The sequence below is a fragment of the Oncorhynchus gorbuscha genome, linkage group LG09 (assembly GCF_021184085.1).
Source record: "Oncorhynchus gorbuscha isolate QuinsamMale2020 ecotype Even-year linkage group LG09, OgorEven_v1.0, whole genome shotgun sequence".
Classification (NCBI taxonomy): domain Eukaryota; kingdom Metazoa; phylum Chordata; class Actinopteri; order Salmoniformes; family Salmonidae; genus Oncorhynchus; species Oncorhynchus gorbuscha.
The window spans coordinates 31,673,408-31,817,586 of NC_060181.1; the positions used below are offsets into that span (position 1 = coordinate 31,673,408).

General features: G+C 43.5%; 4 protein-coding genes across 6 annotated transcripts in view; 3 read left to right on the forward strand and 1 right to left on the reverse strand.

Moving 5' to 3' along the window:
* Positions 1-5,113: 5,113 nt before the first annotated feature.
* Positions 5,114-10,315, forward strand: LOC124042767. The gene is made up of 3 exons (XM_046360872.1): positions 5,114-5,268; positions 7,461-7,717; positions 7,865-10,315. Exons 2-3 carry the CDS (start codon positions 7,512-7,514, stop codon positions 8,583-8,585), a joined length of 927 nt encoding a protein of 308 aa, XP_046216828.1. The 5' UTR covers positions 5,114-5,268; positions 7,461-7,511; the 3' UTR covers positions 8,586-10,315.
* Positions 10,316-11,041: 726 nt separating this feature from the next.
* LOC124043398 (collagen alpha-1(XXII) chain-like) lies at positions 11,042-72,117 on the forward strand. 3 transcript variants are annotated; one of them, XM_046361971.1, is made up of 63 exons: positions 11,042-11,551; positions 13,867-14,013; positions 14,274-14,840; positions 23,816-23,896; positions 27,790-27,901; positions 36,643-36,766; positions 37,211-37,486; positions 37,967-38,047; positions 38,477-38,596; positions 39,322-39,366; positions 39,490-39,552; positions 40,385-40,423; positions 42,506-42,559; positions 42,780-42,833; positions 42,930-42,983; positions 44,057-44,110; positions 44,231-44,275; positions 46,249-46,302; positions 46,429-46,482; positions 47,210-47,245; positions 47,366-47,395; positions 47,706-47,759; positions 47,925-47,978; positions 50,490-50,543; positions 51,125-51,178; positions 51,312-51,365; positions 51,501-51,554; positions 51,862-51,915; positions 53,870-53,914; positions 54,176-54,238; positions 54,368-54,421; positions 54,789-54,830; positions 55,112-55,144; positions 55,775-55,828; positions 56,175-56,228; positions 57,010-57,063; positions 57,148-57,201; positions 57,347-57,400; positions 60,614-60,718; positions 61,535-61,579; positions 62,093-62,170; positions 62,280-62,315; positions 62,438-62,536; positions 62,754-62,789; positions 62,896-63,009; positions 63,468-63,521; positions 63,696-63,803; positions 63,939-63,992; positions 64,198-64,251; positions 64,469-64,522; positions 64,675-64,728; positions 64,985-65,029; positions 65,578-65,631; positions 65,728-65,781; positions 65,990-66,043; positions 66,425-66,496; positions 67,210-67,245; positions 67,471-67,515; positions 67,607-67,786; positions 67,945-68,011; positions 68,137-68,319; positions 68,583-68,660; positions 68,881-72,117. In XM_046361971.1, exons 2-63 carry the CDS (start codon positions 13,920-13,922, stop codon positions 69,072-69,074), a joined length of 4,875 nt encoding a protein of 1,624 aa, XP_046217927.1. In that variant the 5' UTR covers positions 11,042-11,551; positions 13,867-13,919; the 3' UTR covers positions 69,075-72,117. The 3 variants fall into 3 exon arrangements, with proteins under 3 accessions (XP_046217927.1, XP_046217928.1, XP_046217929.1); XM_046361972.1 differs by lacking the exon at positions 44,231-44,275; XM_046361973.1 differs by lacking the exons at positions 39,322-39,366; positions 39,490-39,552; positions 40,385-40,423 and having other exon boundaries at positions 11,043-11,551.
* Positions 72,118-73,033: 916 nt separating this feature from the next.
* Positions 73,034-99,044, reverse strand: LOC124044352 (collagen alpha-3(IX) chain-like). The gene is made up of 36 exons (XM_046364006.1): positions 99,024-99,044; positions 95,376-95,548; positions 92,925-93,171; positions 92,503-92,652; positions 92,197-92,277; positions 89,337-89,354; positions 89,039-89,131; positions 88,809-88,844; positions 87,231-87,302; positions 86,948-86,992; positions 86,803-86,838; positions 86,621-86,644; positions 86,423-86,476; positions 85,958-86,029; positions 85,540-85,581; positions 82,976-83,032; positions 80,999-81,052; positions 80,798-80,851; positions 78,435-78,488; positions 78,283-78,336; positions 78,063-78,116; positions 77,917-77,970; positions 77,659-77,712; positions 77,482-77,535; positions 77,041-77,085; positions 76,752-76,805; positions 76,578-76,631; positions 76,205-76,330; positions 76,063-76,098; positions 75,913-75,957; positions 75,779-75,811; positions 75,514-75,660; positions 75,318-75,372; positions 75,022-75,216; positions 74,281-74,367; positions 73,034-74,068 (listed from the first exon to the last, which is right to left on the reverse strand). Exons 1-36 carry the CDS (start codon positions 99,042-99,044, stop codon positions 73,860-73,862), a joined length of 2,739 nt encoding a protein of 912 aa, XP_046219962.1. The 3' UTR covers positions 73,034-73,859.
* A 10,411-nt stretch (positions 99,045-109,455) lies between these two features.
* LOC124044353 (protein FAM135B-like) overlaps positions 109,456-144,179 on the forward strand; it is a 60,491-nt gene continuing 25,767 nt past the window's right edge. The window contains exons 1-5 of the mRNA XM_046364008.1: positions 109,456-109,862; positions 124,276-124,372; positions 129,982-130,061; positions 139,238-139,392; positions 142,221-142,291. Of these exons, the coding sequence (XP_046219964.1) occupies positions 124,296-124,372; positions 129,982-130,061; positions 139,238-139,392; positions 142,221-142,291 (383 nt within the window). The 5' untranslated portion in view covers positions 109,456-109,862; positions 124,276-124,295. The remainder of the gene's footprint in view (positions 109,863-124,275; positions 124,373-129,981; positions 130,062-139,237; positions 139,393-142,220; positions 142,292-144,179) is intronic.

Consider the following 144,179-nt stretch of genomic DNA (forward strand, 5'->3'; position numbering starts at 1 on the left):
AAGAAATCAGCAACGAAGTTCCACAAGCTTGGTGTGAAATGCAAAAGAACCACAGTGATCCACTGAGAAGCCATATTGACTAAGTGAAGGTATGTGTCAGGTATGTGTATGAGACAGGCAGATATAGGCTGTACATTTCACTAAAAGTCTATATCTGGAAATAGCTGTCAATGCCTGGGGAAGATGCGTATGGAAGTCTACTGTACTGTGTGTGTGTGGTTTTACACAAGGTGTTCAAATCCAGGTCTCCTGCACACTAGAAGTGCACATTAGCCCACTAAACCAAAGTCTGGGTATAGACATGCAGGAGGGGGGTGCCGGAAAGAGGATGCTGACAGACAGAAAAATGAGCGGGGCTCATGAAGAGGCTTGTGTGTTCTGCCACTGGATGCTCCCCTGCCCGTTTTCAGTAGGTGGGATCTCTGCAGAGCAGAGCGTGGTGATCACTGCAGTCCTATTTATCCAACCCCTGTTCTTATTGTGTCTTCCTCCTCATCCCACACCATGCTAATTACACTGCCAGAGCCACAGACGTCAGGGATGGAGGAGGACAATAAGAACAGCCTGGAAGGAAGGGCGTTGGAGTGTCATTGCGTCGTGGCCCTCTGTTCAAAGCCTAGAGGGGTGGTGGCGTTCGTGTTGGTGCTCTCCGTTCAACATTAAGCCTGTAATTTCACCACAGCTCAAATAATCATCTAAGCAGAGCCACGTTTCCTCTGGGTGGACGGAGGAGGGCTTTTATATATCAGCAAGCAGGTGCTGATGGTGCAACAGAAACTATTGTTATTTTATGTAGGATTGTTTGGGAAGTTAGTGAATACATGAATGACTAACTGGGAAGATGGAAGATGTGTATGGCACATGAATGAGAAGGTTTGGGAACAAAACTGCCTGAAAGAAAACCAGCTGGCTGAAAACCACCATGATGTGAGAATTCATGAAAACCAAAATCCAGTGGAAATCAGTGGAAATCCAGTGGAAATCAGTTGATGGAAGGGCCAACACATCATCATTAAATGATCATAAAAGCATAGCCTACCCTATGCCCTACTGTAATCAATCATCATTAAATGATCATAAAAGCATAGCCTACCCTATGCCCTACTGTAATCAATCATCATTAAATGATCATAAAAGCATAGCCTACCCTATGAACTACTGTAAAAGATCAGTTGTAATCGCACAAAACTAACATGTGATTTCACATTACACACCAAATGGTCTCGTTGGCCTACATAAATCCATGACTCATGCATTTAACACGTGACTCACAAAGACCTATACAAAATAAACCGTATGCCTATAATTCATAGATTATGAGACTAGAAGATAATGCCCTGATATAACAGTAATAATCCCAATAGGCACCCAAGGCCTACACAGACAAAAACAGTGGTCGAACACCTTTTCTTAATCGAGATCACTTTATGAGTCAAAATGTAAACTGAGTGAATTCTCTGCCTAGTGGTTAGAGCGTTTGACTAGTAACTGAAAGGTTGCCAGATTGAATCCCAGAGCTGACAAGGTTCAAATCTGTCGCTTTGCCCCTGAACAAGGCAGTTAACCCACTGTTACTAGGCTGTCATTGAAAGTAAGAACTTGTTCTTAACTGACTTGCCTAGTTGCATAAAGGTAAAATACATTTTTTAAAATGTGCCTACAATGTATTGTGTGATATCAATTAAATGATAATATAATAATAATAATATATGCCATTTAGCAGACGCTTTTATCCAAAGCGACTTACAGTCATGTGTGCATACATTCTACGTATGGGTGGTCCCGGGAATCAGAAGTGTATACGTGTTGGGCCTATAGTGAATGGGTGGAGAAGCACATGGCAAAGTTCTATATAAGGCTCAAGATAGGCTCCATGATAACACTGGTAATAGGCCAGGTTGTTGTTCCCTATTACCTGCAAGGCACGGCGAAGCATGAATTGACATAACTTTCACTGGATTGATGGTCGAAGTGGAGGAGCGTGTTCCATGATTTCCATGATGAAGTGTTGAATAAAAACGTTGTTGAAGTGCAGATCATTGTCTTTGAACGTATTGTAGCGACCCGCACAGACAGCTGTGTGTTATGTGTTAGGCTAGGAGGTGGTTGTGTTGTACTGACCAGTACCCGGTGTTCGCGGGGTCCGACCTGTCAATCAACCTGCTATCTGCCAATCACGGGAATGCCTGGAATGTTCTGATGCCGGGCATCCTGGTGGTTGGCGGAGTGGCGTGGAGGGGGGTTGGGCAGGGGGGTGGAGCATTGGAAGTTAAGACCAGGTTCAGCCTTTGTTCTCTCTCTCTTACGTCTGGGTTTCACAAGAGAAGGTCACAATTGGCTTGTGGGTTATCTGTCATCTATTTGGCGTGTGCTACGGCCCAAACAGTAGCCTGTGTAAAGTTGGTGTAATAAACCGTCAATTCGTAAACTCAAGCCTCTGTCTGGACAATTGTTCATTTATGATCTAGTCAGGTCATTACAGTATTGAAACTCCCTTTAAAAGGTCCTGGATTAGATCAAGGCAATCAGTCATTAATATAGAGGGGGACTGGAGGCCCTTCGTTGTGAAATCACTGACATCAAAAATCTTGGCAAATACTCCCAACACCCTCTTTTCTCTTGAAAGAAATGTAACAGTGAGCTTTGTTTGGCCATTTGGCTTGTTTTAGCTAGCCGAGTTGACTAGTGAGCCTTAGCTAGCTACAGTAGATAACGGTGAGTAGCCTACACAGCGTAACCTAGCCTACACAGCGATAGCTACGGTTTACAACACATGGTATCAGTGACACGTACCAGAACCCCCTTATTACTTTAAAATTGATAAGAAATTTGTTAAAAGTATATGGTTTTGTTTCCTGGTAAATAATCAAGCGTAATTCAAATTCATTACGTAGGCTTAAATGAAATAGATGTAATGTACAGCACTAGATGTTATGTATGATGTCCTTGTGTCCTGAAAGGCATCTGTCAAATAAAATGTATAATTATTATTATTACTATTGATTGTACAACACCTGCTCTTTCCAGGACATGGAGTCTATGTACAGTGTACTTTTCCCTCTGTGTAGTTTATTACATGTTAAACAAGGAAAATACCTACCAAAAGGAGAACATGGATGTGGTTTATTTCCGTGCATAAAATAAGTAGCATATCTGGATGTGATTTACAGTAGATGTATCTGTCAACACGGTCATACACATGATGTATAATCCTGTAATATGATTCTGGCCCGCGATGGCAAAAATATATTCTCATGTGGCCCTCCATGGAAAATAATTGCCCAGGCGTGACATAGACTGACCAGGTGAATCCAGGTGAAAGTTCCCTTATTGATGTCACTTGTTTAATCCACCTCAATCAGTGTAGATGAAGGGGAGGAGTCAGGTTAAAGAAGGATGTTTAAGCCTTGTGACAATTGAGACAGGGATTGTGTATGTGTGCCATTCAGAGTATGAATGGGGCAAGACAAAATATTTAGGTGCCTTTGAACGGGGTGTGGTGGTAGGTGCCAGCGCACCTGTTTGTGTCAAGAACTGCAACGCTGCTGGGTTTTTCATGCTCAACAGTTTCCTGTGTGTATCAAGAATGGTCCACCAACCAAAGCACATCCAGCCAACTTGACACAACTGTGGGATTGTGTCCTTCACGTTTGGTACATTTACCCTTTGTTGTCCCACCCACTATGCATTCAATCTGATGGTGTATGCATGCTCAGGCCAGTGCTTGGCTTGGACTAAAATAGATGTCAGTACTCATTGTGGGTGCCGGTACTGTTGGTATTCAGGTGCAGGAACTCCTCAGTACTTTTGACCTGATATTCTACAGGAAGTGCAGGACCTCAAGCAGAAGAAAATATTTAGTACTGGTACTCAGTTCCGGTGAGCTCCTGCCCAAGTCAAGTACTGTGCTTAGGTAAAAAGACAAATAATGCACATTCTGATAGGGTGGGCGCAGGCCCTCCCACTGGGGAGCCAGGCCCACCCTATCAGAGTGCCTAAGCCCCAGCAAAAATCTACACCACCTTGTTGACAATGAATAAAAGTAGCAGTTGGGTAAACTGGAGGTAAATAGTGTACAAACTTGCTGCTGTTTGAGACTGATGTAGAGATACAGGGACTCCTGCAAGCAGCACACTAGAGTCTCACGTCTAATCTAACCTGTTCAAATAGATTTACACGAGTGGAATGTGAGTAAGGCATGGCATATGCAATAGGCTACCGATCACACCAAGATCACAGTCACTTTTGTTATTCGAGCCTATATTACTCCCATGCATAGTGGCACATACAATATACCATACCCTGCTGCCAGCTAGCAAACGAGTCATTCTCTATCAGTCTATGTAGAAATTAAGTAAGGGCTCGATTCAATCGGTAGCACTGAAGTTTCGTGTTACAGCGTGCGTTCCCGCATTCACAGACACTGCATTCTTGGTAAACTCTGCATATGTCGCTCAATCAGAAAATTACCATTACATTTCAAGCGCGCTATAATGCTGAACTTCAGCGATGTAGATTGAATCAAGCCCTAAGCTATTTTGATAGACAAGATCAGGTACACATCCCTAGCTTCCTCAGGAGTCCTCCAAATTCCATATCTCGAGATTTACTACTTCACTTCTATCCAGTGACGCTGTGAGATGACCACACACTAAAACATCCACAGTTGATACAGAGTTCAGTGTCCTGTGGCGGCATCTAGTGGTCACAATACAAAACTACCAGTCCCCATTCATTATGATTCACTCCTAAATTAGATTTTAACAAAATACCAAATTAGATTTTAACAAAATACCATTGTTCTCATGACGTTTGAATGAAAGAATGAAAGAATGAAAACAGTACCCGATAACTACCCTGCATGTGTGCACACTACCCTGGTCTGCTATTATGTGGAGTCATGGTTTTCGAGGATGAAACCAGTACCAGTCCCCAGGCTGTCTGGCAAGCTGCTGTCCAGTACCATCACCCTGAGCATGTATGAAAACACTACCATTTGGCGTCATGGTTCTCTACAGGGGTCCCTGAGCTGGATTTGGGATCATTACAGATGGCCCTGCTGCCTGCTGACCCTAATCCTCCTAATGACCTCACAGCCAGTCAGCAGGCAACTAAAACCTACCTTCCCTGCCTTTTACTGTAGTGTCCTCCCATCCCCTGCCTTCAACCCAGTGCTATACACAGCACAACAACAGCCTTTCTTCATGGGCTCTCTCAGAGAAGAAATGATTCGGCAAACAACTCAAGCAAGAGGAATTTGCCAAACCTGTGAGTATTATAGCTCTATATCATCATCATCACCTACCTATCCCCTTCTTAGTTGTGTTGTATCTTATTGGGTGTATGTATACACTGAACAAAAATAGAATCGCAACATGTAAAGTGATGGTCCCATGTTTCACGAGCTGAAAAAGATCCCAGAAATGTTCCATGCATACAAAAAGCGTATTTCTCTCAAATTGTGTGCACGAATTTGTTTACATCCCTGTTAGTGAGCATTTCTCATTTGCCAAGATAATCCATCCACTTGACAGGTGTGGTGTATCAAGAAGCCGATTATTTAGCAGGATTTTACGCAGTTGCACCTTGTGCTGGGGATAATAAAAGACCACTCTAAAATGTGCAGTTTTGTCACACAACACAATGCCACAGATGCCTCAAGTTTTGAGGGAGAATGCAATTGGCATGATGACTGCAGGAATGTTAACCAGAGCTGTTGCCATATAATTTAATGTTAATTTCTCTACCATAAGCCACCTCCAATGTTGTTTTAGAGAATTTGGCAGTAAGTCCAACGGGCCTCACAACCGCAGACCACATATATGGCATCATGTTGGCAAGCGGTTTGCTGATGTCAACGTTGTGAACAGAGTGCCCCATGGTGGTGGTGAGGTTATGGTATGGACAGCCATGAGCTGCGAACAATGAACACAATTGCATTTTATCAATGGCAATTTGAATCCACAGAGATACCGTGACGAGATACTGAGGCCCATTGTCGTGCCATTGATCCGCCGCCATCACCTCATGTTTCAGCATGTTAATGCACGGCCCCATGTTTCAAGGATCTGTACCTAGAAGCTGAAAATGTCCCAGTTCTTCCATGTCCTGCATACTCACCAAACCATACGTAGAATGTATGCACACATGACTGTAAGTCGCTTTGGATAAAAGCGTCTGCTAAATGGCATATATTATTATTATTATTATGTCACCTATCGAGCATGTTTGGGATGCTCTGGATCGACCTGTGCGACCGCGTTTTCCAGTTCCCACCAATATCCAGCAACTTAGCACAATTCATCGGGGCATGGACTCTACAAGATGTTTAAGGCATTACACAGGGATTCTGGCCCATGTTGACACCAATGTTTCCCACATTTGTGTCACGTTGGTTGGATGTCCTTTGGGCGGGGGACCATTCTTGATATACACAGGAAACTGTTGAGTGTGAAAAACCCAGCTTCGCACAAATCTGATGCGCCCGGCAACTACTACCATACCCCGTTCAAAGGCACTTAAATATTTTGTCTTGCCCAGTCACCCCCCTAGAATGGCACATATACACAATCTATGTCTCAATTATCTCAAGGCTTAAAAATCCTTCTTTAACGGGTCTCCTCCCTTTTTTCTACACTGATTGAGGTGGATTTAACAAGTGCCGTCAATAAGAGATCATATCTTTCACCTGGATTCACCTGGTCAGTCTATGTCATGGAAAGAGCAGTGCATTGGCAGTAGGACACTGTATGATGCCTATTAGTGTGAGCATGCAGTGAAAGTATCTGACATTGCTGGTTATATGCAGTCTATAACCTTTTCACGAGAATATATGTAGAAGAGAAACAAATGATTGACGACACAGGAGAGCTGTGAACTAGGTTTAGTGAACTACTGTCCTCATCAGGAAATGGCTAATCTGATGAGTTTTCTGATGAATTTGTTTAACGTTTGACATAATAGACCACTGAGTACCGACTGTTAAAGTATTTATGCGCTATACTTTAGCAGTCTTTATGAACTGAGAAGTCACAAAGAAAAGAAAATGCTCCTCATAAAACCGACGAGAATATTGAGATCTGTGGAAAACAATCTCCAGGAAGATGTTTCGTTATTGATATCAAGGTTTCTTTATAGAAAAATCATTGAATTATAAATGATCCATTACTATGCCAATGTTTTTGAATGTGTTGAAGCTTTAAATTGTCTCTCTTCGTGGAAATCTGCAGTGGAATGTCAGACTCAACAAGACATATACAATGAGATTACAAAAGAAACCGTTTGTCAATACCTTCTTGAGCATACAGTATTTAGTATTGACAGGTCTACTTTATAAGTATTCAATACTTTGCTATAATTTAATCTGAAGGATTTTCAGTGTTGATTGGCTGTGTTAGATAGTCATGTAATGTAATTGAGTAAGTGATTCTAATTTGTGAGTGATGTGTGTTTTGTCGCAGGGCTTGCCCCGACCAGAAGACCTGCTGACCTCTCAGGCTAAAAATAGCATTATGCATCTCATCGGCCAGAAGCACCTGCTGGCGCCTAAAAACGTCTGTGATTCCAAAACACCTGTCCTCCATCTGTCAGCCACACAGGGAGGGGAAGAGGAGGAAGTGGTGGTGATGGTGGGTCGGCTTATGCCGGAGTCTGCCATGCTGCCCACGCCAGGCCAAGAGGGCCCTGCCACCCAAAGGGACTCCTTGCTCCTGGTCAGGTATGTATTATGTAAACATTTGTTAATTCATTCATGTAATCGTTCATTTGTTTGTTTGTTTGTTTGATTGTTCCATCCTTCCTTCCTTCCTTCCTTCCTTCCTTCCTTCCTTCCTTCCTTCCTTCCTTCCTTCCTTCCTTCCTTCAGGTCCAGGTCTCCCCTGCCTGGCTCATCCCAGGAGAAGGAGGGAAAGAACCTGCCCCCGCCGCGGCCTCTGAAGCTGGCACCTCTGGAGCTGCCCAGGGAGGTTCAGAAGGCACAGAGACAGAAGATTAAGGCCAAGGCTGCTGCCCATAAGCTGGACACGACGGTGGGCGACATACCCTGCTCCAGGAAGGTGAAGGACTGTGGGGTGAGAGGAGAGGGACTAGGACCTGTTAAAGGTACGGCAGAGTGTGTCTCCACCGCAGCCCCACATCCCTTACCTCTGAATGAAACAGCACCCAGGGTCCAGCGACATCAGAAGGTTAGGAGAGCGCAGCTAGCCCGTGCCAACCAAATCCAGAGACAGACAGGAGACAGGCTCTCGGAAGATGCTGGTATTAACGTTAACGGCCCTCCTCCTCCCCCTATCAGCAAACCAGCCTCTCCCTCTTCCTCTCTCCCCACCAGCGCCAAAGCTCAGGCCCAGCAGGTGGTAGCACCACATGGCGAGGAGAGCTCATGCCAAGTGGCCGGAACATTCCAGCAGGATACCGGTGGGAGGAGGCTGCGTCTCAGGAGGGCAGAGCACCTCGAAGAGGATCAGAGCAAATCTAACATGTCAACAGTAGGATTACCTGGGGAAGAGGACAAGCAGGCCCAAGATGTCCAGCAAGGAAAATCCCTGAGGGCAGAGAATACAGAGGAGGCTCTGAGAAAGCCCTGAAGCAGGCCAGTCACATACTGGAGAAGGCTTCCAGGAAGAACGCCAGGCCGGAATCACCGGAGAATCCGCTGAAAGTGTCCAGAAAGGTCATCCGGAGAACGGCAGAGAGAAATCGCCAGGACGCTGTCCTTTGACCTCTGACCCCTGATCTTTGACCTCTTAACCCCTGACTCCCTTTGAGCAGACCAGGACGTAGCGAAAACAGACTTGACAGTGTTAAGTCATGTGTTTACATGTGCTTATCACCTGGAGATTAGGATAGAAAAGCCCCTGCATCTTACTTCACACAGCATCTGCTATTCAAAGCAACAAGCCAGTTACAATGCCAAGTTCCCTGGCAGGCAGTATGTACAGTATACTGTACAGAGGATAAATATAGAAGTATATTACGGACCAAAAAACACATTTATTTATTTATTATTTTATAAAAAGATGATGCTCATAATACATTACATTTAACCATTGTAGATATCCTGACATAGGCTATTCAATGTCCTATTTTGGATGAAATATGTCTGCACATGCAGGTGACATAATCATATTTGAGCGTCCCAGTAGCTTGGTAAAGCTATGCGAAACTGACCTGCATTCAGGGATAATTATTATTAAGGTCTCATCAGATGGATACATTGGCTTCATCTATGACCACTGTTAACAGCTCCATCTAGTCCAAACAATGGCATCGATTAGCAACAGATCAGATTAGCAACAGAGCTCACAAACAGAGTCGCAGCAGTAATCGTATGTTAAGATTGGAAACAGCAAATAAAGAGATTTGAAATATGCCTTCTTTTCTGAAACAGCCACCCCTCACTTATGGGTACTGTGTATTTAGGCCTTCAGTTCATTCTATCATCTTTCTGCACCTTAGCTACTTCGTCAGATTCCTGTAGTACATGCAATCTCAGAAGAATGTCTTTAATCAATGTTTTTCCTCCAATCAGCATGCATTACAGCTCTATGTGTGTTTGGTAACAGAACAACCGCCATCCCTCACTGTAACAAGTGAAACACTCACAGAGACGATGTTACTCTAGTCTAGACATCCACGTTTTGAGTTATTCCCTAAATCTGGATGTAGACATTCCAGACGGTAGTTATGGGAATGTGATTTAGGTAATGTAATGTATGTTTATCATCGAGAACAGAAGTCTCCTGAAATATATGGGAGACTTCAAGTACACTTGTTTTCGCAGGTATGTCAAAATGAACTGACAGTGAGAAAACACCATATCACAACCATTCTACATCTGAGCAAGTGAGTCGTATTAGGCAAGTCTCTCATTGACAGACTTGCAGCACAAGAGGCTTCTAACACACTACTTTCTGCCTTGAGTCCCACTGCATTCTGACAGTGAATTCATAAATTGTTTGAATATAGATGTGAACCCTGCGGGAATTGAACCTACGACCAAACCCCTCAATGAGTCAGTCTGACACCAGTAGCACTGCAATGTCCATCTGCCCCAGACCATGAGCCGACCACCAGAATTCCTGACCGTTTCACACCACGTAGTTAGGCTGGCCTATACTCACTTCCCCTGATTGACTGACTGCAAAGTTAATCACAAATAGGATCTCAGAATGTATAGCCATTATGTCCAATGTATGTATTTGTCAATGACGTACAATAATAATCATTTTGGTTGGATGCTTATATTTGTCCTAAGAAATTGTTCTTAACTGACTTGCCTGGTTAAATAATGGTAAAATAAAAAAATAAAAATAAATATTTGTCCTTTATTATACGCATGTGTGAATCGTAACATTATTATTTTATATTTCTTTTACATATCTCAACTCCCCCTGAGCAAACACACAACCAGGACAAAACGTTGTTTTAACGTTGACTCTGTTGTGTACTTTAATACACTTACCAGTATCAATCACTTTCCAGTTCAAACAAGGCACCTCAACCTGAGAGACGTGTAAAGCACAGAGGGGACCGACTGGGGGAGGGAGAGGAGTTCTGAGAGCTATTGGGGAAAGGGAGAACATGCCATTCTGACAGGATATCTGGCAACTTCACTAAGAGAAAGAGGGAAAGAGAGAAACCAAAACACTGGAGAACAAGACCACTGTTTCCCCTTTCTTTCCCCCTCCTGCAGGGAACATGGCTGACAAGTAAACATTACTTCTCAATGTGGTTAACAGACATTTTCCTATGTTGTTTTAAATAATTTAGCACTTTTCAGAATGTAAAATTGCTGTCCAATTCTACTACATTAGAGACAGATTAGCACAAGCACAAGGAGGAGCACAAGACACATAAAGCTTCAAGCACATGCTAATCATTTTCCTGACTCAAATACACCCTCACCACCATACAGCAAGTTTCCTGCTAGAGTAGACCCATCCCACCATGGCCACCACGCGCCCATCACCACAGCTGCACCTAGGGCAGCTCTTTTGTGGCTACATCTGAGGCAGGGTTATGGTTGGAGTGGATGGACAGAGGAGGCGGGGTGGCTGAGAGAGAAGCTGTGTGCATTCTGTTCCTGAGGGCAGCAACACATCAGATGGGCGCAGCTCCGGCAGCCATAAAGAAGAAAAAAAAAGAGACTAAAATATATCCAGAAAGTTGGTCTATAATTGGCCAGGCCTGTCAGGGTTGTTTTTATGCCTGTGAGCTGAACAGCTAGCTAGAGCAGTACAAGCCACCTCGTCCACTAGTGAAACCCTACACTTTCAACTTCAGTCAGTTCCTCCCTCTCTATCCACCCGTCCAAGAGGTAGTAGCAGATGCTCACCTCACTTTGGACTTTTTATCAACACTTGGATTGACATCGTGGTGGATTTTAGGATTACATTTCTTCGCACCTGTAAAGGAAGTCATTTGGGCGATTCACCGTTGGATAGGGGATGGTGCCTTAATGCTGAGCTAAGGAACAAGTGAGAACTGGAGGATAGGAGCCACACAGAGCGAGAGAGAGACCTCCAGTGAAACTAAGTGATCTGCAATCCAGGTAGGAGTAGGTCTTTCCTGCAGTCAAATGACCTATTGGCCTTATGGGTGGAATGTTGTTAAGATTTTTTAATAAACAGGTTTTTTTAACACTGAAAATCCGGTGTTTCTATGTCAAAACGTTTGTTATATTTCTGTCTTCTGTGATATAAAGTGTAATAATGGGACGCAAACTCAAAATGTAATACATTTAAACTCTGTCCCTGACATTAAGTCCATATCCATGTGTGTGATGTATACTTTTACTTCAAAATAGATTTGTTTAAGACTCCCAAGAAACACTCTGTGTGACCCTGATGTAGCCCACTGCAGTAAGAAGTTTAATCAATCTGTCCCATTAAAATTGTTTTATTTCTGGCTATTTATATTGTTTCTTCGGAGGGTAGTTTGATGTTTTTGTGCATTTAGATTTTTTTTGTTTGTGATAAATTGTTTGTGAGAGGAGCTCGGCGGAGCCACGTGTTGGATGCTCCGTCAGGAGGAGCTACAGGATCCATGTCTATCTTCATTTCCCTTTGGACTGGAAAACTCCTTCTGTTTTTTACATCATTTTCTGGATGATGGAAGTCAGGTTTCTGGAATAGACATTTAGATTGTAATCCCTGGTCTGCCATTGAGAGAGGAGGTGGAAACGCACAGGCCCCATACAGGATACAGACCATAGCTTGTACGGGGGGAGATCTGGGCTCACGATTGGGGCTTGGGCTGCTTACTAAGTCACATCCCAATGTTTTTGATCTGTTTATTTTTGTATCATTTCAAAAGTATTTCAAAATCAACATGTTGAAACGTTTTTAAAGCTTACGTGATATAGGGAGTATATGTGGGGACTGTGGTATTGTCAAAATACTTATCTGATGGGACAAAAATAGGCTAAATGCATAGTAGCCTTTCCTTAGTTTCATAATTTGATCTCTCAGATGAGCCATCTGTTGAATAGTTATTCAATATGTAGGCCTATCATATGTATCGCGGGTAGATGGGTGGATAGTTTTTACAAGTCGGAAAAGTTTTCCAATAGGCTATATGCATTGTGTGGGCGCTTGAGACATATTTTCATTTTGGTCAGCTTTAAATACACACTAATTACAGCAATTGCAGCCATTTCACTAACAAGGCATTGAGCTCATTAATAGTGTCAGTAAAACCTAAGAAAGCTCCAGGGCATAAATAGCTCTGTGGTATATCAGATAAAGTAATCTGCTGCCGAACTACAGGTTCAACCCAGCGTCATGGTGATTGCACAGGGTGTTCACATGTTGACCATGCTGCTGGAGGATAATGGACAATCAAGCAAAGTGTAGGACATCACACAATTGTCAATTGGCTGTGGGCACTCCCCTATGATGTAACTGTAGAACACAAGACAGGAGAGGATACATCGTATTAGAACAGAACTTAACTTGGTCATGTTCCAAGTTCTTAGTAGGAATCCCATTCACGTTCACAAACACATTTTTTTTTAAATGGGTTCCACTGTTTCCCTCCATTTCACTAAAACATTCACACGGCTGTATTCCTGGATTTGATGATCCTGTCATTGCTATGTAAGATCTGCATAACACTTGGTGTTAAAGGATAAAGCAGCAATAAAGCATTGTGAAGGTTCAAGGAGAACGGTAAGCCATTGCCACATCACCAGACTTCCATACACCAAAGCCACACAGAGCTTTCGCCACACACCACTCGTCTAGCCCTCTGATGACAGTGTAGCATTGGGCCCACAGACTTATTGTACTGTATTTGGCTCTGGTCTTAGTTCACTGCTGCTAAATCACACAGACACTCTTCCCGTAAGGATGACTTAAAGATATGGAGGAGGTTGATGACAGATGAGAGACACAACCTTGTAACCTCTTGTAACCTCTCTACACAGGAAGTTCTATCCGAGTTGGTGTGTGTGTTCTAACAGCATCATGATAACACTAGAGCACTGTCACCGATTTCTGTCCAATTCAAAACTCAGGGGCCTTTCACTCCCAGTCACTCTAGTCACTGGGTCAGGTATCAATTGGCCTTCTCTAAAAGCGTCAACTGACACGTTCCTCAATCTACTTCCAGAAGAGATGCGTACATTTCGATTAGTTGACTACTACCTAAATGAGTAAATGAGAGTTGAATACGGAATTGTAGCTTTTTGTGAAATCAATATTCCCCAAAGAAAAGCTGTTTATCGGAATCAGAAGACATTTAACATGATATTGCATTCCAATACTCAAGGATAATATTGAGGCTTAGGCCCTAGAAACGCCCAGTAGTCTCTCACACCTGTCTGCTTCTTGGTAGTTTGTAATGGTGACCTGTTGATGTCTACAGGTTGGAGACTTTGATGGTGATCACAACCTAAGCTCAAAAGACCAGAGGCTGATATGGAGCTGCGACTGGGATGCAGGGCTTCCCTGGTCCTGGTCATACTGGTCCTGACACTCTCAGGACTGAGGGTTGATGCTCAGAGCAGGGCAGGTAAGGACATCAGCTGTTAATAGCTGGTTCAAAAGTATTTGTTTTTTTCTCCATAGACTTTGAGCCACACTGAGCTTGTCTGGAACCAGTGGAGTAGTCCTGAAAGTAGAAACCCTGCCCACCTGGCACTAGTGTGGCTAGCTCAATCTTCAGTAGTTAGAAATAAATTAAATATTTGAACCAAAGCCTGGTTCTTACTATCTTTATGTACAGTACTGGGAATTCCTCAGGTCTGACTTCTAACATCCACTTCCTCTCAGGCTGTAAGAACGTGCACTATGACCTGGTGTTCATCCTGGACACGTCGTCCAGTGTGGGGAAGGAGAACTTTGAGAAGATCCGCCAGTGGGTCTCCAACCTGGTGGAGTCGTTCGACGTGGGCCCGGACAAGACGCGTGTGGCTGTGGTACGCTACAGCGACCGGCCCACCACCGAGTTCAACCTGGGACGGTACAGCACCATGGACGAGGTGAAGAAGGCCGCCAGGAACATCCGCTACCTGGGAGGGAACACCATGACCGGGGACGCCATCAGCTACACCACCACCAACATCTTCACAGAGCGGGCCGGGGCCAGGCCTGCCGCCAGGGGCATCCAGAAGGTGGCTATCCTCCTGACGGACGGGAGGAGCCAGGATTACGTGTTGGAGCCTTCCAAGGCGGCGGCGAAGGCCGGGGTGAGGATGTTCGCAGTGGGCATCGGGGAGGCTCTGAAGGTGGAACTCGAAGAGATCGCTGCGGAACCTAAGAACGCTCACGTGTTCCATGTGACAGACTTTAACGCCATCGACAAGATCAGAGGGCGGCTGAGGAGACGGCTCTGTGAAAGTAAGTAACCAATCACAGGCTGAGAAGGAGGCTCTGTGAGAGTAGATTATCAGGTGCAGGATTTTTCTGTGACTGCCTTTACTCTTTAGTTTGTCAGTTTTGAGACAACAGATTCCAACAAGATGTTTACATTACATACACAATCAGATTTTCAGAATTGGGTCTTAAATTCAGTTGAAACTGCAGTTATTTCTATCAATCAAAAGCCTCCACCTTCTTACTATACAATCTGTGACTTTGAACTTTAAAGATATCTCCATCGATATCACTCTGAACTTACACTCCAAAACGAACCCTTTTTACACCTCTAACCAAGACTCTAACCCAAAACTCCACCACACACCTTAATTCAATTACATTACATGAGCCATTTCAATTGGCTTTTCCTCTCCACTAGGCCTTTTCCCTCGACTAAGACGGGTGTGACATGATATGTGTGAGGCGTGGGCGGTAAGCACAGATCGGCTCATAAATGACATTGTTGTGGCCACTTGCCCCAGCGACTTGGGTAAGAGGCGTGGAACGCTGGATAGCCTGATTTACTCTAACCTCAAGGTCTTCTCCAGGACCCAGCTACACTACTATACATCCCCCGACAGGGAAACGTTCAGTACAAATGTTACAAACGTCATTAAAATAACAACACGTATATACTGGGACGGCTCTGGGCTGGTGAGGAAAGTGGACTAGTGAGTATATATTGTATGTTCAGGACAGGAGGTGGAATACGATTGGTTGGATGCTTCACACTCCAGAGTTTGCATTCCCCACTAAAATGATCTGAACAGGAAAGCAGCGTGTGCCTGAAACTGTAGCGGCTCAACGGAATTCTTGGGACCTCTCAACTCTGACGTCACCGTATTAAAGTTGACTTTTAAAATGGTTAGGGAAGAGTTATGGTTAGGGTAAGGATATGGGTTAAGGTTAGGGTTAGGGCAAAGACAGCACAGTATGGTTTAGAAACTCTGGTGAAGGCTTAGAGTAGGGACGTCCCATGGATACCGGATAGCACTAACCTGCCTGAAACCCTGACAGTAAATAAGGAAGGTGAAATGACACGGTCACACAGCTGTACCTGACAATGTGGGCCTCGTCACAAGATAAGTGTTGGACCACCATTTCAACATAGCCTGTCTCTGAAATGCCACCCCATTGGTCAAAAGTAGTGCACTATGTAGGGAATTTCGTGCCATTTTGGATGCACACACATAATCTCATTTACTGTTAAAAAGCACAACAGGATAGTACAATACTCAGAGCTGTGTTTAGTGTTAACTCAGAATCACACTGTAATCAGAGCCTCTATTCTTTATTTAAGTCAGACAGGTGTCCTTGTGTAGTAATACTTTAACCACTTGAGTTTGGCAGGATGCTAGGAGATTCATTTGGAAGCTTTTAACCCTGACCCTTCCCTCTGAGACCCCAGATTCCAATGTTAATATACCCACCTTGAAGTCAGTCTATACATTCCTCTCTAGTCGTAATGGCACATGCTTTCAGACATTCGATCTATTACGATATGGGGATAAGGGTACTCAGGGCTCACTACACAGAACCTCTTTACCTTGGACAACTAGTTAATTCGCCACCCAAAATTGTTCCTTCTGGTAATCTCTAGGATCACCATGTTAGTGTATCTAAGAATATAAGTGGGCACCGCACAGAGCGGCCCAAGTTATTTTTGCCCTGAAAATTACAGTTCTAAAGTTTCAAGTAGGTCCTAAAGAGCAGTTTATGAATTCCACGTTGTATGTTTTCACCTTTTCATCTAACATTACCACCACCGTTAAACACAGTGCTGGGAGAATATATATATAAACACAGAAACCTTTTAACTTTAACTAAACCTCAGTGAACGAGAAAGGCGTCTTTGCCAGCCAAATCAAAGACTATTCAACAGCCATAATTGTACTTATGAGGTAATACAGTAGACTGAATTAGTACACTCCTTAGTTAGAGCCTGTTTTCAGTTGAATGTTTTTGATTATATTTTTGGGAACCATAGAAGTCCACTAGACAAATTAGGGCTATTATGCTTTTAGATTTGAGCAAAGTGCAATAACAGTGTAGACTACCTAATCTGGAAACCAAGGCCTGTAGGAGTTAGCACTGTTTTGTATTTAATTAAACCAAATGTTCCTATATCATTTACAGATGTTTTTAGTTCAACTTAATAATAAACAACAGGCTAAATAAGTCCCATCACCTGATCCACTATGTTTCCTGTTGATACAAGAGCATGGACACACTTGACCTTGCATGACCTCGCAATCCACCCCTGACATGGCATATCCATTCTCCCGCAGACATCTCTTTCCCAGAGTTAATTAGTGATGGCGCCAAAAACAAATCGATACAGTTACATATTTGGATGTTATTTTTGACAATATATCGCAACATTATGCTGGACAATAGCTAGGTTTCCATCCAATTGCCGATAGATTCTCATGCGAAAGTCTAAAAGCTGCATATATAAACGATATGCACATTTCCCCCTCAGAAATGGGTTTCCATCCAATTGACTTGTTGCAGTTTAAAGGCTGTGCATGATGACGTAGCGCACATAAGAGGAACTTTTGCAGTTAAATTCCCATCTACAAAATAAAAAATACAAGTTAAAAGGGTTTCAATCACATTTCCAACTCTACTGATGGTTTTGTCACAAAGAATGTTGCGTTATACAGTGAATGTGCTCTCTCTGGTCTTGGCAAGTGCACTGTAGCCAACAGCTCACAGATACAGTGTGGGTATAGCCTACATGATGAGATTATTATGGACAAAAAGAGCAAAATATTTTTCAATTGTTCTGAATGGCAGCCAAGCCTCAATCATCATGTCACCAGAATAAGACCCTGGAGATTTATTGAAAAGGAACATCAAGCTCATCACTTTGCACTTTCACCACCCTGTGACGTTCAACAAAATGGATTTCATCGGGAGGACCACACACAACTTGATCGCGTGACTCTAAGTTTACTTCGATATGATAGTTATTATATTAATATTTGGATGTTTCCACAGCCATTTTTTTGCATAATTAATTTGATCAACATAAAATATCCCACCTTGTCTAGCCTACTTTGCTTTGTCAACATTTGGAAAGTTTACCGACCAATATTCTGTTTCCATCAGGCCTGTCTTTAAATTTGTTATCCGACATGTACTGTACTTCACTCTCATAAAAAGGTTGGATGGTAACCTGGTTAGTATAGTAATATTATTTACGTGCTATTCGGCTGTACCTGCACCAAAACTTCAGCATTTCCCCTTCATAGCTTGTCCTCCGTCTTCTTTTTAAATGTTGAGCCAATTTGTTTTCAGCACTTTGACTTCCATGACTGATGAAAACTGGTTTTCTCATGGCCCTGTCTTGTCCCTCAGCAACAGACATACAGTATGGTAAACCCCAAAATGCAGATTCAGCTCAACCTGATAAGGACATGCTGCTTTTGCATTGTATGTTATTGCTGGTGTATGAGACCTATGAGATACCACTGGACCCCAACATGTTAAGGGCTCTGCCCTGCATTGCTTCCATTTGAACTCTGTGGTGGATCTTTAAATTATAGCTGTTGGGCCACAAGGAGAGGGAGTGGCTAGCTCTGCAGTGAGCACAGTCTCAGACCTTCAGTTATGGCCGAATCCTAAAACACAGTGACGCACAGCTGTCCTATCAAAGCTGGCATTGTAACTGTTGGCCAAAATAGGTATGTAGTATTACTCCAATCATCTCCGTACAAACTGAATTAAAGACATCCTATAACCACCAGCAAAGCCTATTTGGTTTACATGTTTGGAAATGCTTAAATAAAGGAAAAATCCACACCAAAACGATATTTTGGTATTTGTTTCGTTAGTCAGTTGTTAATGTAGTCTCAAAATGTTTTTCACATCAGAAATCAATTTTTCAAGACAAAATGCATCATACTGTCTATATTTCTGTATTTTATATATATATATATATATATATACACAGTACCCGTCAAAGGTTTGGACACACCTACTCATTCAAGGGTTTTTCTTTATTTTTTCTTTATTATTCAACAAGGTAGAAATAGTAAAAATTAAGAAAAACGCTGAAATGAGTAGGTGTGTCCAAACATTTGACTGGTACTGTAGTGAAAACTATGAAATAACACATATGGAATCATGTAGTAACCAAAAAAGTGTTAAACAAATCCAAAAATATTTTAGATTTTAGATTCTTCAAAGTAGCCACCCTTTGCCTTGATGACAGCTTTGTACACTCTTGGCATTCTCTCAACCCTGCTTCACTTGGAATACTTTTCCAACAGTCTTGAAGGAGTTCCCACATATGCTGTGCACTTGTTGGTTGCTTCCTTTACTCTGTGGTCCAACTCATCCCAAACCATCTCAATCGGGTTGAGTTCGGGTGATTGTGGAGACCAGGTCATCTGATGCAGCACTCCATCAGTCTCCTTGGTCAAATAGCCCTTACACAGCCTGGAGGTGTGTTTTGGGTCATTGTCCTGTTGAAAAACAAATGGTAGTCCCAATAATATGCAAAGCAGAATGTGGTGGTAGACATGCTGGTTAAGTGTGCCTTGAATTCTAAATAAATCACGGACAGTGTCACCAGCAAACTGGTACTGTATACACAGTTGAAGTAGGAAGTTTACATACACCTTAGCCAAATATGTTTAAACTCAGTTTCTCACAATTCCTGAAATTTAATCCTAGTAAAAATTCCCTGTCTTAGGTCAGTTAGGATCACCGCTTTATTTTAAGAATGTGAAATGTGAGAATAATAGTAGAGAGAATTATTTATTTCAGCTTTTATTTCTTTCATCACATTCCCAGTGGGTCAGAAGTTTACATACAATCAATTCGTATTTGGTAGCATTGCCTTTAAATTCTTTAACTTGGGTCAAACATTTCGGGTAGCCTTCCACAAGCTTCCCACAATAAGTTGGATGAATCCTGACAGAGCTGGTGTAACTGAGTCAGGTTTGTAGGCCTCCTTGCTTGCACACGCTTTTTCAGTTCTGCCCACAAATGTTCAATGGGATTAAGGTCAGAGCTTGTGATGGCCACTCCAATAACTTGACTTTGTTGTCCTTAAGCCATTTTGCCACAACTATGGAAGTATGCTTGGGGTCATTGTTAATTTGGAAGACGCATTTGTGACCAAGTTTTAACTTCCTGTCTGATGTCGTGAGATGTTGCTTCAATATATCCCCATAATGTTCCTACCTCATGATGCCATCTATTTTGTGAAGTGCACCAGTCCCTCCTGCAGCAAAGCACTCTCACAACATGATGCTGCCACCCCAGTGCTTCACGGTTGGGATGGTATTCTTCGGAAAGGCCTTGACATACATCCACAGGTACACCTCCAATTGACTCAAATGATGTCACATAGCCTATCAGAAGCTTCTAAAGCCATGACATAGTTTTCTGGAATTTTCCAAGCTGTTTAAAGGCACAGTCAACATATTGTATGTAAAGTTCTGACCCACTGGAGTTGTGATACAGTGAATTATAAGTGAAATAATCTGTATGTAAACAATTGTTGGAAAAATAACTTGAGTCATGCACAAAGTAGATGTCCTAACCAACTTGCCAAAACTATAGTTTTATAGTGTTTGAAAAACGAGTTTTAATGACTCCAACCGTAGTATATGTAAACATCCGCATTCAAATGTATATATATATATATATATATATATATATCTTGAACATTTGATTGCTGACATCTAAAACATTTTGGAACTATATCAGCAATTGACTAATGAAACGAATACCAAAAGATAGTTTCGGGGTGGACTTTTCCTTTAAAATAAAAGTTTAAAAAGTAAAATGTTTTTTTTTTACAAGTAAGGACACAAACACAAACAATCGAACAACATAAAACCCATCACAGAGATTAGACACCAAATCAAATGTAGAAATGATTGGTTGCAAATGTCCTTTTCTACCACAGTAAAAATATTATTATGGTAGCCAGGCACAAACACTGTTACACACTGTAACAGTCTACCAGGGATAAACTGTCTACCTGAATTTTCGCAGGACATTATGCACTTGACTCTGCAGTTAGAAAGAACAAGGCATGTCAAGAGACGGAGCCATTCCGTCCATAGTAAAGTTAATGCCTCCTTAACTCAACAAAGTCCTTTTTATAGCCGCAATTAAAGAAAATTACAGGGTCTGATAGTGCATGATCATCAGAGACACAATCTGCTCTGTGGTTTGGTTTTCTGCCTGCTTTACACGCACAAGTTCACACGCATGCACACATGCACACACACACTTGAGATGAACAATACATTTGGTTAAGTGCCGTTAATTCTTCTCATGCCAATTTATCATAGCATCACAGTTCAAATGCAATAATGTGAGTTCAAATTGAATTCCTCTCGTATTAAGAATTTCACCTTCAGCACCTTTTAGTGTCAGTGTGTCTGCTCTCCTCTCAGTCGTCATAGCTGACAACTATTTCAGAGATTTTACTAATAGAGATCAATGGAATGAGAATTTGAGTTTCTAATATGCCTGTTTCTGCACATGAACATCCTACAACAAACTGTGCAGCATTCCACGAAAGTAGAGTGAGATGGGCAAAGAAATGTACAGTACATTTACAGTATACCCCTCTCCAACCAGAGGAGGCTGGTGGGAAGAGCTATAGCTATATTTTAATGACTGGAATGGAATAAATGGAATGGAGTCAAACATAAGGGTTCATATGTTTGATATGGTTACATGTATTCCATTCAAGACATTACAATGAGCCCATCCTCCTATAGCTCCTCCCACCAGCCTCCACTGTCTCCAACTGAGCCACTAGCTTCCATCCCAGTTTGAACATCATACAATGACCCATCCCATCGTGTCAGCAGCATTGATACCTGTTACCCCAGCAACAACACATAGACAAGTCAGGATGGCATCTTCCCTCTTACAAATAAAAATGACTTCTCTGCCAATGTAAACTAACCCTGAGTGGGGCTGTTGCCTTTCCTATCTGTCACCACTGGCATCACTCGGCCATCCCAGGCCTGTGAGGTATGTATGTGTGTGTGAGTCTAAAACTGTCACCGCTGGGAATGGTGCATGCATCACTCCAGTGGCTTGTGATTCACGCCCTTGGCATTTTTCCTATTTTGTTGCCTTACAACCTGGAATTAAAATTGATTTAGATTTTATTTTAAACATTTGATTTACACAACATACAAACCAGAAGTAAGACAAAAAAACTGAGAACTTGAACGTGCATAACTATTCACCCCCCCCCTCTCCTCCCAAAGTGAATACTTTGTAGAGTCACCTTTTGCAGCAATTACAGCTGCAAGTCTCTTGGGATATGTCTTTACAAGCTTGGCACATCTGGCCAATGGGATTGTTGCCCATTTTTCAAGGAAAAACTGCTCCAGCTCTTTCAAGGTGGATGGGTTCTGCTGGTGTACAGCAATATTTAAGTCATACCACAGATTCTCAATTGGATTGAGGTCTGGGCATTGACTAGGCCATTCCAATACATTTAAAGGTTTCCGCTTAAACCACTCAAGTGTTGCTTTAGCAGTATGCTAAGGGTCATTGTCCTGCTGGAAGGTGAACCTCCGTCGCAGTCTCAAATCTCTGGAAGACTGAAACAGGTTTCCCTCAAGAATTTCCCTGTATTTAGCGCCATCGATCATTCCTTCAATTCTGACCAGTTTCCCAGTCCTGGCCAATGAAAAACATCCCCACAGCATGATGCAGCCACCATCATGCTTCACTATGGGGATGGTATTCTCAGGGTGATGAGAGGTGTTGGGTTTGCGCCAGACATAGTGTTTTCCTTGATCGCCAAAAAGCTACATTTTAGTTTCATCTGATCTGAGTACCCTCTTCCATATGTTTGGGGAGTCTCCCACATACCTTTATGCTTATTTTTTTCTTCAAGCAATGGCTTTTTTTCTGGCCACCTTTCTGTAAAGCCCAGCTCTGTAGAGTGTACGGCTTAAAGTGGTCCTATGGACAGATACTCCAATCTCCGCTGTGGAGTTTTGCAGCTCCTTCAGGGTTATCTTTGGTCTCTTTGTTGCCTCTCTGATTAATGCCCTCCTTGCCTGGTCTGTGAGTTTTGGTGGGTGGACATCTTTTGGGAAGTTTGTTGTGGTGCCATATTCTTTCCATTTTTTAATAATGGATTTAATGGTGCTCCATGGGATATTTAAAGTTTCTGATATTTTTTATAACCCAACCCTGATCTGTACTTCTCCACAACTTTGTCCCTGACCTGTTTGGAGAGGTCCTTGGTTTTCATGGTGCCACTTACTTGGTGCTGCCCCTTGCTTAGTGGTGTTGCAGACTCTGGGGCCTTTCAGAACAGGTGTTTTTATACTGAGATCATATGAAAGGTCATGGGACACTTAGATTGCACACAGGTGGACTTTATTTAACTAATTATGTGACTTCTGAAGGTAATTGGTTGCACCAGATCTTATTTAGGGGCATCATAGCTGAGGGGGTAAGTAGCTATACATGTACCATTTTTTTAAACAAATACTTTTTAAAATTTCACTTCACCAATTTGGACTATTTTGTGTATGTCCATTACATGAAATCCAAATAAAAATCAGTTTAAATTACAGGTTGTAATGCAACAAAATAGGAAAAAAGCCAAGGGAGATGAATACCTTTGCAAGGCACTGTACTCCTACTGGAGTATCTACCGTTTCAATGGGACACGCCCTTCATAACTCCGATCATCTAGTTGAAACTAATGATTCTATTGAATGAAAACAATGTATCTAGGTTTCTAGGATAGGTCAAAGATTGCATTCTGTATAAGATTTATTTTTCTCCACACTGTGAACATTGATTTATTGACTACGTAAATCCAAGTGTGCAGCTTAAGACAAATGACAAAGTGTTTACTTGAATTACTGTATATGGAAGGCAAAAACTGATCAAAATAAGATTCTCTGTTACTCCAATCTAATTCTGCTCTTCTGCTCTCTCCTCAGACGTGCTGTGCCCCAATATGAAGGTCCAACCAGACCGCTTCAAACCCAACAGTACCAGTTATGGATTGGAGGAAGTTCCAGGTAAAAACAGATTTTTTCTCTCCCCTTTTCACTGATAAACTTTTCATCTAAAAGAATGGTTAAAAGCTAAAGTGCCATGTATCTTTCATCTGACTGCAAGTATCATTGGATCTATGCAATCATGGTGAATAACAACGTCTGAAAATAGGCCCACTACACAAATACCTGTTTTTCATGAAGATTTGTACTGAGACCAGATGGTAAATGAATTGCTAAATGACTTTCATTACCCTCTCCTCTATCACTTCAGACCTTCCTTGGAGAACACGAAGGGAAAAGTACTTGAACCTATAGCCAAAACATACCTATTCATTTATCCATTTACTGGGACTAGTTTCATGTTGTTATAATGTTACAAAAAGTATCAAAGCTTTTCCATGAAGCAGCCTACTTCCCTTGTGTTGAACTTTCCATCCAACTACAAGGGAAGGTGGGACGTTTTACTGAATGACAACTATGACAACTCCAAATTGATTATTATGGTCTAGTTCTGTATTTACTGATTATATCAAAGCACCTTAGCAGGTTCAAGTTGTTCTTGTGGTCTCTATTTTCAGTGGGTATTTATATAAAAAATAGTTTCTGAGAAATGTGGAGCAGTATTGCTTAACCAGATAGGTAGGATGTTGTCTTACAGTCTTAAGGGATCAGAGTTCCTGTCTACTGTATGCCTCCCACTCACATTCATCATGCTAAGCGGAAAAACAGACCGGGACCAGGAGGGATGTCTGACTCCTGCTACAGCCTCTTTACCTGGGGAGAGGAAACGGTCAATATCATGAAAGCAGATCAGAATACAAGTATTGGAGTAATGGCACTGAGGTATCTGATCTTAGAGAACATCAAGCAGTGAGAAATGTTAGATTTACAGGCTGTTCAAAATGGTAATTTGCTTCGTAACCTAGCGTGTCAAAGCAGTGTGAATAATTGCAATAACATACTTCAGAGTTTTACTGCTTAATTATTTTTCCTTTACTTCTCCTGAGTGATTTAGGGTCAACTGCCACAACCCAAATCTTTCACTCAAAAGTCAAGGTTTTGATACCACCATCTAGTGCAAAAGGCAGAGTAATATAATCGTTTTCAAATAAGACTGATTAGCTAAATGAGGTGTTACTGCATGGCTGGAACAAAAGCCTGCACACCTACAAGCCCTTAGCGGATAAGACCCCTGGGGGAGTAGTCTAGGGCATTCGGGGACCGAGTCCTAACTCAGTCATGTGGAGCTACACACTGAAACAGCTTTTCAGCCAAGTTCAGGAAAACCCTATCAGGGGAAGAACAGAGGTTTAACAACGTGGGTCATAAACCTGTCTGAGAAGCTGAGGCCTTCTGGCAGAGCTGCGTTTGTTTCTGGTGTTTGCAACGACAGTTCCTCCGGGGGTTCCCACTGACTAGACTGGATACATCACATCCTCTAGTATATACACCACTTCTAATTATGTGGCTGGGCCTTTACTATAAACTGCAATATAAAGAGGAAGAAATCTGGATAAATCACTAGAACTATGCAGCCAAAGTTGTTTGAAGATGCTTCACATTCACAACTACAATAAATGTGTTGTTATAAAGTCTCTTAAATGACACACACACACACCACTGTATTTGTGTAATTTCTGCGGGAGCTTAAACTAAGTGGAGCCACTCCCTTATTCTGGCCTCGCTAGATATCAGGCCCACTAGGTTTGTCTGTTAAATAGATGTACTGCCAGAGGACATTAAACTCCACTTGTTTAAATGGCAGAGGTCTAAAATACACTCCTACTTGCAATTATGTCATTGGTGCTCCAATGGAACAGCTGCGTGTGTGTGTGTGCGAGTGTGTTTGTGTGTAAGGGTTTTCAGGGTTAGCCACCCACCATATTAATGTGGTTTGTAGAGGACACACCCTTTTAAACAACGATCAAGTCACTATGGCAATGCTACCAGGGCCCAAGAACCAGGGGCAGGGAGTTTACTAATGCTGCCTGCTGTCCATCTGATCTCAGTACTGCAGCCCATGGTCCTGTTGTCCTGTAAATACAGTCTGGCATAATTCACAATAAAAGTGGGTCAAATTGCATTTGCACTGTTTGTCTGACTTGAATAACCTGCTGTTTCATCCTATGAATGCAGATATCATTAATAAGTTATAGTCTAGACTGCAGTTTGCTATGAGTGCTCGAGAGAATCACTCTTGAGAGAGTTTTAATCAGGCTACAGTACACGTTTTCTCAGCTAGATTTGAATCACATTTCCCATATGGACATGATTCAGAAGAAATATGCCTTGCGAATGTCAATATGTGATACTTCACATTGTTCAGGGGGCAGTTAAGTTCCATTATGAAGGCGGTAATGTGAGAGTGCTACTGAAGAGTACAGGCAGGTGGCAAAGCACACAGGCGGCAGATACACCATTAGCAGCAAACAAACAAGTGACCTTAAAACATACAGGTGCCCCAAGAGCCCTGTCATAGCATGCTGTTGGATAACTGTCGAAGGGACCCCATAACCCATCAACTGTCTGAGACCATAAACATTCCTCTGACCTGCTGCATCTATCTACTTCATCTCATAGCAAGAAAGTGTGAATTACTCAGACAGTCAGACAGACAGGTCTACTGGTCTGTGGGGTTAGCTGCCCCACCCCACCCCGCCTAGACAATTATGGTAGGGGAAACACTTTGAGATCAGATGTAATCTGGGTGGGTCCTGGTCAAGGAGGTACCCAACTACCCATAATCTAGCTGTGAGGTTTTTAATAGCTCTGTTTTCTCTTCTGTCATCGTGCTGCACTGTGCAAATATTCTCCGTGCTCTGTGCACTCGTTGAGTCCCGTGGCTTTAAGGACAAGCCGGGCTGTAGCACAGACCTGTAATTTAGATTGGCAGAGGATGCTGTATAATCATCATCCTCCAAAAAGTTATTCTGAACAGCCAGAGACGGCCAATGGGTCGACCTGGCTCTGTGGGGAACGCCAAATGAGTGCAGTGACTGGGGAAGAGAAAGACACAATGCATTCTTTTGATCCGGACAGATGGTAACATCTGAGCGCTGGGCTAGGCTAGGCTGCCGTGATGGTCGCTTTATAATTACACACAGTGGGGATATCATGGTCGCCAATCAATGGTTCTATGGTTCTCTGCTGACTCTTCTCAATATTTATTCACCAAGTTGGGTCAGACCAGACAACCAATGTCTATCTCTCAACACTCAGATGTAAATGGGTTAGGCATACTGAGTGACTAAAAGGGTTCCTCTCACTCTGATTGGTGATAGCACCAGTCAATCTCGCCATTTGTTCAACATGATTGCTGAATGGTAGGAGACCCTACGTCTAAACCAGTCTGGGAAGTCAAATGGCTACTCTAGCAATCAATTAGTGGGTAACCACAAACTACAGAGAGGATTTCCTTCTGTCTGTAACTTTTCTTTTCTCAGGGGCCTCCCGAGTGGCACAACGGTTTAAGGCACTGCATTTCAGTGCTAGAGGTGTTCCTGCAGATCTGGGTTTGATCCCGGGCTGTGTCGCAGCCAGCCGCGACCTGGAGACAAATGAGGCGGCCCACAATTGGCCCAGCGTCGTCCGGGTTAGGGGAGGGTTGGGATGTCCTTGTCCCATTGTGTTTTAGCGACTCCTTGTGGCTCTCTCTCAACTCCCCCCCCCCCCCATTTTATTTAACTGTATCAATCTGACTAGCTAGTAAGGATACACACACACACACATATCTGTCAGTCATTTTCAACCTATAGCTCTTTTTGATGGGATGTAGTGTGTTGCTCTGGACTTATCATGATCAGTGCTCCCTCTGTTGGTGAGCAGAAGAAAGTTCTACAAACCACTTCAATGATTTGATTTACTCAGCTACAACTCCAGGCTAATCATGTTATTTTCTGTCCCGCCTGTTGCAGGGTTCGACCTGATGGAATACTTCAAAGTGGAAAACATACTGGGACCAAGGTTTGATGAGGGCCAAAGCTCCTATGTTCGACTAGGGACCATGCCTATTGTACAACAGACAGAGTGAGTGAACAATTCTTTATTTGCTGTGACAAGTAGGGCTACATTTAATTCCCAGGCTGCGGCGAACATTGATTGAGTTGAGTTGAGTTGCTGACAGGTCTTCCATCACAATCTTCCTATCCTAATACAAAGTGAAGACACATTTCAACTGTTTGAGGGCAGTGGAAGTCTAGAAAAAAAGCGTCTTTATTGATAACACCAACACGTTTCTACCTTTAGGTTTACACAGGGAGCCAAATTCCTTACTTTTTTCCCTACTAATTGGTCTTTTTACCAATCAGATCAGCTCTTTGACGATGATTGGACAAAATTCAGAATTGGGCTGCTTATGTAAACGCTTTTACAGGCTACATTTTAAAATGGCCTCCAATGGGTTTAGGGGTTATGATACTGATGGTTTTTATGGCTGTGGCCACCAGCACACCGCTTCGGGTATAACATTGCATTTCAACATAACTCATTGGGGTGATGAAACAACATTCAGCCCCATTCATTTTCACTGGAGGGAAGTGAAGTGGGTGGGGGACCGTTGGGGAAAGCTGAACTTTATGCAATACTCTGCAATATTGCAACGCTACTGACCAATCTAAGGTCACAATAGCTTCCAGACCCTACTGGATTGGCTGTTCATACCTATCACTACCTAGCTTGCTAGCATCCACTTGAGATTATAGCTAGACTGGCTATCCGAATAACTGTTGTTGATCCCTATTGCATTTTAGCTAAGCTAACCCTTTTCCTAACCTTAACCTGCTGCGTTAATTCTACTAACCTGCTACGTGAAGTTACTTCTGTCCGTAGCTGGGTACGCTTAGCTACAGTTGTCAACAAATCATCAGTCTCGACACACCATCAGTATCATCACACCTGTAATAATAGTTTTCATCAACTTCCACTGCTTTACAAGAGTTGCCCAATTTCATCTACATTTACATTTACATTACATTTAACATTTAAGTCATTTAGCAGACGCTCTTATCCAGAGCGACTTACAAATTGGTGCATTCACCTTATGACATCCAGTGGGACAGTCACTTAACAATAGTGCATCTAAAACTTAGGGGGGGGGGGTGGGGTGAGAGGGATTACTTAACCTATCCTAGGTATTCCTTAAAGAGGTGGGGTTTCAGGTGTCTCCGGAAGGTGGTGATTGACTCCGCTGTCCTGGCGTCGTGAGGGAGTTTGTTCCACCATTGGGGGGGCCAGGGCAGCGAACAGTTTTGACTGGGCTGAGCGGGAGCTGTACTTCCTCAGTGGTAGGGAGGCGAGCAGGCCAGAGGTGGATGAACGCAGTGCCCTTGTTTGGGTGTAGGGCCTGATCAGAGCCTGGAGGTACTGAGGTGCCGTTCCCCTCACAGCTCCGTAGGCAAGCACCATGGTCTTGTAGCGGATGCGAGCTTCAACTGGAAGCCAGTGGAGAGAACGGAGGAGCGGGGTGACGTGAGAGAACTTGGGAAGGTTGAACACCAGACGGGCTGCGGCGTTCTGGATGAGTTGAAGGGGTTTAATGGCACAGGCAGGGAGCCCAGCCAACAGCGAGTTGCAGTAATCCAGACGGGAGATGACAAGTGCCTGGATTAGGACCTGCGCCGCTTCCTGTGTGAGGCAGGGTCGTACTCTGCGGATGTTGTAGAGCATGAACCTACAGGAACGGGCCACCGCCTTGATGTTAGTTGAGAACGACAGGGTGTTGTCCAGGATCACGCCAAGGTTCTTGGCATCTTCACTTCAGTTCACTCCTCAGTTTTAGTGATGGGTGTTTTTGAACAGTTCTTGCTCCCATCCCTACCCCTTTGAAGTTGACATTAAAAAATGGTTAAGGTAAGGGCTAGTGTTAGATTATGGTTAGGGTAAGGGCTAGTGTTAGATTATGGTTAGGGTAAGGGCTAGTGTTATATTATGGTTAGGGTAAGTGCTAGTGTTAGATTATGGTTAGGGTAAGGGCTAGTGTTAGATTATGGTTAGGGTAAGGGCTAGTGTTAGATTATGGTTAGGGTAAGGGCTAGTGTTAGATTATGGTTAGGGTAAGGGCTAGTGTTAGATTATGGTTAGGGTAAGGGCTAGTGTTAGATTATGGTTAGGGTAAGGGCTAGTGTTAGATTATGGTTAGGGTAAGGGCTAGTGTTAGATTATGGTTAGGGTAAGGGCTAGTGTTAGATTATGGTTAGGGTAAGGGCTAGTGTTAGATTATGGTTAAGGTAAGGGCTAGTGTTAGATTATGGTTAAGGTAAGGGCTAGTGTTAGATTATGGTTAAGGTAAGGGCTAGTGTTAGATTATGGTTAGGGTAAGGGCTAGTGTTAGATTATGGTTAAGGTAAGGGCTAGTGTTAGATTATGGTTAGGGTAAGGGCTAGTGTTAGATTATGGTTAAGGTAAGGGCTAGTGTTAGATTATGGTTAAGGTAAGGGCTAGTGTTAGATTATGGTTAGGTTAAGGGCTAGTGTTAGATTATGGTTAAGGTAAGGGCTAGTGTTAGATTATGGTTAAGGTAAGGGCTAGTGTTAGATTATGGTTAGGGTAAGGGCTAGTGTTAGATTATGGTTAAGGTAAGGGCTAGTGTTAGATTATGGTTAAGGTAAGGGCTAGTGTTAGATTATGGTTAAGGTAAGGGCTAGTGTTAGATTATGGTTAAGGTAAGGGCTAGTGTTAGATTATGGTTAAGGTAAGGGCTAGTGTTAGATTATGGTTAAGGTAAGGGCTAGTGTTAGATTATGGTTAAGGTAAGGGCTAGTGTTAGATTATGGTTAAGGTAAGGGCTAGTGTTAGATTATGGTTAAGGTAAGGGCTAGTGTTAGATTATGGTTAGGGTAAGGGCTAGTGTTAGATTATGGTTAGGGTAAGGGCTAGTGTTAGATTATGGTTAGGGTAAGGGCTAGTGTTAGATTATGGTTAAGGTAAGGGCTAGTGTTAGATTATGGTTAAGGTAAGGGCTAGTGTTAGATTATGGTTAGGGTAAGGGCTAGTGTTAGATTATGGTTAAGGTAAGGGCTAGTGTTAGATTATGGTTAGGGTAAGGGCTAGTGTTAGATTATGGTTAAGGTAAGGGCTAGTGTTAGATTATGGTTAAGGTAAGGGCTAGTGTTAGATTATGGTTAGGTTAAGGGCTAGTGTTAGATTATGGTTAAGGTAAGGGCTAGTGTTAGATTATGGTTAAGGTAAGGGCTAGTGTTAGATTATGGTTAGGGTAAGGGCTAGTGTTAGATTATGGTTAAGGTAAGGGCTAGTGTTAGATTATGGTTAAGGTAAGGGCTAGTGTTAGATTATGGTTAAGGTAAGGGCTAGTGTTAGATCATGGTTAAGGTAAGGGCTAGTGTTAGATTATGGTTAAGGTAAGGGCTAGTGTTAGATTATGGTTAAGGTAAGGGCTAGTGTTAGATTATGGTTAAGGTAAGGGCTAGTGTTAGATTATGGTTAAGGTAAGGGCTAGTGTTAGATTATGGTTAAGGTAAGGGCTAGTGTTAGATTATGGTTAAGGTAAGGGCTAGTGTTAGATTATGGTTAAGGTAAGGGCTAGTGTTAGATTATGGTTAAGGTAAGGGCTAGTGTTAGATTATGGTTAAGGTAAGGGCTAGTGTTAGATTATGGTTAAGGTAAGGGCTAGTGTTAGATTATGGTTAGGGTAAAGGCTAGTGTTAGATTATGGTTAAGGTAAGGGCTAGTGTTAGATTATGGTTAAGGTAAGGGCTAGTGTTAGATTATGGTTAAGGTAAGGGCTAGTGTTAGATTATGGTTAAGGTAAGGGCTAGTGTTAGATTATGGTTAGGGTAAGTGCTAGTGTTAGATTATGGTTAGGGTAAGGGCTAGTGTTAGATTATGGTTAGGGTAAGGGCTAGTGTTAGATTATGGTTAGGGTAAAGGCTAGTGTTAGATTATGGTTAGGGTAAGGGTAGGGTTTAAGGTTAGGGTTAGGGTAAGGGCTAGTGTTAGATTATGGTTAAGGTAAGGGCTAGTGTTAGATTATGGTTAGGGTAAGGGCTAGTGTTAGATTATGGTTAAGGTAAGGGCTAGTGTTAGATTATGGTTAAGGTAAGGGCTAGTGTTAGATTATGGTTAGGGTAAGGGCTAGTGTTAGATTATGGTTAGGGTAAGGGCTAGTGTTAGATTATGGTTAGGGTAAGGGCTAGTGTTAGATTATGGTTAAGGTAAGGCTAGTGTTAGATTATGGTTAGGGTAAGGGCTAGTGTTAGATTATGGTTAAGGTAAGGGCTAGTGTTAGATTATGGTTAAGGTAAGGGCTAGTGTTAGATTATGGTTAGGGTAAGGGCTAGTGTTAGATTATGGTTAGGGTAAGGGCTAGTGTTAGATTATGGTTAGGGTAAGGGTAGGGTTTAAGGTTAGGGTTAGGGTAAGGGCTAGTGTTAGATTATGGTTAGGGTAAGGGTAGGGTTTAAGGTTAGGGTTAGGGTAAGGGCTAGTGTTAGATTATGGTTAGGGTAAGGGTAGGGTTTAAGGTTAGGGTAAGGGCTAGTGTTAGATTATGGTTAGGGTAAGGGCTAGTGTTAGATTATGGTTAGGGTAAGGGTAGGGTTTAAGGTTAGGGTAAGGGTAGGGTTTAAGGTTAGGGTAAGGGTAGGGTTTAAGGTTAGGGTAAGGGTAGGGTTTAAGGTTAGGGTAAGGGTAGGGTTTAAGGTTAGGGTAAGGGTAGGGTTTAAGGTTAGGGTAAGGGTAGGGTTTATGGTTAGGGTAAGGGCTAGTGTTAGATTATGGTTAGGGTAAGGGCTAGTGTTAGATTATGGTTAGGGTAAGGGCTAGTGTTAGATTATGGTTAGGGTAAGGGCTAGTGTTAGATTATGGTTAGGGTAAGGGTAGGGTTTAAGGTTAGGGTAAGGGTAGGGTTTAAGGTTAGGGTAAGGGTAGGGTTTAAGGTTAGGGTAAGGGTAGGGTTTAAGGTTAGGGTAAGGGTAGGGTTTAAGGTTAGGGTAAGGGTAGGTTTTATGGTTAGGGTAAGGGTAGGGTTTATGGTTAGGGTAAGGGTAGGGTTTATGGTTAGGGTAAGGGTAGGGTTTATGGTTAGGGTAAGGGTAGGGTTTAAGGTTAGGGTAAGGGTAGGGTTTAAGGTTAGGGTAAGGGTAGGGTTTATGGTTAGGGTAAGGGTAGGGTTTATGGTTAGGGTAAGGATAGGGTTTATGGTTAGGGTAAGGGTAGGGTTTATGGTTAGGGTAAGGGTAGGGTTTATGGTTAGGGTAAGGGTAGGGTTTAAGGTTAGGGTAAGGGTAGGGTTTATGGTTAGGGTAAGGGTAGGGTTTATGGTTAGGGTAAGGGTAGGGTTTATGGTTAGGGTAAGGGTAGGGTTTATGGTTAGGGTAAGGGTAGGGTTTATGGTTAGGGTAAGGGTAGGGTTTATGGTTAGGGTAAGGGTTTAGTGTAGGGACATCCAAAGGATCCGGCCAGCACTAACTCTTTTTGAATGGCTCTTTATGGTGAATATTAGGAACCGAATCGCATTGGTGAAAGAGTCGTTCATTTGACTACTTGATTTGCATACTGATTTGCATATTTGCATAAAGCATTTTGAGCCATGTGGGAGCCAAATGATACTATTATTCTATGTGAACAGAGCCAGATGATGCCGCTCACCGAAAAGAACTCGGAATGCCCATCACTACTCAATTCATGCGCACCATGGTTGGAGAGTGAGGTAGTGGCAGTGTTCCCAATTCGCTTTATCCTAATAGAAAGGATCAATGCTGCACACACTGCAGATTAAACCGTTGGATTTGTTATGCTATATGTCTTCGAGTAGCTATCAAAGCAACACGTTTTTCTAAATTTACTTGTGAGGGATTTAGGATGCAAATGCCCATTTTGTCTCCTCCTAGGACCCGAGGTGGGCATTCGCCGTCATTTGTTGCTTTTCACAATAAATGGTTGATTGGTGAAGTTGGTTGCCCATTGTATCACCAACAGTTGCTGAATATTGAGGTGACAGGCAGCCTCGGCCTACTTTTTAATCTGTCATTGTGAAAGTTGACGGAAATGGCACGAATCCTGCGACATCGTGCATTATGGATTAAATGCCAGGAATTGTGAAAAACTGAGTTTAAATGTATTTGGCTAAGGTGTAAGCAAACTTCCGACTTCAACTGTATATACACCAAACAGTAGTAAGACTGCCATGTAGGTCTACATATATACACCAAACAGATATACTGTAGTAAGAATGACATGTAGGTCTACATATATACACCAAACAGATATACTGTAGTAAGAATGACATGAAGGTTTACATATATACACCAAACAGATGTAGTAAGAAGGACATGTAGGTCTACATATATACACCAAACAGATGTAGTAAGAATGACATGTAGGCCTACATATATACAACAAACAGATAAACTGTAGTAAGAATGACATGTAGGTCTACATATATTCACCAAACAGATATACTGTAGTAAGAATGACATGTAGGCCTACATATATACACCAAACAGATATACTGTAGTAAGAATGACATGTAGGTCTACATATATACACCAAACAGTTATACTGTAGTAAGAATGACATGTAGGTCTACATATATTCACCAAACAGATATACTGTAGTAAGAATGACATGTAGATCTACATATATTCACCAAACAGATATACTGTAGTAAGAATGACATGTAGGTCTACATATATACACCAAACAGATGTATTAAGAAGGACATGTAGGCCTACATATATACACCAAACAGATATACTGTAGTAAGAATGACATGTAGGCCTACATATATTCACCAAACAGATATACTGTAGTAAGAATGACATGTAGGTCTACATATATACACCAAACAGATGTATTAAGAAGGACATGTAGGCCTACATATATACACCAAACAGATATACTGTAGTAAGAATGACATGTAGGTCTACATATATACACCAAACAGATGTAGTAAGAATGACATGTAGGTCTACATATATTCACCAAACAGATATACTGTAGTAAGAATGACATGTAGGTCTACATATATTCACCAAACAGATATACTGTATTAAGAATGACATGTAGGTCTACATATATACACCAAACAGATGTAGTAAGAATGACATGTAGGCCTACATATATACACCAAACAGATATACTGTAGTAAGAATGACATGTAGGCCTACATATATTCACCAAACAGATATACTGTAGTAAGAATGACATGTAGGTCTACATATATACACCAAACAGATGTATTAAGAAGGACATGTAGGCCTACATATATACACCAAACAGATATACTGTAGTAAGAATGACATGTAGGCCTACATATATTCACCAAACAGATATACTGTAGTAAGAATGACATGTAGGCCTACATATATACACCAAACAGATATACTGTAGTACGAATGACATGTAGGTCTACATATATACACCAAACAGATGTAGTTAGAATGACATGTAGGCCTACATATATACACCAAACAGATATACTGTAGTAAGAATGACATGTAGGTCTACATATATACACCAAACAGTTATACTGTAGTAAGAATGACATGTAGGTCTACATATATACACCAAACAGATGTATTAAGAAGGACATGTAGGCCTACATATATACACCAAACAGATATACTGTAGTAAGAATGACATGTAGGTCTACATATATACACCAAACAGATATACTGTAGTAAGAATGACATGTAGGTCTACATATATTCACCAAACAGATGTAGTAAGAAGGACATGTAGGCCTACATATATACACTAAACAGATATACTGTAGTAAGAATGACATGTAGGTCTACATATATACACCAAACAGATATACTGTAGTAAGAATGACATGTAGGTCTACATATATACACCAAACAGATGTAGTAAGAAGGACATGTAGGTCTACATATATACACCAAACAGATGTAGTAAGAATGACATGAAGGTCTACATATATACACCAAACAGATGTAGTAAGAATGACATGTAGGCCTACATATATACACCAAACAGATATACTGTAGTAAGAATGACATGTAGGTCTACATATATACACCAAACAGATGTACTGTAGTAAGAATAACATGTAGGCCTACATATATTCACTAAACAGATATACTGTAGTAAGAATGACATGTAGGTCTACATATATACACCAAACAGATATACTGTAGTAAGAATGACATGTAGGTCTACATATATTCACCAAACAGATATACTGTAGTAAGAATGACATGTAGGTCTACATATATACACCAAACAGATGTAGTAAGAATGACATGTAGGTCTACATATATACACCAAACAGATATACTGTAGTAAGAATGACATGTAGGTCTACATATATACACCAAACAGATGTAGTAAGAATGACATGTAGGTCTACATATATACACCAAACAGATGTAGTAAGAATGACATGTAGGTCTACATATATACACCAAACAGATATACTGTAGTAAGAATGACATGTAGGTCTACATATATACACCAAACAGATGTAGTAAGAATGACATGTAGGTCTACATATATACACCAAACAGATGTAGTAAGAATGACATGTAGGTCTACATATATACACCAAACAGATATACTGTAGTAAGAATGACATGTAGGTCTACATATATACACCAAACAGATGTAGTAAGAATGACATGTAGGTCTACATATATACACCAAACAGATATACTGTAGTAAGAATGATATGTAGGCCTACAACAGTAGATATACTTCAATGACCTACTGTACAATCCTGTGATAATGCATTCATGTAGTGTGGATGAGGTGATTGATTGGCAACCCTCTGTGCTGTTGATGTTTTCCAGAGATGTGTTCCCTCAAGGTCTGCCAGATGAATATGCTTTTGTGACGACTTTCAAGTTCAGGAAGACCTCGAGACGAGAGGACTGGTACCTCTGGCAGATCTTTGACAAGTATGGAATTCCACAGGTGGGTTATCACAGTGCTGTGTGTGTGTGCGCATCTGCATATTCCATGCTGAGTCTATTTGATTGCCAGTTGCTGGGCTGGCATGCAGACAGAGAGGCATGATTATTGTTTTCCTATCATTGCATATCAGAGAACATGTTATATTTGCCCAGGGGTGCAACTTTGGTTTTCGAATTGGGGGGACATATTATTATAATTATTTTTGATGCAGTCAGATAAACACTCCGAACAGCCTACCAGACCGATTGGAGGCATCTGCATGGTCCTAAAGCACACCGTCCCTCGTTTTGTATCACATGATAAAACTGGGGGGGGGGGGATTTCAGAATGTGGGGGGGACAAGTTGCATCCCTGTATTTGCCTATCACATGCATTTGAGAAACCTTTCATTATTAACACATTCAACTTTATTCACTTGATCCTTCCTCCGTCGATCCTACCCAGGTGTCTATCCGTCTGGACGGTGAGAACAAGGCAGTGGAATACAATGCAGTGGGGCTGACCAAAGACGCAGTGAGAGCTGTGTTCAAGAACGAGGAGGTGGACAACCTGTTCGACAGGAACTGGCACAAGATCGCCCTGAGCGTCGAGGCCAAGGCTGTGTCTCTCTACCTGGACTGTAAACTCATCCAGACCCTGCCCATCGGGGACAGGGAGGACATCGATATCCACGGGAAGACTGTGATCGGGAAGAGGCTGTACGACAGCGTGCCCATTGATGTGAGGGCTGGGTGTTTTTATAAGGGTTGAGCTTAAGAGCAGTGGGAAGATCAGGGGAATGGAAGTATGCTACCGTGTGTGGTGGAACAACATGGTGGAATAAGGAAATACTCTTTATATTGTAATTCTAGACTACAGATGTGGGCTTTTAATTTCATCACTCTTGTTGCTGCAGGAAATGCACAGCAGGAAATGTACACTTGTAGTGTATTCAACGTTTAAAAAGGGTCCTAAAGTTTGTCATTTCCACTTTGAAATGTCGGACTTGATTTGATTTGCCATAACGAAAAATGTAACAACCCCTACAAAAATGGCAAAAAATTATAATCCAGATAATAATTGTTGCAGGTCTATTTTCCTACTGTAGAAAACTGGCTCAAATTAAGATCCTACATCTGTAGTGTGCATCTTGTGATTCTGTGTTCATTTACTGTACTGTAGCGTACGTTTAGATAACTTTATGACTTTCTGTCCTTGCAGTTTGACCTTCAGAGAATGATCATCTACTGTGACTCCAAACACGCTGAGCTGGAGACCTGCTGTGATCTGCCCACCGGGCCGGTGAGTCAGACAGTCAGACAGACAGACAGTCAGACAGACAGACAGACAGACAGACAGACAGACAGACAGACAGACAGACAGACAGACAGACAGACAGACAGACAGACAGACAGACAGACAGACAGACAGACAGACAGACAGACAGACAGACAGACAGACAGACAGACAGACAGACAGGGCACCTGTCTCTGTGGTAGTCCACTCCAGGAGCATGTCTGCCATGTTTCTCATACTCACCTTACAGTGGCAGGCCACTCCAGTGAGTCAACCAATCATCTGTCACTGTGGTGGGCCTGGACCACTCTGCTGGACAGAATGCCTATCATACCTCACTGCTTCCTGAGAGACATCTTTCCTTTTTCTCCTTTTCGCTGTTCTGTACAGTTACCTGGCTCACCTTCAAACGGTAACACTGTTTTTTAATTCCAGTGCCCCAAGAAGGTGGTGACGGAGGCCCCTCCCATAGAGATTCCCACCCCCACCCCTGCAAGGGAGGAGCAGCAGAGAGGACCCCAGGCGGTCAACTGCTCATGTCCCGCTGGAGAGAGGGTAAGATCTATTATAAAATGGGGGGTTAAAGACCTGAATGCTGATTGGCTGAAAGCCGTGGTATATGAGACCGTATATCACGGGTATGACAAAACATGTATTTTTACTGTTCTAATTATATTGGTAACCAGTTTTTCAATAGCAACAAGGCACCTTGTGCCTAACAACAGCCCTTAGCCATGGTATATTGGCTATATACCACACCCCTTCCTGCCTTATCACTTAATTATAGGTCATAGCTCCTCTATATCAATGGTCATGTGTTTTACGGTTTCCAAAGATCTGTTTATTTAAAGGGATAGTTAGTGATTTTGGCAATGTGGCCCTGTATCTACTTCCCCAGAGTCAGATGAACTCGTGGATACCATTTTATGTCTATGTGTGCAGTTTGAAGGAAGTTGTTAACCAGCGCTAGTGCCTATTGCTAACTAGCATAAGGACTGGAAGTCTATGGTATCTGCTAGCATGCTAGCAGATACCCATAGACCTGCAGTCATTGCACTAACCCTAGTTAGCATGGCTCGCAAAACTACCGCTAACTTCCTTCGTGCTGGACACAGAGACATAAAAATTGTATTCATCTGACTCAAGGAAAGTAGACATAGGGCCTCACTGACGAAGTTCAGAAGTATCCCTTTAATGTTTCACTCACTTGCAAAGGAGATCTTATTTTCAATGTGACTACCTGATGTAATAATGGATCAATAAATGTTCCTTCCTCACAGGGAGAGATCGGTGTACCTGGCGTTGCCGGGCCCAAGGGTGAAAAGGTCATCTAACGCTCCTCCCAAGCTAGATCTCATGTGTGATACAACAATATTCCTATTTTGTAGATCTATTTCTCTGGGCTCGTTCTTGTTCTCTGTCATAATGTCACATGCCTACTCTTACAGGGTGATACTGGTGCTCTGGGAGCAGCTGGACCTTCTGGCCTCAAGGGAGCCAAAGGAGAAACTGTATGAAAACATTACTGTGACAATGTCAAACATACTGTCCCATTTACTTATCTGCTATCTTAATTTGACCCTGTTTCTCACAGTAGGGAAATGATCCTACAGCAACAGGAAATGTGAATTATTGTGGGGATTTAGTTAATGGACATTTTTGTAGGCGTTGATTCATTAGGGCAAATCAAGTTTGACAGAGGACAGAGGAAATTACAAACTTTAGCACAATGGCATGTATTTCTGGATGCCAAGGGAAGCCTGCCCCCCACCCCCCACAAAATATATATATATACAGTGGGGCAAAAAAGTATTTAGTCAGCCACCAATTGTGCAAGTTCTCTCACTTAAAAAGATGAGAGAGGCCTGTAATTTTCATCATAGGTACACTTCAACTATGACAGACAAAATGAGGGAATAAAATCCAGAAAATCACATTGTAGGATTTTTAATGAATTTATTTGCAAATTATGGTGGAAAATAAGTATTTAATTTAAGTATTTAATTTGCATTGAAAATTCTCAGCGGCAACCGAATATCAAATTAAAATAGCAGATCTGTACGGGCCTGGCATTTGAAAGATAAACAGTTGATAGTAAGCCTACTAAACAGTCATATTAGGACATAGCTTGTTGACCTCATATTGGAGTGTTTTGTTGTAGTGTGTGAGGTATATGATACAAATCAATCATGTTTAAAGTTCTTGCTAGATGATGTGTTACTCTACATAGATATTAGACTTCCAAGGTTCCGTTATCTTAAGTGGCATGCACCTCCTTTATCTTGTCTGCTGTCTTTCTCCAGCCTCGATAATAATTGATCCATGTCGATTGATTATTTGCAGGGCAAAGTAATATCTGTCAAGGGAGACAGAGGTGAGAAGGTAAGGCCATGGTTTTGACAGTGCAACTCCTCTCGTCATGATAATAATAACAATAACAGTGCATGGGCATCATCATATCCTAACCCTCTTCAACCAAAGATGTCTGTCTCATTGGATCTATCACACGCATTTAACAATGACAGAATTGCATCTCCTAAAGTACAGTGGCACTGTAGAAAACCAGTATTCTTTTTTTCTTCGGGAATACCACACCATTTTTGGGGATTAGGAAAATGGCCGTACATGTCATAGTGAGAATTACAAGACTGTTGGCCACAGCGGAAGTGTAGCACAGAGGACAAGCACAGAAACATTTCAGTTGAATGCATTAAATTGTACAACTGACTAGGTATCCCCCTTTCCCTTTCCCATGCAAAAGCCCACCTGCTCCGTTAGAAACACACCATTTGGTTCTGTTAAACACACACACACACACACACTGGCGTCGCCCAGTTCAGACTACACTAAATCTGGGTTCAAATAGGAACCCAGATTTAGGAATTTGACTTTTTTAATAGTTTTGTTTGCTGGAATGAGCTTGCCTGGTAGATAGTTCCAAAACCACACCAATCTGGCACTCCAGCCAGGGAAGTGAAAGGGGTACCTAATCAGTTGCACAACTGAAGGCATTCAACCAAAATGTGTCTTCCGCATTTTACCCAACCCCTCTGAATCAGAGAGGCTCAATCAAGCACTCAAAGTATTTGAAAAACGTTACATACTTTCTGAACCCAGGTCTAGTGCTGACAGCTGCACCTGTAGCGAGTGTGCTATCATTTCAAAATGCACGCGACATGTAGGCAGTGTAACCTCCCGCCTTGATATCCACAGTGTTAGGACTCCACATCAACAGTCTCCACGTCATGGACTCACTCCAGCCATGTTGACTCACAACACAAGCAGACACCCTTAGCTAAAAAAAAGATGCATGCCTGAATCCTGGCAATTTATTTATTTGTGGACATGATGTGGTGGTGGAATTTCCAGAGCTAGTTGGAGAAGTGCAGCACACACCTAATGTCTGAGGAGTTTACTGTTTGAAGGGAATTTCTGCTTCTATACTATATATTTATCTGTCGCTGTCTGCAAAACCCTTAGAAATAGAATGACTTCTATTTCATTCTATTTCTGGAAAATCCATGTTTCTACTATAGGGTTTTTATAATTCTGTTTGTGTCAACTTTACAAACAGAATGCAAAACTTGTCGTTAATTAGTACACCCACAGGTGTGGTCAGAATGGACATGCTGGTACATTGACTTGTAAGTGGTAAAAGTGAATTCATCATGCTCTGCTTGCTACTGTAGTAAATACATCCTCAACAGTCTAGACTAGACGATCGTACAAAAGTGTTTTGTGTACAATGTCCTTTCATTATAGGCTGCAATTGGTTGTATGAAGATTTTTGTTGCAATGCTGCTCTCTTTTGATGAAGACGGGACCTGCGTCAAAGTGATACGAGCTCTGAGAGTAATGAAAGGGTAACATTTTGACTTCTAAAGAAAGTGATTTATGAAGTGAAGCCACAGCGAAGTCTTTCTGCTGGTCGAAGGCTTAGTGGCACTATGTAATTAAACACTCCCACTTTTCTCTTCTAAGGCTCTAAATGCTTTGGAGGGATTCCTTGGCACAAAGAATGACATCAGAGCACAAACCAAAACTACAATGTTAAAAGGCTACAAAAATGTTCGAAGCCATTGGTCCTTGAGGAGTTAGGGTTGAGTTTGGCTGTGTGTATGAGCTGACCTCTGCGTTTACAACACTGTGGGTCTTCGAGAAGCGGACCAGACCGCTGTTATAGTTTGGCCCCCCAACACCATGGTTCAAAAGTTGTGTACTAACTGTTCGTCCTTGCTTGGTTATGCACAGTGTGTGTATTCTGTTTTGTCCCAAAAGCCGTTTTTATGTTGTTTTTTTGTGTGTGTACTACATGTTCTAACAGTAATCTACTAATCCCTGTTCAGGAAGTGAACCCCACCATATTGTCTCACAACACGTCGCCGCTGTCAGCATCTGTTACGTCATTACGCCTAGGCATCAGCGGTTGTCCAGCCACCCTAACCTCCTCTCCTCTCTCTACAGGGGGATCTCGGGAGACGGGGGACATCCGGCAATGAAGGATCCAAAGGGGAGAAGGTGCGTTGATCCTTAAGAGTCTTGTTTTTATAGTGATGCTTTCCCACTGTGCTGTACCTCTCAGGACATGTCTGTCACAGAGGTGACTCATTAAATGGTGAGGCTCGACCTACTGCATCTGTTGCCGCTGCTTGTCCGAAAGTTGATTCGACATTAGGACATGTACAATAGACAGGAATGATGTACTTTGGAGATGATTGTGCCTTAAAACCACTTCCAGGGAACCAGTGGAGCGGCAGGTCTTGCTGGGAAAGATGGATCTAAAGGAGAAAGAGTATGAGACAACCATCTTACACTAATATTCCCTTACTGTGATTATAATGTAAAACTTTCTGATTAACTTCTGGATCTTTATGCTTTATTGTGACAGGGTGAATCTGGGCTGGCAGGCGATCAGGGATTACCTGGACCTCTGGGACCAAAGGTGGGTGAACATTCTATTTCTCCTTGTTGATTCCATGTTGGCCTCGGAGAGTATACAATAGCCAATGCACTTTCATAACTACATGCTGCAATATGCTCTGTGCAAACCCTTTTCTTGTGGTTGACACTGTGTTGGAGGATTTATGGCAGGTTAAGTGAAAGCTTAAAGAATGTAGGCAGCAGAGTTTATATTCGTTTTTTTCCACTCTGATATCAAAGACAGCCTTGTTCTTTGTGTTCTGTGTCTTGGTGGGCGTTTAGACATTTGATGGACAATTACCTCTCTGCTTGCTATTGATTTCCTGTGACCTGGCTGGCTGTCTTCTGCTGACTTCTCTTGTGTGAGAAGCTGGAGAGGGAGGGAGGGGTAATAGGGGGGGGGGGGGGGCAAGAAGGAAAGTGGTGGGGAAGAGAGAGAGGAAGGAGAGAGAAGGGAAAGGGGAGAGAGCAGTTTTGCCAATGTACTGTGTGACCATTCAGTCCCAGACTCCCAGCTAAAGAGAACGTCTCCCTGTTGACAGAACTATGGAAGTTTCAATTGTGTAAGTTCATGTTTTTTAGACTATACACCAGGGAAATTAGTCAAAAGCCTGAACATAGCATAGCACAGCATACCTTGTAACTGTGAATTCCATGTTAATACGGATACTTTCGTATTGTGGTGACCATTACTCCTCAGGGAGCCTAGCGTAGGCCATCGGTGGCTTTCCATTGCACTCTGACAATCCCACACTTGGCACAGTCAGAACAAAGGTCAGGGGAAGGGGCCCCCAAGAGGGTCACAATGCTAACAGGTGTTGTTGCTGTTCTGGTTGCTCATTTGCCTCTACAGAATCCATATACTGTACCTCCCAAGTTAACTTGTCAAGTTAGACACAGCAAAATGGGCTTTTTCCCATCTACCCCTTTTAATCTCTTACCCCTCCTTTGACCTACTATGTAATACTACTGCTCAACTTGAAATGATTGGGAAATAACATTGCATCAGTAGTACCGTATCTGTAGGTTGGTTACTGGTCTTTACTCAGCATCTGTTATCCGTCAATATAATGTCTGGTCGTTTTGTTCCTACAGGGAATTGAAGGAGACTCGGGACTTCCTGGTTCATCTGGACCCAAAGGTGTCGGTGTGAGTAGAGGCAACAATGAATATATGTGATACATAAGCCAAGTAAATAGTTTCAGACCAACCTATGTTTTCTAAACGTATCTTTGGATGTTACTGTATGTCTGTGTTGTACTATGTTAGGGTGAAAAAGGTTTGAAAGGAGATAAAGGATCAGGAGGATTAAGGGTAAGTATTGTTACATGTCCTATATTTGATTCAAATGATCGTCAAGTATCATAGGTCATCACGAGCATGACTGGTTAAAGAAATCAAATATAACTGCATGTACAGAGTTGAGAATAGAAAGCTCCACCAGGCTTGGTTAACTCTAAATAGCAGAGACTGACACACTTAGCTGACACACCTGTGCAGGTGTGGTTATACCAATTCCCTGCGGGTAAACAACTTGAAATAAAGGTAATAGAATTTTAAACAATTGACAGATCTTTCCTATTTAAGGGTTAAGTCCGTAGTTTATGAGAAGGAATATAGACCTCAATCCCAGAGGGGAGTAATGGTACAGACAGATGTGGACTGGCTTCCTTGATGTACTCTCCACATTTCCTCTCCTGGGCCCGAGGGTGCGGATCCTAATAATACTAGCTAGGGGCTAGCTACCTTCAGTACTGTGTGTCAGTGCCTCGGTTTCCTCTAAACTTTAAGGACTTCATGAAATATAGACTTTCACTGCTGCTGATGGCCATCGTCTAGACAGAACACACTAGTCAATCATGATGGTGGTCTATGATTAAAATGATTATACTGAAGTAGCACCCAACATTGTGTAGCTTATATGATTCCTGGCCTACTGGGCTTCACACAGTATGTCAAGTGGGTCGTTGAGGACTATGGTTGTTATTAGGCTTTGATATACAGATTGTCCTCTGCGTTGGGTGATGATGTGAAATGATAGGACTTAGATGTGCTGGTAAGTGTCATAGAGATAGACTGGGGTTCAAGGAGAAGGGTTTTTAGGTGTACGCCCACAGCAGAGTAGAAGATTATTTACATGGTGAGTTGGGTGAAACGAACTGACAGCCGAGGAGAAAACGGCAACACCTACATAAAGACTTTATAACACACTCATAACCCGTGTATACCACATCCATTGGTCGTTGACATACGTCTCTGAGGATGCGAAACAGAACATCTTTGCATGTCCTTCATTGTCCAGGCTGTCAACACATAAAGTGAAGAATCATTAACCCTGTACAGTACTGCACATACCACATGGGTCTTCTCCACCAACCTCCACATGGGTCTTCTCCACCAACCTCCACATGGGTCTTCTCCACCAACCTCCACATGGGTCTTCTCCACCAACCTCCACATGGGTCTTCTCCACCAACCTCCACATGGGTCTTCTCCACCAACCTCCACATGGGTCTTCTCCACCAACCTCCACATGGGTCTTCTCCACCAATCTCCACATGGGTCTTCTCCACCAACCTCCACATGGGTCTTCTCCACCAACCTCCACATGGGTCTTCTCCACCAACCTCCACATGGGTCTTCTCCACCAACCTCCACATGGGTCTTCTCCACCAACCTCCACATGGGTCTTCTCCACCAACCTCCACATGGGTCTTCTCCACCAACCTCCACATGGGTCTTCTCCACCAACCTCCACATGGGTCTTCTCCACCAACCTCCACATGGGTCTTCTCCACCAACCTCCGCATGGGTCTTCTCCACCAACCTCCACATGGGTCTTCTCCACCAACCTCCACCGACCCCCCAAAGAAAGCCATGTAGTAGGTTTGAGAACAGAACAGTCTGGAGAAGCATTTACTTCTCTGGAGGTGACAGAGGAAATGGTGGTTCAGAACAGGAAGTGGTGGCTCAGAACAGGAAGTGGTGGTTCAGAACAGGAAGTGGTGGTTAGGAGAGTCCTCTCGGGGTCAGATAGGGGTCAGGGGTACCCTTGTTGTTGGCAGATAGAACAGTCACAAAGCATGCGAGACATGTGTGTGATGTATTCAGCACTTGCTACCGGCTGGAAAAAGTGATGAAACAACAAGGTCTTAGATAGAATGCAGTACAGCTGGGAAGATGTGGCAAGGTTAATGTTAGTCATAGCAGGTTACTTTAGAATCTCATCTCTTATGTACCTTGTACCATTTCTATTCAACATTGAACACTGTCCTTCTTCCTCACAGGGTGCCAAAGGTATTGACGGATTCCCTGGAAAACCTGGTGTTCCTGGAAAAGATGTGAGTTGTCATTTTCTGTTTTGCAGGTGCATAACGATGTTTACAGAAGAGAAAGACCTGAATATTTCTTTCACTGGTAATAACTGCTCATTTCAGAATGCTGTTTTGTTTTGATTTACTGTCTAGGGTTTGGGAGGACTGACTGGGGCACCTGGAGCCGCTGGAGTGAAAGGGGAAAAGGTATGGTCCTCTCTCTATCAAACACTGTAATACAACACATGATCATGAACAATACAATATGTGAATCGGGACAAAACTTTCCTCAAAGAACACTCAAGAAAACGCATGAAACAAGAGTTGATATGCTATGCATCATTTTAGGATTGATAGGCTGAATGTCTCATCCAGAGAGACTCGCAATCAGTGCATTAGCCGGTAAAACATTCACATAATATTATGATCAGTGCAGGTAAACCTTTAAAAAATCTACAAAATCGTTCGCCAGACTTAACTCCTGTCAGACTGAACTACAGTCTGTGTTTTCCAGATGAGCCTCTGTTTTCCAACCTCTTTTCATCCCCCTCTTTTACCATCAAAGGTGGCCCATTAATCTGTCTGATATGATAATACATTAATCTTGTCTGTCTATAATTACACACGAGCACACACACACGCGCGAACACACACACACACGCACACGCACACGCACACGCACACACACACACACACACACACACACACACACACACACACACACACACACACACACACACACACACACACACGCACACGCACACGCACACGCACACGCACACGCACACACTGTATGAAAAGTTCAACTTCGCATAACACTACATACCAGAAACTACTATTGCTCTTGTCATTGACATTAATGTATATTTGCCATCTGAAATATTACCCCATAAACCACACAAATGATTTAAAGAGACAACGTTTTTTCTTGCAGGGAGAGATGGGCCCTGCTGGAATGCCTGGGGATATGGTAAGTATTTTAATGTCATGTACTGTATACTCCACTAGCATGGATGCCAATGCCAACCTGAAACAACGTAGAGTGATTGTAAAAACACATACTGAAAATGTTATTTAAACCACCACACAGGTTCAGAGCGAGGGCTTGAAAGGAGTGGATGTGAGTACATGGATATAGTAATTTTATCTTCATATTTTTCTGTTCAGTATTTTGTGCATGGGTCTGTATCTTTAAAACCATCAACTGCATTACTAAGTCTCCATCTGTTGCCATTGAATAACAGTGTGTCATGTAAGGTCATGAAGGAAAGTACACTAGATTGCACAGAGGTTGAGTTACTACACAGCAATGTTTACAGTAACATGGACAGTATAATGCTCCTGTGACATACAGTGTATTGTTATTAAGTGATGTCTGTCTCTCATGGACTCTGAATCTGTTATGTCTTTCTGTCTGTTCTGTGTTCCAGGGACCCCCAGGACCTCGTGGCCCTCCAGGGCCTGACGGCCCCCCAGGACCCCCTGTAAGGAACCACAATTTATTACTTCCTCTGTAGACCCCACCTTCATCTTTATCCCTATTATGTTATCTGTATAGATAACAGACGAACACAAAAAAGGCCCACTGGCTCTACAGCTTTACCAGTCAAAGCTGAGGTAGAAAAATGACAAGTGCTTTTTTTTCCTAGGGTGCACCTGGTCAACTTGGTTTACCTGGCGAACCTGGAGAGTTTGGCCAAAGGGTAAGAGTTTAACCTTTGTTATAGGATTTACATGCTTTTGATTACAGTTATACTGTAGGCCTACATCTGACCTCACTGATACTTTAGTCATAAGAGGTTTAGGCGTGGCACAAACAGGTTTCCTCCCATATTCTCAAAAGTAAAAAATGTGCCTCTCGGTATCAAAGCCCTGTAGTCATAGTGACTGCATGTTGACAGCACACAGTAATCTGTATTACAGCAGTACACAGCTGTTGGACTGCTGTCGGATTCGTCCCTTTGTTTTTCTACAGGGGCAGTTTAGGAAGTCAACTGTCTCGTAGAAACAGGGATGGTGTAAAAGGTTTATGAACCTTAACATCCGTGTCAATATCCTAACAATAAATACACGGATATTCTATTAATGAGTAGTAGATCCACCGCTTCAGACCTGTCAACAGTCCTACCCCAGGAACACCACAAAACACCACAGAAGGCTGTAACAGAGACAGGAAGCCCTGCTCTGACAGTAGTGACTACCCAGCAAGCCGGGAAGATTCCCAAGACATTAGCTAACATTTTCCTTAAATTGTATTTAGGGTTTTATCTAACAATTCAATTTGTTTTATAGGCATGACATAACAATAACGCCTCAAAAACATAAAATTAATGTTTTTGAATTCAAAAAGAAAATCCTCCAGAAAATGTTTTAACCCATGAAGGTCAATGTCCAAACCCATTCAAATCTGTCAGTTTAAAGCTAGAGATATCCGTTTCTTTGTTGCATGGTATGCGTCTCAATCCAAATCATCCGTCTATGTTGCACATCTGCATCTGCAGTGATAGGTGACAGCGATAGAGAGGTGTTTGTCAGACCATGAGACATTCCGAAAATTGGTCTTCTCTCAAAATTGTCTGTAGCGTCTGAATGGCCTACAAAATAGCATGACCCCTCTGTGGAAAGATGAGACTCTCCGTTTTACTCTACGACTCCCACAAGCGTCTTGGGTCTGGTCTGAAGTCGGTACAGCCGATCTGCCAACTTCTGTCCGTAGCGACCGAACAGTTTGGGGTACACACTAATATGTCCCCTCTGTTGTTGTTTTTTGACACTAGGATGCTCACAGGCCTCACAAGAATTGTCTGAAGGTCCCCGGTACCAGTTGAAAAAAATTGTAGTATATAATTTCTAAAGTATATATGGACACTAAACCAAAAATAAACGGTTAAATAAATGTAAAAATAAATTCTAGGGGGATACTTCAAGTGGTCTTAAAATTCAAAATCCAATAGCTAAATGATCCTTGGTATGACCTTCTTAAAACAATTCCATATAGCTTAGTAGAACCCCCCCCCCACAAGGTTCTTATTAGGTTTTTAGGTAATATAATAACAAAATGGGTTCTGGGAATGGACAGTTTTTGTGTTATTAGAACGTTTTGGGAACGTTTATAGAATCAATTTTGGTTTGCTGGGTAATCTGACTGAGCCAGACCTCCTGGAGCGAGCGGTAGGATGTAACATCAGCTGGCGTTTAGATAGCACACAGTTAATGGAATGAGATGTTTTCTAACTATAACAAAAGATCTATCACTGTATTGTGTTGAGGAGTACCTTTGTCATAGGGCTCTGATGGCAATACATTTAGAAAATGACATGTTTCTCATATGAATGTGGAGATGTCACTGTATTTGGTACAGTATGGAGAAGGCATCACCCTATATATGCAGTATTGACATGTTTTGTCATTTAGCAGACACTCTTATCCAGAGCGACTTACAGGAGCAATTAGGGTTAAGTGCCTTGCTCAAGGGCACATTGTCCGATTTTTCACTAGTCGGCTCGGGGAGTGCTACCAGCGGCCTTTCAGTTGGCCCAATGCTCTTAACTGCTAGGCTACCTACCTGCTGTTTCCTCCTTGTATCTGCTATCTCTACTGGAGCTCTTAGTCTAGCCTGTTTACTGTGGATACCCATGGCCGAGTCCTCTCTGTTCTGTTCAACACTCCAATTAGTTACAGCTTGATCCTTTTTGGCTGTTCTGCTGTGGCTTGTAGCACTTAACTGTACCTCAGTATTGTTGTTACTGCTGCTGTGAACTCTGCTGTGGTGTGATGTGGGATGGTCTGAGTGTGTGTGTGTAGGTGTATTGAGGATGTGAAGTCACTGAGGGGATGTCTGCTGTGATAATGGGTCTGTCATGGTGGACAGGGCCGTGCTCTCCTGGTTCCTCACACAGACCGCAGTCCACACCACAGCCATCATTAGTCAACTGTTTCCCTGACAAGCCTCAAATAACTGTCCACCCCCCATCCTTTACATATATCTGTCACAGCACTAAGGCCGTCTCAGGTTAACCATGACACTGTAGCTTAAACAGTCCTGCAGAGGGCAGGATATCACAGTCCAGAGAATGAGAGAGTTGAATACAGGAGTTGCTAGAGCAACAAAGGTTTTAAAGGGTTGATTGTACTAAGTGAATAAACATGTTTATTTTCTCCCATTTTGACATGTTTTGATGTATGAGGGTTGATTTTGCGTCTATCTTTTTCAGGGCAAGAAAGGTGAAAGTGGATTACCCGGTGTCGATGGGCTACCCGGACCTCCTGTAAGAAGCCTATTTCATGTCTATGTGCTATATATTGCAGGTGCTCTTTATTGTGTCCTACAGCATCAGACCATTTACAGATATATTCCATGACAAAACAATCTGTTGGAACATGAAGGCTATGTGTAATAGTATGACTCGCTGCTTCATAAGATCTCTTTCTGATATTATGAATGGAGTATGTGTCAGTTATCAGCACAGCTGTTATATCAGGCTCTGGCTCATTGGAAAACATTTTCTTCTTGATGTTAACTACTCACCAGGGACCACATACCTGACATTACTGATCTCTCAACACTAGCTTCACTAAACACTTCCACTGGAGGGAAAATATGCTCTGCCACTTCGGGAACTCATCCACATGACATCAATTATTTTAGAGTCCATATCGCTCTTAAAAGCAATAATTAGCGCCTGAGGTCCTGGACTTTTTCCTGACTGTGTGACTAGCCAACCAGGAATAACTCTTGATATTTCCACAGCTTGGAGCTATGACTGAATATCAGGCCAACCTAGAATGTCTTCCCTGTTGGACTGAGGTTGATGACAGTCTTTATTGATGATGCCATCTCTCATTACAGGGTCCCCAGGGGCCTCCTGGAGGGCAAGGAAACCCTGGACAAACTGGACCTCCTGTGAGTTCTGTGCACCAACAATCCTTTACATTGAAGGCTGTACAGCGCAGATGTACTGTCAGCTGTCATTCCAAAAGCTCATAGAGGAAATGAAATAATAGAAAGCTAAAATGTATATATATTCTTTGCTTAGGGTCTACCTGGTGAGATTGGATTTTCAGGGAAACTAGGAGAGCCTGGCAAAGCTGTAAGTTTACTGTATTTGCTTTCTTCACATTTACATTTGACATGGTGACATGTTATATGATCCACTGATGTACCATTGAGTTGTCAAAGTACTCGTGTCCCAGACGTATCCCTATATAATATTTATTGTTGAAAGGGTTTACCTGGAAACGATGGGCTGGACGGAGTTCCAGGAAATGACGGAGACAAGGTCAGTGTAGTAGTAATAGTGATTCATGTTTCCTAACCAACGGAATGTTTCAGGTTTTTATTCCTTACTAACAGTAAGGAAACATCTAATAATATGTAGCATTCCAAAGGCATGGAGGACAGTGTGCCAGCGTGTTATCCCTACTGACACGTTTATGTTCTCAGATTGTTGTCACATGGTAATGCCATGACCAACCTTCTTTCACAACCTATTTGCCAACGTTGTGACAACGTAATGTGTTAGTTGGGATAATATCTGATACAATACCATACATGTATAAAGCTGTGTTTTTCATTAATCTCCATAGGGGCCTAGAGGAGAGTCTGGATTGGATGGCTTCCCTGGTAAACCTGGTCCTAAGGTACAGTGATACTACTCTTTGTCTTTGTCCAAAATGGTAACCTTTTTCCTAAATAGTGCACTTCTGGTCAAAAGTAGTGAACTGCATAGAAATTACAATAGGGTGCCATTTTAGATACAACCTATATCTGGACACCCTGGCCATATCAATGGCTCGTCATAAAAGTGATGCAGGCTAAAGTTTATATGGAGCCTATAAAGGTGACTTTTAAAGTATCCATTTCACTTGAGCTGGAGGGATTGTTAAATGGGAAAAGGAGTAGCAAAACTAAATTAATGGCATTATGTTTCAACTCAGGGAGTTGGATAGAAACCTTCTGAGATATACCTGTGCATCAGTGGAGGTTCCTCAGAGGAGGACCATCTTCCTCAGTGAATTATAAAAACAAAAATGGTAAAACATTAAAAAGTGATCCCTTTTAGGTAAAACTATACTAAATATAATCACGTCTCCACATAATTGATAAAAACACACTGTTTTCCGATGAATGTCTACAGTAGCCTCAACAGCACTCTGTAGGGTAGCACCATGGTGTAGCCAGAGGACAGCTAGCTTCCCTCCTCCTCTGTGTACATTGACTTCAATACAAAACCTCAGAGGATCATGTTTCTCATCCCCTTCCATAGACTTACACAATAATTATGACAACTTCCAGAGGATGTCTTCCAACCTATCAGAGCTCTTGCAGCATGAACTGACATGTTGTCCACCCAATCAAATGATCAGAGAATGAATCAAGTATTGAAAGCATAAACTACAGCTAGCTAGCACTGCAGTGCATAACATGTGGTGAGTAGTTGACTCAAAGATAGAGAAAGACAATAGTTGAACAGTTTTGAACAAATTAATTTCTTCTAAAATGAAGGAGAAGCAAGAGAGAAATATATATACTGTAGTGAGTGTTTTTTTTACTCTCAGTTTCACTTAGCTAGCAAATGGAGCTTGCTAGTTTAGCCTACTGAAACACCCTGCTCAAAAAAACACCCTGCTCAAATAGAGGGATGCTATATTAGCTAGCTGGCTATGACTATCCAACAGAACACTGGAACTATTCCAAGTCAAGCTAAGCTTTTGGTTTTACAAGTGTATTGCCACCTGTGTAACTGCTTACTGACTACACTGTAACGTTACTGCATGATTGTAGCGGGTTTACCTGCGCGTTAGTTCTATTAGCTATGCTGACTATGAAGTTACTTTAGCTATGGTGACAAGGATGTAGCCTGTGTGTAGAGGTTTGGCTTGGAACGTTTTTTTCATCTGGTCGCATACATCTGATGTGTTGTCCATTGAAGTCCATAAGCAAAGAGAAGAGGTGAGAGGAGAGCGCATGGATGCGAGGACCACAACCAGACTGTGTTGATCAGGGGTGTATTCATTCTGCCGATTCTGTTGAAAAACGTTTCTTAAACTGAAGCAAACAGAACAAAATGGAGATAAAAAATACTAGCATTTGTCCAATAGAAACTCTCGTTTGCAACTGTTGGATAGCTAGATATATCAGCTAGATGCAGGCAAGAGTGTGCAAGTGTCACTGTGTCACCTCAATTTTGTCTCTCGACTTGTGTTCACGTATGTCGTAAACTTTCATTCATAGGCTGGGTTGCAGCAACCTCATGATGGGAATAGGGAAAATTCGAGTATCACGTAGAAGCCTAAACCTATCGCTGTTACATTGAACTGGGTGAACGGAGTATGAATGACAGTCATCCAATATGCTGTAATGGAAATAAGGCCATGCTCATTAAAAAAATCGTCCAACCTCATCGGCACTGACTGCCACTGCTGTGCATTTATAGACGTAACATTTTCTTATTGCATATGGCTCCTTACAGCTCCCCATTTTAATGCAAACGGCTATGATTGCAAGGTGGTTATTATACGGTGTTACAGAAATGTCAAGCATTGTCTGAGGAATCGTATGATCTCATGATGACAGAATGTGTCACTGCTATAGGGTGAAGAAGGAACACCTGGGCCAAGAGGACCTGGAGGAGAGAGTGTAAGTCAATAATACATGGCTATCACCTTAAATCATTATACTCAACTCAAAGTACCCCATCCCACATGCTCTTAATCTTTCTGTGTGTGTGTGTGTGTGTGTGTGTGTGTGTGTGTGTGTGTGTGTGTGTGTGTGTGTGTGTGTGTGTGTGTGTGTGTGTGTGTGTGTGTGTGTGTGTGTGTGTGTGTGTGTGTGTGTGTGTGTGTGTGTGTGTGTGTGTGTGTGTGTGTGTGTGTGCGTGTGTGTGTGTGCGTGTTACAGGGACCAGTTGGTTTAACTGGACAACCAGGGGTCGTTGGACCAAGAGGAGAGAAAGGAGGACAGGTGAGATTGATCTCATAGCCATCATTAAAGCCACATTCCTGAAATGTGGGCTTCAGCCCAACGCCAGCTCGCATCGAAATCTCCTTGTGTACTATAGTCTTGTTTATGTCTTGTGTTTTCTTTTTTTAGGGTGACAGGGGACAAGATGGCTCTTTCGGGCCAAAGGGTGACAAAGGTGACAAGGTAAGACCGAGATATGAGACGATAGATCTGCAAGGACTCATGTAAACAGCTAGCTACTGTGTGTCACAACATCCTTTAAATGCCGTACGATCTCTTACCTTTACTGTTACTAGAACGTGTTATTGACAGTCAGTAACAGTGAACAAGATTCTTGTTACACTGTGTTTTGTTTGAGGAGGGATTGGATAAGCATGCTTATTAGCATAAAAGCTATGCTAGCTGCATGAAAGATAATTCCTGCTTGTACCAGAGGGTGTATCAGTCACAGAGCCTTCCCTCTCCACTTTGTCTCACTAACTACCACCAGGGGACTAGTGTGTTGTAATGAGCTAATTAACATTCCCACACTCTGTGTGTGTTGCCTCAGGGTGACACAGGACCCAAGGGAACTCCAGGAATACCAGGAAATGTGAGTAAAGTCAAGGGATGTTGAATGGAGCAAAAGAGCATATTAAGACACTGTAATAAACCTCATTGAAGGACAGGACGTATTGGAGTAAATTCGAACTGTGAAAATTGACATGTCTGTTATCCGAATAATATTTGTGTCATGCATATATATATATATATATATTTTTAGTGATCCATGTACAACTAAGCAAACAAAAAACGTATTGGAAAAGTGCATTGCAATCTGAGGATGCTTGTTGGATAACTTGTCTCTCTCTCTCTGTTGTGTTTTTCTCTCAGGTAGCCAATGTTATCCCTGAGCCTGGTGAGCCTGTAAGTACTGTAGAAACCAACAAGATCTCACTGTCTTACTTATATAATAATAATAATATATGCCATTTAGCAGACGCTTTTATCCAAAGCGACTTACAGTCATGTGTGCATACATTCTACGTATGGGTGGTCCCGGGGATCAAACCCACTACCCTGGCGTTACAAGCGCCATGCTCTACCAACTGAGCTACACAGGACCACTCAACTTACTCAGTATTCAACTTTTGTCCAGGGACGGTTAAACCAGAAAATAAAACATTTAAACCAGTGTCTAGCACTGGGATTGGATCCGCGATCGTTAGGGGCTGGAGCGCGCGATTTAAGGCCGATAGCCTACTATATGTAATAGGCTCTCACGTAGCCCCCAGTGGACTGTATTGAAGGCATTTCCTGACATCCTGGAAAAACGTTGAATACTGAAGTCGATCTGGTGTGACCTGGCTGGTAGAAACGGCTCTGTGTGAGAAATGTTCTTCAGGTCTAATGCTTGTATAGGCATTTTTTATGTGGTATTTAGTTGATACAAAATAACAGTGTGTGGCCAGTCCTGGAAACTGTACATAACATGTATTACTATACAGCTAGATTTCCCAACTTGGACATGCGTTCATCCTTTTTCTTTCTCCATAGGGAAATCCTGGAGCGAGAGGAGAAAAGGGAGAGCAGGGGAATCCAGGAGAGATTGTGAGTTATTCCGAATAAAATGAGCCTTTTACCAAAGGAGTAACATAAGGCTGCATTTTGGGACGTCAGCAATGCTCCAAACTCTCCACTAGATGGTAGAAGAGATGTGAATCGATTCAAGTGCCCCCTTTTATTTGGTAGAGTCAAATGGACATCAACCATGCTGCACTTACAGTGCTCTCTCTATGTGTACTAAAATAGTGACAGCACTCCACCACTAGGGTGGGCACTGTGTGCTTGGTTTTTAAAGGAATCATCTGGCATTGCGAAAGAGCAAAATACGGTATAATTTGTTTGATGTTGAACATAATTCTGGGGATGTTACTAACCCGTTTGTTGTCTGAAGGGTCAACGAGGACTGCCTGGTGAACCAGGCTTTAAAGGACTGGCTGGACCACAGGTAAGAAGTTTAATCAATCAGTCAGTCAGTCAATCAAATGTTATTTAGAATTGGACACTCACCTATTCACAACCCATGTAGTAACAATAACATAAGATGGGCACGATAAAATCCATTACATTTTTTGCCTAATTCTGTTTTGTTAGAAAAACAACCAAAATGGATGTTCTAAGTCCACTACAATGCTTAAACCACACCAGGAGACAATTTGTTAGGTCTAGGAAACATTGTAGCCTAGTTACCCTTTAATTTCAAGTGGGTACCTAGCAAGAGGCTCTTGTTTAGCGGTGGTTTTGCACAAGTGATGGTAGACTTTTCAAAACAAATAACCTGAATTGATGAAATAATCATGATATCTTTCTGCCAGGTAAGCATAGGATACTTTGTAATTAACATTTCATTGAGAAGACGGTTTTCCTTAGCCTCCTCGGTAACGGCTAGAGCGTCTTCACAAAGTTGCAGGAAATACGAATCACTGACGCATTCTATTCATGTCTTATGATAAACTCGGACAAATTAAATACTTTTCAATACATTTAGTTCATTCCCTGCTAAGCTCAATAATAAAAAATATATTGTTAATTCTGTTTTAATGTCTGGATTCTGTGATTCCGTCGATGTTCTCTGCACCGTATATTGTATAGGGCTCTACATAAGGTGTCATCCATTGGAAAATAGAAAATCAAACTTCGACATAATTTGACATACTATAGTGAATGATTTCAGCGTCCTTCATATCTTAAATGGCTGGCAAGTTTGTTTGTTATCCCCTTCAATTCAGGGCCCTAAAGGAGACATCGGCCCTAAAGGAGAGACTGGGAGACAAGGAGACCCTGTAAGTTTTGGGTCCTTAAGACTGTGTATTTGATAATACTCCTACATATAGACAGTTGTGAATGAAGCCTTGTTTCTCTTCCAGGGTCCTCCAGGATTGCAGGGTACGCAGGGCACCCGTGGATTGCCTGGCAATGCGGTAGGTTCATTTTGTGGAGATGACAATCCAAAAACATTTTAAACATATGGAATTTGTTTGTTGGTGTCTGAGGACATCCCCAATGCTTTAAACTAACCTTTAACCTAACGTGTGCCTTGAACTGCTCTCTCTGTCTATGACACAGGGCATCCCTGGAACCCTTGGACCACCTGGAATAGCTGGACAGAGAGGAGAGAGGGTCAGTAATCTTATCACTGCTATATGCATCAAAACAAATGTGATCTCAAATGTGTTGTAACAGGGACATCATATTGTAACTCACGTGTTCTAGGAACATCATATTGTAACTCACGTGTTCTAGGGACATCATATTGTAACTCACGTGTTCTAGGGACATCATATTGTAACTCATGTGTTCTAGGGACATCATATTGTAACTCATGTGTTCTAGGGACATCATATTGTAACTCATGTGTTCTAGGGACATCATATTGTAACTCATGTGTTCTAGGGACATCATATTGTAACTCATGTGTTCTATGGACATCATATTGTAACTCACGTGTTCTATGGACATCATATTGTAACTCACGTGTTCTAGGGACATCATATTGTAACTCACGTGTTCTAGGGACATCATATTGTAACTCACGTGTTCTAGGGACATCATATTGTAACTCATGTGTTCTAGGGACATCATATTGTAACTCATGTGTTCTAGGGACATCATATTGTAACTCACGTGTACTAGGGACATCATATTGTAACTCACGTGTTCTATGGACATCATATTGTAACTCATGTGTTCTAGGGACATCATATTGTAACTCATGTGTTCTAGGGACATCATATTGTAACTCACGTGTTCTAGGGACATCATATTGTAACTCACGTGTTCTAGGGACATCATATTGTAACTCACGTGTTCTAGGGACATCATATTGTAACTCACGTGTTCTAGGGACATCATATTGTAACTCACGTGTTCTATGGACATCATATTGTAACTCGTGTGTTCTAGGGACATCATATTGTAACTCATGTGTTCTAGGGACATCATATTGTAACTCACGTGTTCTAGGGACATTATATTGTAACTCACGTGTTCTAGGGACATCATATTGTAACTCACGTGTTCTAGCAACATCATATTGTAACTCATGTGTTCTAGAGACATCATATTGTAACTCGTAACTCAAGTGTTCTAGGGACATCATATTATAACTCATGTGTTCTAGGGACATCATATTGTGACTCATGTGTTCTAGGAATATCATATTGTAACTCATGTGTTCTAGGAACAACATATTGTAACTCGTCACTCCAGTGTTCTAGCAACATCATATTGTAACTCGTAACTCATGTGTTCTAGGAATATCATATTGTAACTCATATCTCATGTGTTCTAGGGACATCATTTTGTAACTTGTAACTCATGTGTTCTAGGGACATCATATTGTAACTTGTAACTCATGTGTTCTAGAGACATCATATTATAACTCATGTGTTCTAGGGACATCATATTGTGACTCATGTGTTCTAGGGACATCATATTGTAACTCATGTGTTCTAGGAATATCATATTGTAACTCATGTGTTCTAGGAATATCATATTGTAACTCACGTGTTCTAGGGACATCATATTGTAACTCATGTGTTCTAGGGACATCATATTGTAACTCATGTGTTCTAGGAATATCATATTGTAACTCATGTGTTCTAGGAATATCATATTGTAACTCACGTGTTCTAGGGACATCATATTGTAACTCATGTGTTCTAGGAATATCATATTGTAACTCATGTGTTCTAGGAATATCATATTGTAACTCACGTGTTCTAGGGACATCATATTGTAACTCACGTGTTCTAGGGACATCATATTGTAACTCGTGTGTTCTAGGGACATCATATTGTAACTCATGTGTTCTAGGGACATCATATTGTAACTCACGTGTTCTAGGGACATTATATTGTAACTCACGTGTTCTAGGGACATCATATTGTAACTCACGTGTTCTAGCAACATCATATTGTAACTCATGTGTTCTAGAGACATCATATTGTAACTCGTAACTCAAGTGTTCTAGGGACATCATATTATAACTCATGTGTTCTAGGGACATCATATTGTGACTCATGTGTTCTAGGAATATCATATTGTAACTCATGTGTTCTAGGAACAACATATTGTAACTCGTCACTCCAGTGTTCTAGCAACATCATATTGTAACTCGTAACTCATGTGTTCTAGGAATATCATATTGTAACTCATATCTCATGTGTTCTAGGGACATCATTTTGTAACTTGTAACTCATGTGTTCTAGGGACATCATATTGTAACTTGTAACTCATGTGTTCTAGAGACATCATATTATAACTCATGTGTTCTAGGGACATCATATTGTGACTCATGTGTTCTAGGGACATCATATTGTAACTCATGTGTTCTAGGAATATCATATTGTAACTCATGTGTTCTAGGAATATCATATTGTAACTCACGTGTTCTAGGGACATCATATTGTAACTCATGTGTTCTAGGAATATCATATTGTAACTCATGTGTTCTAGGAATATCATATTGTAACTCACGTGTTCTAGGGACATCATATTGTAACTCATGTGTTCTAGGAATATCATATTGTAACTCATGTGTTCTAGGAATATCATATTGTAACTCACGTGTTCTAGGGACATCATATTGTAACTCATGTGTTCTAGGAATATCATATTGTAACTCATGTGTTAAATGTAAATGTTCTAGGAACAACATATTGTATCTCGTCACTCCAGTGTTCTAGTAACATCATATTTTATCTCATGTGTTCTAGGGACATCATATTGTAACTCATGTGTTCTATGGACATCATATTGTAACTCACGTGTTCTAGGGACACCATATTTTATCTCATGTGTTCTAGGAATATCATATTGTATCTCATGTGTTCTAGGAATATCATATTGTAACTCATGTGTTCTAGGAATATCATATTGTAACTCATGTGTTCTATGGACATCATATTGTAACTCATGTGTTCTAGTAACATCATATTGTAACTCATGTGTTCTAGTGACATCATATTGTAACTCATGTGTTCTAGTGACATCATATTGTAACTCACGTGTTCTAGGGACATCCTATTGTAACTCACATGTTCTAGCAACATCATATTGTAACTCATGTGTTCTATGGACATCATATTGTATCTCATGTGTTCTAGGAATATCATATTGTATCTCATGTGTTCTAGGAATATCATATTGTATCTCATGTGTTCTAGGAATATCATATTGTAACTCATGTGTTCTAGAAACAACATATTGTAACTTGTAACTCAAGTGTTCTAGTAACATCATATTCTAACTCATGTGTTCTAGGGACATCATATTGTAACTCATGTGTTCTAGTAACTTGCGCTGTATGAATGACTATGCTATGTGTTCCAGGGAGATTTGGGGAAGGAGGGTCGTGCTGGCCCCCCAGGTCCCCCTGGAGATGCAGGCATACAAGGACCCCCTGGCCTACCAGGGAAGGGCAAAGACGGACAGAACGTAAGACATAGAAACATCACTCTTCATAAGACGTTCAAACCTCGTTGTTACGGCTAGTAGTTTCTCCTGTCCGTGACACCACTATAACCAAGGTCAAGAGTTTAGCCTGGTCTGGTGCCGTAGTGAGGGAAATCTCCTGACTGCAGAGTGAACACACATCTATCTTGACTCTAAGAAATATGAACCAGAGTTTGTTGACACTTATGCAATCAGGCAATTAAAACCTCAGGCTCTGGAGTTTCAAATGAAAATCCCTTCACATCCTGTACGGGTATTGGCTGCACATGTGCATAAATCAACATGCATTTAAATACAACCATATTAAAATATGACTGGTTATGTTAGTACCGTACAACCCACATTATACAGTTATGCCAGTGATTTGACCTGGAACCTGTTTACTCATTTTCTAAACCACAGGCCATATGGTGATAGTGCTGAGAAAGCAAACAAAGAGCACATACCCAGTTTGTGCTTTTATCACATGAAACTAATGAAGGAACCCAGCAGGACGGTGTACAGGTGCTGGGTGTGTGTGGTTTATAACAGTTCCATTTAACTACTGTCAGCTGCTGGCCCATAACACATAACCCTAGCCTCAAAAGTATTGTACAGGGAATATAGGGGCACATAACAGTCATGCCTACAGCAGTACGTTACACTAGTTGACTATTCTCCACTGTTAAAGTGGTTACTGTTACCGTAGCCCAGGGAGGTGGAGGACCACATGTCCTGCTATAAGACATTAAATGCTTAGTGTTTGATTTGACCCGCCGGCGGGCTCATAATAGTGGTATGTGTGATATTATATTACAGGGTGACCCTGGGCAGCGGGGAATTGAAGGACCTCCCGGACAGAAGGTAACTCATTTTTAAGTTGGGTTGGGGGAGGAGGGGGAGGGAGAAACACAGTGCTTTGAAGCCAGATTCTATCTGGTGACAAAGCAAAAAATTTGTATTCTCTAGCATAGGAAGAAAATGATTAATTTTGGTTGCCCTAAAGCAATTTTCTTTGACACAATGATTTAACAACAACTTTTTGAGGAGCAGGAGAGAGAATTCTGTTGTTGTTAAATCATCCGCCCTGGTCACCTTTATGATTGCCACACTGAATACTGAAACTTCTAATTGGATTCTCTGTTAGAAATAAACACACGTTGATGTATCTTGCCTGAGCAGCGAAGACCTGCAGAGATCAACAACCACTCTGCTCAGCACAGCAGAACTCTCTGAGCCAAGCGTTACGATATTACAGTAATGTCATTAGAAAGTATTGGCTATTGCATTAACAGGACACAGTGTACCCTAGATGGAAGGTGAACAAGGTTCTGTTTGTGTCTTACTGGATGGTAACCAAGGTTCTGTCTGTTCCAGGGCCAACCCGGATCCCAGGGACTTCAGGGGGGTCCAGGGGACAGGGGTCCACCAGGAGAAGGCAAAGTCGGACCCCCGGTAGAGACACACACACACACACACACACACACACACACACACACACACACACACACTCACACAGGCACATTATTTTGAACATGTCTGAGAACATATGTATCTTTTACAGGGACCTTCAGGGCCCAATGGTGCAGTTGGATCACCGGTAAAAACAATTTTTGACATTTTGTCATAATTATGCTCAGCCTTAGTGTGACAAAGTGAAAACGTAAACTGAGTAATGTTCAAATAAAAGTTCAACTGACTGCTGTTTGTTTCCTGGTTCAGGGCATGAGAGGTCTGCCAGGCGTCGCAGGTACACAGGGACCTGCAGGACACAATGGTTTACCAGGACGACCAGGAGAGAAGGGATCCCCAGGAGAGCCAGTGAGTTGACCAGTACAGTAAATGGGGTCGGAAACGTCCCAACAACACAGCAAACTGAGACCAAATATTGCACCTTCACTATACTGTACCTTCTTTGTCACGGCACTGACGTGATGGCTCACCAATGGGGATGTATTCAAATGCATGATGTGATTATCAGTGTGAAGTGTATCAGTCCAATCCACCTTTGCATAATAATGGACGCAATCTCTTTCAGGGGGCAGCAGCAGACTTGTCAGATTTGAATCTGAAGGTAAGGAAGAGAGCCCCATTACCATAGTACTGTTGCCTCTATCATCTGAAAACATCCTGACACGGACATATTCTTTCATCGCTAAGTGTTTCTCCTTGTCCTTCAGGATGTGTGTTCAGACTGCCCGGCCGGACCCCCGGGACAGCCTGGTCTCCCAGGGACACCAGGAGACAAGGGACCCGCCGGACCTCCAGGGAAGAACGGACAGGACGGGTACCAAGTAAGGACAAAGTCATAGCACCATGCTATTCCATCTGTTGTCTGATAAAGGTATCCCTTTACTGGGAGATGCACATCCTGAATCATTCTGATCCTTTCCATGCCGCTTCTTCATGCTTGAAACACTGCAAAGGGGACTTTGTACAACTTCATAGAAGTAGTATGCCTCAGACAGCAGCCCAGGAGAATAGCGAGGAGTCTCCTGTATCCATCACACTGTGTTTGACTGGAGTGGCGGGAAGCTAACAGCCTGGCTCTCAGCATCATTAGGCTTCCTGTCCTCCGGGGGGGGGGTGCAGTGAATGATCAGGAATATCAGGAATAGCTGCAGATGTTTTTTTTAGAGAGCCAGAGATGGGGGGGGGGGGGCGAAAGACAAAACAGACCAGAAAGAGAGATGTAGTGAGAGAGCCTTTAGTTGCCCAGAGACTGATGGTGTCTCTGTCATTATCATTACAGGGCCAAGCAGGCCCGACCGGACCCGCTGGACCCCCAGGAGCCAACGGAGAGAAGGCAAGTCCTCCTCAACCACACCCGCTTATCAACCACACACATTCATCTTCCATAGAATATGCATTATCGAGTTGAAGACCTGAAAACATCCCGTGGTTTGTGTGTGTGTTATGTCACCTGCTGTACAACACAGTGGCCAGAGGTGATATGTATCATTTGTTCTTCGTTCCACAGGGTGTGAAAGGTGATAGAGGACCCCAAGGAGGACCTGGAGACAAAGGTGAAACGGGTCACACCGGACCCCCTGGCCACCCCGGTGCTGCTGGCATCACGGGGAATCCTGTGAGTACCTGTACCTGCCTGGTTGTGCTAACAGAACCTACCATTAACCCATCTGTCAGCCTGCTCTTTTTACTATTTAGTATCGCCAGTAGAATGAATGTTCTTACTGACTCCTCCCTCTTCGTCTCTCTGTAGGGTAACGACGGTCAACCCGGCCCCATTGGTCCCCCAGGAGCCCCTGGAGAAAAAGTCAGGATGTTGCCCATATGTTTTATTTCCAGACATCATATTAGATTACATGTCATCAGTTTTCTACCGGCCTCGTCCCACTGGCTGGCCATATAGGTCACCTGGGATGAGTGTTGTGGCAGAGGACATTAATCGTCATAGTGCTGTTGTTGATTTATCATGGTTGAAACTGTGGAACTGTCTTGTGTTTGTTTTGTCTCTGCAGGGAAAGGAGGGGATGAAGGGAATCCAGGGGCCACCAGGTCTACCAGGCTTAATGGTGAGAAACAATGTTGATCAAGTTTTGTGAAGGACTCGAAAGGACCTGCTAAAAACTTCAAATAGTTTTGGTGTGATAGTAACAACTCCACTATAAACTCGCTTTCAATCTGTCCATGAAAACACACGTGTCATTTATGGAGTGGAATGTGAATAAACAGTTTGAAACCCAAGGCTGACAACAAAAAGACTAAAGGCTGAATAACCTTGTTTCACAGGGTCAAATGGGTAAAATTGGCAAAGATGGCCGACCAGGAGAACAAGGAGAACCTGTGAGTACACATGATATGGCCTGACTATATTCCCAGGATATTCTGTATGTTCTGTATATTCTGTTTTTTATACATGGCACACTACGGGTCCCCTTCATATTGACCTGCACATCATTCCCTTGGCGTGTAATCTAACTCTGTTGTCATTTCAGGGTAAACAAGGAGAGACAGGACCACCAGGACAACCAGGTCTCAGGGGAATGCCTGTAAGTAACTAGGTCCTGTGTGGCTCAGTTGGTAGAGCATAGCACATGCAACACCAAGGTTGTGGGTTTGATTCCCATGGGGGACCAGTATGAACAAAATCACTCTGAATTAGAGCGTCTGCTAAAATGTTTTAAACAATGTGAATGTAACTAAGTCTGTGGGAATGATTATTTAAGACTCTGGAAAATGGAGATATCATTTCACTCGTATGGAAACATTGGTGGTGTATTCATGTTGGTCATTCTTTCCACACAGGGCTTCAAGGGTCACAGAGGAGAGCCTGGACAACCAGGTTCAAAGGTCAGCCCATTGACTCCCATGTCACAATTCTCAATACATTAGATCACTAGGAGGCCGTAATGTGGTGAATATGAACGTTAGACATATGTCTTCCCTGGTCTGTCAAGATCAAATCATCTTGCTCTCAAAATTGTGACACATGCCTACTCTCATTAAATCTCTCTCAGCTCGAGGATACAATATCTGCCACAGCATTGGTCAATAGCGTGTCTCAATATAGTGTGACCTATTATTGCGTGACCAATAGCATGCCTCATTACTGAGACATTACTCACATCCCCTCTAGCCTGTTCTCTGACAGAGAACAGGCTAGAGGGGATGTGAGATGGACCGCTCATGATTGCAACTTCCTTATGCCATCGCCAATAACACGTCTCTTAAGACAGAGGCTTTTGTTACATAGACTGCTGTCTACCTCCACGTTAACCTATGGATTTTATAGACCACATTGGATGTATAAAAGTGTTTCGCCTTGACCACAGACTCAAAGAGAGGCCAACTGTGAATGGATTGGTTGCGTTGATTAATATGTTTCTGTCTTCAATCAGGGTGAAGATGGAAAGGAAGGACGTAACGGACCGGAGGGTAAACCTGGCCAAGACGTGAGTGAGAACACTAATATAACAAATCATAACTCTGCAATTATCAACACACAGGGGATGTCTTAATAATATATGCGTTGTGTTTGTTTGTTGAAGGGTAATACTGGACCTCCTGGGCCAGAAGGCTTGGCTGGCCGGAGAGGGGAGAATGTAAGTCACCTTTATGTTATACTGCCTTTATCTGCTGACACCAGATTCATCACGATGACAACCTAGCTAATAGAAAGGGACACTAATGTCTCTCTCTCTCTCCCTCCCACTTTTTCTCTCTCTCTCTCCCCCACTTTCTCTCTCTCTCTCCCTATTTTCTTCTCTCTCTCCAACCCTCCCTCCATCTACCTCTGTCTCTCTCTCGAAGGGTAAACCGGGTGAACCAGGACCTTCAGGAAAGCCAGGAGCCCCTGGTACTCCAGTGAGTGATCATTTATTTATATACAGCAGTAAATGCTCTTAACATTGCAGACATTGTAGTCGTTGCGGTGAAATGCTGTTTGTATTTAGCGAAGACAGCAGCTTCCTCTACCCTGTATCTGGTACTCAACAGCCAGCCCCACCAAGCCATTGTAAATATGAATATTAATCGCTTGCAGATGTTTCATCTCCCACCGCAAGATCATTTATGAGATTTACCTCCAAGCGTAGCAACGTTCACAAGAACTTCAGATAGCTAAACATTATGTTAATTTCACCAAATCCCTTATAACGAGTGGGGCTACATCTGTGTTCCAACTACAGTACGACCACAGTATGACTACGCCATGTGAAAGAGCCCATGTTTTTGTGTATACTATAGGGTCAGGCTGGAGCGAAGGGAGACCCTGGGAACCCAGGATTACCAGGCTTTAGTGGTCCCAAGGGACCGTCGGTAAGTAGGGAGTCCTGCTCCTTTTTAATGTAAACATTATCACTGGTGTTCTAAGCTACTGTTGCCAGCGGTGTAAAGTAACTAAGTAAGAATACTTTAAACTACTCCTTAAGTAGTTTTTTGGGGGTATCTGTACTTTACTATTTTATATTTTTGACAACTTTTACTTTTACTCCACTACATTCTTAAATAAAAGATGTACTTTTGACATTTTCCCTGACACCCAAAAGTTGTCGTTACATTTCAAATGCTCAGGCAGGACAGCAATATGGTTAAATTCATGCATCTATCAATATAACGCATTGTACTGATCTTGCGGACTCACGAAACACAAACAGTGAGTTTGTAAATGGTGTCTGAGTGTTGGAGTGTCCTCCTGGCTATCCACAAATGAATTAAAAATTGTGCCATCTGGTTTCCATATTATAAGGAATTTGATGTATAGCATTTACTTTTACTCAAGTATGAAATTTGCATACTTTTCCCACCCCTACTTAAGTACATTTAAAACCAGATACTTTACTCAAGTAGTAATTTTCTATGAAAGTATCTCTACTTTAACTCTTTACCTCCTAGTCCTACCACTCATGTTGGAACAGTCTGAGTTGATGTTCTGCCATAAGAAGATTGGAAGTTGTGATGCAAGCGTTTCTGATTTGATCAAACGTATTTCTATATAAATGTCTCAGCCTTCGATCTGTCTGTCTATCTAGGGTCCTGCTGGTCCGGTCGGCCCAGAGGGGAAACAGGTAAGAACCATTGGTTAAGGGCTTGTAAGTAAGCATTTCACGGCACATGTGACAAATAACATATGATTTGATTTGATTGATTGGTTTGTTGCTAGATTTTTTTGGAGACATACTTCAATTTTCATCAGCTACTTTTAGTGTCTTTACAATGGATATAATGTGGGACGTGGATTGGGCGAAGTCTCGCTCACAGCACATTATATCAACTCTTTATCTGTTTCACAGGGTATGTCTGGCAGAGCAGGAGAACGTGGAGTCAAAGGAGAGAGGGTGAGTTCATACAGGACACCTGCCCAACCAAAGACATTAAACAACATTGTTGATATTGCCTCTGAGTGAGTTTTGTTGGATGTCTTTGTAGGGCGACTCAGGTGGGAAGGGAGATAAGGGACCTGTTGGAGATCCAGGTATGCCTGGTAACCAGGGGCTCCCAGGTCGTAAGGGCCACACAGGGATGATGGGTATGTCCGGGCCCCCAGGAGAGGTGGGTCTTACTGGGCCTCAGGGAACACCTGGAAACCCCGGACAACCAGGACCACGGGTGAGTAGTGATTTGAATACTTGCACTTTACAGAATACTCTCAGAATACCCTGGCACTTTACAGAATACTCTGATTCAATCTCAGTCACATTGCTATAGAAAATAGTACAGACATCTACAACTCGATGACCTAAACATGCTAATTTCTCCTTCCACAGGGAGAGTCACCATCACTGGAAACAATGAGAAGGCTGATCCAGGAGGAACTAGCGAAAGCGCTAGATGGTGAGACTGGTGTATTGTTAGGAACAATGGGACATTAGTGCAATCTGCAATGTATGCAAAGTTCGTTTGACCTCAAATGAGCTGTGCAAGTCATAATCGTGTGTGTCCTTGTGTTCCCCCTCCAGCCAAAATGGCCTACCTGATGGCCCAGATCCAGCCGGCCCATGTGAAGAGCACGGCAGGTCGGCCAGGACCTCCAGGCCCCTCGGGGAAAGAAGGGAGCGACGGTCGACCCGGACCACCAGGGGAGCCTGGCATGCCTGGGCAGAACGGAGGAGACGGCATGAGGGGACCCATGGGTCCTAAAGGTAACTGATCCCAAGTCCCATTGTTTTTGGTCATGCTTCCTGTATTTATTGGTTCAGATAAACACACTGTGAGAGCATAATATTAGAGTGTAATATTGTCAAAACACTACATGAGAGGTTTCAGGTTTCCAACTCAGAAAACACGATTGCTACCCATTGATATTTGTCACCTTTGGTGGTCTTTATTGAGGTTTTCTTGATTCAGACACTGTCTTTAAGAACATCATTGTGAGTGTTGTGTCTGTCGTCTCTGTGACATCCAGGTGAGAGAGGATCCAGAGGAGACAAGGGAGAAAACGGAGTTGGACAGAGAGGAGAGACTGGACCATCAGGTCCTATAGGTACAGTAAATCTATTACAGCAATATATCAACATAATGTCTCTATTACTACAGTATCATTCTAAATGGATGATTGTTTGTATCCATCTTGAGATCCTTTGTTGCTAAACTATGAGCTATCCAGCATGGGTGGGGTGAGTGACTGGCATTTGAACTTCCTAAGAAAGCAGCAGTTGCTTCATTGTGACTCTTTGCCATTCACTTGCTATTCCACCCCCCAGGACCAGCAGGTATGCCAGGCTATGGTAAGGACGGGCAGCCCGGGGCGGCTGGAGCTCAGGGAGAACCAGGGAACCCTGGTCCCCATGGCCAGGCAGGCCCCAGTGGACCCCCAGGGCAGTGTGACCCCTCCCAGTGTGCCTACTATGCCAGCCTGGGAGCACGACCCCACACCAAGAACGTCAAGGGGAATTAAAGAGACAGAAACACACAGAAGGTGCGTCCGATATGGCAACATCTAAAGGGAATAGGATGCCACGTCGGATGCAGCCAGAGAGCTACAGGACCCTACCCAAGTCCAGATATTTATGAACTGGGATGTGTCAGGATGAACCAAAAACTTTTCTTTCTATTACGATGTTTCTTCTCGGTGTGGAGGGATCTCGAGAGAAGTGTGCTGTCTTTGGGGGGGGGGGGGTTGAGGGGCGTCTAATATTTGGTAATGTCATCATCAAGAATTACACAACTTGTTCAATTTAGACGGACTGCCGTTGTTCTTATCCGGCTCGAAGGACCATGTAAAAGACCACCGACTACAGTCATGCTTACTGGGCTATGATGTGGCAGCACGGAACCAGGCCTGGGTCCAAATAGTATTTGTTTTCACTTGTTTGAACTTGCCTCACACAATGGAACCTATGGAATAGTCCCCAAATGTGCAAACCCGGCCTATCAGCACTTTAGGCAGGCTCAATCAAACGCTCACAACTATTTCAAAGAAAACTAAAACTATCGGTACCCGGGTCTGGTACAAGATGGAGCCCCAGTTACAGAACGGCCATTTAACTGACTCCAAATGATGCCTTAATAGTGTTGTCAGTCTCCCAGCGTACACAGTCGTCAGCCTGGAATGGGTTTAGCATTAGATTTAACGTCAGCCCATTTGTCAGTGTCCACAACATTGATCCAGAGATAGGCATCTCCTCTGGAGTCAACTGGTAATTATCCAGTCAACGATTTGATCTACTTTGTTTTTATTGATGGGAAGGAAGATTAGCCTTGGGGGGGGTGACTAAGGCACAATCTAAAATAACAATACTGAATTTCATGGAAGGATCTTTAATGAGCATGTGGATGGAGGTGAAAAATTTCATGCGTTGTTTTGTTTTGCCTTGCCTGTACGCTTATGATAGTGCAATTGTCTTGAATAATGACAGCCAGGCCACCAGTACTGGTCAGGGTGAATACTGAGCTCTTAGATTATCTGGGTATCTTACTAGAATGTCCACCTTATTACAAACTAAGATACTTTGTGACAGCTTTAATTGTCTATTTGTATGATGTTCATTGTTCCTCCAAAGGGAATCCAACCTCATGAATGCATGTAAGGCTGTCAAGTAGACAAAACCCATAAGACTCTTTCAAAATGAAATGTAAAACTTTAAAAGGAAAACTACATTTCCCCTTTCGTTTCTCAATAAGTGTCTCTGGTGATTCCACAGTCAGGCTGTAAACAGTCTGGAGAGAGAAGGTACTAAATTCACAGCCTTTGTTCCAGTCGTTCCTCAAAAGTTACTTGCTTCCTGGTTTCACGCCACGTTCTCTTCCTCCTGCTTATTAGTCTGTCGGGGACACTGACTCAAATAAAGACATTCTTTTAACTAATAAGTGCTTGATAAAATGAGTTTGTTCTTCCCTGTGTTGTATATTCTGATTGGTAAGGTCAGTGAGTATTCTGTCTGAAGGATGTTCCTCACTCAACCCCCATCGGACCAATTATATCTTCTCTAAAACTCACAAGACTGATCGAGCGAGAGAGAGTCAGTAAAAAAATACAATAGATAGCCCACTGCTCACTCTAGGGGAATGATTTTGGCTTGAAAAAGGCGAAGAAATGTAACGCATCAACGTTGAGGTTCTGAAATGTTAATCAGGTCACCAATGAAGTCAAATAGATATATTGTCTTTTAGTCTTTACTTATGGATGTGAGCCTGGATCCAGCATTTATTTTTAGAACACCCACAGTGTTCCAGAACACAAGCCAACACCAAGGGTTCCAGAACACAAGCCAACACCCACAGTGTTCCAGAACACAAGCCAACACCCACAGTGTTCCAGAACACAAGCCAACACCCACAGTGTTCCAGAACACAAGGCAACACCCACAGTGTTCCAGAACACAAGGCAACACCCACAGTGTTCCAGAACACAAGGCAACACCCACAGTGTTCCAGAACACAAGGCAACACCCACAGTGTTCCAGAACACAAGGCAACACCCACAGTGTTCCAGAACACAAGGCAACACCCACAGTGTTCCAGAACACAAGGCAACACCCACAGTGTTCCAGAACACAAGGCAACACCCACAAGTGTTCCAGAACACAAGCCAACACCAAGTGTTCCAGAACACAAGCCAACACCCACAGTGTTCCAGAACACAAGCCAACACCCACAGTGTTCCAGAACACAAGCCAACACCAAGTGTTCCAGAACACAAGGCAACACCCACAGTGTTCCAGAATACAATGCCAACAGCCACAGTGTTCCTGAACACAAGCCAACAGCCACAGTGTTCCAGAACCCAGGCCATCACCCAGTGTTCCAGAACGCAGGCCAACACCCACAGTGAAAGCACTGCTTGGCCAACTGCACCTCAGGTCATTTCATTGAAGGACATCCAAAGAGCTCTCCTGAATATTTATAGCTAAACATATGTTGCGTACTGTACTGCAGCCTATCAAACTATGCCTCATGATCCATAGCAGTCAAAGAGACTGATGCACTCTTCAATGAATGCATACACTTTACCACCACATCACAGTGGAGATGTGTGGACTTGGTTTTGAATTAGGTGTCAGAATGACACAGGAGCTATACTACAGTAACATAATGGTTTTGTAATTGGAAAATGCTTTTTAGCCCATTGATATGAACCTCAGAATGTCGTCTGTTTGATTCCACTGCTCCGCATAGCAAATATTGCAGAAGGTTCTAGTTTTATAATTATTGGCTTGGCTTGTTTCTTAATTTCATATACATTTGTGATTATTCAAAACAACCAACTGTATGCAATTGATTGAGGTTTTTTGTTCGTTATACTGTTCCATGATTTACAGTTTGAAGTACCTGTTGCCTACCATATGTGGAATGTTAAAAATGGTTTCACAGTGGTGACCCTTACCTGTTTATCCTAACAAACTGGTGCGAAAACATCCTTCATTACTGGCTGGTATATTTGTAAGTATTGGAAAGGTATATTATGTACTGTATCATGTTGTAATAAATACCGGAACAGATCCCTTTTTATAGAAAAGGTATTTCCTTTCCTTTGTGAGTACTGTCATCTTCCTGTGTGCAGGTATGAATTTCATCCTCAATTGTTCAGTTTCCTACTTTACCAGTAAACCCTGCAGGCACTTGACAAGACCATGCCTTCTATTGAATGTCAATAGCAACTTCTACAGACCCATTAAAATGAACAGAAATCACTCAGTTTGACATTTTCTCCCAGTATCATTTGCATAGCAAGCACGATTGGCACTTCTGTAAAATATCTAACCAGTTTGTATTGCTTATTAGAATTTCAATTTTGCTGAAATGATCCATTGTGGAACTTTTGCATGTTAGTATTTTATGGACAATCTATAATTCTATGGGATGCCAGTAGATCCATGATTAGACCTATGAAGACAAATAGATGCTGTTGAGGAAGGGAGAAGGGAGTTAAAGAGGAGGGGGAGGGGGGAGGATGGGGAGGCTAGTTCCAGCCTGCAGCAGCCCATTCTCCTGGTTACAGCCAACAGCCAGCCTTATAAAGGTCATATTGACTCAATAAATTAATCTCTGGTGTATAGACTCAGAGAATGGGATGTTGACTCTCCTCTCTCAGTAACTAGGCAACAGTGGACCAGACGACCCTGCGCCGTCTGTAACAAAGACTGACCAAACTGGTCTCTTGGTGGTCTTGGTCCGTCCCCTGGCTGCAACAGCTTCATCAGACAGAGCTCTCTATGGTAACCGTGATGCCACACAACAGCTCTCAAATGATGAAGTCTTGAAGCTGTATAGCATGTTGGTATTCTGTGAATGCCTGTTATACCCGGATCGAAGGACCAACATAAAACATGGACTAATGGTTTGTTCTAAAATGGTAAAGGTAAAGCTAGCTGTATTTACATTCATAAAAACAACTCACCGGTCTAACATGAAATATTTCCCAGACTAATCAGTTTATTACATTGTTAGAAAACAAAATAGGGGAAAACATATACTGTATAACATAGATTATCCTATGATCAAATGACTGAATGAAAACATCAACTACCAATATCGGTTTATGGCTCATGACGGTAGTAGACTTCTTCTGTCATTGTTTATTGATCAACATTGAAAATGAATGATTCCAAAGCAAAGTTTGCAGTTTTGTTATTTGTGAAAGGCTGAGCTTCGTACTGTACATTGTGCTGGAGAGGACGTTTTTGATGACAAGGAATTAAACAGTACATGCATAGAAGAAAAAGGCACAGTATTTACCTTTGTATTACTTGAAAACCAACATAGTGCCCTGTTTGTCTGCCCAACATACAGTATGTCTGTTGAGTGAGAGAGTAAAGCTTGAAGCTGTGGATATACATTGAATTGAACAATATGGTCATTTTATAAGTTTGTCTAGTTTTGTATTGGTCTTTGGGGCAGCTCTTGGGCCATGATGGGCCACTCGTCAGCTGAAAGGCTAGCTTAAAATCAATAGCAGCTGTCTTAGAAAGCACAACAGATCATCAGATAAGCTCTCTCTACAAAAAAAAACAATGCATCGGTCTAAAAGATTAAGCTTGAAAAGTATCTATACAGTATTCCAAATGACATTTGCCTTGTCTCTGTTTCCCGTTGTGTTTTTCTATGGTTCTGTGGTGCGATGATGGAGACGTAAAGACTCCCATGTATTACCCCTCCTGAACTGGGTACCTCATGTCTCTCTTGCTGCTGCTAGAGATGGAATGTGTTCCTGCAATGTGTTCTGATCTCCTGTTTGTGTTCCTCACGGCCCCTTCCTGTAGCTGGAGGATTTCTTCCCCCCATTCATCATGTAGAGAGGTGGGGGCCTGCCTATACAGTCTGAGGGGTCACAATAGCCTGGGGCTCCTGTCGCTCCCCTGGGACCAGAGGCACCTGGGCTACCATTAACACCGTCTTTACCGGGAGGTCCATCTTTACCGTCCTTCCCAATGCCAGGGCTGCCAGCCACACCTGAGAGAGAGACAAAGGATTAGGGAGATGACGAAAACAGGTACTGAACAACATCCACTCATGTCAATGTGTGACCGACTGGGTTCGCACCCAGGTCTCTTGAGCTACACCAGACTGTGTTAGCCTGCTGAGATAAAGCCTTCGCATAAACTTGAAGAGCTAAAGTCTTCAGGTCTTAGGCAAGAAAATAATGGAGTGAGGGGTGGTGTTACCTTGTGGGCCTGGTTCGCCTGGACTTCCTGGGGTTCCAACTCCCTTTTCTCCCTTATGTCCAGTATCCCCCTTTACACCAGTGTCACCTACAGAGAAGAAGAAGATATTTCCTTTCACATGTTTTACATTGACTGTCTGAAATGGGCTATTATCCCCACAGGAGGTGTCTGTATGCCTGTGCCTGTGCCTGTGCCTGTGTGTGTGTGTGTGTGTGTGTGTGTGTGTGTGTGTGTGTGTGTGTGTGTGTGTGTGTGTGTGTGTGTGTGTGTGTGTGTGTGTGTGTGTGTGTGCGTGTGTGGGTGGGTGCGGGTGCGTGCGTGCGAACAACAGGGATGCAATTAAAGGGATTTGGCAGAGAGGGCTTAAAGTGCTGTGTTGTCTGATTCAGTCCTGGATGTGCAAGCTCTTTCAGAGCACTAAGCTACAGTACTGTGGACACAATGGACCTGGTCGGCCAGACAATGCTGTATTTCTCTAAAAGGTTTAATTAAGAAATACATTGCATCCGTTAGTAAGGCTGTAGACCGTCTATAGAAATACACTATAATGGACAAATAGAAGGCCATTATACCAGCGTGCCAGCGTGAGTCTATACTTTTCTAGTTGTAGTTTCTATGTTCTCCACTGTACACAATGAAATGGGCATTTGCAAAATGGTCCAAGTATTCCATTTGAATGATCAGTTCTTTATACATTTCACCTTTTATCTAGTAAGTTATTGATGCATGATTCCCCATTACCTTGTTTTCCAGGTGTACCTGGTAACCCAAAGTATCCATGTGGTCCCTTCATTCCCATCAGTCCTCTGGGGCCTGCATCTCCTACAGTCCCTGCTGGGCCCGGGGGACCTGGAGGGCCCGGCAGTCCTGCCATTCCAGGGGCCCCGATCGCTGCTGGTTTCTTCAGTACCTCCTTCTTAAACTCTGCCAAGTGTTCTAGATGGAGATGGAGATGTCCATTTGACAAAGCACCCTACTGTACATGGCAGACTGCCTTGAGCTACAAATGTTACAGTGTGTACACAATCTTCACGTACCTTCAACAATTGCTGAGCATAGTTCGCGAAGTTTGATATCACTCACTTTAGGACCCTATAGGATTTGAAAGTGGAAAAAGTATATGAATTAACACTCGAACATTTATATGTCACTCCATTCCAAAAAGTTTTCCAGAGGATTATTTAGTACTTGTGTTGTTCAGTCTTCGTTCACTTCATGGAAGAAAGTACTTACAGGTAGGCCCCTAGGCCCAGGTGAGCCAGTTAACCCTCTCTCTCCCTCCAGTCCATTGGTTCCCTGGGGACCGGTTAAACCTTCATGACCTGGCTGCCCTGGTCTACCATCTTCCCCGGTATATCCCTTCATGCCCTTCTCTCCAACCTAGAGGCGAGTGGACAATGCAACATGACTTCAATGTTAACTGTATCCCATAACGGATTCAATTATTCCACCCATCAATCAACCAGTCAATCAATTGATTTGTAACATTGTTCTGTACCTCTCCTTTGATTCCAGAAACACCAGGAGGACCCTATAGAAGCAACAATGGATTGAATAAGGACCATTGTAGTTATTACAAATACTGGGGAATACTAAAGCTAGATCAAATGTATCTCTCAGTAGAACATATACCTGGTCTCCCTTGACTCCAGAATCACCTATAAGACCTGGATCACCCTGTGGACAGCAGTAAGATTGTCAATACAGATACTGTATCTTGCAAACGCATACTGTATCATCATTGACATGATATATGGTATTGACGTGAATCCATAGACTTACTTCACTTCCCTTTGGGCCAACGGGACCAATAGGACCCTAGGAACAAGAAATTAGAGGCACAGGAAATTAGAAGTCATTCAAACCCCTTCATTTACAAATGGACAACTATTACCAAAACAGTAAGCTACACATCAGAAGTTACCTGGTCTCCCTTATATCCAGTGTGACCTTTCAGTCCTTTTTCACCAGTGTCACCTTTGTCCCCTTTGTCACCCTGGATGCCTGTATCACCTGTGACCCCCACTGGTCCCTGCTTTCCTGTCTCACCCTGAGGAGAGTGATGCAGGATAAATGAAATGTTACTAAACATACTCTGGTGTGTCTGTCTGGTGGGTTTATGTGAGGTTAGCTATCAGCTCATTGTTACCGTCAGATAGGGGTTGTTATTGAAGAGCAGTATGCTTGACAATCCTAGTTTAATATATGAATAAGAAATGACTACTGGCATGTATATTTAATAAACAATTATTATAAGCAGTTGAACTATAATCAAATGTTACATATGGTCAACTTACAGAAGCTCCCTTGTCTCCTGGTTGTCCATTTTCTCCTGCTGGTCCAGTTGCCCCCTAAACAACCACGACAGTCTTATTAAGCATCTTCAGCACAGTCAGTAGAATTTGGATCCACAGTCATGGCTAGCAGAGTTGAGTGATAGTAAACCCTGAAGTGTGAAATTTGATACTCACTGTCTTCCCAGGAATTCCGATTGGTCCTACTGGTCCGTCATCTCCTGTATCGCCCTGTACAAAAAACATACTATTTTACAATAGACAAACACAAGGAATTAAACTGTACCCAAAACAGGCCTGCATCCACACAGTCACAGGCAGACACACACACACACACACACACACACACACACACACACACACACACACACACACACACACACACACACACACACACACACACACACACACACACACACACACACACACACACACACACACACACACACACACACACATACTTCACCTTGGCACCTCCAGCTCCAACTAGCCCCTGTTTTCCTGGTAACCCCTGAAGAAACGACACAGGATATCCTCAGAATACCGTACAGTATATTGTTATTTTTGAAAGCACTACGACATTAGGGATAGACTACTTCCTTGTTGTGTTGTTGATTCTGATTTCCCTGCCATGTCCCCTGACCTGTATAACATTGCAGCCAGACAGGCTATGATGGGAAGGTTGTGGTTTTATTGGATTTTCCATCCGCTTGGCTGTTTGCTTCTAAATGATTTATTCATCTGGTCTGCGGTATGGTTTGACTGGGAGATAACCTCTCTATTGATTTTCACAGCTTTTGCTTTCTTTTAAATAACAGCAAAACCTTGTAAGGTCATCTAATCTACAACGATGTTTGTAAATGAGTAATATTCCAAGACAAATGTCCCAGATTAATATTATACTCACTGGAATTCCGACCATACCCCTGACTCCAACAGTCCCGGGAACGCCAGCCTCTCCCTGTTGGAAAGATGACAGGGATGTTTATAGGATAAACGATTGATTTCTTGACAGATCTTGTAAGACTGTATACATTCTCTTTATTTAAACTATATATGTATAGTAGTCAAAGTGTAGACTAACTTTAGCTCCATCCACTCCAGGGAGTCCATCCATGCCGTCTTCCCCAGGAGTACCCTGTAATCACAGTTCATCATTGATCACAACAACAACAACACCACCACTCCGCATCATAATCACACTCATAAGAGATAAGATGTTGCAAAATGTTAATTGTTCATGGAAATCTAACTATACAACTAACAACACAAAAGGATCTCATGTGCATCTGATAACTTATTGGTAAGGTCGTTGTTTCTGTTGTATTGTTCGTTTACTCACAGTGTCTCCCTTTGCTCCAACAGGACCCTGATCTCCTTGAGGACCGATCGCTCCCTAAGAAAACACACACATGCAATGAACCATGAAACAATTTAAGGCAAAACAAAAAGAAAAACCTCTAGAGGTAGATGAGAGGAAACACTCACATCATCACCTTTATCTCCCTCCAGACCCTGACGTCCACGACTGCCCTCCACACCCTAAAAGAAGACAAGTGGTCAGTCACTACAGTACATAACGGCAGACATTTTGGAAAACACTCTTCAGCCCTAGGTGATGTCAACCACCGTCTGTCCTTCAGTCCGCCTATGGACATTGAAAATGTCAGTTCTAATTGACTGAGTTAATGAAATGGGCAGTGCTTACAGGAGATCCCGGTGGTCCGGTGGGTCCTGGGATGCCGTTGAAACCAGGGGGACCCTGAGTGGAGCGGACAACACAGATGGTGAGTTTAACACTTTAAACACTTGAGTAAAACGTCAATAAGACGTGCAGTAAATATGGTTTTAAACCCTTACCCTGTCTCCTTTCTCTCCAAGAGTACCCGGAAAACCAATTGGACCTCTTTGTCCCTGGAATGTATTACAGACGTTAAAAGGAATTATATTTCATATGATTCACAGTGATGCGCAGCAAACACATTCAATCAGTTATAAATGGTTGGTTGTATGAGCGATTTCCACTTGAAGCAGAAATCCTATGTACCATCTTTGAATGCGCAAGATACACATTTTGCGCTGAAGGCAGAAATCCTATGTAACATGTCGGTATGCTCATTATCTATGTTCAGCTTGGAACAGAAAAACAGAAGTATATAAGTGACAAAGCAAGAGACTTTGGGATTTTCATTATCAGACAGTGAGGTAGAATAGATCATCCTATATGTGTTGGTACAGTTGAAGTTGGAAGTTTACATACACCTTAGCCAAATACATATAAACTCAGTTTTTCACAATTCCTGACATTAAATCTGTAACGGCTCTTGTGGGTTGAAGAAGGAGACCAAGGTGCAGCGTGGTAGGTGTTCATGATTTATAATAAACTGAACACTGCAACAAAATAACAAAGTAGAAAAGACCAAAGAGCACAGTTCTGTCAGGCAACTAAACAGATAAACAGAAAATAACTCCCCACAAAACCCAAATGGAAAATAACAACTTATATATGATCCCCAATCAGAGACAACGATAGACAGCTGCCTCTGATTGGGAACCACACGAGGCAAAACAACATAAATAGAAATAGATTCCCCCACCCGAGTCACACTCTGACCTAACCAAACATAGAGAATAAATAAGGATCTCTAAGGTCAGGGCGTGACAAAATCCTGTCTTAGGCCAGTTAGGATCACCACTTTATTTTAAGAATGTGAAATGTCAGAATAATAGTAGAGAATGATTTATTTCAGCTTTTATTTATTTCATCACATTCCCATCACATTCCCAGTGGGTCAGAAGTTTACATACACTCAATTAGTATTTGGTAGCATTGCCTTTAAACGGTTTATCTTGGGTCAAATGTTTCGGGTAACCAACAGTAAGTTGGGTGAATTTTGGCCCATTCCTCCTGACAGAGCTGGTGTAACTGAATCAGGTTTGTAGGCCTCCTTGCTCATACACACTTTTTCAGTTCTGCCCACAAATGTTCTATTGGATGAGGTCAGGGCTTTGTGATGGCCACTCCAATACCTTGATTTTGTTGTCCTTAAGCCATTTTGCCACAACTTTGGAAGTATGCTTGGGGTCATTGTCCATTTGGAAGACCCATTTGCGACCAAGCTTTAACTTCCTGACTGATGTCTTGAGATGTTGCTTCAATATATTCCCATAATGTTCCTACCTCATGATGCCATCTATTTTGTGAAGTGCACCAGTCCCTCCTGCAGCAAAGCACCCCCACAACATGATACTGCCACCTCCGTGCTTCACGGTTGGGATGGTGTTCTTCGCCTTGCAATCCTCCCCCTTTTTCCTCCAAACATAACAATGGTCATTATGGCCAAACAGTTCTATTTTTGTTTCATCAGACCAGAGGACATTTCTCCAAAACGTACGATATTTGTCACCATGTGCAGTTGCAAATCGTAGTCTGGCTTTTTTATGCCGGTTTTGGGGGCAGTGGCTTCTTCCTTGCTGAGCTGCCTTTCAGGTTATGCCGATATAGGACCTGTTTTACTGTGGATATAGATAATTTTGTACCTGTTTCCTCCAGCATCTTCACAAGGTCTTTTGCTGTTGTTCTGGGATTGATTTGCACTTTTCGCACCAAAGTACGTTAATCTCTAGGAGACAGAACACGTCTCCTTCCTGAGCGGTATGACGGCTGCATGGTCCCATGGTGTTTATACTTGCATACTATTGTTTATTCAGATGAACGTGGTACCTTCAGGCATTTGGAAATTGATTCCAAGGATTAACCAGACTTGTGGAGGTGTACAAATGTTTTTCTGAGGTCTTGGCTGATTTCTTTTGATTTTCTCATGATGTCAAGCAAAGAGGCACTGAGTTTGAAGGTAGGCCTTGAAATACATCAAATACACCCCCAAATGACTCAAATGATGTCAATTAGCCTATCAGAAGCTTCTAAAGCTTCTGAAATTTCCGAGCTGTTTAAAAGCACAGTCAACATAGTTTATGTACATTTCTGACCCACTGGAATTATGATACAGTGAATTATAAATTAAATAATCTGCCTGTAAACAATTGTTGGAAAAATTACTTGTGTCATGCACAAAGTAGATGTCCTAACCGACTTGCCAAAACTATAGTTTGTTGACAAGAAATTTGTGGAGTGGTTGAAAAACGAGTTTTAATGACTGCAAACTTAGTGTATGTAAACTTCCGACTTCAACTGTATAGTCCAGAGCAAGTACGGTTCTTACATCATCTCCCATCTTGCCTGTTAGGCCCTGCACCCCAGATGGTCCTGGCTCACCCTGTGGATTAGCAACATAGGAAAAGCACAAAAACTCACATGTAGCGATTTGCATGCTTGCATAATCATCCTAACGACCCAATGTACTGTACTTAAGCACATTGTCAAACATCAAACTTCTTCACTAAACATTGATTGCTTGTCAAACCTTTTGTCCAGCTTCCCCTGCAGCTCCATCATCCCCTGGTAATCCCTTGTGCCCCTAGAGAAGACATAGCAACCCAGTTTAGACTGAATGTCAACAAACTACTATCAGACGCTCTTACCATTGGTAGTTCACACGCTGAGTTTCTTCCTAAAATGTAAAGCGCTTTGAGCATCTGGAAAAGCCCTACAGTACATCAATCGATTCAATTATTAGATACTGGTATCTGAGAGAAAAACAGTGACCACAATGGTGTAAATGATGATAAGGGCTCTGTTGCTCAAAAGCCAGGTATAGTGCCTTGCAAAAGTATTCATCCCCCTTGGCGTTTTTCCTATTTTGTTGTATTACAACCTGTAATGTAAACTGATTTTTATTTGGATGTCATGTAATGGACATACACAAAATAGTGCAAATTGGTGAAGTGAGATGAAAAAAAAAACGTATTTAAAAAAAAAAAAAAAAACAACTGAAAAGTGGTGCGTGCATATGTATTAACCCCCTTTGCTATGAAGCCCATAAATAAGATCTGGTGCAACCAATTACCTCCAGAAGTCACATAATTAGTTAAATAAAGTCCACCTGTGTGCAATCTAAGTGTCCCATGACCTTTCATATGATCTCAATATAAAATATAAAAACACCTGTTCCGAAAGGCCCCAGAGTCTGCAACACCACTAACCAAGGGGCAGCGCCAAGTAAGCGGCACCATGAAGACCAAGGACCTCTCCAAACAGGTTAGGGACAAAGTTGTGGAGAAGTACAGATCAGGGTTGGGTTATGAAAAATATCAGAAACGTTGAACATCCCACGGAACGTCATTCATGATTAAAAAAATGGAAAGAATATGGCACCACAACAAACCTGCCAAGAGAGGGTCACCAGACCAAGCAAGGAGGGCATTAATCAAAGAGGCAACAAAGAGACCAAAGATAGCCCTGAAGGAGCTGCAAAGCTCCACAGCAGAGATTGGAGTATCTGTCCATAGGACCACTTGAAGTCGTCCACACCACAGATATGGGCTTTACAGAAGAATGGCCAGAAAAACCCCATTGCTTATAGAAACAAATAAGCAACCACATTCGGTGTTCGCCAAAAGGCATGTGGGAGACTCCCCAAACATATGAAAGAAGGTACTCTGGTCAGATGAGACTAAAATTGAGCTTTTTGGCCGTCAAGGAAAACGCTATGTCTGGCGCAAATCCAACACCTCTCATCACCACGAGAATACCATCCCCACAGTGAAGCATGGGGGTGGCAGCATCATGGTGTGGGGATGTTTTCATCGGCAGGGACTGGGAAACTGGTCAGAATTGAAGGAATGATGGATGGTGCTAAATACAGGGACATTCTTGGGGAAACCTGTTTCTGTCTTCCAGAGATTTGAGACTGAGACGGAGGTTCACCTTCCAGCAGGACAATGACCCTAAGCATACTGCTAAAGCAACACTTGAGTGGTTTAAGGGGAAACATTTAAATGTATTGAAATGGCCTAGTCAAAGCACAGACCTCAATCCAATTGAGAATCGGTGGTATGACTTAAAGATTGCTGTACACCAGTGGAACCCATCCAACTTGAAGGAGCTGGAGCAGTTTTGCCTTGAAGAATAGGCAAAAACCCCAGTGGCTAGATGTGAAAGCTTAAGGACACATACCCCAAGAGACTTGCAGCTGTAATTGCTCCAAAAGGTGGCTCTACAAATGATTGACTTCGGGGGGAAGGGGGGGGGGGGGGAATAGTTATGCATGCTCAAGTTTTCAGCTTTTTTTGGTCTTATTTCTTGTTTGTTTCACAATTAAAAATATTTTGCTTCTTTAAAGTGTTAGGCATGTTGTGTAAATCAAATGATACAACTCCCCCAAAAATCTATTTAAATTCCAGGTTGTAAGGCAACAAAATAGGAAAAATGCCAAGGGGGGTGAATACTTTCACAAGCCACTGTATGTACTCACTCAGTGTCTGTCATTAAGATTCCTCACCTTTATCCCTGGTAGCCCTGGGCTTCCCTGTGGTCCAGCTGGACAGGCAGCAGGGCACTGCAAACAGACAGACACAGACATGACATTATCACTACACCTACAAGGGGCTCACCTCCTATTCGATAGCTACTAACCGAAGAACACCTAAGCTACTAATATTCCACATGCAGGTTTGTCAGAATTAAATGACAGCAACAACAACAGTTTATAAAAGACGTGTGAATTAAGCTGAAGTGTAGTTATTGCAGCAACATTAGGCTCTGAAGCACTTAGTCCAGGGCTCTTCAACCCTGTCCCCGGAGAGCTACCGTCCTGTAGGTTTCCACTCCAACTCTACCAACTCAACCAACTCTTAGCTGGTTGATTAAACTGAGCCAAGTTAGTTATAAATGGGGGTTGGGGAAAAAAAACTTACAGAAGGGTAGCTCACCAGGAACAGGGTTGGAGACCCCTGACCTAGCAGACCCTGTGAAAGATGGTTTCACCTGTGAAAGATGGTTTAACCCTGTGAAAGATGGTTTAACCGTGTGAAAAATAGTTTATTTTTTAATTTATCTTTTATTTCACCTTTATTTAACCAGGTAGGCCAGTTGAGAACAAGTTCTAATTTACAACTGCGACCTGGCCAAGATAAAGCAAAGCAGTGTGACAAAAACAAAAACACAGAGTTACACATGGGATAAACAAACGTACAGTCAATAACACAATATAAAAATCTGTATACAGTGTGTGCAAATGGAGTAAGGAGGTAAGGTAATAAATATGCCATAGTGGCGAAGTTATTACAATTTAGGAATTAACACTGGAGTGATAGACATGCAGATGATGTGCAAGTAGAAATACTGGTGTGCAAAAGAGCAGAAAAACAAAAACAAATATGGGGATGAGGTAGTTAGTTAGTTGGATGGATGGACTATTTACAGATGGGCTGTGTACAGCTGCAGCAATCGGTAAGCTGCTCTGACAGCTGATGCTTAAAGTTAGTGAGGGAGATATAAGTCTCCAACTTCAGTGATTTTTGCAATTTGTTCCAGTCATTGGCAGCAGAGAACTGGAAGGAGACCTAGCAAAGATTTATAGATAACCTGGAGCGAGTGGGTTTGGCGATGAATATGTAGCGAGGACCAGCCAACGAAAGCATACAGGTCGCAGTGGTGGGTGGTATATGGGGCTTTGGTGGATGGCACTGTGAAAAGCGGATGGCACTGTGAAAGACTGCATCCTATTTGCATCCTATTTGATGAGTAGAGTGTTGGAGGCTATTTTGTAAATGACATCGCCGAAGTCAAGGATCGGTAGGATAGTCAGTTTTACGAGGGTATGTTTGGCAGCATGAGTGAAGGAGGCTTTGTTTTGCGAAATAGGAAGCCGATTCTAGATTTAATTTTGGATTGGAGATGCTTAATATGAGTCCGGAAGGAGAGTTTACAGTCTAGCCAGACACCTAGGTATTTGTAGTTGTCCACATATTCTAAGTCAGAACCGTCCAGAGTAGTGATGCTAGTCAGGCGGGCAGGTGCGGGCAGAGATCGGTTGAAGTGCATGCATTTGATTTTACTAGCATTTAAGAGCAGTTGGAGGCCACGGAAAGAGTGTTGTATGGCATTGAAGCTCGTTTAGAGGTTTGTTAACACAGTGTCCAAAGAAGGGCCAGATGTATACAGCATGGTGTCGTCTGCGTAGAGGTGGATCAAAGCATCACACACAGAAAGAGTGACATCATTGATAAGTACAGAGAAAAGAGCCGGCCCGTGAATTGAACCTTGTGGCACTCCCATAGAGACAGTCAGAGGTCCGGACAACAGGCCTTCCAATTTGACACACTGAACTCTATCTGAGAAGTAGTTGTTGAACCAGGCTGAGGCAGTCATTAGAGAAACCAAGGCTGTTGAGTCTGCCGATAAGAATACAGTGATTGACAGAGTCGAAAGCCTTGGCCAGGTTGATGAAGATGGCTGAACAGTACTGTTTTTTATCGATGGCGGTTATGATATTGTTTAGGACCTTGAGCATGGCTGAGGTGCACCCATGACCAGCTCGGTGTAGAGTGTCTCCCCCTTTGAAGAGGGCCGCTTTCAAATCTTTAGGAATCTCAGTGAAAGATAGTTTAACCCTCTGAAAGATGATTTACAGTAACCCTGTGAAAGATGGGTTAACCATGTGCAAGTTGGTTTAACCATGTGAAAGATGAGTTACAGTAACCCTGTGCAAGTTGGTTTAACCATTGAAAGATGATTTACAGTACCCTGTGCAAGTTGGTTTAACCATGTGAAAGATGATTTACAGTAACCCTGTGCAAGATGTTTTAACCATGTGAAAGATCATTCACAGTAACCCTGTGCAAGATGTTTTAACCATGTGAAAGATGATTTACAGTAACCCTGTGCAAGATGTTTTAACCATGTGAAAGAACATTCACAGTAACCCTGTGCAAGATGTTTTAACCATGTGAAAGATGATTTACAGTAACCATGTGCAAGATGTTTTAACCATGTGAAAGATCATTTACAGTAACCCTGTGCAAGATGTTTTAACCATGTGAAAGATGGTAAAAAGAGACTCACATCTTCCCCACTCCCCTCAGCTTTGCCAGCCCCAGGTGGTCCCTAAAACACAGCAGAGTGAGTGACAGAGGTAAAACAGCACATATCTCTATGGAGTGACGTCTCAAACAGAGTGTAGATGTCCACAGACAGTACAGTGTTCGAGGCTGTGCAATCAGTGTCAAGTAATGCAGGAGTGATACTGATTATCACTCTACATCAGGGTTAAGACGTCAGTATAATATTTGGAGAGATCTCTTATGACAATATGGATTAATAAAAAGACTTAGGTTAATGGGAAAGACCAAAGAGACAAAGCTACATCTGAAACCTCAACAGATAGAAACATAGGTCAGACTCAATTCACATGATGATACAGATGTTGAATTCACTTATTTCAGGTTGGAGCCATATGTAAGAGGTTAGCAACAGTACTTACCGCAGGTCCAGGTGGTCCTGGTAGACCAGCGGGACCAGGGAGACCCAGACCCCCTCTAGGCCCAGGGGCACCCTGATAACAATAGATCATTGCATTTAGAGCTCAAACACCTGAAATGTCCTTCTAGACATTTCAGACTTCTGAAAAGTCTCATATATATTAGTAACAAAATTGTCCACAGGATATACTGTTAAGGACCAATAAATCAGTACAGAAGGCAGCACATTATGCTAAAATGTTTATTCTATTCTAACGAGCCATTTACTTTATGTTCATATTCTTATAATTTATTATTTCTTATTGTCAAAAATCCTGTACATATTGTATTGTTGTATTGTCAAATCCTGTACATATGCCTATGAAAACTTGAAACATATCCTGTATGTTTTTACTGCTGGATGTGTTCTTGTTAACCAGTCATATACTGTAGTTATGTAGGATGTGAGCCTTATTTTGAACACTGACCTCAGGCCCAATGTTCCCCTCGTCTCCTGGAGTTCCTGCTTTCCCAGGTGGGCCCTGTAGGGAGCGACATACACAAGTTATACAATTATTCTATAGCCCCTAAGTAAGGCTCGATGAATCTACTGTATGCTGTCTTAATGCCATTTAGAACACAGGGTGAAGTTTCTCTAAAGATGTTGAAGAGTTTGTAGTACATACGGGAGGCCCTGCTGTCTTAGGTCCCTGGGAAATGAGAGAAAACGCTATCAGACAAATCATCTTATTTAGCTATAGAAATGAAGTGGTCTGACATGTTCCATGGCTTCATGGCTATACATGTCAGCAAAATGTTATCATTAATATCTGACGATCTAAAGATGACAATGATAGTGGATACTTACGGGAGAGCCTGCTGGCCCAGGAAAACCTTGAAGTCCCTGTTATTAGACACAGAGCAGTCAGATATTAATTAACATTGTCCCTGCTGTTACAGTTATTAGGAAGAAGGTTTCTTTAGTAGGTTCTGGTGAGAGAAAAAAAACTCACTCTCTCACCCACAGGTCCTCTTGGGCCCATTGAACCAGGTATTCCCTTCATTAAAAAGAGAATAAATCCTTGATTCACACACAATCTACAAACTAAAACATTCTCTCGCCACCAGCTTGAATTCTAATAATATCAGTTGAGTGATTGGATAGCTGCTGTTAACGGTTCAATGAATAAGGTGATAGAGAACAACCCTGTCTTGCTCAACAAGACAAAATAGAGGTTGAGTGTGTAACAAGAGGTGTGTGTTGGGTGTGGTACAGTAGGAGGTAGTGATGCTTACAGCAGCTCCTGGTAGGCCAGGCATGCCTCTGTGTCCAGGAAGACCGATCTCCCCCTGTTCCCCTTTGGCCCCCTGAGAAACAGACAGAACCGGCAGCTGAGTTACAGACACAACCGGCATATGAGTTACAGACACAACCGACAGCTGAGTTACAGACACAACAGACAGCCTAGTAACAGATACAACAAACAGCCTAGTAACAGATACAACACACAGCCTAGCAACAGACACAACAGACAGCTTAGTAACAGATAGAACATACAGCCTAGTAACAGATACAACACACAGCCTAGTTACAGATACAGCACACAGCCTAGCAACAGACACAACAGACAGCTTAGTAACAGATACAGCACACAGCCTAGTAAGAGACACAACAGACAGCTGAGGTTCAGATTTAACTGACAGCCTAGTAACAGGTACAACACACAGCCTAGTAACAGACACAACAGACAGCTGAGTAACAGATTTAACTGACAGCCCAGTAACAGATACAACACACACCCATCCACGGACGGGGCCACAGTGTCTCCTGACCCCACCTGTCTCAGCCTCCAGTATTTATGCAGCAGTAGTTTACGTGTCGGGGGGCTAGGGTCAGTTTGTTATATCTGGAGTACTTCTCCTGTCCTATTCGGTGTCCTGTGTGAATTTAAGTGTGCTCTCTCTAATTCTCTCTTTCTTTCTCTCTCCCGGAGAACCTGAGCCCTAGGACCATGCCTCAGGACTACCTGACATGATGACTCCTTGCTGTCCCCAGTCCACCTGGCCATGCTTCTGCTCCAGTTTCAACTGTTCTGCCTTATTATTATTGGACCATGCTGGTCATTTATTTATTATGAACATTTGAACATCTTGGCCATGTTCTGTTATAATCTCCACCCGGCACAGCAAGAAGAGGACTGGCCACCTCACATAGCCTGGTTCCTCTCTAGGTTTCTTCCTAGGTTTTGGCCTTTCTAGGGAGTTTTTCCTAGCCACCGTGCCTCTACACCTGCATTGCTTGCTGTTTGTGGTTTTAGGCTGGGTTTCTGTACAGCACTTTGAGATATCAGCTGTTGTACGAAGGGCTATATAAATATATTTGATTTGATTTGACAGCCTAGTAACATACACAGCAGACAGCTTAGTAACAGATACAACAGACAGTTGAGTAACAGATTTAACTTACAGCCTAGTAACAGACACAATAGACAGCTGAGTTACAGATACAACAGACAGCCTAGTTACAGACATAACCACAGCCATATAGAGCAGACAAAACCACAGCTAAGTATGGCTCTGTACACAAAAAAAATCGGACAAACAGCTTTATCATCTGTCTGCATCGCTCACCACTGTTGCTAAGATACACTGTGGCAGTGTCAGTCAGTGTTTAATCAATGAAACATGTGCAATTCTCATCAGGACAGAGAGAGAGAGAGATAAGAGGCAGGCAAGGTGGAGGAGAGAACGCTGATCTATTTTTGCAGCTAAATTGATTGTAAGTAATGAGGTTGAGCTACAGGATGGCAACAAAGAGTCAAATAAATACTTAGAGAATTAAACACATTTAATAATATGACATCTCATACTTACAGAAGTGCCAGCACTGCCAGGTGAACCTGGAAGGCCCTGCAAGAAAAAAGGAAGACCGTTGTTATCCATTCTAGCCATTGAGAATAGAGAAATAAGAAAAGTGCGTAATGTCTGTCTAAGATATCTTACCAATTCACGCAGTTTGAGGCAATATCCAGCATGGTTAATTACATAACACTATGGTTAATTCTTCCTTCTACATGTAGTTTGGATGGGGTGGATAGACTTACATCTCTACCGTCCCTGCCGTCCTCTCCATGTGGCCCCCGGGGTCCCTCCGGGCCGGTGGGACCGGGAGGGCCAGGGATAGGCTTGGGGTCAGGCTGGAGGGAGAAGAGACATCACAGTCGATGAGTACATGAGAAGGAGGGAAGGCCACTCTGAGGGGAGTGGAGAAGCTTCTTACTCCAGCCAGAGTTTGATTGTGCCACTAAAGTAACAAAGCATCAAGGCTATCAGGCAACAGAGCATTGAAGTAGATTATTTGCCCCAAAAAACACCAAGAAAAAAAGGATGAAAGATAAATACCTCAGCATTGGCATACATCTGAAGAAGCAAGAGAAATAAGAAACATGTAGAGTTAGTGAAGTAGTCACACCACCTTCACCCAGAGTGTCAGAAGAAACTTAAGCACCTGTCCAAAAGAAACCCTCAAACAAAAGCTAGAGGAAATAGACCATTGCCAAATTGTATTTGAATCATAAAGACACAACTTTTTTCTGCAGTCTACGGGACAATAGGACTCTGCCCACTCATAACAGCATGTATTCTAATATACAATTGTGACCTGAGGAGTCAGACTTTAATATGCTGACAAAATGGGGCTAAATTGAGAGTGAGAGCCAGCAGTATTCTCTCTGTATGGAGGTAAGTGCTTATTTGACATACAGTACCAGTCAAAAGTTTGGAAACACCTACTCATTCAAGAGTTTTTCTTCATTTTTACTATTTTCTACATTGTAGAAAAATTGTAAAGAAATAAAAAACGATGAAATAAAACATATGGAATCATGTAGTAACCAAAAAAGTGTTAAACATATGAAAATATATTTTAGATTCTTCAAAGAAGCCACCCTTTGCCTTGATGACAGATTTGCACACTCTTGGCATTCTCTCAACCAGCTTTACCTGGAATACTTTTCCAACAGTCTTGAAGGAGTTCCAGCACATGCTGATCACATGTTGGCTGCTTTTCCTTCACTCTGCGGTCCAACTCATCACAAACCATCTCAATTGGGTTGAGGTCGGCTGATTGTGGAGGCCAGGTCATCTGATGCAACAACATCACTCTCCTTCTTAGCCAAATAGCCCTTACACAGCCTGGATGTGTATTTTGGGTCATTGTCCTTTTAAAAAAACTAATTATAGTCCCACAAAGCGCAAACCAGATGGAATGGTGTATCACTGCAGAATGCTTGAATTCTAAAGAAATCACATACAGTGTCACCAGCAAAGCCCCCCACACCATCACACCTCCTCCTCCATGCTTCACGGTGGGAACCACACATACAGCGATCCTCCGTTCACCTACTCTGCGTCTCACAAAGACATGGCGGTTGGAACCAGAAATCTGAAATTTGGGCAGATTCCCACCGGTCTAATGTCCATTGCTCATGTTACCTGGCCCAAGGAAGTCTCTTCTTCTTATTGGTGTCCTTTAGTAGTGGTTTCTTTGCAGCAATTAGACCATGAAGACCTGATTGACGCAGTTGATGTTGAAATGTGTATGTTACTTGAACTCTGAGGCTAGTGACTCTAATGAACTTGTCTTCTGCAGCAGACTCTGGGTCTTCCTTTCCTGTGGTGGTCTGAAGACAGCCAGTTTCATCATAGCCCTTGATGGTATTTGTGACTGCACTTGAAGAAACGTATAAATTCTAGACATTTTCTGGATTGACTGACTTCATGTCTTAAAGTAATGATGGACTGCCATTTCTCTTTGCTTATTTGAGCTTTCTTGCCATAATATGGACTTGGTCTTTTACGAAATAGGGCTATTTTCTGTAAACCAACCCTACCTTGTCACAAGATGCCGAAGATGTTTTATGTGCCCCCCGGCGATTGTAACTTATTTTTTAAAATGATTTTCTACAAAATGTTACATTATGACCGAAAATACAATGTATGGGCAGGATAGAACAGCGGCGTCTGGTAAGACAAGTGGTGGAGGTACATGCATTTTTGTAAACAACAGCCGGTGTACAATATCTAAGGAAGTCTATAGATATTGCTCGACTGAAGTAGAGTACCTCAAGCTGTAGACCACACTACCTACCGAGAGAGTTTTCATCTGTATTCTTTGTAGCTGTTTACATACCACCACAGTCAGAGGCTGGCACTAAGACAGCATTGAATGAGCTGCATTCCGCCATGAGCCATCAAGAAAACGCTCACCTAGAGGCTGCACTCCTAGTAGCCCGGGTACTTTAATGCAGGAAATCTTAAATCCGTTTAACCAAATTTATATCAGCATGTTAAATGTGCAACCATAGGAAAAATAACTCTATACTCCACACACAGCGATGCAAACAAAGTTCTCCCTCACTCTCCATTTGGCAAATCTGACCATAATTCTAACCTCATGATTCCTGCTTACAAGAAAAAATTAAAGCAGGAAGCACCAGTGACTAGATCAACAAACAATGGTCAAAGGAAGCAGATGCTAAGCTACAGGACTGTTTTGCTAGCACAGACTGGAATATGTTCCGGGATTCCTCCGATGGTATTGAGGAGTACACCACATCGGTCATTGGATTCATCACTAAGTGCATCACTAAGTGCATCCCCACAGTGACGATGACGTCGTCGATGCACGTCTGCACCTGTTGTATTTGGCGCATGTGACGGATACAATTTGATTGAATTTGATTGGCTCAAACGCATTCAGAAGGAAAACAATTCCACAAATGAACTTTTAACAAGGCACACCTGTTAATTGAAATGCATTCCCAGGTGACTACCTCATGAAGCTGGTTGAGAGAATGTCAAGAGTGTGCAAAGCTGTCATCAAGGCATTGGGTGGCTATTTTGAAGAATCTCACTTTTTTGATTACTACATGATTCCATATGTGTTATTTCATAGTTTTAATGTCTTTACTATTTTCTATGTCTTCACTATTATTCTACAATGTAGAAAATAGTAAAAAAATTAAGAAAAACCCTGGAATGAGTAGGTGTGTCCAAACTTTGACTTGTACTGTATGTATTGTAATCATGGCACTCCTACAGTAGTATAACAGGCCTTCCTATCTCCTCACCTTCCTATCTCCTCACATTTTGGCAAGTGCAGATTCACAGAAGCCAGTTAGTGAAATCTATGTTACTGGTCGATATGAATCCAAACCCAAAGCAAGTAAAGTCCAGGTGGAGACAAGTTTGTTGTTGTTACCTCTGTGATAGGCAACTCCTGGCAGTTCTCTCTATTGGCTCTCTTCGGGTCGCAATGGATCAACATCCACTGAAGTTCAAACTAGAAAGAGACAGTGGCATGATATTGATCATATAACATGACTCATGATAACGCTTACTGTATAACAACGCACCACTGGGTAACCAACACCTTCTCAGCCTTAGCCTGATCCCAGATGTGCTGTCTTACCAACTCCAACTCTTATTGTCATGCCAAACAACGACCATAAGAGTTGGCAATACAGCACAACCAGATCTGGGGCCAGGCTATCCTTGCCCCGCTCACCACAACAGAAGTATCAGCGTCAGTATCCAGCCTCCCAATAAGCGTATCTCCCTCTGTGTTGACAGGGCCTTTCCCCTTGATGGGCTTCTTGTCCACGGCCTGACAGTCCACATACAGGGTGACCTGATCTCTCTCCACCCCAATCATCACCTGTAAAGATATGCTATAGGGTTACTGTTGTTGATCCTCAGGGGCCACTGTTATGTTAATGAGTGATCAGGTATCACTAATTACATTGTACCAGGAGTAGAGTTGCACATTTCCAGTAACTTTATCAAAATTCCTAGGCTTTCCAGGATTTCCAGCTTATTCCCTCTTGATTCCGGGATCTTCCATCCGAGATTTCTGGAAAGCCGGGGAGTTTTGGGATAGTTACTGTATTTTGCAACGCTAACCAGGAGTGCCATCACTCATTCCATCACCTTGTGCCACTTGGTGTTGAACAACACAGAGAGCCCTGGGAAGGTGACGGTCTGCAGGTTGCCATCCTGGCCCATCAGGAAGTACTCCAAGGCCTGCTGGTCTCCATTCAACCTGAGCCCTGCCTGCTTCCGGCCGTCTTCATCCACCACCTGCCACACGTTCCACACCTTGTTCACCGTGTTCTTGATCATACGGAACGTGACCATGACGGAGTACTCGTCAGGGAAACCCCGGGGGAAATTGAGCCTGGGTGAAGAAGAACAGAAGATGAAGATACAGATGGGTGGGAGAGGGAGGAGAGAAAAGGGTTCATACGTGCATGAGTCCAGTGAAGCCCCTGTGGAAGGTCATCCTCAGTGGGAGAGGTTATGGATGGACAGAAGAAATGGTTAAACATCTCTTTACAAAATCATAAAGAATGTAGTTCAGTTAGAGCCATAGAGAAGAGGGCACCGGGGGCAACACTTCGCAGTGGGTAAAAAAGCAGCTTTCCACCACATACACACAGCACACATTGGGTGGTTCGAGGATTTCAGATCTCTGATGGCGGCTAATGTCAAAGACACTCCATGATCACAAAGCAGAGGTAGAGCTGCTGCAGGCCACGTTTAAAAAGCATCACACACAGCGGCTCAGTTCCCTTCCCGCTCCTCACGCCCACGATAACATCATGAATGGAGACATCAATCAAACCCTAACACTTTTATGTTCAAAGCACTTCCATTCTCTTTCTCTCTCTATCCCTCCATCTCTCCCTGTCTCTAATGTATAACGCAACAGTTACAAATACTCCAAAGGAACAACGAGGCCCTTTATTTTTTCCATCAAACCCTTTTGTTATAAACAGAAGCGGCGCCCCCGGTGGCTCTGATCAACAGATCAATTAAGCAGTCGTCCCGTCTCCGTCTCTAACGCGTAAACTGCTCTCCAGTCTCCCCAGTCCTAAACCTCTAGGCTGGTATTCATAAAGAGTCTCAGGTGCTGATCTCAGATTAAGGCCCCTTCAGTCCATTCATTATCATCTAAAAGGTTAAACTGATCCTAGAGCAGCACTCCTACTTGTCGCTTTATGAATACGAGCCCTGGGGTTTTAACTAGCCAGGCCAAGGGCTCCATAGGTGGTGCCTTTATGGACGGGAGCTGCAGAGCTGCAGCCGGGCTTGTAAATGGATCAAGGCAATAAAAAACGAGTTTCCTGTAACCCAATAAAACAAATGAAGACCACTCTCTCTAACGTTCCTGCAGTGTGCCTATGTGTGTGTTTGTGTGTGTTGAATGCTCCTTGGGAGAAAGTATCTCACAGCCTTTGCCAGAGTTTGATGCGTGTTGTGTTGCAGGCCTCTATCCCCTGCAGTGATAAGGACACAGGTATCGGAAATGAACCTTTCTGACGACAGACTTCAAAGCCCAGACAGACTGGCCACTGGACTCCGAGAGATACATGTTTTTGTGATTAGTGTCCTGAGTGGCAGGAGGCAGACTGGAAGATGTCAGTATGTTACATAACAGTTTATGTGAAAACAGGACCAATACAGGTCATTGGCCAGACCAGCAGTGAAACACCAGAAGACAGCTTTAGTTATGTAAGAAGGTAACCACGTAACAATAACCTCTAGCCTACTAAGCAATATGAAAACAGTCTAAGTTGAAAATGGAAGATTGTGCACTGGTTTTCCAATATTTTTTTTACAGGGTAGAATACCAGGCTAGAGGATCCCCACACGTAAACGATATAGCTGATCTAGGCAAGACACACACACGCACACGCACACGCACACAGACACACGCACACAGACACACAGACAGACACACAGACACACAGACAGACACACACACACACACACACACACACACACACACACACACACACACACACACACACACACACACACACACACACACACACACACACACACACACACACACACACACACACACACACACACACACACACACACACACACACACACTCTCTCTTCACACAGGAAGCTGCTCGGGCTGTCACCACCTGTCTCTTTTGATTTTCAGAATCCTTCATGAGGACAGACAGAAACAAGTGAATACAACTACAACTTATAATGCTGCATGATGAAATATGTCTCTATGTTTCTGGTACGAGATATTTAATGGTTACACGAGGTCTGGGCGGGTGGGGTCCACTGCTTTCCCCCCTCGTTGCTAAGAGATGCCAAATCAGTTCAGACATGCTTTTCTCTGTTTCAAAGAGGGATAACACCTGTCTGAGACCCGCAATAATACAACACCTGGATCGACCCAGGGGAAAGTATTTATTACGTGTGTGTGTGTGTGAGTGTAGCGATTATGTGTGTGTTTCTGTTTCTGGTTTCTTCATTCTTTCTTCAGTCTCCGTATTGAGCCATAATAATACAACACCTGCAGAAAGCCTGGACAAGCTCCAATATCATGTTTCTTTTTCTATCTTTCCTTACCTGGTAGGGATCTGGAAGTTGGCCTCCCTATCAAGGCGATATGCCACCTGGAGAGGAGTGGAGCCCTCCACCTTCCTCACCCCCTTCAGAGGAATAATATCCGGCTGGAACTGGGTGATCAGATCAAACCCTAAAAGAGAGGTAAACGGATTTTCAGATATCTCCTGTTCGTTCTGAATGACATGTTACAGTATTATTCAACTGGTGGGTCTAACTCTGAATGCTGACTGATTAAAAGCGCATTCCAGCCGATGTCTATTCCACAAGTTACAATGTATGATGTTAAAATGCCTATTTACTCTGTTCCATCTGACTGTGCAATCCACTGTCTCATTAGCCCAGCCATTCAATTTATAAACTATAAAAAAACATCTAGACATTATCTCGCATTTCTTTTAGACTAACATTTAGTTTATAACAGTGGATGACGAGAAAGTACATGTTCTATGCCAGGTGAAATCATGCATCATTAGCTCATTGTTATGGATGTATCCAAATAAACGTCACTAGGAAAATAGCTTAAACAAACGCAAATGCAGCTACTTTGCTAGCTAGCAAGCAAGGGATAAGAACGTCGCCAGCCAGTATGGCAATGGAATATTTAGAACGAACGACTGGGTTGCGTCCATTGACACAGAACAAAAAAACTGAACGACTGGGTTGTGTCTCTGGCAACCGAACCGATAGAACGAACAACCAGCTGAATTTGTGTCGGGACTAGATCTAGTGGAAGGATGAAATAGTATGAATAAATTAATAAAAAATCATTTTTAAATTAAAAGATGTAAATCATTATTTGAATATATTGGTAACCCGTTGTAAAAACGTGATAATACCCTCGAAGCCGGTGTTTGGAGGATATATTGGCACGACTTCGTCTAGGGCATTCCAATATATCCTCCAAACACCGGCTTCTCGGGCATTATCACTTAATTGTACGTATCCCTTGAATCGTTCTGGTGAATTATACTGTATGTTATATACTGTATTCCATCAGTAGGAAAATAAAAACTATGCACATCTGATTGACAGGTACTGGTCTTTTTTGTATTTGACACACAGTGTTATAAAAGTGTAAGGGCATATTTCTGGATCAGTTTTGTAAAGTCAAATCAAATCGTATTTGTCACATGAACTGAATACAACAGGTGTAGACCTGGGGGGTAGTGTCTTGCGGTTGGAGGCCGAGCAGTTGCCATACCAGGCAGTGATGCAACCTGTCAGGATGCTCTCGATGGTGCAGCTGTAAAATCTTTTGAGGATCTGAGGACTCATGACAAATCTTTTCAGTCTCCTGAGGGGGAATGTTTTTTTTTGTGCCCTCTTCACGACTGTCTTGGTGTGCTTGGACCATGATAGTTTGTTGGTGATGTGGACGCCAAGGAACTTGAAGCTCTCAACCTGCTCCACTACAGCCCCGTCCATGAGAATGGGGGTATTCTCGGTTCTCCTTTTCCTGGAGTCCACAATCATCTCCTTTGTCTTGATCACGTTGAGGGAGAGGTTGTTGTCCTTGCACCACACAGTCAGGTTTCTGACCTCCTCCCTATAGCCTGTCTCATCGTTGTCGGTGATCAGGCCTAACACTGTTGTGTTATCGGCAAATGTAATGATGGTGTTGGAGTTGTGCCTGGCTCTGCAGTCATGAGTGAACAGGGAGTACAGGAGGGGACAGAGCACGCACCCCTGAGGGATCCCCGTGTTGAGGATCAGCGTGGCAGATGTGTTGTTACCTACCTTTACCACCTGGGCGCGGCCCATCAGGAAGTCCAGGATCCAGTTGCAGAGGGATGTGTTTAGTCCCAGAGTCCTTAGCTTAGTGATGAGCTTTGAGGGCACTATGGTGTTGAACGCTGAGCTGTAGTCATTGAATAGCATTCTCACATAGGTGTTCCTTTTATCCAGGTGTGAATGGGCAGTGTGGAGTGCAATAGAGATTGCATCATCTGTGGATCTGTTGATGTGGTATGCAAATTGGGGTGGGTCTAGGGTTTCTGGGATAATGATGTTGATGTAAGCCATGACCAGCTTTTCAAAGCACTTCATGGCTACAGATATGAGTGCTATGGTTCTGTAGTCATTTAGGCAGGTTACCTTAGTGTTCTTGGGCACAGGGACTATGGTGGTCTGCTTGAAACATGTTGGTATTACAGACTCAGACAGGGAGAGGTTGAAAATGCAGTAAAGACACTTGCCAGTTGCTCAGCGCATGCTCAGAGTACACGTCCTGGTAATCCGTCTGGCCCTGAGGCCTTGTGAATGTTGACCTGTTTAAAGGTCTTACTCACATCAGCTGCGGAGTGCGTGATCACACGGTCGTCCAGAACAGCTGATGTCTCATGCATGTTTCAGTGTTACTTGCCTTGAAGCGAGCATAGAAGTTGTTCAGCTCGTCTGGTAGGCTTGTGTCACTGGGCAGCTCTTGGCTGTGCTTCCCATTGTAGTCTGTAATAGTTTGCAAGCCCTGCAACATCCGACTATTAATGGAGCCGGTGTAGTCCTGTAACGGATTCGATCTTAGTCCTGTATTGACGCTTTGCCTGTTTGATGGTTCGTCGGAGGGCATAGCGGGATTTCTTATAAGCTTCTGAGTTAGAGTCCTGCTCCTTGAAAGCGGTAGCTCTAGACTTGAGCTCAGTGAGAATGTTGCCTGTAATCCATGGCTTCTGGATGGGGTATGTACGCACAGTCACTGTGGGGACGACGTCCTCGATGCACTTATTGATAAAGCCAGTGACTGATGTGGTGTTCTCCTCAATGCCATCGGAAGAATCCCAGAACATATTCCAGTCTGTGCTTGTAAAAAAAGTCCTGTAGTTTAGCGTCTGCTTCATCTGACCACTTTTTTATAGACCGGTGCATATTCACGAAGTGGCCATTTTGGAATGTCAGTGTTTCCCCACTTTACTATATTTAACGGTTTATTCTGGTTTCATAATCTGTATGCAAAACAGGGTGCAGTGATATGACTAACATGTGATTCTAATGAGTTGTTCTCTTATACGTAGGCCTGTACCTTCCCTGCCTGGGCTCGCAACACATTGTACACCATGTGATTTTAATAAGGTAGCTAATGCATCTGTTCCCACCAGGGCGCTGGTACACAATTAACATCTTGCTGAGCTAGAATTGTTCCTACTAAAATCTATCAGGCTTCAGCGGAATATTTTATGTGGCTCATTTGAAATCTAAATGTGTCTGAAGCCATTAAGCATTTAGACAACCCAGCCTAGTTCACTAAGCAATCACAGCAGCTAGCTTAGTTGTGATGTTCTGTATTTTGCTTCCTCAGGGATTTCTGTGGTTTGGTGGTCCTGGGCATTTAAAATGTAAGTCTATGCTGTCTAGCAAAGAGAAAAACCACAGGGACTATAGTGTTAAACTATTGTCTGTTGATGTGAGGTAAGACTCCTGAGATGTCTTGTACTGTTTGATACAACGTTGAGATATGTAATATGTCTTCCCATGCAGGTCTCCTTTTGATTACGTCATAAACTATATCCACATCTCATGGGAAGGGGGCGCAAGCAAGATGTGGCCAAAGACATACCGGAAGCAAATTGTTGCTGTTTTATAGTATGTCCCACCAGGGATGAAGAGGACTAAGTTAGTACGCATATTCACAGAGTCATAGTATCTATACATTACCTGGAAGGTCATCTTGTCCATTTCTCATGGGAGGGCAGACAGCTGTGTCCCCATCTAACCTGTTGAGATCTAACTCTTGATGGAAAACACACAGAGACAGAAGCTTGGTTAGGATGTTTCCGTTCACGGCATTTACATTTGAGTCATTTAGCAGACACTCTTATCCAGAGCGACTTACAGCAGAGAGGGGATGCATTTTTGTACTTTTTCCTGTACTGGTACCCCCGTGGGAATCAAACACACAACTCTGGCATTGCATGCACCAGGCTCTACCAACTGAGCCACCAACCAAACACTGAATCAGAATTCACAGTGCCAACTCCATGGGAAAGCCACAGGGAGATCAGGCAATGGTGAGAAAACATGGTAAGAATGTAATTCACCTTATACTCTGGATTCATTTTTCTATGTTGGTTATTCTTAAAGCTGTGGCATCCTATATTTGATACCACAAGCACACACACAGGTATGTAGTATCAGATGCAAAAGATAACAGCCCGGTCTCATAGACTAGACATAACAAATTACAAATGTAAATAAGGGACACTCAAATTAGTACGTTACTTTTGGTATGGTTACAGAAGGTTACTCAAGGTAAGAACGAAGGTAGGGTGGTTGGTAAGGGTGGATGGGTGGGTGTATAATCTGAACGTCTAGCAACTCAAAGGTTGCGTGTTGAAATCTCATCATGGACTACTTTGCAATCTAACACTAACCCCTAGCTAATGTCAGCCACAATAAATTGGAATTCATAACATATTATATGCTATTATACTGTATGCTTTGCAAATTCGTAACATGTTGAACATACGACATACAAGATTTACATTTATTATGTTAAGTCTACCCCTTAGCCCAGATTGAAGATAATGTTGACGTATGTGTGTAGCTGTTGTAGCGTGAATGTGGATCGGGGTAAGGCCATATCGCTCAAGCTTGTCGAGCACAGGAGGCTGATGAGGGGAAGATGGCTCATAGTAATGGCTGGAATGGAGTAAATGGAATGACAACAAACACATGGAAACCATGTGTTTGATGTGTTTGATACCATTTCATGAATTCCATAACAGCTATTATTATGAGCCGGTCATCCCCAATTAAGGTGCCACCAGCTGCCTCTGTTGTTGAGAAACTGACAGGTATTCTCAGTTTATTAATCTACAGATGTAGCATCTAAATTTGTTCACCCTGTTGAAAACATGTATTGTATTTGAGGTTCAAAAAGGCTTCTGAAGTTTGTAATTTCCACTTTGAAATTTCACACTTGATTGTCCCTTATGAAAAATGTATGTACCCCTACAAAAACATAATTCACATTTTCTTTTTCTGCATGAAAATTTTCCTGCTGCAGCAAGTGGGCTCAAATTTAGATGCTACATCTGTACCTGTGATTTATTGAGATGGAAATCTCTCTGTAGAACTAACTTAAAAGGCCATCAATAATCAATCACACTGTTGTGCTATAATGTCTGCTTTCATCCTCAATATTCTTTCTCGGGTGATTGAGTAAACCTATAATATTAGTCTTGTGTCTTTTGTATTTGTTAATAACAAATAACCTACATATCTGGCTGGGATGAACTGTCATTGGATGGGATTCATTGAAAAAGAGAGCAACTGTAATGTAACTAAAACCTGAGGTGATTTTTTAAATGTCCTTCTCAGCCAAAGCTTTAAGTGAATCTTGAAACAATGAGAGCGAAAACATTTGATAATGTTTCATTGAAGAGCCTTGCTCTACTGTAGTAGTATTATCTCAAGGTGAATCTCCTAAAGTATTCAGAGAACACATCTCGTCCTCTCCTCCCCCTGTTTGATTTGAGGATGAAAACGCAGTGCAGGGGAAACTAGGAAACAAAGATCTGGAAGTAATGAAACAACGCTGGGAGCCGGAGGGCTTCTAGCCTCTACTCGACAGAGTCAATAACCTGATTCAGCTCATTCGGAGGTGCAGAGTGTGGAGGCAACACATCTGGAAGACCCTATCGGTTCCACCATAACTGCTGAGTAGAGGAGATACTTTGGTGAGATGGTATTTATCCTGTGTGTTTACTAGCCATAAACACTTCTCTCGCTGTGCAGTGGGAGCTGTAAGTAGTTAACCACTCCCTCCCCAATACCATGGGTGCGTCCCAAATGGCACCCTATTCCCTATATAGTGCACTATTTTTTTAAAACAGATCCTTACAGGCAGGCCCTGATCAAAATTAGTGCACTATAGTGGGAATAGGGTGCCATTTGGGATGAAGCCCATGTGTTTTAGCAGCCTATTCATTACGCTAAACGAGCAGTAGATGGAGATGGACCTCAGCTCAGCTTTTACGACACCGCCGTCACGTGTGACTGAGTGCTATGAGGATGACTAGTGAATATAAGCAGACCATTTCCAAAAGGAAAGTAATCTAGCTACGTATTAGACCACACATCATGTGCTTGTACTGCAACAGTAAACCATGCTATAAGATGGTATTCACTTTACATTTAGTTTTTTTACTGCTGTAAGTATACCCCAAGTCTGTATTGTATTTGTGTTGATGGTGAAAAACATCCCATAATGTGGATAGATGCGTTATTGCATCTCTCTGACAGCTTGCGAGAGAGGCTTAAACAAATGTAGGATCTTCATTTGAGCCAGTTTTCTACATTAGGAAAATAATGTGAATTATTATGTGGATTATAATTAATATACTTTTTTTGTTGTAGGGGTTGAAACATTTTTCGTCAGGACAAATCAAGTCTGACATTTTTAAGTGGAAAATACAAACGTTAGAATCCTTTTTAAACCTCAAATACACTACAAGTTTGCATTTCCTGCCGTGCAGGACAAAAACAGGATCAAATTAAGATACGGTATCTGTAAGAATGAAGAAACTAGAGATTATCTGAATTAATCTTACAGACTAGTACAGTAGGCTACACTACATCTGCTGTTTTTGTCTTAATCTTAGATTTGCATTTGTATTAAATGGAATGACTTGCGATAGTATTCCTGAAACAACGTGTGTGTATTGATACCAAAATCAAAAGTAGTCGTGCAAACAAATACCATATACCAGTAGTACACTGTTATGTGTCTTTCATGAGCCTGAAGGCATCTGGGTAACTTACGGCCGAGGGCAGGAGAGAGTAGCAGAGAGAGGAGGGCTGTGCAGGTAGAGGAGTACAGCAACATCGCTGGGTTCCGTGGTCGCCTCCTGAGAGGGTGAGAAAGAGAGAGAGAGAGAGAGAGAGGGAGAGAGAGAGAGGGAGAGGGAGAGGGAGAGCGAGAGAAAGGACAGCTGGGTCAGTGATCTGATTTCTTTAGTCATCATGTCTACCATTTCTGGCCTGATTTGATAAAGCTTTAGAGTAGCGACACATTAAAAGACATCACAACTCACGTAGACACATCAATATTTTCTGAAAGGAGTGACATACGTGTCATACTGATCAGTACGATCAGTTAACACAAGCACACGTTTTCGCGGAAATACAGGAACCCATACATTTCTCCTTTTGCAGGTAATGGGGGAAACTGTGTCAGGATGATGTTCATAAGCAGTCGAGTGTTGTTTTACTGATGCCAGACATGAGTGTACATTGTCTAAGACATTAGCTCAACTCCAGAGTACGAATGTCTGTCCATCCTAAGTAAGCTTACAGAAATAGTGAAGCAAAAACTACACACAGTAAAGACAGGCATTGTGTCGTAGAAAGCAGCAACAATGAAAATGACTTGCTCGGGACGGCCATTGTTGTCATGCATAGGCCTACGCCACATAATAATGGCTGGAACGGAGAGAATGGAATGGCACCAAACACATGGACACCATGTGTTTGATGTGTTTGACACCATTCCACTTATTCCGCTCCAGCTGTTACCACGAGCTTGTCTTCCCCAATTAAGGTGCCACCAGCCTCATGTGGCTTACACATGAATGTGTACTACATAAAACCAAAACGTTGTGTTGTGTGGCCTCAGACCGCTCCACAGACTAAGAAATAAGACCGCATCACTGGCCTTGTTTTACTCAACCTTCCTCAGCCCCTTTCTCAGCCCTACCAGAAGGCTGACAGGCAGTGTGGTATGGAGTGATGGCCGAGGGTGTATATGAAGGTCTTTTTTCCGTAAGAGAGATGATCTGTTAAAGCTTTGATCCGCATTAGGAGACACAGCGCCACTGGCTGCCCCCTGGAACATTTGCTATTGCTGTTGTTTTGTTTATTAAACAACAGTGAGGATCTCCAGCATCAAGAATAAAACACAACCGCAGTACATACTCTGCTGTTCTATCAAGAATAAAACACAACCGCAGTACATACTCTGCTGTTCTATCAAGAATAAAACACAACCGCAGTACATACTCTGCTGTTCTATCAAGAATAAAACAACCGCAGTACATACTCTGCTGTTCTATCAAGAATAAAACAACCGCAGTACATACTCTGCTGTTTTATCAAGAAAAACACAACCGCAGTACATACTCTGCTGTTCTATCAAGAATAAAACAACCACAGTACATACTCTGCTGTTTTATCAAGAAAAACACAACCGCAGAACATACTCTGCTGTTCTATCAAAAGTGCATTGGTGTCCGATGGAAAAAAAGTGTTTGTTGTTTGAAGTAACGTCTTCGTTGTTGTACTATCGCAAACGAACGTGGCAGTTTCACCGCTACAGATTCCAACTTTAAGGATATAGGGAAGACAGGGCGGAGAGAGGCGGATGCTATCAGAGAAATTAATAAATTATTAATGGCTTACTCAGCAAGGTCCCTACAGAGGAGGGAGAGAAGAGGGAGTTGGCCACTACCATACGTCCTTCACCATGGAGGACACTGCCCAAATCACTACAGGCTGGCAGCCCTGCGTCTCCCCATGCCCATGAATCTATCAGGAACCCTGGACCACAGTACAGTACACCAACCAACACAAACCACTGGACTATCTGTATCAGGTAGCTTTCTGAATTGGTTTGCTTTACTGTGATCTTGCCCTGCACTTCCATATATGGCCACTAGTTGTGTTAAGCAGCTTTAGTGTGAGGCAAGAGAGAGAGGAGAGAGAAAGAGAGAAGAGAGAGAGAGAGAGAGAGAGAGAGAGAGAGAGAGAGAGAGAGAGAGAGAGAGAGAGAGAGAGAGAGAGAGAGAGAGAGAGAGAGAGAGAGAGAGAGAGAGAGAGAGAGAGAGAGAGAGAGAGAGAGAGAGAGAGAGAGAGAGAGAGAGAGAGAGAGAGAGAGAGAGAGAGAGAGAGGATAGAAATGTAGCACTAATTGGGGTTAATTCACAATAGAGATGTCCTTCTTTGCTATCGGCTTTTGGGCATTTCAATTTGCATTTGTCATTAGATCCAGTCTGATGTTGTGATATATAGGAAAGGAAAGCTTAGTGTTCTTTGACGCCTTGTGTACAATAGACTCCCAACCCCTCAAGATCAACTGTCACAGCAAGAAATAGCATCAAAAACATTCTGACACTGGTGGTCTGGGAAAAGCTTGACAGCGGTCTTAACATCAGCTCTTGAGCTGCAGAAAATATCCTTGGAAAAGCAATTCTGTTTGGACTTTTCCCCCATACTATGTTCTCAGACCACAGCTGAAACTATAAACCAAGTCAACAGGGCAACAACCTCAAAAACACTATTCTCAGGGGGAAATTCTAAATCAATATGCTGCATCTTAGACAGAGTCTCTAGTCTCTAGTACTGTGTCGTGAAAGGTCAAAGGCCTTACTGATAAGAACATTAACATCTTCAAGATTGTGCCTCTTTCATCAAGAGCAATTACAACGCTGTGATCAGTCATCCCTCTCTCGGAGTGAAAAGCACAGTGTGTGATCTCCAGCATCCAGAGTTTGTTTGAATGTTTTCTGCCCTCCTCGCTGTGCCACCCATATGGGCTCGTCTTCCAGCGTCCCAGAGCCTGGACCATGTAGTCAGCCAGCTCTCCAGCTCTCCTGGAGTGACCTCCGTTGCCCTCATTTGTCTTAATTACACCAACTGGACCCCCGTTACTCTCTCTGCTGCTCAACCTTACAAATTAAACCTATCACTCACTTTAATTAGTAAGCGAATAATTTGGGAGTGTTTCCCGGACAAAACTTTAGGACTATAAAAGTCAAAAGTATGCGTGTGTGTCACTCTCGTCTCCACAGGGGCTATTTGAGAGGCCAGACTGCTTTTTAACAGAGCAATACGTCATGACAAAGACACAGTTGACCACCCCATTGGAGAGGTAAGGAGGAAAGGAAGTTTCTTAAGGTTTAACAGCTTTCATTTTCCTCCTGTTTAAATACCCACCAAACAAGGTTTATAGTCTGTCTGTGTGTGTGTGTCTGTGTGTGTGTGTGTGTGTGTGTGTGTGTGTGTGTGTGTGTGTGTGTGTGTGTGTGTGTGTGTGTGTGTGTGTGTGTGTGTGTGTGTGTGTGTGTGTGTGTGTGTGTGTGTGTGTGTGTGTGTGTGTGTGTGTGTGTGTGTGTGTGTGTGTGTGCCAGATTATACAGCTGTGCTAGCTCAGTCTTAGCCATGGAGCTTCTATTAAGCAGCCCCAATATCACTGGTTAATTTCAAGGCCGTATAAATTCAAGCACGATTATTTCCTATTTCTAAAAAAATATGTGTACGGATTTTTTTCCCCTATATAATATTGATTTGTCTTTATTCTAGAGTGAGTCAATGGTTCAGGGGAATCTGATACTAGAAATCTGTAAAAACCATGAAGTTTTCTTTAAAAAAATGTTTTCAAATTAAATATCTCACTAAATGTATTAGTGATTAAACTAGTTAATTCCTACCGAGCAATGTTTCCCTAATCTCTCCTCTAGTAACCCCAGCCCTTCCATTTATTTGATGCATTCCAGTTGTAGCACACCTGATTCCACTGGTCAACTAATCACCAAGCCTCTCATTACAATATTGGAATTGTGTCATCTGGCATTGGAATACATTCAAGACATTGGAATGGCTGAGGATAAAAGAGGAAATGTTTGGCAAACACTGCTATTGAGAGAATGTCATTTTGTTCATCATTTCCTAACTAGCAAGTCCTCAGATTAGAATGCATCAATCAATAAAACATATATTATGGCAAGACAACAGTAAACCTGACTAAACTCTTCCCCACACCAAGTTCAGAGTCAATTGGAACACACTGCCAATCCACCCAGATATTACCACTTCAACATATAAATAACTACTTTAATAATACATGTTTCGTTCAAAAAGCTCTTACCTTGTCAAGAGAGCACAGTGGTGCTCCATGTTTTACTCCCGTCTAGGAGCGAGGGGCAACGCAGGGCTTTAACAGCATACAGACAGACAGACTGATAGCAGTGGGTGAGGTAGAGGAGCAAAAGGAGCAACAGACATGAACGTTAGGTTAGTTCCCCCTGAAGATCAGTCCTGGTGCTGGGAGAGCATGGTGGGGATGCTCAAACTGGGGCCGAAGACACATAAAACCTGCTTCAATGGGTTCCCATTGGACAAGAGCTTTTCAGGAGGTGGTGACTAGGTTTTATTACCATTACTTAAAAGACATGTTGGAGGCCTCTAGGCCTTCCCTTCCTCCTGTTACACCTTTCTCCTCCTACCTCCCTCTCTTTCTCTCCTTCACTGTGCCCCATAATGATATGTGTTGGCTGTGTGTAATTCTGTTAATAATTCTGTTGCAGGTTAGGGATAGGGATGCCGTAGGAGAGTGTAAAGTGATTGGCGCACAATTGGCCCAGCGTAGTCCGGTTTAGGGGAGGTTTTTCTGGGTTAGGCTGTCATTGTAAATAAGAATTTGTTGTTAACTGACTTGCCTAGTTAAATAAATAAAGTAATAGTCGATCAAATAACTATCTAGCTATCCTATCAAGTATCAGAGAGATTCCTAGCCTCGAAGCCATCTGATACACTGCAGCCTGCTACAACCAATAACAAAAAGGTCAAGGATAGGATACTGTATTCCATACTATATTACATTTCATGAATCAATGATTATGATGTAAATACAACACAGTTTTCCTATTCTGCCGTAGGGTAACTTCATAGGCCTACAGTACAGTGACTGACTGAGTCTCCCCACTGTGTTATGTGAGGGTGATCAAATGTCCATCTAGGTAATGGAGAACGTGGGACTTCAATGGAAGTACAGACCGATAGAAAGGGGGAGGAGAGAGGAGAGGAAAGAGAGAAAAGCCAAAACAACTTGTGATTATTCAGCCAGACCAGACCTCATGACTAGCAGACTCATGACCTACTGAGTCACATTCACAAAAGCCAGACAACAGCCTGGTCTGGTCCGTCCTGAGAGGAACTCTTTGGGCTTTTACAACGACACGTTTAGACTTTAGCTCAGCTGGTTGATACAGTCTTATTGTGCGTAGGAGACTCGGATTTGAACTCAGTTGGTCAAACACACTAGCGCAACTGGCAGCCTAGTGGTTAGAATGTTGAGCAAGGCACTTGACCCTAATATGCTCCAGGAGTGTTGTACTACTATGGCTGACCCTGCAAAACAACACATTTCATTGCGCCTATTTGGTGTATGTGACAATAAAACACTTATTTAGTGTTGTGTAATGGAATGCGTGTAGATCAAGTTTTGATAGATTGCTGGCAAGGGCCATTTATGGAGAACTCAATGAACTCAATGTAAATGCTTCTACTTCTGTTGTAGACTAGTGTGTGAACTGTGACCTATGAGTAGCCTTGTCTTACACTGTCAAGGAAGGATAGGAAGCCAGTCAGTCTCAATGCCAGCTCTGATGATGGTCTTGCTAAATGCAGGACTTCTGTTTGAGAGAGAAAAACATATTTCACTCCGCAGGTCCTAACAGCACATACTGTATGGATAACTATATAGATAACTACAGGAAGTGTTTCTACCTGTACCAGATGGTTCTAGATGCTTCTGGTCACATGACTCCGTCTACACACCTGCAATCCCTCTTCTGTCGGCTGCATGGGGGATAATGATGGGTAGAACCTGTACGATATTAACTCTGGGCCCTAAGATAAGAAGGGTGTGGTTGGTCCCATGTTTCATGAGCTGAAATAAAGTTAGTGACCATTTGTCCTTTCCCAAGATAATCCATCCACCTGAAAGGTGTGGCATATCAAGAGGCTGATTAAACAGCATGATCATTACACAAGTGCACCTTGTGCTTGGAACAATAAAAGGCCACCCTAAAATGTGCAGTTCTGTCACACAACACAATGCCACAGATGTCTCAAGTTTTGAGGGACTATGCAATTGGCATGCTGACTGCAGGAATATCCACCAGAGCTGTTGAACTGAATGTACATTTCTCCAACGTTGACTTCAACATGCCTACAACGTTGTTTTAGAAGATTTGTCTGTATGCGCAATCGGCCTTACAACAGCAGGCCTGTGTATGACATCGTATGGGCGAGCGGTTTGCTGATGTCAATGTTGTGAACAGAGTGCCCCATGGTGGCGGTGGGGTTATGGTATGGCCAGGCATAAGCTATGGACAACAAACACAATTGCATTCTATCGATGGCAAATTGAATGCACAGAGATACCGTGATGAGATCCTGAAGTCCTTTGTCGTGCCATTCACCCGCCACCATCACCTCATGTTTCAGCATAATGCACAGCCCCATGTCGCAAGGATCTGTACACAATTCCTGGAATGTCACAGTTCTCCCATGGCCTGCATACTCACCAGACACATCACCCATTGAGCATGTGTGGGATGCTCTGGATCGACATGTACGACAACTTGTTCCAGTTCCCGACAATATCCTGCAACTCGCACAGCCATTAAAGAGAAATGGGACAACATTCCACAGAAAAGTTTGTGGTCATACGCACAGCCTGATCAACTCTATGCGTAGCAGATGTGTCGCGCTGCACACCAGATACTGACAGGTTTTCTGATCCACGCCCTACCTTTAAAAAAAAAGAAGATATCTGTATTCCCAGTCATGTGAAATCCATAGATTAGGTCCTAATTTATTAATTTCAATTGAGTGATTTCCTTATATGAACTGTATGAACTTATATGAAATTGTTTCATGTTGCAATTATATTTTTGTTCAGTGTATCTCTGTCTGTTTATGAGTGTTCCAACTTGTTTACCAGGAACGAGTATTTATTGAAGTTTTTCTTGGGTAAACCCTATCACTTGATTACTGTCATTAGTGTTGAGCACCCCTCCTACTTCTTGTGTTTACTGAAGCACAGAGGCCTACCTGAAGTTTAGGTGCTGAACTCATAACTCCATGACTTTTTGGCTATTTTGCTTCTCCATCCCGTAATACTACTACTTGTTGTTATACACCAAACTAAGAAATGCTAACAATCCAATGACTGTAAACATAGCCTATTGTGTAAATATGTTGATAGTGCTGGTGAAAGTTCTCAAGTGGGCTCGTTCAGCGTTTTAATTTCTCAACCGGCAGTGACGTCAGCCCGTCAATTGTACGCACAGTGCGCAAACTGGCAGGAGCCACTGCAGGACACTGTTAGTGTTCTCCCGAAACGATGTGTCAACCACCAGACATAGGATAAACACGAAGCTAAACCACGAGACAGGCCAGGCGCACCACTTAGACTATTTGAACATTACTGTCATGATGGGGGAAACGTAAGCTAAGCTAGGAAGCTGTTAGCTAGTGGTTTGCACTGTAGAAGAAGAGGATACAGGGTCTTAATGGATAACCATGGCAACAGCAGCAGCAGCAGCAGCAGGGGAAGCGTTGAGCAGCAGCCTACGAGAGCGATATAAACACTGAATACAGACGGGGAAGGCATCATACATCCGCCGACCGAAAGGAAAGTGTCGCTGCAGGTTGTGAAGCCAAAGCCTTGTGGATATTAATTAGACAGTGGTGAGTGCATCAGTGAGCAAGGTAAGGTTTGTTACATTGTACTATAGCTATCCTCATTGTCCATCACAGCGTACTGAGACAGACGGAGAATATAACGGGGCGGCTGTTGCTTGCTGTTGTATTGTGAAACGGATAATGTTTTGACGAGATTGTAACAGACCGCTAAATTGTTAAAGCGCCCACTCATAATTTATTCACCGTTAAAAGTTCGACGAGTCTATAATAGCAGAATTGGCTATAGCAGCAGCACTAAAATACCAACAGAAGAACGTTGTGTCTGCTATGCACGCACGCAGGCACCGACACACACACACGCACATACACGCACACACAGAGCAAATCGTTTTATGGAAAATATTTGGCAAACACCCATAGCTGCTTTGTCATTTGAAATAGTTTGAGTGTTGATTTAGTGTGATTTATCTACTGACAGGACTTAGATGGACTGACACCTACACAATTCAGATGTCTGTCATTTTAAGTACTAGGCAAAAACAAAGAAGCTACCCCCACACCCTCCATCATTATTCAATACATGCGGAGCTGTTGGACCAATATTTGGAATAGCGCAATAACATTTGGAATAGCGCAATGAACCTCTAGAAGTGGCACCTGGTGTATGGCAAGCCCTCTTACACACGGTGTATGCAGAAACCTAGCAAGAATCACTATGACCATTGTTGCTATCACATACAGTTGAAGTCGGAAGTGTACATACACCTTAGCCAAATACATTTAAACTCAGTTTTTCACAATTCCTGACATTTCATCCCAGTAGAAATGCCCTGAATTAGGTTAGTTAGGATCACCACTTTATTTTAAGAATGTTAAATGTATACATGAATAATAGTAGAGAGAATGATTTATTTCAGCTTTTATTTTTTTCATCACATTCCCAGTTGGTCAGAAGTTTTCATACACTCAATTAGTATTTAGTAGCATTGCCTTTAAATTGTTTAACTTCGGTCAAATGTCTCGGGTAGCCTCCCACAATAACTTGGGTGAATTTTGGCCCAATCCTCCTGACGGAGCTGGTGTAACTGAGTCAGGTTTGTAGGCCTCCTTGCTCACACACACTTTTTCAGTTCTGCCCACAAATGTTCAATGGGATTGAGGTCAGGGCTTTGTGATGGCCACTCCAATACCTTGACTTTGTTGTCCTTAAGCCATTTTGCCACAACTTTGGAAGTATGCTTGGATTCATTGTCCATTTGGAAGACCCATTTGTGACCAAGCTTTTACTTCCTGACTGATGTCTTGAGATGTTGCTTCAATATATCCCCATAATGTTCCCACCTCATGATGCCATCTATTTGGTGAAGTGCACCAGACCCTCCTGCAGCAAAGCACACCCACAACATGATGCTGCCACCCCCGTGCTTCACGGTTGGGATGGTGTTCTTCGGCTTGCAATCCTCCCCCTTTTTCCTCCAAACATAACGATGGTCATTATGGCCAAACCGTTCTATTTTTGTTTCATCAGACCAGAGGACTTTTCTCCAAAAGTACAATCTTTGTCCCCATGTGCAGTTGCAAACCGTAGTCTGGCTATTTTATGGCTGTTTTGGAGCAGTGGCTTCTTCCTTGCTGAGCTGCCTTTCAGGTTATGTTGATATAGGACTCGTTTTACTGTGGGTATAGATACCTTTGTACCTGTTTCCTCCAGCCTTCTTCCTTCCTCATCACAAGGTCCTTTGCTGTTGTTCTGGGATTGATTTGCACTTTCCGCCCCAAAGTACGTTCATCTCTAGGAGACAGAACGCGTCTCCTTCCTGAGCGGTATGGCAGCTGCATGGTCCCATGGTGTTCATACTTGCGTATTATTGAATGTAATGATGAACATGGTACCTTTAGGCATTTGGAAATTGCTCCCAAGGATGTGTGACAGAATCTGAGGTCTTGGCTGATTTCTTTTGATTTTCCCATGATGTCAAGCAAAGAGGCACTGCGTTTGAAGGTACGTTGAAATACATGCACAGGTACAAAAATGATGTCAATTAGCCTATCAGCAGCTTCTAAAGCCAAGACATAATTTTCTGGAATTTTCCAAGCTGTTTAAAGGCACAGTCAACTTAGTTTATGGAAACTTCTGACCCACTGGAATTGTGATACAGTGAATTATAAATTAAATAATCAGCCTGTAAACAATTGTTGGAACAATTACTTGTGTCATGCACAAAGTAGATGTCCTAACCAACTTGCCAAAACTATAGTTTGTTAACAAGAAATCTGTGGAGTGGTTGAAAAACAAGTTTTAATGACTCCAACCTAAGTGTATGTAAACTTCCAACTTCAACTGTAGGTTATTCTATGCTAGTAGCCTATGTTAGGTTATTCACAAGATAATATAATTATAAAAAGAGATGAGCTTATAAAGTAAAGGACTTCAGACATTTTCATGTCAGTGATGGTAATCAGCTGCAGTGGATTCCTAATAGCTTATTTCTATGACTGAAAGTTTGCTTAGCGGAGGTCTTGTGCTTTGTCTACTGCACATTGCATGCAGCTGTCCGCTTGGTGAACAGTCTACTCTCCTAGCATTTCAGCAGACCCACACAGCAGATTCCTGAAATGGTAAAACAATATTCTTCCAGCTGACTTCAACCCACCCAGGTCCATCCTCTCCAGGTGTAGTCAGACCACAAGGGACCTTCGTGTGGAGACAGCATAGATGCTTTTCAGTCTGCTGTTAGACATCTTATTCCACCACCCTCAACCCTCTAACCACTGTACGAACAGCCCCGGCCACTGAATCAACAGCCCCGACCACTGTATCAACAGCCCCAACCACTATCAACAGCCCCAACCACTGTATGAACAGCCCCAACCACTGAATCAACAGCCCCGACCACTGTATGAACAGCCCCAACCACTGAATCAACAGCCCCGACCACTGTATCAACAGCCCCGACCACTGTATCAACAGCCCCAACCACTGTATCAACAGCTCCAACCACTGTACTAACAGCCCCAACCACTGAATCAACAGCCCCAACCACTGTATCAACAGCCCTGACCACTGTTCGAACAGCCCCGACTACTGAATCAACAGCCCTAACCACTGAATCAACAGCCCCAACCACTGTACGAACAGCCCCGACCACTGAATAAACAGCCCCAACCACTGTACCAACAGCCCCAACCACTGTATGAACAGCCCCGACCACTGTATCAACAGCCCCAACCACTGTATGAACAGCCCCGACCACTGAATCAACAGCCCTAACCACTGAATCAACAGCCCCAACCACTGTACGAACAGCCCCGACCACTGAATAAACAGCCCCAACCACTGTACCAACAGCCCCAACCACTGTATGAACAGCCCCGACCACTGTATCAACAGCCCCAACCACTGTATGAACAGCCCCGACCACTGAATCAACAGCCCCAACCACTGTATCAACAGCCCCGATCACTGTATCAACAGCCCCGACCACTGAATCAACAGCCCCAACCACTATCAACAGCCCCAACCACTGTATGAACAGCCCCAACCACTGTATCAACAGCCCCGACCACTGTATCAACAGCCCCAACCACTGTATCAACAGCCCCAATCACTGTATCAACAGCCCCAACCACTGTACGAACAGCCCCGACCACTGAATCAACAGCTCCAACCACTGTACGAACAGCCCCAACCACTGAATCAACAGCCCCGACCACTGTTTCGAACAGCCCCGACTACTGAATCAACAGCCCTAACCACTGAATCAACAGCCCCAACCACTGTACGAACAACCCGACCACTGAATCAACAGTCCCAACCACTGTACGAACAGCCCCGACCACTGAATCAACAGCCCCAACCACTGTACGAACAGCCCCAACCACTGTATCAACAGCCCCAACCACTGTACGAACAGCCCCGACCACTGAATCAACAGCCCCAACCACTGTATCAACAGCCTCAACCACTGTACGAACAGCCTCCAACACTGTATCAACAGCCCCAACCACTGTACGAACAGCCCCAACCACTGTACGAACAGCCCCGACCACTGTATGAACAGCCACAACCACTGTATGAACAGCCCCAACCACTGTACGAACAGCCTCAACCACTGTATCAACAGCCCCAACCACTGTATCAACAGCGCCAACCACTGTATGAACAGCCCGACCACTGTATGAACAGCCCCAAACACTGTATGAACAGCCCCAACCACTGTACGAACAGCCCCAACAACTGAATCAACAGCCTCAACCACTGTATCAAGAGCCCTAACCACTATATCAACAGCCCCAAACACTGAATACACAGCCCCGATCACTGAACCAACAGCCCCAACCACTGTATGAACAGCCCCAACCACTGTATCAACAGCCCCAATCACTGTATCAACAGCCCCGACCACTGTATCAACAGCCCCAACCACTGTATCAACAGCCCCTACCACTGTATCAACAGCCTCAATCACTGTATCAACATCCCCAACCACTGTATCAACAGCCCCAACCACTGTATCAACAGCCCCAATCACTGTATCAACAGCCCCGACCACTGTATCAACAGCCCCAATCACTGTACGAACAGCCCCGACCACTGAATCAACAGCCCCAACCACTGTACGAACAGCCCTGACCACTGTATCAACAGCCCCAACCACTGTATCAACAGCCCCAACCACTGTACGAACAGCCCCGACCACTGAATCAACAGCCCCAACCACTGTATCAACAGCCCCAACCACTGTATGAACAGCCCCTACCACTGTACGAACAGCCCCAACAACTGAATCAACAGCCCCAACCACTGTATCAAGAGCCCCAACCACTATATCAACAGCCCCAAACACTGTACGAACAGCCCCGAACACTGAATCAACAGCCCCGATCACTGAACCAACAGCCCCAACCACTGTATCAACAGCCCCAACCACTGTATCAACAGACCCAACCACTTTATCAACAGCCCCAACCACTGTATCAACAGCTCCAACCACTATACGAACAGCCCCAACCACTATATGAACAGCCCCAACCACTGTATCAACAGCCCCAACCACTATACGAACAGCCCCAACCACTGTATCAACAGCCCCAACCACTATACGAACAGCCCCAACCACTGTATGAACAGCCCCAACCGCTATACGAACAGCCCCAACCACTGTATCAACAGCCCCAACCACTGTATGAACAGCCCCAACCACTATACGAACAGCCCCAACCACTGTTTAATTTTTATTTATTTATTTAACCTTTATTTAACTTGGCAAGTCAGTTAAGAACAAATTCTTATTTACAATGACGGTCTAGGAACAGTGGGTTGACTGCCTTGTTTAGGGGCAGAACGACAGATTTTTACCTTGTCAGCTCGGGGATTCAATCTAGTAAACTTTCGGTTACTGGCCCAACGCTCTAACGACTAGGCTACCTGCCGCACCACTGTACCAAGAGCACACAGGTCACACCAATGTTATGTTCCTTGGCTAGTTGGATAACTTGATGAGGTGAATTGCTATTATATATTACACTGCTCAAAAAATAAAGGGAACACTAGAATAACACATCCTAGATCTGAATGAATGAAATATTATTATTAAATACTTTTTTCTTTACATAGTTGAATGTGCTGACAACAAGATCACACAAAAATTATCAATGGAAATCAAATTTATCAACCCATGGAGGTCTGGATTTGGAGTCACACTCAAAATTAAAGTTGAAAACCACACTACAGGCTGATCTAACTTTGATGTAATGTCCTTAAAACAAGTCAAAATGAGGTTCAGTAGTGTGTGTGGCGTCCACGTGCCTGTATGACCTCCCTACAACGCCTGGGCATGCTCCTGATGAGGTGGCGAATGGTCTCCTGAGGGATCTCCTCCCAGACCTGGACTAAAGCATCCGCCAACTCCTGGACAGTCTGTGGTGCAACGTGGCGTTGGTGGATGGAGCGAGACATAATGTCCCAGATGTTCTCAATTGGATTCAGATCTGGGGAACGGTCCATATCATCAATGCCTTCCTGTTGCAGGAACTGCTGACACACTCCAGCCACATTGTCTTGCATTAGGAGGAACCCACAGCCAACCGCACCAGCATATGGTCTCACAAGGGGTCTGAGGATCTCATCACGGTATATAATGGCAGTCAGGTTACCTCTGGCGAGCACATGGAGGGCTGTGCGTCCCCCCCAAAGAAATGCCACCCCACACCATGACTGACCCACCGCCAAACCGGTCATGCTGGAGAATGTTGCAGGCAGCAGAACGTTCTCCACAGTGTCTCCAGACTCTGTCACGTCTGTCACATGGGCTCAGTGTGAACCTGCTTTCATCTGTGAAGAGCACAGGGCGCCAGTGGCGAATTTGCCAATCTTGGTGTTCTCTGGCAAATGCCAAACGTCCTGCACGGTGTTGGGCTGTAAGCACAACCCCCACCTGTGGACGTCGGGCCCTCATACCACCCTCATGGAGTCTGTTTCTGACCGTTTGAGCAGACACATGCACATTTGTGGCCTGCTGGAGGTCATTTTGCAGGGCTCTGGCAGTGCTCCTCCTGCTCCTCCTTGCACAAAGGCAGAGGTATCGGTCCTGCTGCTGGGTTGTTGCCCTCCTACGGCCTCCTCCACGTCTCCTGATGTACTGGCCTGTCTCCTGGCAGTGCCTGCATGCTCTGGACACTACGCTGACAGACACAGCAAACGATGTGACATCCTGGATGAGCTGCACTACCTGAGCCAGTTGTGTGGGTTGTAGACTCTGTCTCATGCTACCACTAGAGTGAAAGCACCACCAGCATTCAAAAGTGAGCAAAACATTAGCCAGCAAGCATAGGAACTGAGAAGTGGTCTGTGGTCACCACCTGCAGAACCACTCCTTTATTGGGTGTGTCTTGCTAATTTCCTATAATTTCCACCTGTTGTCTATTCCATTTGCACAACAGCATGTGGAATTTATTGTCAATCAGTGTTGCTTCCTAAGTGGACAGTTTGATTTCACAGAAGTGTGATTGACTTGGAGTTACATTGTGTTGTTTAAGTGTTCCCTTTATTTTTTTGAGCAGTGTATATTAGAGCCATGGGATGAATACTAGATCATGTTATCAGCACAGAACAAGTCACTGCAACCCCCACCCACTCTCCACCCTTCCTCAAATGTATGTGTGACTAATCTAAACTAAGTATTTCTACAGTAGCTAATGTCCTTCGAAGAACTTGGCACATAGTTCACGATCACATGATTTACATAATCCTCTCTCTCCTTTACACAGTCAGCCAGACTCTCTCTGTATCACGTCTGTGCCCTTCAGCTCCTTTCCTTACTAGGTGCTTTATTCATCAGGATGGTGGCATTTATTCGTCCATTGTTTCATTAGTCCATCGTTGATATTGTCCCAAGATGCAAAATGCACAATACGGGGATCACTTCTGTATTTTGAAAGTTACATATGTTGAAAACTTGAGTACTGACAAGCAACACATTTTGGGACTATGTCAACAAAGGACTATTGAAACAAATACCAAAATACAGTTTTCCTTTAAGAAGCGGGTAGTTCATGCTCTCATATAGCCTAGTTCCAGTCGGTGCATGGAGAGACATATTAGTGTACAACTCCAGTGTTGGCCTGCTGGTATTCTTATAACTCAGCAATACGTTTAGGCTAATGGGTCTTAAAACCAAGAAAATAGCTATTTAATTTATTGTGTGGCATATAAGGATACCAGTGTACTGGTGTCTTTTCTGCTGGCTGATGTTGTTTTATTCCAGTTTCGTTGTATTTATTCGAAGGGATGGTGTCTTTGCCTTTCATTGTAGCCTGACCCATGAGATGAGGGTTAATTATAAGGTGAATGTGTGAGATTAATTTCCTGTCATGTGACGATGGTGTGTAAACATTTAACCGGTTGTCATGGCACTGTGACTGTGCTATGATTACACCTACGCTTGGCCCGTTGTCTCAGTTATGCCTCTCCAAATACTCACTCCAAATATAGGCAAGTAGCAACCATAGGCTGCTACACTGAGTAATATCCCCCTCTGATCCTGATCCTATATATATATATATATATATATATATATACAAAGGTATGTTTGTGGATTCGGCTATTTCAGCCACAACTGTTGTGTATTAAATCAAACACACAGCAATGCAATCTCCATAGACAAACCTTGTAGTAGAATGGCCTTACAGAAGAGTCCAGTGACTTTCAACGTGGCACCGTCATAGGATGCCACCTTTCCAACAAGCTGCACCGGTCATCTGTAAGTGCTGTTGTTGTGAAGTGGAAACGTCTAGCAGCAACAACGGCTCAGCCGCGAAGTGGTAGGTCACACAAGACCACAGAATGGGACAACCGAGTGCTGAGGCGCGTAGCGCACAAAAATCGGCTGTCCTCATTTGCAACACTTAATACCGAGTTCCAAACTGCCTCTGGAAGCAACGTCAGCACAATAACTGTTGGGAGCTTCATGAAATGGGTTTCCATGGCTGAGAAGCCGCACACACGCCTAAGTGTGGGCTGGAGTGGTGTAAAGCTTGCCGCCATTGAACTCTTTAGTAGTGTTCTCTGTTGTTCTCTGGAAACGTGTTCTCTGTTGGGATGAATCACGCTTCACCATTTGGAAGTCCGACGGACTAATCTGGGTTTGGCAGATGCCAGGAGAACGCTATGTACCTGAATGCATAGTGCCAACTGTAAAGTTTGGTGGAGGAGGACTAATGGTCTGGGGTTGTTTTTCATGGTGCCCACTAGGCCCCTTAGTTCCAGTGAAGGAAAATCTTAACACTACAGCATATAATTATATTCTAGACGATTCTATGCTTCCAACTTTGTGGCAACAGTTTGGGGAATGCCCTTTCCTGTTTCAGCATGACAATGCCCCCGTGCACAAGGCGACCTCCATAAAGAAATGGTTTGTTGAGATCAGTTTGGAAGAACTTGACTGGCCTGCACAGAGCCCTGACCTCAACCCCATCAAACACCTTTGGGATGAATTGGAACGCCGACTGCGAGCCAGGCCTAGTCGCCCAACATCAGTGCCCAACCTCACTAATTTTCTTGTGGCTGAATGGAAGCAAGTCCCCGCAGCAATGTTCCAACTTCTAGTGGGAAGCCTTCCCAGGAGAGTGGAGGCTGTTGTAGCAGCAGCTCCATATTAATGCCCATGATTTTGGAATGAGATGTTCTACGAAAAGATGTCCACATACTTTTGGTCATGTAGTGTATGTGTTATACTGTGATGTCAGAAGTAGAAGCAGAGAAGGTACCCTACCTGCAGACTCTGCAGTCTCAGCATTGTGGCGAGGAAGAACATTTGAATCAATGTTTTGAGTGAGGATGTTCTTTCTAGACCATTTCAGGTCTACCAACTACTTGTAGGTTTATGTAAGAAAATGTTAAGGCTGTACTGGGTTTTGTCTTTATTTCAGTTACTAAAATGCAAGTCTTTTTGCCAGCTTAACATACAAGCAAGTTAAGGGAGAGAAGAGCCAGGGGCTTGTTTTGCTTGTTGTGGTTGAGAGATTAGTGGTGACCAACTGAAGTCCCCCCATAGAGCCCCAGCCTCAGTAGTGTAACCTGTAATAGCCTCATAGAGCCCCAGCCTCAGTAGTGTAACCTGTAATAGCCTCATAGAGCCCCAGCCTCAGTAGTGTAACCTGTAATAGCCTCATAGAGCCCCAGCCTCAGTAGTGTAACCTGTAATAGCCTCATAGAGCCCCAGCCTCAGTAGTGTAACCTGTAATAGACTCATAGAGCCCCAGCCTCCGTAGTGTAACCTGTAATAGCCTCATAGAGCCCCAGCCTCAGTAGTGTAACCTGTAATAGCCTCATAGAGCCCCAGCCTCAGTAGTGTAACCTGTAATAGCCTCATAGAGCCCCAGCCTCAGTAGTGTAACCTGTAATAGCCTCATAGAGCCCCAGCTTCAGTAGTGTAACCTGTAATAGCCTCATAGAGCCCCAGCTTCAGTAGTGTAACCTGTAATAGCCTCATAGAGCCCCATCCTCAGTAGTGTAACCTGTAATAGCCTCATAGAGCCCCAGCTTCAGTAGTGTAACCTGTAATAGCCTCATAGAGCCCCAACTTCAGTAGTGTAACCTGTAATAGCCTCATAGAGCCCCATCCTCAGTAGTGTAACCTGTAATAGCCTCATAGAGCCCCAGCTTCAGTAGTGTAATCTGTAATAGCCTCATAGAGCCCCAGCCTCTGTAGTGTAACCTGTAATAGCCTCATAGAGCCCCAGTCCCAGTAGTGTAACCTGTAATAGCCTCATAGAGCCCCATCCTCAGTAGTGTAACCTGTAATAGCCTCATAGAGCCCCAGCTTCAGTAGTGTAATAGCACCCAGCATTACTTACTCATCTGAAATAGTGTCTGTAACCCAAGCAGGTGGCACTTTGTCTTGATTAGAGTTTAATGATTTTTATCAGCTAGCTCATCAGAACGGTAGGATATGGCCACAAGCAGTAGCACATTAGAGGGCCTATTGTAATTGGACTTCAGAGCATCCCCATCAGCTACTAGCATGGTAAATTATGAAGATCATACTGGACAACAATCTGCAGGTCCTAGTATTCTGTCTAGACTTCATCTGTTTTAACACTTGAGTTACAGTGTAAGTGAAGGTATCTTTGAATCACAGAGGGTCTGAGTTGTACACATAGCAACAATCTATCTGGCTTATCTCATACATACAGTAAGCTTCATTTAACTGACTATAAAGAAGTCATTTTGATTAAAAGGAGAGATCAGGTGAGACAAGGCCAGAGCAGTTGACCCAGCTGGAGAAGTGCAGGTCAGGGACAATGTGACAATGGCAGAATCTAGCAGCACCTGTTCAATTCTATGGTTCAATGCACACTCTGTGCAAGCAGGCCTATCTATTGCTATAGTGACTAACACGCTGCTATAGTGTCAGCAGTCTTTTTCACGTCAACAGTAAACTGATGGCTCAACAGAGTGGTAGAGACGAGGTGGTAAGGTCCTTTTTTCATCATCATTAGTATCGTTGTTGTCGTCATCATCATCATCATCATCAGTGCAAACAGACGAGCTCAGTAGAAATAAGGAAATGATTGTAGACATGTAATACCCTTGAAACTCTTTGTGTGTGTGGATCACAGGGATCCTATCAAAGTTCTATGTAATTCTATGGTGTGTAGAGACGATGCCTGTGACCTATTGCTGAGGTTGATAACCGGGGGAGAGAATCCAGCCTCCGCTATATACAGTACTTCTGCTCGCAGTGAACATGATCTAGCGGTTACACTGGGAGTGTGTGTGTGTGTGTGTGTGTGTGAGAGAGAGAGACACGGAGAGAGAGAGAGAGAGAGAGAGACACAGAGACACAGAGACACAGAGAGACAGAGAGAGAGAGAGAGAGAGAGAGAGAGAGAGAGAGAGAGAGAGAGAGAGAGAGAGAGAGAGAGAGAGAGAGAGAGAGAGAGAGAGAGAGAGAGAGAGAGAGAGAGAGAGAGAGAGAGAGAGAGAGAGAGAGAGAGAGAGAGAGAGAGAGAGAGAGAGAGAGAGAGAGAGAGAGAGAGAGAGAGAGAGAGAGAGAGAGAGAGAGAGAGAGAGAGAGAGAGAGAGAGAGAGAGAGAGAGAGAGAGAGAGAGAGGGAGAGAGAGGGAGAGAGAGAGAGAGAGAGAGAGAGAGAGAGAGAGAGAGAGATTGAATGATATGCATCTGCCTGTGTTTCTGTAAGGCACACAGTGTTCAGTCCCAGCTCTAGCCTGTATATCCCAGTCAGAGTGAGGGAAATGCAGAGCCCCTGCTTTTGCCTCAATGAGATACACCTGACAACAGCTGACTAGAACTGGGCTCAAGCGAAACGTGAGAAAAATTTGACTTAACCAAATACATTCCATTGTGTTATACACTCTTAGAAAAAAAGTGCTATCTAGAACCTAAAAGGTTTTTTTGGCTGTCCTCATAGGATAATCCCTTGAGGAACTCTTTTTGATTCCAGGTTGAACTCTTTAGGGTTCCCTTTCCAAAGAGGGTGTTACATGGAACCCTACCTGGAACCAAAAAGGGTGCTCCTCTCCCACCAACAACTGTCTGAGGCTGCTGGGTCAAGGCTCTGTGTCAGGACGGGTCACTGTTAATATGACCCACGGACTGGCACAGCACAAACCTCAGCACCCTATCATAACCTTTATTAAAGTAGCCAGTTTCGGCAGGGGAGTGTGTATGTGCATGTGTGTGTGCGTGTGTGTGTGTGTGTGTGTGTGTGTGTGTGTGTGTGTGTGTGTGTGTGTGTGTGTGTGTGTGTGTGTGTGTGTGTGTGTGTGTGTGTGTGTGTGTGTGTGTGTGTGTGTGTGTGTGTGTGTGTGTGTGTGTGTGTGTGTGTGTGTGTGTGTGTGTGTGTGTGTGTGTGTGTCTGCCTGCCTGCCTGCCCCCTTACATGTCAATGTGACAGGAAAAGTAATGCCGTGCAGAAGGCAGCAACGCTGTGTCACATATTTCTTCCCTCCCTGTAGGCGGTTTTCATCAGCAGCGGGATAACGAACCACACAATACAGGAGGAGGCTTTGTTATTGTGTTTCTCAGCCTCTCTGCCTTTTAAATAGAGCAGTATCTTCTAGGCCTGGGGTTCTGAATCTGAATCACATTCAAAAAGTTTGAAAGCCAAAGTTTCTTTTTTCAGCGAGAAGATACAGACAAATTGTTTTGTTACTTTATAACGCTAATCTGCATCCTGCCATTTTTATGCAGAAACATTGTCAAGAAAGTGGCGTTAAGGGTGTTTTACTGCTTTTACAGCTCTAGGATTTGGCATAATGGGGACGGCATATTACACATGGTTGTTATACACTCTTCTAGCTTCAAAGACACATCAAAACTAAGGGATCACGGATAGCAACATGATCGTTCGACCCCCTTCACGGGGGAAAACAAGCTTTTTGCATGGTTTTTGGAAGTTGATTTGAATGCAGATCACATAGAAAAATGCGATGCAGTATGTTTTATTTTCATTGTGTAGCTTTATTGATAGATGATGTCCTACAGGCGTGGTGGCTAAGCTGTGGTCTGATGGGGCCTCATCGGTCCAGTTGGAGGGTTGTGGGTTTGATTCCCCTTATGTTAAATGTATGCACGCCTGACTGTAAGTCGCTTTGGATAAAAGCGTCCACTAAATGGCATATCTTTTGAAACTATATTTGGTAGAGTTATTAAATGGGGATCAAACAAGCTGACTATATCAACTGTTTAATAACTGTGACTCGTTAGTACAGTAGAGGTTGATCACGTCAGCATCTGGGCTTTAAATCGTAATCAAAACAGAGACAATAAACACAAGCGTTGCTACCATACTGTAGTAATGCATGGCAGTAACAAACGTACCCATGCTATTGCTAACTGCTCTTACTATTATCATGATAAAAGGCACTCGAGAGAGAGAGTGATGTCGTCATTGAGAGGAAGGCTAGATTTCCTTCTAAATGGCTGCGATATGTGGTTGTTTTATCAACCTAAGCTGATCAAAGTGTAAGTCGCTCTGGATAAGAGCGTCCGCTGAAGGACGACAATGTAAATGGGAACGTGTCAAAGAACACAGTCTACAACATGGCATCATTATGATTAGAAAACACATAAAGGAGTGAATGGGAAGACGCTTAGATTGTGAGTCGACACTTTCCCATGTACTGTAGAGCAGGAGCCGTCCCATCAATTTATAACCTTTTTCTAAAACTTCATCCCGGGTGTCTCTCCATTCAGCTCAATTTCCATGCTGAGGTTGTATGCAGTCAAGGTGCCTGTTGACTCTGTGAATAGCATCCTGGGAGATGGAAGGATCAAGGCAAACGCTTCCTGAGTGACTCATTGTTTGTCTAAATAGAAACCATGGTGGAGGAGGGTGTGTGTGTGTGTGCACGTGTGTGTGTGTGTGTGTGTGTATATATATATACAGAAGCTCTATAACTGTAAAGCTCTATAACTGTAAATAACTGCACCTTAATTGTAAATAATTGCACTGTATAACTGTAAATAACTGCACCTTAACTGTAAATAACTGCACCTTAATAACTGCAAATAACTGCACCTTATAACTGTAAAGAACTGCACCTTAATAACTGTAAATAACTGCACCTTAACTGTAAATAATTGCACTGTATAACTGTAAATAACTGCACCTTAATAACTGTAAATAACTGCACCTTAATAACTGCAAATAACTGCACCTTATAACTGTAAAGAACTGCACCTTAATAACTGTAAATAACTGCCCCTTATAACTGTAAATAACTGCACCTTAATAACTGAAAATAACTGCACCTTAATAACTGCAAATAACTGCACCTTATAACTGTAAATAACTGCACCTTAATAACTGTAAATAACTGTACCTTCTAACTGTAAATAACTACACCTTAATAACTGTAAATAACTGCACCTTATAACTGTAAATAACTGCATCGTATAACTGTAAACAACTGCACCTTATATTGATTGATATACTATATTTCCTCTCTGCAGGGGATGACCTGGAACATATCATGTCTGAAGTACAGGGGACGTTGGAGTTTTCTGTAGAGCTGCACAAGTTTCACAATGTGGATCTCTTCCAGAGAGGGTGAGTGTAACGGAGGTGGACCGGTGAACCATGCTGTGATGAGTAACCTTGCCTTGTGATCTGAAGACTTGGGTCAGCTCCCCGGGCTATTAGTTAGGCTTCAGCTCCGAGGGCTAACACATTCCTGTGGCATGTAGGAGACTTGGGTTCAAACTACAGTCTGACAGTCTCCGTCTGTATCTCTGGCTGTTTCATAGTTCATATTCATACCCACTGCCGCCGCAGTCTTAATGGTCACGCTAAAACGGACAGTTCTGATTTAGAAGAGGGTCATCTTTATGCTGCACGGTAGGATGTGTCTGAGGACAGATGTGAGTGCTCTACATAGGGAATAGGGTGCTATCTGGGACACAGACACGATGAAGAATAGGGTCATCTTTATGCCCTATAGACACAGTGTATCTACTGAGGGATTGTGATCTGCCATATGGCTAGCCTCTGGGTTGTAACCAGATGAGATTTTCCTGGGTCCAAACAGGACAGAGGGGGATGTTATAATCCTTAGCTGAACCCGAGTGCACTAATATGAGAGTTTTTCATGGATTGCCGTGTCTGCCATGTTTCTGCTCCGAACAGCAACAAGGAGGGAGTCGGTCTGACGGGAGCACAGAACAGCGAGACAGAGAGTTAGAGAGTCCAACTGACTGCTGGTGTCAAGATAACACTGTGATTTGCTATTGTGAGTTCAGGAGAAGTGTACATTATATAGACAATTAGGTTAAAAAGTCTTATATACAGCCCTGAAAAAGCCATTCACTTGTCGGTTTTATACAAACCCTATAGAGGAGTTATTGCATTAAATGGAAGTCTTTGTTTGATGGTCCAACTGGTCCTTCTGTAGCTCAGTTGGTAGAGCATGGCGGTTGTAACGCCAGGGTAGTGGGTTCGATCCCCGGGACCACCCATACGTAGAATGTATGCACACATGACTGTAAGTCGCTTTGGATAAAAGCGTCTGCTAAATGGCATATATTATTATATTATATATTATTATATAAACCAGGAGATGGTGATAAGAGCAGCGCAGGCCTTCTAGTTGAGCTTAATGGAGGGTGAATTAGTCGCTTCTAAGGTTGCTCTTGGTGTTATAATCTGGTTTGATTAATAAATTAATAATCCTGGCTGTAGTTTCGAGGATCTTGTCTCCATTCGAAGTGTTTATCTGTTGATGGCGTTCTAACTAGCAGCAGGGACAACGCCACAATGACCGAATGTTTCCTCTGTTGTTTTTTATTGGAAATGTGTTCAAATGTCATAATGGTGCAGTGCATGATATCAAGACAGACTACAGGTATATTGAATATTGTATCCACATCCCCCGCTTCTCTCTGTCATGTTTTTACTACAGTACACTCGGACTCTAAACCGTAAACAGGCCCTACAATGCGTTGTGTGCAGTTGCGCTCTCACCTGCTTTAAGCTTCTTCAGAGCGATGACTCTACCCTTATTTATTTATCAACCTTAAAAACCTTATCCGTGCTCTTCACTGTCACGCCTCCGTCTTCCAGAGGTGGTCCCTCACTAAAACCCTGCTGATTCCATGTCTGTGCTCTTCACTGTCACGCCTCCGTCTTCCAGAGGTGGTCCCTCACTAAAACCCTGCTGATACCATGTCTGTGCTATACACTGTCACCCCTCCATCTTCCAGAGGTGGTCCCTCACTAAAACCCTGCTAATTCCATGTCTGTGCTCTTCACTGTCACGCCTCCGTCTTCCAGAGGTGGTCCCTCACTAAAACCCCGCTGATACCATGTCTGTGCTCTTCACTGTCACGCCTCCATCATCCAGAGGTGGTCCCTCACTAAAACCCCGCTGTTACCATGTCTGTGCTCTTCACTGTCACGCCTCCGTCTTCCAGAGGTGGTCCCTCACTAAAACCCCGCTGATACCATGTCTGTGCTCTTCACTGTCACGCCTCCGTCTTCCAGAGGTGGTCCCTCACTAAAACCCTGCTGATACCATGACTGCGCTCTTCACTGTCACGCCTCCGTCTTCCAGAGGTGGTCCCTCACTAAAATCCTGCTTATACCATGTCTGTGCTCTTCACTGTCACGGCTCCGTCTTCCAGAGGTGGTCCCTCACTAAAACCCCGCTGATACCATGTCTGCGCTCTTCACTGTCACGCCTCCGTCTTCCAGAGGTGGTCCCTCACTAAAACCCTGCTGATACCATGTCTGTGCTCTTCACTGTCACCTCTCCGTCTTGCAGAGGTGGTCCCTCACTAAAATCCTGCTGTTACCATGTCTGTGCTCTTCACTGTCACGCCTCCGTCTTCCAGAGGTGGTCCCTCACTAAAACCCTGCTGATACCATGTCTGTGCTCTTCACTGTCACGCCTCCGTCTTCCAGAGGGGGTCCCTCACTAAAACCCTGCTGATACCATGTCTGTGCTCGTCACTGTCACGCCTCTGTCTTCCAGAAGTGGTCCCTCACTAAAACCCTGCTGATACCATGTCTGCGCTCTTCACTGTCACGCCTCCGTCTTCCAGAGGTGGTCCCTCACTAAAACCCTGCTGATACCATGACTGCGCTCTTCACTGTCACGCCTCCGTCTTCCAGAGGTGGTCCCTCACTAAAATCCTGCTTATACCATGTCTGCGCTCTTCACTGTCACGCCTCCGTCTTCCAGAGGTGGTCCCTCACTAAAATCCTGCTGATACCATGTCTGTGCTCTTCACTGTCACGCCTCCGTCTTCCAGAGGTGGTCCCTCACTAAAACCCTGCTGATACCAAGACTGCGCTCTTCACTGTCACGCCTCCGTCTTCCAGAGGTGGTCCCTCACTAAAACCCCGCTGATACCATGTCTGCGCTCTTCACTGTCACGCCTCCGTCTTCCAGAGGTGGTCCCTCACTAAAACCCTGCTGATACCAAGACTGCGCTCTTCACTGTCACGCCTCCGTCTTCCAGAGGTGGTCCCTCACTAAAATCCTGCTTATACCATGACTGCGCTCTTCACTGTCACGCCTCCGTCTTCCAGAGGTGGTCCCTCACTAAAACCCTGCTGATACCATGTCTGTGCTCTTCACTGTCACGCCTCCGTCTTCCAGAGGGGGTCCCTCACTAAAACCCTGCTGATACCATGTCTGTGCTCTTCACTGTCACGCCTCCGTCTTCCAGAGGGGGTCCCTCACTAAAACCCTGCTGATACCATGTCTGTGCTCGTCACTGTCACGCCTCTGTCTTCCAGAAGTGGTCCCTCACTAAAACCCTGCTGATACCATGTCTGCGCTCTTCACTGTCACGCCTCCGTCTTCCAGAGGTGGTCCCTCACTAAAACCCTGCTGATACCATGACTGCGCTCTTCACTGTCACGCCTCCGTCTTCCAGAGGTGGTCCCTCACTAAAATCCTGCTTATACCATGTCTGCGCTCTTCACTGTCACGCCTCCGTCTTCCAGAGGTGGTCCCTCACTAAAATCCTGCTGATACCATGTCTGTGCTCTTCACTGTCACGCCTCCGTCTTCCAGAGGTGGTCCCTCACTAAAATCCTGCTGATACCATGTCTGTGCTCTTCACTGTCACGCCTCCGTCTTCCAGAGGTGGTCCCTCACTAAAACCCTGCTGATACCAAGACTGCGCTCTTCACTGTCACGCCTCCGTCTTCCAGAGGTGGTCCCTCACTAAAACCCCGCTGATACCATGTCTGCGCTCTTCACTGTCACGCCTCCGTCTTCCAGAGGTGGTCCCTCACTAAAACCCTGCTGATACCATGACTGCGCTCTTCACTGTCACGCCTCCGTCTTCCAGAGGTGGTCCCTCACTAAAATCCTGCTTATACCATGTCTGTGCTCTTCACTGTCACGGCTCCGTCTTCCAGAGGTGGTCCCTCACTAAAACCCCGCTGATACCATGTCTGCGCTCTTCACTGTCACGCCTCCGTCTTCCAGAGGTGGTCCCTCACTAAAACCCTGCTGATACCAAGACTGCGCTCTTCACTGTCACGCCTCCGTCTTCCAGAGGTGGTCCCTCACTAAAACCCCGCTGATACCATGTCTGCGCTCTTCACTGTCCCGCCTCCGTCTTCCAGAGGTGGTCCCTCACTAAAACCCTGCTGATACCAAGACTGCGCTCTTCACTGTCACGCCTCCGTCTTCCAGAGGTGGTCCCTCACTAAAATCCTGCTTATACCATGACTGCGCTCTTCACTGTCACGCCTCCGTCTTCCAGAGGTGGTCCCTCACTAAAACCCTGCTGATACCATGTCTGTGCTCTTCACTGTCACGCCTCCGTCTTCCAGAGGTGGTCCCTCACTAAAACCCTGCTGATACCATGTCTGTGCTCTTCACTGTCACGCCTCCGTCTTCCAGAGGTGGTCCCTCACTAAAATCCTGCTGATACCATGTCTGTGCTCTTCACTGTCACGCCTCCGTCTTCCAGAGGTGGTCCCTCACTAAAACCCTGCTGATACCATGTCTGTGCTCTTCACTGTCACCCCTCCATCTTCCAGAGGTGGTCCCTCACAAAAACCCTGCTGATACCATGTCTGTGCTCTTCACTGTCACGCCTCCGTCTTCCAGAGGTGGTCCCTCACTAAAACCCTGCTGATACCATGTCTGTGCTCTTCACTGTCACGCCTCCGTCTTCCAGAGGTGGTCCCTCACTAAAACCCTGCTGATACCATGTCTGTGCTCTTCCATTGCCAACGGATCTTAGGAGGCGCAATGCTTTTAAACAGAACCACATCCATTCACACTACCATATTCAAAGTGACCTTTGAAGATGCGTGTTTCACTGCCCTTTTGGTGCCCATATCTTTTTGAAGGGGGAAGGCTGTATGTCAGCATTGACAGGATGATAATACTATATTGAATTGTTGTTATATTTAACCCTTATTTTACCAGGTAAGTTGACTGAAAACACATAGTCATTTACAGCAACGACCTGGAGACTAGTTACAGGGGGGAATGAGCCAATAGGGAAGCTGGGGGGTGATAAGGTGGCCAGATTGGGAATTTAGCCAGGACACCAGGGTTAACACCGATAGTACCAAGTATTCCATAGACAATTACAAATGATATTATTAGGTATATAATATATGTTTTATCAGCTATTGTACAGAGCTCTACTACAGTTGACCTTCAAGCACAGACAGCAGCAGACTCACTGAAAGGATGTGCATTATTATGAGTAATGCATTATATATTGCCATTTGATCCTGTCCTTATCAATAATTAAGGTACATTTGTACAATTCCTTACCAGTTGTGTTTAACAGGACAGTACTAGGCCTTTCCAGCTATTTCTTTCCATTCCATTCTGAACATTTGTTTCATATGCATTAGTATGTGTGTGGAATGTGTACTGATGTGTACAGTAGTGCCGGTATGTGTGTAGTAGCTATGTTTATGTTCATTTGATCACCCTGTTGTTGCAGACATTTTAAAAAGACGGCTAACGTTTGTAACTTCCACTTTAAGGCGTCAGACTTGATTTGCCCTAATGTAAAATGTATCAACCCCCTTCAAAAAATGTCCATGAATTATAATCCACAATATAATTCACAGTTTCTGTTGCTGCAGGATTATTTTCCCGCTGTAGCAAACTGGCTCAAATGAAGATCTTACATCTGTGTAGTAACTGAAGGTATTGTATTGTTTTCTCCCTCCAGATTCTACCAGGTCCGAGCAGGGTTGAAGGTCTCTCCTCGTGTACCACACAGGTTGATAGCAACAACACCAGGGAATGCAGGTAAGAATGATGTGTGTTTTTTTAATGCATAGTTTGCATAGAACTGTTTCTGTAGTTTTACAGATACTAATTCCCACACAGTGTGAATCTCACTGATTCCAGCAATGGGTAGGTGGGCAAGACCCACACCAGCTTGTAGCAAACTGAGACTTCTATACTGTCTGTATCTATGCAGCCTGTTAGGCCAGGGACTCTGGTGGGTTGAGTGTGAGAGGATCATGGGTTGTCTGACACGGAGAATGTACTGGTTACCATCCTGCTACATGATTACGATCATCTTCTGTGATCCACATTCTTTGGACAGTTTCCTTTGATGTTTCTGAAAACAGTCATCTTTCACAATGTGTGCTTTTTATAGCGTGTGGCCCACTGAAACTCTAGTGAATGGGAACGGTAGTGTGTCGGTAGTGTGCTGTGCTGGAGCCTTGTTCTTGACTGTTATCAGAGGGCTCAGGCCGGGGATTCTGCGTTGAAAGATGCTGTGTGTTGGCTTTTATTTTACGGTCACTCTCTAGAATCTGAAACGTTTTGGTGGAATTCAGTCTGTATCACATGCTAACTGTGTGTATGGCCCATATTATTCATGTTTCTGAGGCGTTCTGCCATCGGGTCCGGCCACCATTAGCTCTATGGGGTGCTTCAGTGTTGCATGCTGGGAAGGAATCTAAGACAGCCATGAGCACTGCTCATCTTTCTCTTAGAAATGCGAAACGAAAAGGTTTATTGAACATCATTGTGTCGACTAATGATTTAAACATTGCAAGTGCCTCAGCTGGCTATAAATAGACTGCATGTTCTGTAACAGAGAAAGTAGTCCCTCTCTCCCTCAGAAGAGTCCCACAGAAAGAGAAGTGACCAAGTTCCCGTGGCAACCAAGTGGCGTCGTCTCAAACAATCTGTTTAGGGGTGTGAAAGTATTCAGGAGGATGTTGTTATAACGTGACAGAGTTATATGGCAGAGTTGAAACAAAATGCATGTGTGTTGAGCGAACAGAGGAAAGCTGGCCTTGGACACGCCAACAGAGAGCAGCGTGTCTCTGTTTAATAGTAATACGCCTGGTTGTTATTGGCGGAGTGTTTTCTCTCTGTGGGGAAATGTGAAAATCAGTCTAGCTTATGTGCATGATGTCATTTCTCCCTTTGTGTTGCATCACAACTACAATTGTGTTGACTAGGTACGCGAGACTGTTCCAGTAGACCGGGCTGACACACTGTCATTGTCCTATACTGTAGTCCCATCAGAATTAGCAGACAGATCTGGTCCTCTGGATAAGCAGGAAGACATATTCCAGACTTATTATCGGATTTACTGTAATAAAAAAAAATCTATTTATAGTACATTATGATTGGAAAAGGGCGCAGGGAACAGTGTGTGTGTGTGCGTGTGCGTGAGTGTGGGCATGCTTTAGTACTTTGGGGTGTTCCTTCTTTGACAAGGGCGCGCATGGTTGTGGCTACAAAACCCCCTTGTTGTGTTGGTCTGACCCTGACATTGAGATGTGATACTCAGGCATTTAATCAGACCCACCAGCCACCTGTTCCTCCTACTGAGACATTAATAATGTCACACTGACCTATGTAGAGAAGTCAGGGAGGCATTGATCAGACCAATGTGACCTGTTGTATGGAGCAGCTTCTCATGGTGCTGTGCACTATAAAACAACATAGTATTTTACTCCATCAGTTTGTGAAGTAGAGTGCAGTATATAATGAGATTTTAAATGTATATTGAACTACAGTATGTATTGTATCCAGTCTTTGATTAGAGAGGAGAACTGCATAAAGTGGAGGGCATCGACTTGAGCGAAATTGCAGCATAATATATTCAGTCTGATGTTGATAATGTTTTAGTTTATTGTCCATAATATACTACATGACCAAAAGTAAATGGACAACATTTAATTACAAAATCATGGGCAATAAGTTGGCCATGGAGTTGGTCCCCCCTTTGCCTCTATAACAGCCTCCACTCCTCTGGGAAGGCTTCCCACTAGATGTTGGAACATTGCTGCGGGGACTTGCTTCCATTCAGCCACAAGAGCATTAGTGAGATCGAGCATGTTGGCTGATTTGGCCTGGCTCGCAGTCGACGTTCCAATTCATCCCAAAGCTGTTTGATGGGGTTGAGGTCAGGGCTCTATGCAGGCCAGTCAAGTTCTTCCAACCGGTCTTGATAAACAATTTCTTTATGGACCTCGCTTTGTATACCTGAGCGTTGTCATGCTGAAACAGGAAAGGTTGTTCCCCAAACTGTTGCCACAAAGTTGGAAGCACAGCATCGTTTAGAATATAATTGTATGCTGTAGCGTTAAGATTTCTCTTCACTGGATCTAAGGGGCCTAGTGGGAACCATGAAAAACAACCCCAGACCATTAGTCCTCCTCCACCAAACTTTACAGTTGGCACTATGCATTTGTAGTGCCAGTCTACTGCCAATGTTTGTCTATGGAGATTGCATTGTTAGTGTGCTCAATTTTATACACCTGTCAGCAACGGTTGTGGCTGAAATAGCCAAATCCACTCTTTTGAACTCCCGACGAACAGTTCTTGTGCTGACGTTGCTTCCAGAGAAAGATTGGAACTCGTTTGTGAGTGTTGCAACCGAGGACCATTTTTACGTGCTACGTGCTTCAGCACTCGGCGGTCTCATTCTGTGAGCTTGTGTGGCCTACCACTTCACGGCTGAGCCATTGCTGCTCCTAGACATTTCCACTTCACAATATCATCACTTACAGTTGACCGGGGTAGCTCTAGCAGGGCAGACATTTGACAAACTGACTTGTTGGAAAGGTGGCATTCTATGACAGTGCCATGTTGAAAGTCACTGTGATCTTCAGTAAGGCCAGTCTACTGCCGATGTTTCTCTATGGAGTTTGCATGGCGGTGTGCTCAATTGTATACACCTGTCAGCAACGGTTGTAGCTGAAATAGCCAAAACCACTCATTTGAAAGGGTGTCCACATACTTTTGTATGTGCACATTCAGCATTAATAGTTTGTACTGATTATCTCTGCACTGCCATATGATAACATCTACAAATAATTTGCTGTAGTGCAGAATATTCACATAGCCTAGACCACAGTGTACACAGTGAGCGCCGCGAGCTACATTGCAGCAATGCACCATAAAGTAACATTATATTTCCATATTCTAATTGGAGGGCTTAGCCAGAGCCCTCTTCCCCGTCTCCCTCCCCTCTCCTGCACTCCTCCTCTACAAGGTCACGTATTACAGCTATATGCCTTAAAGACAGACAAGACAGACAGGGCTACCAACCATAAATTCACCAGCCAATGATAAGCTCCGCTCTGGCCAGCCAGGAGAAAGACATTTATCAACCACAGAGACTTGGGAAATAATCCACCCACCGTACTGTGGGAGATTAAAGTGTTGTGTGCTTGACATTTCAATTGTCTGGTGCCCTTCAGACAAGGTGTGAAGGATTGTCTCGCTTCTGAATCCCAGCCATTTGATGGCTGTAATTCATATAGAAAGACATTGTGGTTTGTTAAATCAGGATGTTGTTATATGAATTAGTTTAGCGTTTTCTGTTCTGCTGCCTCCTTACTGTAGCTTAACTCTAAAGGTATTATGTCACACAAACAGTAAGAGAATATCAGAGAGAGAGAGATGAACGTGAGATGGAGAGAGAGAAAAAGAGAGAGTGAACAGGCCAACATACAGCATTATTAAATCAGTGTACACAAACAACAAGTGTGCGGATACAATAGACAAAAACACACACGTTTCTTTCCACAGGGGCGTGGGGTGAGACAGGGATGCAGTTTAAACCCCACCCGCTTTAACATATATATCAACGAATTGGCGAGGGCACTAGAACTGTCTGCAGCACCCGGACTCACCCTACAAGAATCTGAAGTCAAATGTCTACTGTTTGCTGATGATCTGGTGCTTCTGTCCCCAACCAAGGTAGGCCTACAGCAGCACCTAGATCTTCTGCACAGATTCTGCCAGACCTGGGCCCTGACAGTAAATCTCAGTCAGACCAAAATAATGGTGTTCCAAAAAAGGTCCAGTTGCCAGGACCACAAATATAAATTCCATCTAGACACTGTTGCCCTTGAGCATACAAAAAACTATACATACCTCGGCCTAAACATCAGCGCCACAGGTAACTTCCACAAAGCTGCGAACGATCTGAGAGACAAGGCAAGAAGGGCCTTCAAAAGGAACATAAAATTCCACATACCACTTAGGATCTGGCTAAAAATACTTAAATCAGTTATAGAACCCATTGCCCTTCATGATTGTGAGGTCTGGGTTTTGCTCACCAACCAGGAATTCACAAAGTGGGGCAAACACCAAATTGAGACTCTGCATGCAGAATTCTGCAAATATACCCTCAGTGTACATTGTAAAACACCAAATAATGCATGCAGAGCAGAATTAGGCTGATACCCGCTAATTATCAAAATCCAGACAAGAGCTGTTAAATTTTACAACCACGTAAAAGGAAGCGATTCCCAAACCTTCCCTAAGCCATCACCTACAGAGAGATGAACCTGGAGAAGAGTGCCCTAAGCAAGCTGGTCAAGGGGCTATGTTCACAAACACAAAAAGACCCCACAGAGCCCCAGGACAGCAACACAATTAGACCCAACCAAATCATGAGAAATCAAAAACAAAAAAAGCAAACTAGAATGCTATTTGGCCCTTAACAGAGAGTACACAGTGGCAGAATACCTGACCACTCTAACTGACCCAAACTTAAGGAAAGCTTTTACTATGTACAGACTCAGTGAGCATAGCCTTGCTATTGAGAGCGGCCGCCTTTAGGCAGACCTGGCTCGCAAGAGAAGACAGGCTACGTACACACTGCCCACAAAATGAGTTGGAAACTGTGCTGCACTTCCTAACCTCATGCTAAATGTATGACTATATTAGAGACACATAATTCCCTTAGATTACACAGACCCACATTTTTTTATTTTTTAAACAAACCCAATTTTGCTAAACTCCCATATCTATTGGGAGAAATACCAGTGTGTATCACAGCAGCAAGATTTGTGACCTGTTGCCACAAGAAAAGGGCAACCAGTGAAGAACAAACACCATTGTAAATACAACCCATATTTGTGTTTATTTATTTTCCCTTTTGTACCTTAACTATTTGCACATAATATGACATTTGAAATGTCTTTAATCTTTTGGAACTTTTGTGAGTGTAATGCTTACCATTCATTTTTATTGTTTATTTCACTTTTGTTTATTATCTACTTCACTTGCTTTGGCAATGTTAACATATGTTTCCCTTGCCAGTAAAGCACTTACATTGAATTGAAATTGAATTGAGAGAAAGAGAGAGAGAGAGAGAGAGAGAAAGAGAGAGAGAGAGAAAGATAATGATTGTATGTGCACAGTGGCACAGTGGGTGAAGTATCTCCTTTGTAATGCTATAGAATATTCATTATTTGGTTGCAAACATACTGTATATCTGTACTCGTATTACTCATAACTAATTGCATCACTTTAAATCACAGTGAAGCCTCTTTAGTGCCTTGCCAGTTCTGCTCACTGTCTCCTGCTGTCCCCTCCCTGTAGAGCAGAACTAGAGATGCCATGTTTTTAGATGAGCCTGGAGTACTGAGCATTCACCCCCATTACAACTTTGTTGACAAACCGACTCTTCATCTGTAATAGGCTAGGATTGGTTTGAAATGAAATGAGCGTACTTCCACTAGCTGTAGCACATCATGCTGCAATCACACAACAGCCACACTGCCTTTCACTAAATTTAGTACACAATCTGACACTCATGCTGGTTGAAGCGACTGTTCTTTCTGGAGAGGGCTGCTGAGAGAGGGAGAGAAGGGGAGAACAGAGAGAAGAGACAGAGAAACAGAGGGAGAGAAAGAGAGAGGGGGCTGGGGCATAGAGTTCATATCTACCTCTATATCACAGAGGTAGATAAAAGGAGAGCACCTCAGTGGGATGCTTCCTTCACAAAGGTCTATCACAGCTGCGCCTCCAGCAACCAGCTGCAGACAGCTGCTGTCTCACATCTACTCTACAGAAGCAAGCAGAAAACCACCACTGACTAGATAGAGAGTTACTGGAACCCAGAGAAATGTCAGATTGTATTATAATCCACTGCTTCTGAGCCTCAATTATGTGGAGGACATGAAATGACAGTGATGGGAATGGTGATGTGTTTGTCATGTATGATGATGATCAGGGCCGCCTCTAGCCTTTTGGAGCCCTAAACGAGATCTGGTTGGGGGGCATAACCACCACGCTGGCAAAACATTTAAGTTCATTTCCTGCAAATCTACACTCTTTGCCATGGGGCCAAGAGAGCATTTTGCAGTTTAACACATTTCATGCAATTTCATGCAAAGTACTAATTGTGCCATGGGCTGAGAGAAAATTGGGCAGTTTTAAAGCTAACTCTCTGCCATTATACACATTTAATCATTGGGTGGATACAATTTTGAAGTTTAAAAGATAATTTCCTGCAATTCTACACATTTTGCCATGACCTATACCGAGTTCATATGATATCTGAGTGAGAGTGACTAGCAAAATCAATGTGACCAGGCACGTTATCACGCCCTGGCCATAGAGAGGCTTTTATTCTCTATTTTGGTTAGGCCAGGGAGTGACTAAGGTGGGCATTCTATGTTCATTTTCTATGTTTTGGATTTCTTTGTTGTTTGGCCGGGTGTGGTTCTCAATCAGAGGCAGCTGTCTATCGTTGTCTCTGATTGAGAACCATACTTAGGTAGCCTTCTCCCACCTGGGTTTTGTGGGTAATTGTTTTCTGTGTTTGTGTCTGCACCAGACAGAACTGTTTCGGTCATTCTCTTTGTTGTTTTGTTGTTCAGTTCAAATAAAAAAGATGAACACGCTGCACCTTGGTCCTCACCTTCTTCCATCAACAGCTGTTACAGAACTACCCACCACCAATGGACCAAGCAGCGTGGTGAAAAGGAGGAATGGACATCTTGAACGGCAAGGGATCCTACACATGGAAGGAGATCCTGGCTGGAAGGGATGGCCTCCCATGGGAACAGGTGGAGGCAGCCAGGAGAGTGGAGGCAGCAGGAAAATGGAATCAGCGATTTGAGGGAACATGGCTGGCAAGGAAGCCCGAGAGGCAGCCCCCAAACATTTTTTGGGGGGGGGGGGGTGGAGTGTGACAGATTCAGGTTGGAGACCTGAGCCAAATCCCTGTGCTTACTGTGGCGATCATGGGACTGGTCAGGCCCCGGGCTCTGGGGTGAAATTGGAGGTGAGCGAAGGAAGCGAAGCCGAGACTGTGAAGGAATTGATGGGGAGATTGGAGGAGAGCGCAATGAGAGAGCTGCTGTTTTGGTGCATGAGGCACGACATCCGCGATTTGATGTCACCTGAGTCAGCTCTCCATACTCGTCCTGAGGTGCGTGCTAGCCGTCTGGTGAAGACTGTGCCAGCCCCACGCACCAGGCCTCCTGTGCGCCTCCCCAGCCCTGCACGTCCTGTGCCAGCTTGGCGCTATAGCTCTCCAATACGTGCTCTGAGCCCGGTGCGCTACATTCCAGCTCCCCGCATCTGCCGGGCTATGGTGAGGATCCAGCCAGGACGGATGGTGCCAGACCTGCTCTCCAGACCTCCAATGCGTCTCCTCGGGCCAGGATATCCTGCGTCGGCTCTGCACACTGTCTCCAGTGCGTCTGCACAGCCCAGTGCGTCCTGTGACTGCGCCCCACACGTGCCGGGCTAAAGTCACCATCCAGCCAGGACGGGTTTGTGCAGGCCCTTAGTTTGAGACCTCCAGTACGACTCCACAGCCCGGTCTATCCTGTGCCTCTTCCAAGGACCAGGCCTCCAGTAGGTCTCCCCAGCCTGGTGAGTCCGGCGCGGCCAGAGTCTCCCCGCCTGTCCGGCGCGGCCAGAGTCTCCCCGCCTGTCCGGCGCGGCCAGAGTCTCCCCGCCTGTCCGGCGCGGCCAGAGTCTCCCCGCCTGTCCGGCGCGGCCAGAGTCTCCCCGCCTGTCCGGCGCGGCCAGAGTCTCCCCGCCTGTCCGGCGCGGCCAGAGTCTCCCCGCCTGTCCGGCGCGGCCAGAGTCTCCCCGCCTGTCCGGCGCGGCCAGAGTCTCCCCGCCTGTCCGGCGCGGCCAGAGTCTCCCCGCCTGTCCGGCGCGGCCAGAGTCTCCCCGTGTTAGGTGTTAGAATGGCCAAGTCCAAGTCCAGACCTGAATCCAATCGAGAATCTGTGGAAAGAACTGAAAACTGCTGTTCACAAATGCTCTCCATCCAACCTCACTGAGCTCGAGCTGTTTTGCAAGGAGGAATGGGAATAAATTTCAGTCTCTCGATGTGCAAAACTGATACATACCCCAAGCAACTTACAGCTGTAATCGCAGCAAAAGGTGGCGCTACAAAGTATTAACTTAAAGGGCTGAATAATTTTGCACGCCCAATTTTTCAGTTTTTGATTTGTTAAAAAAGTTTGAAATATCCAATAAATGTCGTTCCACTTCATGATTGTGTCCCACTTGTTGTTGATTCTTCACAAAAAATACAGTTTTATATCTTTATATTTGAAGCCTGAAATGTGGCAAAAGGTCGCAAAGTTCAAGGGGGCCGAATACTTTCGCAAGGCACTGTAGGTAGCCTTTTCCCACCTGGGTTTGCACCAGACAGAACTGTTTCGGTTTCGGTCATTCTCTTTGTTGTTTTGTTAATCAGTGTTCAGTTCCAATAATAAAGATGAACACGTACCACGTTGTACCTTGGTCCTCACCTTCTTCCACCATCAGCCGTTACACACATACCTTGCTTGCCTGGTCAGTAATTCAGCCATGATTACTACAAGGTTTAGATAGCTGGCAAGACTAACTTATCTAGCTATCTATAAAATGTTAGCAGACATGGGCAAATTGAGTGACTGTCAATGACTGACATAACAAGAGAAACTGCTGATGCACTACCAAATGTCTAAATTGCACCTTGTGTATTCTACTATTCTAACTATCAATAATAGGTTGAGAGCCCAACTGACTTCCAAAAAATAAATGCAAAAATAGACAGACAAGTTATTATATTTTGGTCGGGGGGCCCTAGCTGCCACGGGCCCTGCGCGCAGCACGCAGTTTGCGTATAGTCAGCGGCAGCACTGGTGGTGATGATGATTACGATGATGATGATACTGCTGCTGCTGATGCTCTCCCCCTAGGTGACTGTAGTTTCAGCTCTGCGGGGGTCCATGATGGGGTCCATGAGGACACTACAGTGTTCAGCCGGATCTTCCAGATCCTCTACCGAAACGAAGAGGTCAATGTCGATGACCGCATGCTCTTCAAGGTCCACCTACTGCTCGATGGGGAGAGGGTGAGTCTCTCACACACGCACACACACACATACACACACAAGGTCAATTTAACCACTTAAAGAGCTTATTTCCTAAATGCTCTATAAACCAATTGATGTTACAAATGTATAATTTGTACAGTTCTTTATTAAAAATGAAGTTATTTGTTACATTTGACTGTGTAAAACCTAGCAGAACTACTTATTTCTCTGAGAGTGAGGCGGATATGTAACATTTAACAAAAGAAACATGATCAAACCAAGTGATAGATTTGAAACAAATACATATCTGTAATTTAATGTTTAGATAGTGAAAAAACTCACCTATCACTTTCATAATTTCTATTAAAAAAGCAAATTTTTGACCATTTGTGAAAATGTATATATTGCGTTTTGGAGTAAAAGTCTTCACTTGTATCTTCACCCATATGGGGGTGTATGGGTGAGACAGACTGAGGAAGCTTGTGGAGCTGCCACACAGCTATTGATCAAGTGTCATATACAGTTGAAGTCGGAAGTTTACATACACCTTAGCCAAATACACCTTAGCCAAAGCACCCCCACAAAATGATGCTGCCACCCCCGTGCTTCACGGTTGGGATGGTGTTCTTCGGCTTTGCAAGCCTCTCCCTTTTTCCTCCAAACATAATGGTCATTTTGGCCAAACAGTTCTATTTTTGTTTCATCAGACCAGAGGACATTTCTCCAAAAAGTACAATCTTTGTCCCCATGTGCAGTTGCAAACCGCAGTCTGGCTTTTTTTATGGCTGTTTTGGAGGAGTGGCTTCTTCGTTGCTGAGCGGCCTTTCAGGTTATGTCGATATAGGACTCGTTTTACTGTGGATATAGATACTTTTGTACCTGTTTCCTCCAGCATCTTCACAAGGTCTTTTGCTGTTGTTCTGGGATTGATTTGCACTTTTCGCACCAAAGTACATTCATCTCTAGGAGACAGAATGTGTCTCCTTCCTGAGCGGTATGACAGCTGCATGGTCCCATGGTGTTTGTACAGATGAATGTGGTACCTTGAGGCATTTGGAAATTGCTCCCAAGGATGAACCAGACTTGTGGAGGTCTACAATTTTTTTTCTGAGGTCTTGGCTGATTTCTTTTGATATCCCCATGATGTTAAGCAAAGAGGAACTGAGTTTGAAGGTAGGCTTTGAAATACATCCACAGGTACACCTCCAATTGACTCCAGTGATGCCAATCAGAAGCTTCTAAAGCTAAGACATCATTTTTGGAATTTTCCAAGCTGTTTAAAGGCACAGTCAACTTAGTTTATGTAAACTTCTGACCCACTGGAATTGTGATTAAGTGATTACTTGTGTCATGCACAAGGTACACCTAAGTGTATGTAAGCTTCCGACTTCAACTGTATATACAGGAACCTACAACCAAACCTACCTCAGATTCATCTTCAGCTTGTTGGGTACATGGCAGGTCAGCTCTCCTAATTTATTTATTTAAAGTCTGCTACCTACCTGGCAAGTCTTCTAAATATAGAATTTTTCATTAAATGCATGACACATTATTTATGTGAAGGTGAGAAAGAGAGAGAAAGAGGCTGTGGGCTGGAAGGGTGATCAGATTTATCAGATAACTCCTTTTATTTCTCTATCTATCCCTCTCACTTTCTCCATTTCCCTCTATCTCCCCCCTAACCTCTCTCTACCTCTCTAGCCCCTCTCTCTCCTTCCCTCCCATTCCTATCTTCCCCCCTCTCCCCCTCTCTCTTCCCCACCATCTCCCTCTGTCTCTCTCTCTCTCTGTCTCTCCCTCTGTCTCTTTCTCTCTCTGTCTGTCTCTCTCTCTCTCTCTCTCTCTTTCTCTCTGTCTCTTTCTCTCTGTGTCTTTCTCTCTCTCTCTGTCTCTTTCTCTCTCTCTCTCTCTCCCTCTGTCTCTTTCTCTCTCTCTGTCTCTCTCTCTCTCTCTCTCTGTCTCTCTGTCTCTCCCTCTGTCTCTTTCTCTCTCTCTCTTTCTCTCTTTCGTTCTCTCTCGCTCTCTCTCGCTCTCTGCTGTCTCTCTCTCTCTGCTGTCTCTCTCTCTCTCTCTCTCGCCTTCCCTCCTTCTTTTTCTCTCTCTCTGCTGTCTCTTTCTCCTTCTCGCTGTCTCTCTTGCTGTCTCTCTCGCTGTCTCTCTTGCTGTCTCTCTCGCTGTCTCTCTCTCTCTCGCTGTCTCTCCCTCTCGCTGTCTCTCTCGCTGTCTCTCTCTCTCTGCTGTCTCTCTCTCTCTGCTGTCTCTCTCTCTGCTGTCTCTCTCTCTCTGCTCTCTCTCTCTCTCTGCTGTCTCTCTCTCTCTCTGCTGTCTCTCTCTCTCTGCGGTCTCTCTCTCTCGCTGTCTCGCTGTCTCTCTCTCTCTCTCGCTGTCTCTCTCTCTCTCGCTGTCTCTCTCTCTCTCTCTCTCGCTGTCTCTCTCTCTCGCTCCCTCTCGCTGTCTCTCTCTCTCTCGCTGTCTCTCTCTCTCTCTCTCTCTCTCTCTCTCTCTCTCTCTCGCTGTCTGTCTCTCTCTCTCGCCTTCCCTCTTCCTCCCTCAGACTCTGATAAGAAGGACAAAAATAGAACTCAATTTCCCCAGAGCGTGTGTTTAATCAATCAGAATATCAATAGGATTTGACAGTGCTGTTTGTTCTACTACACAGAGCTGTGTGTGTGTGTGTGTGTGTGTGTGTGTGTGTGTGTGTGTGTGTGTGTGTGTGTGTGTGTGTAGATACTGTATTATTGTCTCACAATAATATTGTTACACTGATATGGATGTTTTATTACCCAAATATGTTTTTTTTATTGCAGATTTGTCAAATTGAGGTTGATCCAGTCTTGTTGATATTGTGACTGTTTCTGTTCTCACAGGTGGAAGAGGCTCTGAGTGAAGTGGACTTTCAGTTGAAGCTGGACCTTCATTTCACAGACAACGAGGAACAGTATGTTACACACTCTGTTACATATTTTCTTTTCTCTGGCACTTTCTCTTTCTCCCCACCGCTCTGTCTCTCTTCCTATCCTCCCAACCCATCTCTCTGTCTCTCTTCCTGTCCTCCCTCCCTCCCCATCTCTCTGTCTCTCTTCCTATCCTCCCTCCCTCCCCGTCTCTCTTCCTACCCTCCCTCCCTCCCCCTCTCTCTTCCTATCCTCCCTCCCCATCTCTCTGTCTCTCTTCCTATCCTCCCTCCCTCCCTGTCTCTCTTCCTATCCTCCCTCCCTCCCCGTCTCTCTTCCTACCCTCCCTCCCTCCCCGTCTCTCTTCCTATCCTCCCTCCCTCCCTGTCTCTCTTCCTATCCTCCCTCCCTCCCCATCTCTCTGTCTTTCTTCCTATCCTCCCTCCCTCCCCGTCTCTCTTCCTACCCTCCCTCCCCGTCTCTCTTCCTATCCTCCCTCCCTCCCTGTCTCTCTTCCTATCCTCCCTCCCTCCCCGTCTCTCTTCCTATCCTCCCTCCCTCCCCGTCTCTCTTCCTATCCTCCCTCCCCCTCCCTCTCTCTTCCTCTTCCTATCCTCCCTCCGTCCGTCTCTCTTCCTATCCTCCCTCCCTTCCCAGTCTCTCTTCCTATCCTCCCTCCCTCCCCCGTCTCTCTTCCTATCCTCTCTCCCTCCCTCCCAGTCTCTCTTCCTATCCTCCCTCCCTCCCCGTCTCCCTTCCTATCCTCCCTCCCCCTCTCTCTTCCCTATCCTCCCTCCCTCCCCTATCCTCTCTCTTCCTATCCTCCCCTCCCTCCCCTTCCTATCTCTCTTCCTATCCTCCCTCCCCCCCGTCTCTCTCTCTTCCTATCCTCCCTCCCCCCTTCCTATATCCTCCCCCTCCCCCGTCTCTCTTCCTATCCTCCCTCCCTCCCCGTCTCTCTTCCTATCCTCCCTCCCCCCCCTCCTCTCTTCATATCCTCCCTCCCCCCGTCTCTCTTCCCATCATCCCTCCCCCCGTCTCTCTTCCTATCCTCCCTCCCCATCTCACTTCCTATCCTCCCTTCTCTCTTCCTATCCTCCCTCCCTCCCCCATCTCTCTTCCTATCCTCCCCCCATCCCTCCCCTCCCTCTCCCCGTCTTCCTATCCTCCCTCCCCCTGTCTCTCTTCCTATCCTCCCTCTCCATCTCACTGTCTCTCTTCCGATCCTCCCTCCCTCCCCATCTCGCTGTCTCTCTTCCTATCCTCCCCCCGTCTCTCTTCCTATCCCCCTCCCCATCTCACTGTCTCTCTTCCTATCCTCCCTCCCCATCTCGCTGTCTCTCTTCCTATCCTCCCTCCCCATCTCTTTCTCCCTCTCTCCTCAGTTTTGAGAGGTCCTCAGTTAGTAGTGCTGAGGTCCAGGTCTTAATGATGTCCTGCCAGTGAAAAGCCTCTGGCTCTAATAGACTGACAGACTGCATAGTCAAGAAAAAAACAATAGTCCATTAAAAGCACTACTATATCATGTGTGTGTGTGTGTGTGTGTGTGTGTGTGTGTGTGTGTGTGTGTGTGTGTGTGTGTGTGTGTGTGTGTGTGTGTGTGTGTGTGTGTGTGTGTGTGTGTGTGTGTGTGTAAAATATGAAATAGTGTTGGATCTGCATGACCTCTGTGTGTTTGTGCTCAGTAGGTACTGTGGGCCTCAGATAGATGATTTGTAATGGCTCCTGGATGGCTCATTAAACATCCCATTTGGAGCCCTTGCAACCTCTCGGACGTTGCTGCTCAGAGCTGATACTATTTGGAGTCCCCCAGTGTTAGTGTGTGTAGAACATGACCAATTTCAACTTTCAACTTTATTGCCCCAGAGGGAAATTCGTTTTTCACCATACTTGGATGCTTTTTTTGAAATGACTATTGTCCTAGCTGGATAA

Excerpts from the sequence above, each read along its gene's own strand:
- LOC124042767 (XM_046360872.1), top strand. The coding sequence starts at position 7,512 with ATGCATCTCATCGGCCAGAAGCACCTGCTGGCGCCTAAAAACGTCTGT. Across the intron at positions 7,718-7,864 it reads GACTCCTTGCTCCTGGTCAG|GTCCAGGTCTCCCCTGCCTG; the intron begins GTATGTATTATG and ends TCCTTCCTTCAG.
- LOC124043398 (XM_046361971.1), top strand. The coding sequence starts at position 13,920 with ATGGAGCTGCGACTGGGATGCAGGGCTTCCCTGGTCCTGGTCATACTG. Across the intron at positions 42,984-44,056 it reads CTGGACCTCTGGGACCAAAG|GGAATTGAAGGAGACTCGGG; the intron begins GTGGGTGAACAT and ends TTGTTCCTACAG. Across the intron at positions 68,012-68,136 it reads ACTAGCGAAAGCGCTAGATG|CCAAAATGGCCTACCTGATG; the intron begins GTGAGACTGGTG and ends TTCCCCCTCCAG.
- LOC124044352 (XM_046364006.1), bottom strand. The coding sequence starts at position 99,044 with ATGGACAAGATGACCTTCCAG. Across the intron at positions 77,536-77,658 it reads CTGGAGTGGATGGAGCTAAA|GGAGAGGCTGGCGTTCCCGG; the intron begins GTTAGTCTACAC and ends TCTTTCCAACAG. Across the intron at positions 75,812-75,912 it reads CTGGAGTCAAGGGAGACCAG|GGTCCTCCTGGTGTTTCTGG; the intron begins GTATATGTTCTA and ends TTGCTTCTATAG.